Source organism: Idiotropiscis lumnitzeri, chromosome 16 (genome assembly GCF_059441095.1).
Source record: "Idiotropiscis lumnitzeri isolate Australia: NSW breed Sydney's pygmy pipehorse chromosome 16, RoL_Ilum_1.0, whole genome shotgun sequence".
In the NCBI taxonomy this organism is placed as follows: Eukaryota; Metazoa; Chordata; class Actinopteri; order Syngnathiformes; family Syngnathidae; genus Idiotropiscis; species Idiotropiscis lumnitzeri.
Window position 1 is genome coordinate 9,944,455 of NC_142406.1, and position 117,080 is coordinate 10,061,534.

At 43.8% G+C, this 117,080-nt stretch overlaps 3 protein-coding genes and 5 long non-coding RNA genes across 14 annotated transcripts; 6 read left to right on the forward strand and 2 right to left on the reverse strand.

The window, feature by feature from the left end:
- Positions 1 to 6,211: 6,211 nt before the first annotated feature.
- Positions 6,212 to 8,057, forward strand: LOC148321307 (uncharacterized). The gene is made up of 3 exons (XR_015847025.1): positions 6,212 to 6,970; positions 7,110 to 7,150; positions 7,222 to 8,057. It is a non-coding gene; the product is annotated as an uncharacterized LOC148321307 (long non-coding RNA).
- A 6,922-nt stretch (positions 8,058 to 14,979) lies between these two features.
- LOC148321308 (uncharacterized) lies at positions 14,980 to 108,423 on the reverse strand. 4 transcript variants are annotated; one of them, XR_015847020.1, is made up of 6 exons: positions 106,899 to 107,070; positions 105,281 to 106,776; positions 103,174 to 105,104; positions 102,906 to 102,946; positions 102,699 to 102,834; positions 14,980 to 15,344 (listed from the first exon to the last, which is right to left on the reverse strand). It is a non-coding gene; the product is annotated as an uncharacterized LOC148321308 (long non-coding RNA). The 4 variants fall into 4 exon arrangements; XR_015847019.1 differs by having other exon boundaries at positions 103,174 to 106,776; XR_015847018.1 differs by lacking the exons at positions 103,174 to 105,104; positions 105,281 to 106,776; positions 106,899 to 107,070 and adding an exon at positions 108,152 to 108,423.
- On the forward strand, positions 23,394 to 31,053 carry tmem170b (transmembrane protein 170B). The gene is made up of 4 exons (XM_088278643.1): positions 23,394 to 23,685; positions 26,246 to 26,416; positions 27,950 to 28,087; positions 30,806 to 31,053. The coding sequence occupies exons 1-3, from the start codon at positions 23,517 to 23,519 to the stop codon at positions 28,078 to 28,080; spliced, it is 471 nt and encodes a 156-aa protein (XP_088134769.1). The 5' UTR covers positions 23,394 to 23,516; the 3' UTR covers positions 28,081 to 28,087; positions 30,806 to 31,053.
- Positions 43,664 to 86,094, forward strand: hivep1 (HIVEP zinc finger 1). 2 transcript variants are annotated; one of them, XM_088318701.1, is made up of 10 exons: positions 43,842 to 43,919; positions 44,840 to 44,881; positions 45,832 to 45,970; positions 73,842 to 73,895; positions 75,773 to 81,546; positions 81,611 to 81,744; positions 81,821 to 81,996; positions 82,411 to 82,512; positions 83,010 to 83,524; positions 84,460 to 86,094. In XM_088318701.1, the coding sequence occupies exons 3-10, from the start codon at positions 45,931 to 45,933 to the stop codon at positions 85,501 to 85,503; spliced, it is 7,839 nt and encodes a 2,612-aa protein (XP_088174827.1). In that variant the 5' UTR covers positions 43,842 to 43,919; positions 44,840 to 44,881; positions 45,832 to 45,930; the 3' UTR covers positions 85,504 to 86,094. The 2 variants fall into 2 exon arrangements, with proteins under 2 accessions (XP_088174826.1, XP_088174827.1); XM_088318700.1 differs by lacking the exon at positions 44,840 to 44,881 and having other exon boundaries at positions 43,664 to 43,919.
- Positions 87,334 to 94,679, forward strand: LOC148321311 (uncharacterized). Of its 3 annotated transcripts, none has more exons than XR_015847023.1 (4): positions 87,334 to 87,373; positions 87,439 to 87,473; positions 93,654 to 93,694; positions 93,766 to 94,679. It is a non-coding gene; the product is annotated as an uncharacterized LOC148321311 (long non-coding RNA). The 3 variants fall into 3 exon arrangements; XR_015847024.1 differs by lacking the exons at positions 87,334 to 87,373; positions 87,439 to 87,473 and adding an exon at positions 92,866 to 93,511 and having other exon boundaries at positions 93,766 to 93,897; positions 93,951 to 94,679; XR_015847022.1 differs by lacking the exons at positions 87,334 to 87,373; positions 87,439 to 87,473 and adding an exon at positions 92,866 to 93,511.
- On the forward strand, positions 89,548 to 92,864 carry LOC148321312 (uncharacterized). Its single transcript, XR_015847026.1, has 3 exons — positions 89,548 to 90,508; positions 90,652 to 92,621; positions 92,703 to 92,864. It is a non-coding gene; the product is annotated as an uncharacterized LOC148321312 (long non-coding RNA).
- A 1,027-nt stretch (positions 108,424 to 109,450) lies between the features above and the next one.
- LOC148321313 (uncharacterized) lies at positions 109,451 to 113,077 on the reverse strand. The gene is made up of 4 exons (XR_015846764.1): positions 112,939 to 113,077; positions 112,053 to 112,120; positions 110,738 to 110,947; positions 109,451 to 110,269 (listed from the first exon to the last, which is right to left on the reverse strand). It is a non-coding gene; the product is annotated as an uncharacterized LOC148321313 (long non-coding RNA).
- On the forward strand, positions 109,687 to 112,610 carry edn1 (endothelin 1). The gene is made up of 5 exons (XM_088318210.1): positions 109,687 to 109,947; positions 110,055 to 110,196; positions 110,757 to 110,915; positions 111,147 to 111,224; positions 111,853 to 112,610. The coding sequence occupies exons 1-5, from the start codon at positions 109,887 to 109,889 to the stop codon at positions 112,028 to 112,030; spliced, it is 618 nt and encodes a 205-aa protein (XP_088174336.1). The 5' UTR covers positions 109,687 to 109,886; the 3' UTR covers positions 112,031 to 112,610.
- Positions 113,078 to 117,080: the final 4,003 nt, after the last annotated feature.

Consider the following 117,080-nt stretch of genomic DNA (forward strand, 5'->3'; position numbering starts at 1 on the left):
AGGTTTTTGTGGGATTATGTAGAGAAATTGGCTTCACAGTCGCGCTCCCTTTAACAGACCGTTCACAGATTTCCGGGTCGCGCGGTGCATTTTGGGTAACGAAGTCTCGTTGCGCAGTCCAGATCTGCGAGTGGCGAAAAAGCGCAATTGCGCTTCTTTGCCAATAGATGGCAATATTTTACACAGTTTTGCCCGAGTGACTATTTAGGTTGTCATATAGTTTTAAAAAAATAATAATTAAATTCTAACGTTCTCCCATTGCAGCAAAAATATAATAGCGTTGGTCGTCTCACCCTTTTCACCCTCTACATTACCCCAGATTTCATATGAGTCACAGTTGCAAATGAGTATTTAGTTCTTGATCTGTTTTGCCTGGCTAAATAAAAGTAAAAAAAAAATAAAGTAGAAAAACGACTCTGACTCTTTCTGTCCGTTTTTCTTTTGGTCATTGAATATTATAATTAGAATCAGATATTTAAAATTGTTTATTTTAGATTCCCGGAAGTTGTCACCGACTGCATTTCTCCTACTGACCACGAGATGGCGATCGTGTTGCGTCAATAGACGGAGACTCTCTCTTTTGGTCAGTGTAAATTATGTTTGGAAGCAAAAATGGAAAACAACTGGCTATTTGATTTGAATTTTAAAATACAAACACCAGAGTCGAAATGCTGTTTGATTGTATCGTCTGAAATAAGTAAGAAAATGTATAATAACAGTTTGATATCAAATTTATAAATAATTTAAATATTATATAATCCCAACGGCATTTCTCCAACCGAAATTACTTTTTCAAGACGAAGTAGTTTTGTGTCATGAAAGCCAGGCTGCCGTACTTAATGCAAAGTGATGACTTCACGATAACCACGCCAATGCAGTCATCATAAAAGGCCACTGGGTGGCGTCAGTGTGCAAAGCGCCCGTTGAGACCGCCCGGAGCAGAAGGTAGGTTTGGCGGACGTGACGTCATGCATGCAGGACAATTGGAGACAGGTGTGCACGGCGGGAATCATCAAATGCAGGCGATGCAAGATGGCCCCCATCCGCGTGGCTTTTCGTCAGGTAAGTGAGCACACGAGCAAATGTATGTCGTTTGTTGCAGATTCTCATAATTACGTTTTGCTTTTTGCAGGATTTGCACACTTGAGAGGTGTAACAGCGTTTGAGGTTTGAGCACAGCATGTCACAATTCGCTTCCTTTTGCTTGATTTAGCACATTGGTTTCTTTTGCAACAATTTCAAATGTTTTTTGGTTTCTTTTTTTAATGCTGGCCAGCACTTTTTTTTTTTCTTTTTTTTATGTTGAATATGACGCACCTGATGCATTGTACATGGAATTGAATTGTAGTTTATTTTTTGTGTGTGTGTGTTTGTACGTTTGTTTGACTAATTGTTGGTGTTCATTGATGATGCTGCAATTATTTCAGGTGGTCTAGAACCATTTTTTTCTGTTTATATCATGTCCTTGTCTGGTTTATGGCATTTTCTTATTGAATTTTATTTCATCTGGTATGTTATTCACCAATGTGCAATTAATTATTTTGTTTCTTGATTTGCAAACTGGTGAATGTGACTTTTTTCTAACCCTTGTCGTCGACTGTCACCAATTTGCATTTAACCCGTTATCCTGCAAATACAGCCAAAATTTGCGACTGCTTTTCCTCCACTGCCGGTTGATACATGACGCAACACGTACCTCAGAATATTTTGCTAGCATTCGATTCTCTGGTTTCCGGTCTGAAGGGACATTTCTCCTTATTTGAACGCCTCCGCTCGACTTGTGCTACATCGTCATTTTTGGACTGCAATCTGTTCAATTTGAGGTAAATTGTGCTGAAATAAAGTTCTGTACAGTCTTATTGTGTACTTGTATTGTATTTTTTTTTTTTTAATATTTGGGAGCTTCAGTTTGATGGTAATTTGCTAAGGTCGGCCATGATGGCGTATTTCCAGTTGCAAATATGATGCTGTATCGAGATGATGATCATCACTTATATGCGTTTTCTTTAGATACCGCACTTAGTATTTCTAATTATTACAAAAATGACATGTTGGGTTATTAATGTAATTTGTGTTGATGGTTTCTCTGCAGAACTAAAAATGAACCCGAAATCCTACAATACAAAGGACCTCGGACCAGGTGCAAATAAGTTGGTGAAAACCTTTCTGGACGCGACTGTACAAACGGCATGCATGAAAATGTCTGCTTTTGTCGAAAGTGAAAGTTCTTTTTTTCTAAGTCTTGGCCCAATTGTAAAGGCCAGACTGTGCCCAAATGTGCAACGTTCATCTGTGCCTGAACAAAAGCTGCTTTTGTGAACTCCAAAAGTGAGCAGAAGTTAGATGCTCGCTGTCCACACTGAAAGTTCAAACTGAGCGTGAGGAAATGTAAGTGAACTTGTGTTTTTTTTTTTAGTTCGTATTTTTCTAATAGTATTACAGTAATCAGTTGCTACTCCTGAAAATAACTGTCAACCGGCACGGTAGTAATGGTGCACGTGTGTTTTGCAGGCTGCAAGAGGAGCAGAATGGGACGAGGAGAACAAGCAATTCCACATCAAGTCAAGAATCAAGCAGCACGCAAAAGTTAAAGTTGTGTGGGGAGCATGTGAACAGGAGGGGGAAGGATGTTGAGCTCTGTGGCGCGCCTTGGTTGACTTTTGGTTCTGGATGCCAGTTGTGTGCTGTGCTAGAAAGGTTGGCTTGAAATGAGGGCAGGGATAGAAAGTGTTTGGAGGGCTGATTGTTGGAGTCTGGTGGTCTTGCTTGAGATGGTCTTTAGTTGTTTGCCTGGATCCAGAGCAGTTGTTTACTTGTGAGAGGATGGCAATTGAAGGCCAGAGTGTGCAGTGTCGGCTTTGAGGGTGGACTCAGCATATTGATCGACACTAACATCCCCTAATAATATCATATCAATAACTAATATTTGATATACCATCCACCCCAACCCCTCTCTGCGTTTCAGGGTTGTGGAGGCACCGGATTTGCTGAGGGGAACCAAGAGGACCTGGACCAGGCTAATGAGGACATACACAAGTGTGTTTTGGGGTGACAAAAGATTTGGTAAAGAAAGTACGCGGACATCAATAAAATAAGTGGAGGGTGAAGAAATATGGCCGAGAAGTCATAGGCTGATTTTTATTTGGTGTTTTAATGACTTGTCACAATTGTATTCCCCCCTCATGTTGATAACTTGCAGGTTGATGTCGGGCAGAGGCGGAGTGTGATGTTCCGTGAGGCATCAAGAACCACCAGACGAGGGTTAAAATTATTCATGTGCACAATGACGTTAAAAGCACACAACTAATTGCACGTTATGCGTTTTGCCGGTGAACGAAAGGACGGACGAGTGCTCCCAACCGTCGACTCCCCAATCAAGTCGGTGACGCGTCACATGACTTTGTGACGCTTTTGCTGTGAGGATTCAGCACCGAGCGACCGGGCCAGGTCTTGAGGAAGAACCGCTTCTCTGCCGACGACCTGCCGTGTTTTGACGAGTTCAAATCTCATCTGGTTTATCATATAACACCGTATTGTGTTAAATGTTGACCCACGATGCCTCCGTCCTTGACTTGTTGCAGGGTGAAGAGGAAGCCGGTTGGGACAGGAGGCACCTTGGAGAACCAGAACAGGGTCAGAAGTACACGTATTAAAGTAAAACAATCCAAGTGACAGTCTCAAAAGTAATTGTCTGCGTTTATGTGCTTGTGTTTGCAGGATGGAGGATCAGAATGAAAGACTGGACAGAAGTAACAAAACTCGTAGCACGAACATGAGCAAGTGACACACGACGACGAGAGGAGCAGATGCTACGGCCCTTGGAGAGCAAAGCGCCAACGACGGAGAGTATTTCTTTGCACTTTGTTGTCTCCGCTGTCACTGAACGACACGTGCTGGTATTGAGACATTTTGAGTTTGGCCATTCAGCCAAAAATAAATCGGCATATGACTCATCCACACATTTTGTTGTTTCAGTCTGTTTTAATGACTTGTCATTGTCCCCCCCCCCCACCCCCGGTCCGTGTTTTTGACTTGCAGGTTGTCGGGCGGCGGCGGAGTGTGATGTTCCGAGAGGCATCAAGAACCACCGGACGAGGGTTAGAATTATTCATGCGCAAAATGACGTGAGCAGCACACGACTAATTTTGCTAACATTATGCGTTTTGCACGGTGCTCAAAAGGACGGGCGAGTGCACCCAACAGACAGTCGACTCTCCAATCAAGTCGGTGACACGTCACATGACTTTGTTGCTGTGTGGCTTGTGCACCGAGCGACCGGGCCAGAACCGCTTCTCTGCCGACGACCTGCTATGTTTTGACTCATGAAATGAAGTCTCGTGTTGTTTTCTTCCTTGTATATATAACACGGCGTGTGTGAAATGTTGCCCACTCAGCCTCCGTTGCAGCCTGGCCGTCCTGGAAGGGGATTGATCTTTCAATTTCAGGTTTTCTTCTGTAGGGGACGTCGCCGACCTTTCGTCGACTGTTTAGATTTTGAGACTCTTTTGTGAATAAAGGGCTCTACAAATGTACTTGTTGCAGGGTGGAGGAGGAGCCGGCGCCCATGTTGCACCACAGCAGCGTAATAAGTGCAAATGCACAAAAGATGAAATTGTTTTTGTAGGGTGGAAGAGGAGCCGGATGAAAGGAAAGATCACGAAACGCATGGCCACTGAGTCTACTTTTGGTATTTTTTTTTTGTTTCCTGTGCAAATATAAATTGTAATAGTACTCTTGCACGTTATGTTCCGAGGTGGCGTTGGTGTGAGATGAGCGAGAGGCAACACGAGCCACCAGACGAGGGAAAGAAAACCAACAAAGACGTGCGAGTGAAACAATTGAGACATCGAGAACTCCATTATTTGCTTTTGTTTTATTCGTGTGAAGAAGCTGCTCGGGAAACACCAAAGAGAACCAGAGCAGAGACGAGACGTGCACAAAAGCACTTTTGTCGGGCGGAAGAGGAGCCTGATGGATGGAAAGGCTGCAAATTGATATGCGACAGGCACAATTAATTTCTTTCTGGGTTGCAGGACTCGGCATGAGCTGGATGGGATGAGGAAGAGGAGCCGTTCCGCAAATGAAGAATCAAGCGGCACACAAATAAGTATAATCTGTTTGAGGTGTGCTTGTAAACGATGCGCAGGAGGAGACAGAGTTGTGAGCTTTGTGGTTTGCCTCGGTTGAGCGTAGCGAAGGAGGCTTGTTGGAGTTGTTGGAGGAGCAGGAAAGGTCTGACGCCAAAGAGGGCAGTCGTGAACGGTGTTTTTGGAGCCGATGGTGTGGTTGTGGTTGAGTGCTCTTTGGCAAGGATTGTTGGAGATGGTCAGCTCGTTGTTTGGATCGTCTGGATGCAGAGCCGCTTTTTGTTGTTTGAGGATGTCGGTTGGAAAACTGGTTGGTGGGCGACGGTGTCGGCAGGCGTCGAGGGCGGAGTCTATCATGTTCTCACACGAAAACATTTGTGTTTCAGCGTTGTGGAGGCACTGGACCAGCGACCGAGAGCAACTTGGACCAGCACCATGAGTCAGAAGACAAAGCAAGTGTCCTTTTGCAGTTGACAAAGAGTCGGTTGGAAAACTCTGGAAGGTCGACAAATGGCAAGAAATCAAATAAATGTCATGTGGCCAAAACATACCAATTTATTTTTGTTTTTGTCTAAACGGCAGCGCATCGTACTCGCCAAATTTCCTGTCCAGCTGAGTCGGGTCCCACCTCCAGTCGCCTTCTACGACTCCTGGAACGCTTTTGTCGGCGCCGTCCTCGCCATTGACCCGAGTGATGTTCACAAATGTTGAGCTCTCTAACGGGCGGCGATCACCAACATGGAGCTGCTGCGTGCGAGCGGCCATCAGGGAGCCTGCAGTCGACTTGCATCTTCAGAAGACGAAGCAAAGCGACGATCACCAAAGGAATGGTGTGCTTGTTTTGCAGGGTGGAGGCGGGGTCACGAAATGCATGCCAGATAAATCAACAAGCGGTGCACGATGACGATGTGTATCGCTGGCCTCAAAGATGGATGGGAAGAGGAAGGATTGCAGCCGTCCAATGAAGGCACTGCAAGATGAACATCTTGTTGGCTTTTAGCAATAAAATTGATGACAGCGCATGTTAAGACAAGTCTCTTTTCCATAGCGTTCTCGGACGAGAGAAGATGCTACGGTACTTGGAGAGCAAAGCGCTCCCTTGGCAAGGAGAGTATCTCTTTTTTTCCCTCCCACTTGATGTTTGTCTCCACTCTGTCACAAACTCACGGGTGTGCACTGACTGCATGATCGGGAGACGTCGAGTTGCTGTTTTCTTGTGCCTTCTTCTGCCACTGTTTTTACTTTGCCTTTCTAACAGGGTGCCAGTGGAGTGGGACGGCCCAAGCGGTACAAAGAACCACTGGACAACAGTCGTAATCACACCAAGTGAGACGCATCCAACTGATTGTACTGAATGTGTTTTGCAGGATGGACCATGAGTCTCATTGGACGAAAGACCCGAAAATAAGATGGTGACAGTCAGTCAACAGATCCCCGATCAGATCTCCTGGACACACAACACCACAGCAGTGATGAAGGTCCATCAGCATCTGCACATCTGAGGGTCCTCAAGAAATTCAACCTGAACAGGAAACTGCTGCTGGCCTTCCACCACTCGTCCATCGAGAGCCTGCTGACTGACTGTGTCTCTCCCTGGTACGGCGGCTGCACTGAGGCAGACAGAGTGAGGCTCCAGAGGACAGTCCCAACAGCGCAGAGGATTATCGGCTGCCCTCTCCCCTCCCTGTCGGACGTCTACGCCACCCGGTGCCTCAGCAGAGCTCACCAAAGACGATACTCACCTGAGCTCTCTCCTCTTTGACCTGTTGCCCTCAAACAAAGACTAACAGACTGAAAAACAGTTTCTTCCCGAGAGCCATCTTCATGCTGAACTCTCGCACTCAACTACCTCTACTTTGAGGAACTGCAACATAATGTTTTTTGTAATTAATTTCATATTTATTTTTTATTTTATCGTAAATTTAGTTTTGTTAAATTGCACTGGAGAAGGAAGCTCTCAATCTCGTTGTACACTGTATGCAATGACAAAGCGCTTTCTGATTCTGACGTTTGTTGTTGCAGGTTGGAGAATGAAGCGGTTGGGACATGAATCCCAGAACAAGGTCCGAAGTACAAATGAAAATTCCAAGTGACAGTCCCAAAAGTAATGGTCTGCGTTCATGTGCTTTTTTAGCAGGGTAGAAGAGGAGCCGGAAGGAAGGAATGGACAAAGGTAACAAAACGCATGGCAAATACATCATGAGGACGAGGAAGGATCGCTCCCGTCAAATGACGCTACGAGGTCGACAGCTTCCTGGCTCTTGAGGTGAGTGTCAAAGTTTGAACATGGATGACAAGATGGGTCTTTCCTTTTTGCAGGGTTCTCCCCACAAGAGGTGCAGATTCTTGGAGTGAAAAACGCCAACTCGACGGGGAGAGTATTTTTTTCTTTGTGCTTCCACTTGGTGTCTTTGTCTCTGTTCTGTCACTAACTCACTGGGTGTGTTTGGACAACACTGACTGCATGATGGCCATTTTGGACTGAGCTGTGCATGAAAGCAACGATGCGTCATTTGAGTTCAATGCGCTCCGAAAGATTTTGAGATGTTTGTATTTGATTTTGTTGGAAGCGAAATGTCAAGCTTTTGTATGTTCCAGATGTGCCTTTGTCCTTGAATGAAAATTGTGAAGTGATTTCAAGTGGTCTGTACTTCAACTGGGCAGAGCCAGTACATGTAGTTGTGTTGTCTAACAAAAATGGCATTGATGTAAACATTTGAAGGATGTTTAATTACGCTTTAAATCACGTGTAACAATATTGACACTCACATGTGCAACTTGTTGGGCATTCATAGTAAAAAGATCTTTTTTTGTTGTAAATATAATTGACTTGTTAAATTGTTGACACTGATAGTAGTGTCTTTATAAAGCATGAGTAGTAAAAAGTAAACGGGCCAATGGAAGCTTTGAACAGAAATGACCACGTGTGCTATATGAAAAGGAAAATGTTGAAAGGCTGAAAAACAAATAAGTCAGCTGATGGTGAAAAATAATTTTACATTTGACAGTTTTTTTTTTTTTTTGCAGTTGATGTAAGTGCAATATGTTGTAAATGTCACTATTGTGAATCTGTTTAAAATACAATCATTTCTTTTTTGTTGTCTGTCATTCATTATCATGCTGTCATCATGGATCACTTGCCTGTTCGTCTTTAAAAAAAAAAAAAAGGGGCTTTCTATCCTTGTCTTCAAAAAAAAAAAATGACTAAAGGTCGTCTCCTTAAAAAAGGTTCTTCTATAAATGGTTGTTTAAAAACATTCTTACTATACATGAACGCCTCCAAACCTTTTCACCCGCAAGACATTCACCTCAACAGAAGTTCTATCGACAAGACAAGACTATTTGTGTGACACAATGACGACTTATATGTGGGGGGGGGAGAGAGCGAGTGCGAGAGAACGAGTCTGAGAGAGGGAGGTTGGGAGATATATATATCTCTATATATATATCTATATATATCTATCTATATCTATATATATAATATATATATATACACAAACACGCGCACACATGCTGATATACATGCACTGCAATTGAGTTGTGTGGCTCTTAAAAAGAAATATAAGCACATACCATCAGTAAAACCATTTAAAAATGTTCTCTCTCAGTGCTTCGCAAAGATTTGCATGTCACAACTACCAGCAGATGAACGCAAACTCCTTCGGGATAAATTCCCTCCCCTTTGCGAACCTAAACTTTGTCACTCATAATTAGCTATCCAGGCTGTGAATAGTTGATGAAAAATGTGAAATTTGTTCTCTGAGAGGCTCTCATTACCGGTGACGGGGATTGTAGCATGAAACGCACTGATAAGTGCGTTCAGTGACAAATGAACGGCAGGAGCAGTGGCAACGCAAGATGGCTCCCCTCTGGCTTCAGCCGCGAGGGGCCGATTGCTAGTCCGTTCATATAAAAGTCGATCTACGTCACTCGACGCGCCGCAACAGCAGAGAGCGTCAATGGGTAAAAAAATGGAGCACAGCGAAGAAATTGAATTGAGTCCCTCCTCTCCAACGCCCCCACCCCCAGTCATTGCAACGACGTTTTCCGAGTACCGTCGATATCGGCCAATATCAGCTCTTTTTTCCCGAAAAGCCGGTCCATTCCAGGCTGAAATTGGTGTGCAACAGGTGCGATCCAACAACCCCCTGCCCTCCCCCCCGACGAATAGGTTGCGGCGCATGTCGGCAACAATCTTTTTATTTGAATATTAAAGAAGAATAAAACAAATAATGCCTTACACTTGCAAGGATCTTCAAGCCTACTGGTTATTGATTTTCTGTAGTCTCTTATCCTGTTTATAGCACACACACATTGAACAGTGACAGATACATTTGGAGAGAACAACTTGGTTAGGGTTAGTTGCAGACATTACATGAAGATATACATGACATTGGTATCAATGGCGTTTGAACCCTGGATCTCAGGTGAACAAACCCACAGCTCTATCCGATAAGCCAGCTGGGACCTGGGAGTAACGGCCACTGCTTGTCCATGTATCTTTAAACATGCGACCTTTGTCAGCTTGCAAAAGACAAAAGCGCACATGGTGCACTTCCTTCCGTTCCTCCCGTGGCCTGGTAGTCAATGCCACGGGTTGGGATCCAGAATACCTGAGTTCAAATCCCGACATATGATATGAACCTAGGACCACAGGTTCCCCAATGCACAACACAACCCACTGAGCTAGCAGTGATTTGGAAGTCTCAGTTGCTCCGTGTCCATATATCCTAATCAATGGGCTTTGTCAGTGGGAAAGACAAAAGCGCACGTGGTGCAGTCACCCTTGTTCCTCCCGTGGCCTGGTGGTCCATGATACGGTTTGGGATCCTCAAGTACCTGGGTTCAAATCCCAACGCAGCTGCTGGACAGTGGCGGAGGGGGCAGCAGGGCAGCTGCTGGACAGTGGCGGAGGGGGCAGCAGGCAGGCACAAAGGCCGGCTGGCAGGTAGATCCCTGGTTACGTCACCTTGGTGGGCGCGGGACGGCAAGACTAGGATCTCTAATGTAAAGAGTTTTTCTCTTAATTGACAATAAGTAAATGCTTGCGTCAACATAATGTGGTGAGACATACTTACCTACCACGTGTGCAGAGACACCGGGGTTGAGATTCGAATCTAGGACCTGAGGTTCCCCAATGCACGACACACACCACTGAGCTAGCAGTAATTTGAAAGTCTCACTCGCTCCGTGTCCATATATCCTAAACAATGGGCGTTGTCAGTGGGAAAGACAAAGGCGCACGTGGTGCAGTCACCCTTGTTCCTCCCGTGGCCTGGTGGTCAATGATGCGGGTTGGGATCCTAAAGTACCTGGGTTCAAATCCAGACACATGCCGTACAATACTGAAAGTGAGCTTGGGCTAGGCAGGTCAGTGGGAGACAGAAGGGGGATGGGCAGGCAGGGGATAGGCAGGGAGGAAAAATGAAGGGCGGACAAGGCAGGACAGAGAGCAGCGAAGGGCCGCCCAGGTAGGGCAGAGAGCAGGCAGGCAGGACAGTCAGCAGTGAAGGGTGGCCCGGAAGAGAGCAGGCAGGACAGATGAAGGGCGGACAAGGCAGGACAGACAGCAGGGAAGGGCCGTCCAGGTAGGGCAGAGAGCAGGCAGTGAAGGGCGGAGGTGGAGGAGTACCTGTCCGGGGTTGGTGGGCCAAATCCTAAACAGCTGTGGCGAGGGGTGGACAGGTACGCGGTGGAGGTGGAGGAAATGGTGAGGGAGAGGAGAGGAGAGATAGTGGAGGTGGAGGAGAAGGTGGAGAAAAGGGTGGGAAGGGTGGAGGAGAGAGAGGGTGGAGGAGAGTGGAGGAGGGAAGGTAGAGAGTAAAGTAATCCTCTCTTTACCCTTCTTTTCCACCTCCTCATTTCCACCATTCTCCTCTGTGCCTGCACATTCTCTCCTCTCCTCTCCTCTCCTCTCCTCTCCTCTCCTCTCCTCTCCTCTCCTCTCCTCCGCCTTCTCTCTCTCCTCTCCTCCGCCTTCTCTCTCTCCTCTCCTCCGCCTTCTCTCTCTCCTCTCCTCCGCCTTCTCTCTCTCCTCTCCTCCGCCTTCTCTCTCTCCTCTCCTCCGCCTTCTCTCTCTCCTCTCCTCCGCCTTCTCTCTCTCCTCTCCTCCGCCTTCTCTCTCTCCTCCACCCTTCTCACCATTTCCTCCACCTCCACCACGTACCTGTCCACCCCTCGCCACAGCTGTTTAGGATTTGGCCCACCAACCCCGGACAGGTACTCCTCCACCTCCGCCCTTCACTGCCTGCTCTCTGCCCTAACTGGGCGGCCCTTCGCTGCTGTCTGTCCTGCCTTGTCCGCCCTTCATCTGTCCTGCCTGCTCTCTTCCGGGGCAGCCTTCACTGCTGACTGTCCTGCCTGCCTGCCTGCTCTCTGTCCTGCCTTGTCCGCCCTTCATTTTTCCTGCCTGCCCATCCCCTGCCTGCCTATCCCCTGCCTGCCTATCCCCTGCCTGCCTATCCCCCTTCTGTCTCCCACTGACCTGCCTAGCTCAAGATAGCTATCAGTATTGTACGGCATGTGTCTGGATTTGAACCCAGGTACTTTAGGATCCCAACCCGCATCATTGACCACCAGGCCACGGGAGGAACAAGGGTGACTGCACCACGTGCGCCTTTGTCTTTCCCACTGACAACGCCCATTGATTAGGATATATGGACACGGAGCGAGTGAGACTTTCAAATCACTGCTAGCTCAGTGGTTGTGTCGTGCATTGGGGAACCTCAGGTCCTAGGTTCGAATCTCAACCCCGGTGTCTCTGCACACGTGGTAGATAAGTATGTCTCACCACATTATGTTGAAGCAAGCATTTACTTATTGTCAATTAAGAGAAAAACTCTTTACATGAGAGACCCTAGTCTTGCCGTCCCGTGCCCACCGAGGTGAGGTAACCTGGCATCTACCTGGCAGCCGGCCTTTGTGCCTGCCTGCTGCCCCCTCCGCCACTGTCCAGCAGCTGCCCTGTCGAGCTGGCGTTCAGTATTGTTCAGAATGTGTCGGGATTTGAACACAGGTACTTCAGGATCCCAATCCGTATCATTGACCACCAGGCCACAGGAGGAACGAGGGAGACTGCACCACGTGCGCTTTTGTCTTTCCCACTGACAAAGCCCATTGCTTAGGATATATGGACACGGAGCAACTCAGACTTCCAAATCACTGCTAGCTCAGTGGGGTGTGTTGTGCATTGGGGAACCTGTGGTCCTAGGTTCAAATCTCAACCCGGGTGTTTCTCCCCACATTTTGTTCAAGAGAGTATTTACTTATTGTCAATTAAGAGTGAAAACTCTAAGTCAGAGTCACTAGTCGTGGTGCCCATTCCTCAACCAGGACACCAAAGCGTCCATCTGGATTCCGCCCCCTTGCACCGGGTTGCCAACCTTGTGCCTGCCACTGTTGGGCAGATGCCTCGCCTGTGCGAGCTTTCGCTATTGCACTGCATATGTCGGGATTTGAACTCAGGTATTCTGGATCCCAAGCCGTGGCATTGACCACCAGGCCACGGAAGGAACGAAAGGAAGTGCACCATGTGCGCTTTTGTCTTTTGCAAGCTGACAAAGGTCGCATGTTTAAAGATACATGGACAAGCAGTGGCAGTTACTCCCAGGTCCCAGCTGGCTTAGCAGATAGAGCTGTGGGTTTGTTCACCTGAGATCCAGGGTTCAAACCCCATTGATACCAATGTCATGTATATCTTCATGTAATGTCTGCAACTAACCCTAACCAAGCTGTTCTCTCCAATGTATCTATCACTGTTCAATGTGTGTGAGCTAGAAACAGAATAAGAAGTCTACAGTACATCAATAAGTGGTATGCTTGAAGATCCTTGCAAGTGTAAGGAATGATTTATTTTATGCTTCTTTGCCATTTAATTAAAAAATTGCTGCCGACATGCGCCGCAACCTATTCGTCAGGGTGGGGCTGGGGGTTGTTGGAGCGCACTTGTTACACACCCATTTCAGCCTGCAATGGACCTCCAGTACGGGAAAAACAGCTGATATTGGCCGATATCGACGGCACTCTGAAAAGGTCGTTGCAATGACTTGGGGGGGCGGAGAGTCCCCTGCGAGCAGGCTCGTCGGTCAATACGTGAATAGCACATTGAAACAACAGGGCTAGCACCGGGCCACGGACCAATGGGTGCAGACCACAGCCATAGGGTGCCTGCGAACCCCCCAATGTAAAGATTTAAGCTCTCTGCTCTCGCGGGGGATCGAGTGACGTCTCGGCCAGCCAAAACGGATCGTTTGTTTGGAGCATCGACTTTTATATGAACGGACTACCATTCGGACCCTCGCGGCTGAAGCCAGAGGGGCGCCATCTTACGTTGCCACTGCTACTGCCGTTCATTGGCCGATATCGACTCGGAAAATGTCATCGCAATGACTGGGGGCGTTGGAGAGGAGGGACTCATTTCAATTAATTCCCTGCGCTCCATTTGTTTACCGATTGATGCCCTCTGCGGGCGACACGGTGGCCGACTGGTTAGCACGATGGCCTCACAGTGAGAGACAGCATCGGGCGTGGGTTGTATCCCGGCTCCGGCCATCCTGTGTGGAGTTTGCATATTCTCCCCGTGCTTGCGTGGGTTTCCTCCCACATTCCAAAAACATGCATGACAGGCCGATTGAACACTCGAAATTGCCCCTAGGTGTGAGTGTGAGTGCGGATGGTTGTTCGTCTCTGTGTGCCCTGCAATTGGCTGGCAACCAGTTCAGGGTGTCCCCCGCCTACTGCCCGAAGATAGCTGGGATAGGCTCCAGCACCCCCCGCGACCCTAGTGAGGAGAAGCGGTACAGATGATGGATGGATGCCCTCTGCTCTCACGGCGCGTCGAGTGACGTGGATCGACTATTATATGAACGGACTAGCAATCGGCCACTCGCGGCTGAAGCCAGAGGGGAGCCATCTTGCCTTGCCACTGCTACTGCCGTTCATTTGTCACTGAATACACTTCTCAGTGCGTTTCATGCTACAATCGCCGTCACCGGTAATGAGAGCCTCTCAGAGAACAAATTTGACATCAACCGTTCATATAATCAGTATTGCAAATTATGAGTGACAAAGTTTAGGTTTGCATAGGAGAGGGGATTTGTCCCAAACGATTTTGTTGGGAGTTGCGATATGCAAATCTTGAAAAAGCACAGAGAGAACATTTTTAAATGGTTTTACCGATGGACTGTGCTTATAGCGCTCCTACCATATTTATCGGTTCCGTCAGAGGTCGGCAATTCCATTATGATGAGACGCCCAACTCAATTGCGGGGTGTGTATATACATACACACAAATATATATACATAAAAATAGAGCTGTATCGTAAGGCTTTTCTTTAAAGCTCATGTAAATTAACTTTTCTTTTTTATAGAAGTTTTTTTTTAAGGAGATTACCGATCGTAAAGTTTTTGTTTTTTTTTTAATACGACCAGTCAAGTGATCCATGATGACTGCATGATAATGAATGACAGAGACAACAAAAAAAGAAATGACTGTATTTCAAACACAATAGTGACATTTACAACATATTGCACTTACATCAAGTGCAAAAAAAAAAACCCAAAACAACTCATTCCCAAAATCTCAAATGTAAAATGGTTTTTCACCATCGGCTCGCTTATTTTTGCTGTTCAGCCTTCCAACATTTTCCTTTTTGTATAGCAGACGTCGTCATTTCTGTTCAAAGCTTCCGTCGGCCCATTTACTTTTTACGACTCATGCTTTAGGCGCCACTTTCAGTGTCACCAATTTAACAAGTCAATTAAATTTACAACAAATAAATATATCTATTTTTACTATGAATGCCCAACATGTTGCACGTGTGCCTGTCAATATTGTTACTCATGTGAAACTCATCCAAGAACGTTTACGTCAATGCCATTTTTGTTAGACAACACAACTACATGTACTGGCTCTGCCCAGTTGAAGTACAGACCACTTGAAATCACTTCACAATTTTCATTCAAGGACAAAGGCACATCTGGAACATACAAAACGGAAGCTTGACATTTCGCTTCCAACAAAATCAAATACAAACATCTCAAAATCTTTCGGAGCGCATGGGACTCAAATGAAGCATCGTTGCTTTCATGCACAGCTCGGTCCAAAATGGCCATCATGCAGTCAGTGTTGTCCCAACACACCCAGTGAGTTAGTGACAGAACGGAGACAAAGACACCAAGTGGACGCACAAAGAAATACTCTCCCCGTCGAGTTGGCGTTTTCCACTCCAAGCTTCTGCACCTCTTGTGGGGAGAACCCTGCTAAAAGGAAAGCCTCATCTTAACATGCCTTGTCATCCATTTTCTAGGCACTCATCTGACACTCGCCTCAAAAGCCAACGAGCTGTTCAACTTTGAGCATCTTCATTGGACACGTGCAATTGTTCCTCTTCCCATCCATCTCCGCCCGTTGAGGACCTCAACATTTGTGACCTTCACTCGGGTGAATGTCGAGGATGGCGCCGACAAAAGCGCTGATGCAGTCGGAGGTGGTGACTGGAGGTGAGCTGCGACTCCGGACAGGAAAGGTGGCGAGTTCGATGCGCTGCTGTGCAGACAAAAATAAATAAAATCAATTGGCATGTTTGGGCCACATGAGACTTTTGTTGCAATCATTGCAGTTTTTGTACTTTTCTTACCCAACTTTCGTAGACACCCCCGACTCATCGTCCACATTTTAACTGCAAAAAGAAAAACACTCTTAGTTGTGAGCGGGCACTTGCTTTGTGTCTGGACTCATGAAGCCGGTCCAAGTTGCTCAGTCGGGTGCCTCCACAACGCTGACACAAATGTTTTTGCGTTAATATGACCGACTCCGCCCCCAACGCCTGCCGACACGGTCGCCCAAGAACCAGCTTTTCAACCGACATCCTCAAACAACAAAAACCTGCTTGCATCCAGACGAGCCAAACGACGAGCTGACCATCAACAATCCTTGCCAAAGAGCACTCAACCACACCATCGGCTCCAAAAACACCGTTCACGACTGCCCTCAGAACAAAAACAACCTTCGCTGGCTACGCTCAACCAAGGCAAACCACAAAGCTCACAACTCCTGTCCACCATTTCCAGGCACCCCTCGAAAAGATTATACTTATTTGTGCGCCGCTTGATTCTTCATTTGCAGAACGGCTCCTCATCCAGCTCCATCCGAGTCCTGCAACCCCCCCAAAAATTAATGAGTTGCGCCCCTTGCACATTACATTGCCAAGTTTGTTGTTACCTCTGCCCAGCCTCTCTTCTCATCCGGCTCCTCTTCCACCCGAGCACACGAATTTCATCTCGTGCAACATGGGCTCCGGCTCCTCTTCCATCCTGCAACAAGTCAAGTGCATTTGTATTGCCCAGTCAAAATCTTAACAGCGACATCTCCCGACCTAAAGCCACCAAACGGGAAAGGAAGAACTCCAAATCCCATTTGAGCGAGCTTTGAAAAAGAAACCTGGCGAAGGGACCAGAGATTGAAGAGCGATCCCGTTTCCGAGGCCGAGTGGGCAACATTTCACACAATGCGATGTTATATCTGTTTAGGAAAATCACTCGGTATAAAGTCCTTTTTACACTTTCAAGTTGCATGCACATGAACTCGCCAATGCCACTTGAAATCACTTCAAATTTTAATCAAAGGCACAAAACAGAAAGAGAAAGCTTTACAAGTCACTCCAAACATAAAAACGATAATACAAACATATACAATATATCAGAGTTTAATTTGACGAGAGAGGTCTGGTTGCAGCCACCATTTCCAGCGCCACTTTACAAGTGTTTGGACGGGAAATGGAACATACAAGCGAGCGCTGACTGTGGTGGACAATTGTCATCTGCAGGGACAAGGGGGGTGGCGGACTGAGAAGGGTCGCCGCAGCCAGCCCCGTTTGGCCTCGACACGTCGCTCGGAACAAATCCCCATCATGCACACCACGTGAGGAAGTGACAGAGCGGAGACAAACGCACCGAGTCGAAAAACAAAAATACTCTCCTGTCGAGTCGGCGCTTTGCTCGCCAAGTGTCGTAGCATCCGCTCCTCTCGTCCGAGAACGCTACGGGGAGGACAAAGTCGTCTTAACGTGCGTCTGCATCCATTTTATTGGGCAACACTCGCCTCAAAAGTCAACAAGAAGTTCATCTTGGAGCGTCTTCATTGGACGGCTGCAGTCCTTCCTCTTCCCGTCGTCGTGCGCCACTTGATGGATCTGCAATGCATTTTGGGACGCTCCTTCAGCTCCTCCTTCAGCCTGCAAAACAACCACATTAATGCACTTTTGGAGATTGTCATGAATTCAATATTTTTTAACCCACTTCTGACCCTGTTCTTGTTCTCCAAAGTGCCTCCTGTTCACCCGACTCATCGTCCACTTTTACTTTGACTGCAAAAAGAAAAACACTCTTAGTTGTGAGCGGGCACTTGCTTTGTGTCTGGACTCATGAAGCCGGTCCAAGTTGCTCAGTCGGGTGCCTCCACAACGCTGACACAAATGTTTTTGCGTTAATATGACAGACTCCGCCCCCAAGGCCTGCCGACACCGTCGCCCACAAACCAGCTTTCCAACCGACATCCTCAAACAACAAAAACCTGCTCTGCATCCAGACGAGCCAAACAACGAGCTGACCATCTCCAACAATCCTTGCCAAAGAGCACTCAACCACAACCACACCATCGGCTCCAAAAACACCGTTCACGACTGCCCTCTTTGGCATCAGACCTTTCCTGCTCCTCCAACAACTCCAACAAGCCTCCTTCGCTACGCTCAACCGAGGCAAACCACAAAGCTCACAACTCTGTCTCCTCCTGCGCATCGTTTACAAGCACACCTCAAACAGATTATACTTATTTGTGTGCCGCTTGATTCTTCATTTGCGGAACGGCTCCTCTTCCTCATCCCATCCAGCTCATGCCGAGTCCTGCAACCCAGAAAGAAATTAATTGTGCCTGTCGCATATCAATTTGCAGCCTTTCCATCCATCAGGCTCCTCTTCCGCCCGACAAATGTGCTTTTGTGCACGTTTCGTCTTGACACTGCACACCGCAGTTCTCGATGTCTCAATTGTTTCACTCGCACGTATTTGTTGGTTTTCTTTCCCTCGTCTGGTGGCTCGTGTTGCCTCTCGCTCATCTCACACCAACGCCACCTTGGAACATAACGTGCAAGAGTACTATTACAATTTATATTTGCACAGGAAACAAAAAAAAATACCAAAAGTAGACTCAGTGGCCATGCGTTTCGTGATCTTTCCTTTCATCCGGCTCCTCTTCCACCCTACAAAAACAATTTCATCTTTTGTGCATTTGCACTTATTACGCTGCTGTGGTGCAACATGGGCTCCTCCACCCTGCAACAAGTACATTTGTAGAGCCCTTTATTCACAAAAGAGTCTCAAAATCTAAACAGTCGACGAAAGGTCGGCGACGTCCCCTACAGAAGAAAACCTGAAATTGAAAGATCAATCCCCTTCCAGGACGGCCAGGCTGCAACGGAGGCCGAGTGGGCAACATTTCACACACGCCGTGTTATATATACAAGGAAGAAAACAACACGAGACTTCATTTCATGAGTCAAAACATAGCAGGTCGTCGGCAGAGAAGCGGTTCTGGCCCGGTCGCTCGGTGCACAAGCCACACAGCAACAAAGTCATGTGACGTGTCACCGACTTGATTGGAGAGTCGACTGTCTGTTGGGTGCACTCGCCCGTCCTTTTGAGCACCGTGCAAAACGCATAATGTTAGCAAAATTAGTCGTGTGCTGCTCACGTCATTTTGTGCATGAATAATTCCAACCCTCGTCCGGTGGTTCTTGATGCCTCTCGGAACATCACACTCCGCCGCCGCCCGACAACCTGCAAGTCAAAAACACGGACCGGGGGTGGGGGGGGGGACAATGACAAGTCATTAAAACAGACTGAAACAACAAAATGTGTGGATGAGTCATATGCTGATTTATTTTTGGCTGAATGGCCAAACTCAAAATGTCTCAATACCAGCACGTGTCGTTCAGTGACAGCGGAGACAACAAAGTGCAAAGAAATACTCTCCGTCGTTGGCGCTTTGCTCTCCAAGGGCCGTAGCATCTGCTCCTCTCGTCGTCGTGTGTCACTTGCTCATGTTCGTGCTACGAGTTTTGTTACTTCTGTCCAGTCTTTCATTCTGATCCTCCATCCTGCAAACACAAGCACATAAACGCAGACAATTACTTTTGAGACTGTCACTTGGATTGTTTTACTTTAATACGTGTACTTATGACCCTGTTCTGGTTCTCCAAGGTGCCTCCTGTCCCAACGGGCTTCCTCTTCACCCTGCAACAAGTCAAGGGCGGCGGCTGAGTGGGCAACATTTAACACAACGCCGTGTTATAAATGAACTTAAACAATATGAGACTCCATATCTTGCGTCAAAACACGGCAGGTCGTCGGCAGAGAAGCGGTTCTTCCTCAACACCTGGCCCGGTCGCTCGGTGCAGAATCCTCACAGCAAAAGCATCACAAAGTCACGTGTAGTGTCACCGACTTGATTGGAGCGTCGACTTTGTTGGTTTCACTCGCCGTCCTTTCGTCCAACCTGCAAAATGAATAATGTGCGATTTGTTGCGTGCTGCTCACGTCATTTTGTGCATGAATAATTCAAACCCTCGTCTGGTGGTTCTTGATGCCTCTCGGACCATCACACTCCGTCGCCGCCCGACAACATCCTGCAAGTCAAAGACTGTTAAAACAGACTAAAGATCAAAACACATGTAATGGACAAGTCATACACGGACGCAGTTATGGTCAAAATAATCTGCCTATAACTTCTCGGCCATATTTCTTCACCCTCCACTTATTTTATTGATGTCCGCGTACTTTCTTTCCCAAGTGTTTTGTCACCCCAAAACACACTTGTGTATGTCCTCATTAGCCTGGTCCAGGTCCTCTTGGTTCCCCTCAGCAAATCCGGTGCCTCCACAACCCTGAAACGCAGAGAGGGGTTGGGGTGGATGGTATATCAAATATTAGTTATTGATATGATATTATTAGGGGATGTTAGTGTCGATCAATATGCTGAGTCCACCCTCAAAGCCGACACTGCACACTCTGGCCTTCAATTGCCATCCTCTCACAAGTAAACAACTGCTCTGGATCCAGGCAAACAACTAAAGACCATCTCAAGCAAGACCACCAGACTCCAACAATCAGCCCTCCAAACACTTTCTATGCCTGCCCTCATTTCAAGCCAACCTTTCTAGCACAGCACACAACGAGCATCCAGAACCAAAAGTCAACCAAGGCGCGCCACAGAGCTCAACATGCTTCCCCCTCCTGTTCACACGCTCCCCACGCAACTTTAACGTTTGCGTGCTGCTTGATTCTTGACTTGATGTGGAATTGCTTGTTCTCCTCGTCCCATTCTGCTCCTCTTGCAGCCTGCAAAACACACGCGCACCATTACTTCCGTGCGAGTAACTTCATTTGTGCGTGTGTACATTTCACCCTCATCTAATCTCTTCACCCTGAGAGAAAAATACAGAAAACTTAAAAAAAAATTACATCCAAAAACAAAACAGTACACTAGCTTCTTGACAGTTAGATTTATTTGCAGTAAAGGTTTTTTGCTTTCAAGTAGATGCTAAGTGAAGCAAACAGGCATTCGTGGTTTAAAACGAATCTCAAGAATTAAGATTAAATTGATTTTTTTTAACTGCTCTACTATTCCAAAACAACAAATACAAAAGAGATTCACTTACCATTCCTCGCACCGAGTTGGACTGAACTTTCAGTGTGGACAGTGGTTCGCATGTCACTTCAGCTCATTTGTGGAATTGACAAAAGCAGTTTTTGTTCAGGCACAGAAAAGTTGCACATTTGGACACAGTATGGACTTCATAATTGGACCAAGATGTAGGGGGAAAAAAATTAATCGCTTTAGACAAGAGCAAACATTTTCAGGTATTCAGTGTGTACAGTTATATTCACAAATGTCACACAAGCTGAAACATTACTCTAATTTATTTTCACCTGGTCAAATGTCCTCTTGCTCGCTTTGTATTTTAGGATGCTGTGTTCATTTTTAGTTCTGGAGAGAATCAACAGAAATTCAGTTGATATCTCAACATGTTAATTTTGTAATAATTACAAATCTTAACTCAAGTAGCATTTTCTAAAGGAAATGCATGCAAGAGTTTAAAGCCGTTGACATAGTGCATTTTATTTCGGATCGCAAATACATCATTGGGGCCAACTTTAGCAAATTACCATCAAACTAAATCTACTATAAACAAACGGTATGATCTCATGTTAGCACGAGAAGTGTACAATCAGATACAATTTTTCATTTTCACACAACTTACTTCAAAATGGAGAGATGATCCAATATTGCAGTCATAAAATGGTGTCGTGCTTCGCCGGCCAAATAGGATTAAGTGCCCCCCACGACCATAAATGAGAGAAACGCTTGCAAAAGGTTCCAACGTACATGTTGGTTATCTATCAACTGGCAATGGAAGACTAGAGTAGTGATTTTTGGCTGTATTTGGAGTGGAAAGGGTTTAAAAGTGAATTCCTGACAACCGCCGTCAAGGGTTAGACAAAAATTACATTCACACGTTCACAAGACACAGATTCAAGGAAAATAAATTGCACATTGGTACAACCCAGCACATGAATAAAAAAAATACAAATGCAATGATGCAATGGGCCTACCGCAGATTGGGTGAGGGGATGAAATTTTTTTGTTTGACGCCAACGGTAAACTTCGTAAGACCAGACAATGAAATGAAAAATCATTGAAAAAATGTTACACATAACTTAACTAAAATTCACCATATTCAACAAACACCAAAAAACAACAACCAATAATAAAAAAAAAAACCAACAGTTCGATTCCCAAGTACAAAGTCATAAAGTTTGTCATTTATAACACTTAAAAGAAGCAAAGCAAAAAGCTGGCCAGCATTAAAAAAAAAAACAAAGCAAAAAAAAAAAAATTAAAAAACCACGAAGTGCTAGAATCAAGCAAAAGAATGAGAATTGTAACGTCCTGTGCTCAAACCTCAAACGCCGTTACATCCCTCAAGTGTCCAAATCCTGCAAAAAGCAAAATGTCATAAAGATAAACAGCAAAAAACGGCAAAAAAGACAAACATTTGCTCTGTACTCACTTAGCTGAGGAAAAGCCACGCAGTCGGACGCCATTTTGCCGCACCTGCTATTTGATGATTCGCATCGTGCGCACCTGTCTTCAATTCACCTGCAATTCTGACGCCACGTCTGCCAATCCAACCTTCTTCTTCTTTTGCTTGTTCAACGTCGTTTTGCACACTAGCGCGACCCGGTGACCTGTCAAGATGACTGCATTGGCTTCGCTTGAAAATTGGTGCTTAAAGTTCACGACACTAAAATAAAAATGAATCACATGCCACAAATAAAGAATGGCAACCTGGCTATCATAAAACCACGCGACATGGTCTTCAGGCGCCACTTTGTCCCCATCTCCTGGTCTGTAGGAGAAGTGCAGTCGTTGACAACTTCCGGAAATCTAAAACAAACATACGAGTCGTATTTCGATTTGTATCTCGTGCTATATTATAATTTCATTTTAGAAATAAAAATAGAAAATTAAACTGTTGTTCGACTTTTCCTTACTCGTTCCAGAAAACAAACATTCTTCTTCTTTGCGTTTCCGTTTACTTTTTTTCTCGAAACTAGACATAAGGAGACCTACTACCAATTGCGCTTCCAATGCATAACTTTTTTTTTCCGCGTGCGTGCCCTTGAATATTTTTTTTACTTCATTATTATTATTATCACTAGTAGTAGTCGTATTATTATTAGAAGTAGTTGTAGTAGTAGTCGTATTATTATTATTATTATTATTATTATTGTAGAACTTCAATCGTACAAAACAAATTGGCATAGTACATTGTTAACATAAGATTGAAAAGCTAACAGACAAGTCTCAAGAAAGTATCAACAAAATAATACAAAAGATTAATAAAATAAATATTAATAATCATTAAAACAAAAAACAACAACAACAACGTGTCCTTGAATATGGAGAACGGAAACTAAGCATTGTGGTTTAAGTGACGTCAGCGAAAAGGGTCTATTGGGATTGGACCATAGGCTACCTATGTCTACGTCACCGCCCTTCTGATCCCATTCATGAAGCTGCTTTAATACAAAATGTGTCTACGTCATATGCGTCCCTTTAAAAAAAAATAGGAGGGTGGCGCCTGTCCCTTTAAGAGTTATGTAGCTGGGCTGGTCGATGTCGGACGAGCGACCGTGCGCCTTTCTGCCTGAGCTCCGGCTGCCATCCTCATCATGGCCTCCACGCCGCCGCTGCCGAGGATGAAGCGATCAACCAGCGGCCCTTCCCTTCCCAACGCGGAGACGGACGTGAAGCCGAAACAGAGGCACCGGTAGAGGCGAGCCGCGCCGGGGAGAGCCGCCTCACAGCCAATGCCACCCCGGTCTCCCCCTAAAGCCAAGTACGGCTACTCGATAAAGGAGGGTGCAAACCCGGACGGTGGCAGAAACATGTCAACAAACAGGGATTATTCCGTTAATCTATCGGTGCAGCAAGTGCTGAGTCTTTGGGTGCAAGGGACGGCGTTGCAGCAATTCACAGGTATGCATGCCGGTTGTGGGCGCTCGAGTGGCATTCAAATCGGAATAAAGCGGCGTATTGTGATATTTGTGCTCACATGCAGAGCCACTACCACGCATTACTATCACATGGGAATGAATGACGACTCGTCAGGCAGTGGGCAACATGAGAAATGTCATTGCTGGCCAATTTGTATTTTTGTGACGTGTGTGCACCCTTGTGTGAACTGAATGACGTGTATCCCCCCCACTCTTTGTCTAGCTTGCCATTTAGCGTGTAGGGTTTAAAAATCCATGCCTTTGTCAATGTGATTTTCAGTGGTCAGGTCTATTTTTGCCCTTAATTTGACAGGTGAAGTTTAAAACATGACTTAATAGTCTGTCCTGTCAGTAGAAAATAAATTGAGAAATGGTGCACATGTTGTCTAAACAGTGAGCATTTTTACGTTCATTGCAAGGGTTCCGCTAAAATTAATACATTAGAGAAAGGCTGTATTAATGCTTCTTCATTAAATATTTACACAGATTTTTACGGTGTAGGTTCGAAGAGGTCAAATCTGACATCTGTCTAATAAACACAAACTTTATTGATAAAAAGACCGTCTTGTAGACCACACCTGCCACGTGACATTAATCACACTCATATTCACACTTAGGAGCATTTTGGAGCCTTAAATGAACCGAACACTCACATTCCCCCACCCCATGTACTTTGAATGACTTCTCAAGTCAAGCCATTTTTGTGACATGGGTACATTAAAGTGTAAAATAAATTATGTTTATCGCCCCCTTTTTTTTAGCTACCCACTAACAAGCTGATTTAAAAATCAATGTTGTTCGAAAAGTTGATACACATGTTAATTGCTAGCTAGTGGAAGAGCATTTAATTGTTCTATCTGTCATTTCATGTTGAGGGTGTCGATAAAAGAATATGTAATTTCCCGCACTCAAGCAAAAATAAGAATAAAATAATCGTGAATAGATTTTTCTTGCCCTGTGCAAACAGGTTTCCCCAAAATGACTGCAGACAATCCAGACCCAGCTAGTCAAATTATTTGTGCTGGATTGTTTCATCTGTGCAGGAACTGAGGATTTTTCTATCATAAATGATTCCTCTAACTATGTGCAGAACATAAAAAGACCGGACGTGTAGTCATATCCGATTGCAACACCACCACCTTTTCGAGCCGCTTGCTTTGCATCCTGCGTGTTGAGCAACGTGTCGGGCATGAGTGAAAAAGAGGTAGTGGATGATGCTGAGTCAGCAGGAAGCTCGAGCGCATGTAGAGCTGCGTGAAAGCCGAGGCGCAACGCAACGTAGTGTGCGGTGATGAGAAGGGTTTAGAATTCTGCCACCTGATCCTCCCACCCCCTCCCCACTCCACTCCCATACCAACCCAACCAGGTGAAAAATGACCTACCGAGACATGAAATGGGGTCACAGTGAGAATGTGTGCAGCAATATCCACTCACCGTTACATCGGCACAATGGAATGAGGTCCAGTACACGAGATGATCTGACAGCTCTTTTTTTTTTTGTATGTTTTTGTGTACTTACTGATAAGTATTAACTTTAGTCTATATCTTATGATACGCTGTCCTTTTTTATCTTTCGCGCCCTAAATTTGGTCTGGTCACTTTTCTGTCTTATAATAATGATTATTACCATCCTGGTGATAAGAGAGCATTTCTGTCTTTCGCCCTTTAACCCATCCTCCGAAATGTTGGTTTAGTCCAATGCTTCTCAATTATTTTCTGTTACGCCCCTCCTAGCAAGAAGAAAATAATTTGCGCCCCCCCCCCACCAATTCGCCGCAGCCTCTATAAATATTTATTTTCGTTGCAAAACAAACCAAAAGAGAGCGCCACTGCCAACTACAGGAGTGCATGTGCAATTACAGTTTATTGTAGTAAAGCGGGAAAAAAAGCACACGCCCCCTCAGCATCGCATTCCTCCTCCCCCCGGGCCTCCGCCCCACTATTTGAGAAGCACTGGGTTACTAGCTTTAAACCAGAACATGATTTTGCACCTATTTGGTTCTCAAAGGGTGTTTGCTTCTCAAATCCCGCCCATCCATGGCTGATTGTGGTACTGGTCCTCCTGTGGTTCCTCTCACTCTCAAAAACAGCTCAGTGTAAATCCAGCCCGCCGCCTTAATTGGGCGACAGATGCTCCGTCAGTGCAACCAGATCTAGTTGAAGGATGACAGAATGCCTCTCGCGACCGCCTTCTGATTTGTATTTGTTCTCACCCGTCCCGTCTCGGATGTTGCCGTCCTGATTTGACGGCTTTAACTGGACAGCAGCGACGGCAGATTTAACAGCGCCTGCTGTCACATGGGACAAAGAGCCTCTGTGCGTCTGTGCAGGGCAGGCGCATCTCTCTGCTCGGCCTGGTCGCTAATAATTGCCAGATGAATAAATAAACTGGAACAGTTAGCAAAAATAGTTTTTTGCGTTTGAGGTGTGGAACCCAAATTATTACCGACAGACCCATTCATTAATTTCCCTTTTACTCACATTTGACAGATTTGTGTGTTTTTGGGCCCATTGTTAAATTTTTTTTTTAATTTCCCCATTAGAGATGTGGTACTGGGTGTTCCTGTGGTGTCTCTTCTCCTCACTCTTTGTCCACGGGGTGGTGGGACTGCTCATGTTCGTCATGCTGCAACGCCACAAGAGAGGCCGTCTCATCACCGTCGTGCTGGTCAGCGTGGGTTTCCTGGCCTCGCTCTCCGGAGGCGTCATCACCAGTAAGTTGTTGTTTCTTGGATTGTTTTCCGTGCTTGGTCATGTTTTTTATTTTTTCATATGAGCTCAGCAGTCTTCAGCATCCGTTCAGCCTGGGGATGACAGTTGATGGTATTTGCCGGCTTATGTCAACCACAGGTGGGGCTGACAAGGGTGGAGGCAGCTGCTTGTGATCGTGATTCAGATTTTTAGACCACTTAAGGAAGAATGTAAACATAAAATATATTTTTGCATTTTTTTATCCTACCATTTTATAAGGAACAAATCGAGGTGGTGCTCTTGGAGATGGTCCAAAGCGGAGAATTTTCACTCCTGGTAATTTAGCCGTATTGTCCCTAAGGCTGCACTTGATCATCAAACTGCCCGATGACATTTTTGTCAATGAACGTCTGGATGTCGTGTCAACAACTTTGTCCAGTATTTGGCATTTATCTGACGCTAACGGTGGAAACACTGTCAGCGCATCGACTACTGCAGCTCTGCTTACCTTTTAGCTTTTACATGCTAGGGCTTCTGCTTATTCCTGTCAATGGGGCGTGGCAGTTATGTAAATGAGAGGCACATTTTAGAAAAATATTATTTTTAAAATTCCATGTCTTCAATAGAAACTTGACACTTCATAATTAAGGAAATAGATTTGACGTTCACTCTATTGTCTGACTGTGTAAAAAAAAAAAAAAATGAGCATTCTCATTTCATTCATCTCTTGCTGTGGTGGTGTGCCTAAATTTGTGGCGTTCTGAAAACCCCTATTCTCTTTGTTTAGCTGCTTTCCCCGTTCACCTTTTCAAACACACCACATTGTGTTTAACAGCTGAATCTAATCTAGTGCATTGTTGTGCGCCGATCGATTCAGCCGCTCTCGCTGGTTTAAGCTTGGTTCTTAAAATAGACAAGACAATATATTATTAATGTTTAGCAAAAAGGAAGCGTCCGCACCCACACTTACTATGTGTACATACTCTCAGGAGAACGTCAAAACGGAAAGGTAAATAAGATGCTCTTGTTTCGATCCAATTTGAATTCCATCGAGGAGGTGTTAAAGCAGACTAATTGTGCACTTTGTTTTTTTTTCGTTCCCAGATGTGTTAAATTCTAGCACAACTTCCACACCCTCGTATTTGTCTTGCTGAAACCAACACATTTTTAGGGGCTTGTGAAAATAATTCAGACCTTATCGTAAGATGATTGCCGCCGGGCCAATGACTAGACGTGGAACCTAAATTTTGGAACCGCAGCTCATCTCACCAGTAAGTGTATGCGCAACAGTGGGCTGGATTCTCCCCAAACCTGGCATTTGACAGGGGTGTGTAGACTTTTTCTTTTTTTTTTTTTTGTTCTCTGAAAGTGAAACTGTTGTTTTTCATGCAACAAACTCTTTAAGGCTATTTCTCTCCATTGATCAGAATTCCCAGTTATTAGCCACATCCCTAATGGAGATGCATATCGTAAATTTCAGAGGAACTGTAAATATGATCACCATTGTCGTCTGTGTTTATTTGGTTCACGCTTGTGGCACGGTTTCTTTCCATCAGGCGCAGCAATAGCGGGTGTGTACCGCGTGGCAGGGAAGGACATGGCACCGCTGGAGGCTCTGCTTCTCGGCGTTGGTCAGACCAGCCTCTCCGTCGTCATATCCTTCTCTCGCATCCTGGCCACACTTTGAAATGAAGGTAATCCTTGAAGGACACTGACTTTATGAACGGCAGCCAATCAGAGACTTTAAATCGGCCTCCGTTTTGTTACTGCCGCAATTGCGAGCATACCTTCTTTGCAAATGCAGCGGCAGGCAAACACCGCCATCCTCAGCTTCTGGACTGAAAGCCATGTTGGGGGGTGTTTCCAGAGGTAACTTTGTGCCAACAGTCTTCTCTGGGATGTCTTTAGTGGACAGTGACTCTTGAAGGGTCCTCTTATTTGGGATTAATAGGAAATTTTCAAAGCAACAAAACTACCGTGAGTTCCTTTCTCGATTCCGCTCTGAGAACAAAAGTTGAGCACTGATGATCCAACAGCTGTTAACACCTATACAGTATTAATAATCACACCGAGGTTTGATGCCACGGTGCACTGATTCTCATTATCATTCCTTTTCCGTACATAATTTCAATGCTGCATTATCCAATTGCAGCGAGCAGGAAAGAGTGGTGTGAATTCACATGAAAATCAGTGCCAAAAACTGCTTGGGAGTGAAAGTTTGGGAGCATTGCTATGATTGTCTGTGCTTCATTTTTACAGGATAGATATCACTGGATTTAATGCGCTTTTTATTTATTTATTTATTTTTGTTTACAACGTAAACTGGTGAATGATAAAGAACTGCCTGTTTGAGTCTTTGGGAACAAATGGGCTCAAATTTGCTCGATATTTTCTACCCTTTTGCAAATCGATATATCCAGTTTTTATTTTTTAAGTTTGCTGCTTGACAGTGACTGAGAGTACCTAAATTGTTTGAGAGTCCTCATCTTAAGCCTCCTTTTGCTGCTGTCCTCTCAAGTCGTTTTTTTTTTTTTTCTTTTCAAAACCCGTGTCCCTTAAGTTTTAAAGGTTTGATTTGTCAAATCCGAGCAAGCTAGTAACTCTTCACATTTCACTTCAAACCCAAAGTGGGCGCCTTGATCCCGCATAACTCTCCAAAAAAAAAATATATGCCAACTTCCATAGCTTAAGCGAGAGTAAAAAATTAAATGGACAAATATTTGTACTGAAGCCGGGCGCATGCTTACAAACGTTGCTGTTGCTTCTTGGCGACAAAAGTGTTTTCAAGGGAAATTGAATTGACGCTGGCTTGTTCACGGGCTTACAAATGGACTCTTTGCATTTTGCACTGAATTTACTCTTGCCTTCTTTTAGCGTGTGCCGATGCAACTCTGGTGTGACACAGTACACCGAAATGAGTGATAGCATCCTTGTTTTATTTTTCGGTCTGACTGCTTGAATGATATTGTTTTAGCTCATGTAGGGAATAGACGAGTTTGTGTCATTGGATTAAAAAAATAATAATAATAATTAAATGGTTCCCTAATTAATGTAATGCATAATTCAAACAGCACATGAAGTAAACAGGTATTTATACCAAAGTATCACTGATATCCTAGCTTTATTTCTCCTGTCTCATTTTAGTGACGCATAATTTTTCTGAATGAATTGCTGCTTCAAGATTGGTAGTAAAATGTCATGAGCGATATGAGTCAGTGTTTGGAGTTTTTTTTCTTTCTTTTTTGGTGTGTGCCTTTCTCAAGGTAAGCGCCTATTCAGTAGCGTTATGTAACTGACATGGCTCACCTTCACTACCAGTTTAGTACACAAGAGGGCGTCATTGCCCTGAATTAAAAGCGCTTGATGAATGCTTTCTCTGTAATTGTGTTGCCCATGATTCAGAACTTCTTCAACGCCGCTTATAAAACTATAATTGGAAAGCCAACCCAAACCAGCCATTTGAATCCATAACAATGTATTTTCCGGATGAATTATTTCCCTCGTTTTTCAGGGACCAATGCCGAGTTGCTTGTGACTCATCTGCTGTGTTGGCACATAATTCTTTAAATATATGTATTTGCTCTTTGTGCGTGTAATTTCCTCATACATGTATGATATTTACGGTGCTGTTGCAGTGTGTGTGTGTGTGTGTGTGTGTGTGTGTGTGTGTGATGCTACCAACAACAGTTTTGTTTTTTTTTCAGTTGATGTGGTTTTAGATTATGCCCAAAAGCAGTATTTCCCAACTGTGTTAAAAGAATCTTCACACCACACAAATATGCCACAAAAAGTCAATTTACTGAAATCATGATTGTGTCAGACTGAGATCTGTGAACGCAAAGCTCTTATTTTCATGTATGAATGTATGCATTCACAGGTTAATTCTTTCTACTGCCATCTAGGAATGGATGTGTTCTGCCTGTCATTGTCGCTGGCGTATAATCCTGCAGATATTATTTGCAGAAAAAAGAAATAATGATTATTTTCGGACCAATTAACCTGACCAAATCATTCTGATGATCTCTCAGTGCCGGTGTTTGGGAATCACTGGCCAAAAGCATAAAATCAAAGGCATGCAGGGTTGCGTAATGTGTTTTTGTGGCAAAAGTGCAAGCCAATGCTTTCATCCTGAGCTGCATGTCGAGGAGGGTGCCATAGTATTATGATAATAGCACACACATGTATTCGCACAGTTGTGCCATGAGCAAATGTGAATATACTTTTTATTTTTCCGGTCAACTGCAGTTTTGAAATACGGTCGTAGCCGTGTGTTTGTGTCTACTGCAATATAAGGAGACATCCAGGAACAATAAATCCTCTCGAGGCATTGAGCATGCTGTTGCAACGCTCCGTTACTCCCACCTCTTTTATTGCAACCAACAAAAAAAATGCCCTCTCACTCTGTCACCCAGATGCCGCATTCGCCCGTCCCCGTGAGACTCAAAGTGATTGCTAACGTGTGAATGGACTGCGGACAATCTTAACGAGAGACGATGTTGTCCAAAAACCCAAAAGTGGCACTTGTAGATAATGTATAATAATTTTTTTTATGGTTTTTGTACCAGCCAAACTGCTGATATTTATAACAATGGCTTATTTATGTACAAATTGTTCCTTGTAAATATCAACTGTCAGTTGAAATAAAAATCTTTTTAGAATACGATATAGTGTGGACTTGTTTAATTTGTGTCGTCGTCACACTTAAGTATTATTAGTATAGTTGTGCCTTCAGAAGTGTTTTTTTTTTCTATTTTGGCAGATAATGAGAAATTCTTCCAAAAAGTGTCTGCAAGCTTTTTATTGCCACTCTCAGTTGAAGGTAATTACATACTCTGTATACCCAACGGCATAGATTTGCCTCACGGCAGTCAGTTTAGCCAAATGCTAACAAACAATGCAAAATGCCATAGACGGGCTAATGAAAAGCATTAGTGTGTTTGTTATAAAGTACAAGATGATGACATCACACAAATTTGGGGAGGGGGGTTTGTGATTCTTGAACAGATTGGGGCACCACTGTATTATGTGAATATCAAACCTTTGGTTCTCATTATCCTATAAATCTTTTTCTGGTTCCTTTATTGGGTTGTTATGCCTAAGGCGCTTTTAAAATGTTTAATATATGTAGATTAATTAAGACAATTTGATTGCCGCAACCTCAGCATCGCAGTAAATGCTGTAGCAACTAAAAGCACTCTGAGGCTTCCTCCAAGGTACGGTTAAAAAGTTTCTTGGGCAGATGCGACAATCCTCCCACTAAGTTACTTTGATTGCATTTCTGCTGTTATTTTATTTTATTTATTTATTTTCGACGTCACGTCAGAGGGACATAGAAGCAAATGCCCGCCGATGGTATTTGCTCCTTGAGCTCCTGCCTGTCAGTCTGTCTTTGCCAATCACCGCCCTAAACATTTTGACTGCACCCCAGACTCCATGGCTGAAGGAAACACAATCCCCAACAGCACGCGATTGTTTTTGGATCGTAACTTTTGACATTTTGTTGCTATTCCAGCAGTGGGGTGTACCTTCTCAGACAGGATGCAATTTTTTTTTTTTTTTCTTTGTTAGACATCCAAACCTTCCGCAATGCGACGTGATGACATTATAGCGCCCAGAAGCTGGCGGGGGGTTCAATAAATGCAATGGACTTTAAATCAACAAGTTGGTATTTTGGTCTTTTGCCGTCTGGCTTCCATTCAAACAAAAGTTTAATAATCAGTGAGTGAGAAAAGCTGCACAATGGATGCTATATGTGGACTGGAAATGTTTCAAAAGATCTCGGTTGGGCAAAAACATGCTAATTTTCTAATGCATATGTGACAAGTAGGAATGCCAACAAATGCGATTTTAATTCACTTTATTGCATGTTTTGTTGCTTCCATATTTGACTAATAACAGAAGTGACCTTCGGTTGACACTTGTTTGGACTGTTAAAACATTTTCTAAAGGTTTTAAAAAATGCGACAGTTTGAGTTCAGAGCAGATTTTTTTTCCAGGCAGGGAAAAAATGTTTTGTAATCTGACCAAATTGGAGTTTGACCAGCATCCCACAACGGTTTATGTTCCACCTTCGAGGGTCCGCAGTATATCAACACGAGATAACGTCAACTCGGCATCATGTCACTTTTTCCCTACGGTTGTCACTCGTGTCAAGCTTTATTTTTATAGCCGCAACACTTGGCTTTTACATCACCTTAACATTTCTCTGCTGCTTTGCAAATTGAAATTATAAAGTAAAGAAGCTTGATGATATCGCCCCCTCTTGCTGACCGCTGGGCCACTCGCTGCTATTGTCTTATTGTTTCCGCCGCAGGAAATACTCAATAGTTTAGCGTGAGTGCAGACGAGGGGACTGCATGCCTCGTTTAAAATAAAATAAATAACAAAAAATAAAAAAGCTTCAACAATGACTGGAAGCAAGCCAAGTCTTTTGACCCAGCAGATCACTTCACATTATTGACCTTGCCTTTGTGCTCTGTGGTTTGATTCCAGTCACTCAACATGTACAGTATATAAAGAGCACAAACAGTCCACGAGACCGGTCGGCCCGCTGTCAGAGCAGCGCCGGCTGTCTGGACATCACTCTGATCTCGGTGTCTGCGTTTACTTTGGGAGCAAACCTCCGTCCCGACCTCCCGGGCTGGAATATCCTACATGTTTTCCCGCAGTGACAACAACACAATGAAATCTGAGTAAAGGCGGAGATGGGCGATCAAATGAAGGCCAAACATGACCCTGGTTTTCATTGCTCCATATTTAGATCAGACAATGTTGGTCTATTGAGATTTTTCAGACTGATTGAATCATGTTTGCCGTGGTGTTTTGGATATAGTGGAAACCTGACAAATATAGGGAAAATTTAATTCACAATTTTGGGACAGATTTTAGGAAGAAAAGTCAGGAAGACAAAAAAATATTTGCTTGAGCGTGAAAACGATATGGTGGGCTGACTTGTATTGTGTAATTAAAGTGGGAAGTCAAGTAAAAAATTAATTTTTTTTTCCAATTGCAAATTATACAAACATTAGTAAAATAAAATAAAACAATCAGTCAAGATAACAGTCAAAGGGTGCATAAAAAGATAAATAAAATGAGGAAAAGAGAGATACAAAAAGGTTATGTAACATGTTCGGGGCGGAAATTGTTTATATAAACACCTTTGAATTACAGAAAATCTTCATTGTTTTCAGAGCCTTTTGTTAGAACTTAATAGAATTGATGGACTGTTTAAATGTGTTATTAAAAAAAAAGCCTGGATTTCTTCCAGGGACTTAACAATAATCAATGTGATATTTTAGCATTAGCCCATTAGATTCATCGGATAATATGCATTTCTTTTTCCCACGCTATTTTAAAAAATCAATTTTTCCAACCGATCCTGACATCTCTTTCAATATTATTGAGAATAAAAACACACATTTTCTGTCATAACAAATTAACAGATGGACAGTGTCAAAATAAATGAACAACAGTTTTAGGGCACAAAAGCTACAGTTCACATTAATATATTTCTTTAAAAGAAATCTCTTGCTTATATAAATTTTAGGTGAATACTCTAAACTTGTTTCTAGTCGCGTTCGCATGCTGGGCCGTGATTGGTCGCTACCTGGACAACACTGATGTCATTTTCAGTCGACAGGGCGTGGCAAAATGGCCGCCCCCGGAAATGGATTAAAACATAAACAAAAAGGGTTGGATATTGCTGCTCAATTCATATCCCACAAACAACGTTAAGATGAATGCTGTGTTAAGAATAATGGGGCTGCATAGAACATATTATTGTAAACTTTTTTTATTTGACTTCCTTTGAGTTGCCGTTTAATGCATTTCTGCAGTAGTTTATAAGCTATTTGCGTGTACTTTTATTTACAACTAGAGCACAAGCAGATTAGCTTTTCGTGCTTTTATGCCTGTATTTCTTCATATCAAAATATAAATACTGTTCGTAAATAAATAACCTTTGTGCTGTCCTCTATTGTTTTAAAAAGACAACGCCGTACTTTGAACTAACAATGAAAATATTCTGGCAACCAAACAAAGTTCCTCCCTCATCATTGACTAACGAGTTGCAATCGCGTGCAGACACACATGAGACCAACATCAGAAAATGTCGACAAAAAGTGTGAGTATAACTGTATCAGTTTGTGGCACAGTTGCATGATATGACGCTCCTGTGGCTTTTGTTTAACTGCGATTGTTTAATTAAAAGACTTCATAATGTTATTTAGTCCAAGGTAACAGCCAAGCATTAATGTTTTTGTATTGTGGGAAAAAACATGATTAGCCAGAATGATAATCGACATCATATCATAGCACACAAAGAGAACAACAAGGTTAATTTATCCCAACAATTACATCGTTAAAGTGTATGACTGAGACTGGTGTCTTAACGTGTTGTTGTTCTCCATAATGGCCACAAGAGGGCAGCATCCCCTCTCGCTGAGGCTGCTGGCTGCCCACCCAGAGCGAGGAGCCCCACAGCGATTCAGCCTGCAGCAAGTATAGGACAGAGACGCCATCACTCACTTTGACAGTCAATATCCGTTGCAAGCAGTTGATGATCTCTTCTAAATCGAGACATTAGTCTGATATTCACCTGAGGCACCGTGGGTGTCATGGCCTGCTCTCATCTGTAGCTGCACAAAACTGACACAAACTGGATAATCTGGAGATAAAAGTGGTGGCTTGCTGATGTTTAAATCGAATTTAGAGCAAACTATGTGGTTTGACAAGGAGTCGGTGTCAGTAAGAACTCATGCATATTTCCTATCATTTTCTGAAATGCTTTGTGTTTAGGGTCACGGTGGGATTCCAGTCCACCCTGGGTGGTTTCCAGTTGATCACAAGACACTTATCTGATCAGTGCTGTGAGAACTGATCTCATGCCGGCAGCATGGAAGTCAGCAATGTGAACCACTCAACAAACAATGCCCTCTTCAAATAAAAATTGAAGTCTTTCCACTGGAGTGTCATTGACAAAAAAAAAAAAATGGGCTTCTATCTATCAACAGGCTGTCAAGTGTCACCTGCTCCGGTGAAGAAAAAGTGGTTTGTTATGGATGCAAAGAACATTATATTGGACCTGAGGGGGAAAAAAAGGAAACCGGAGGTAGATGAGGACCACTTGATCCCCTTCGACAGGATGAATGATTTGCTGCTGCAATGAAAAACTCAGCCATCTAAGCCAACAGATGTGAACGGAAGCAGGGTGAAAATGATGTTTATCCGTCACTTTCAGGTAATTATTTTGATCATTCTTATATGGAATTCTTAATAGCTTGCTGTGAACGAGTGAAGATGAGTGTTTTATGTGTCTTACATGCTCATGTTTTGTATTGTACTTAAATGTTAATTTGAAGATTCATTATTATTTATTTATTTCATGGTTATTTAAGACTTACTAAATTCATTAGCAAATTCTCAATTTTAATTATTAGGGGGACAATATAAAAAAAAAAAAATAAAATCAATATTGTGATGTTGGCCCCTAGCAAAGACATGCAATAAGTTTCTTTTGGAATTGTTTATTTTTAATCTAGATTTGACCAGTCAGGCGCAGACTTAAATGTGCATTAACTTAATTAGCTCCGTGTATTTTTTTTTTCTCATGAAGAAAAATTTAATTGTTTCATTAGATCATAAAAATTTCTTTTTTTTTGGTACATGTTAAATGACCGTGGATGCTTTGCGTTGTGTAGCCGAGGCAGACTTTTACAGGGGTGATACATAACTACTGTTGATAACCAAAAAGTTCTGTAAATCCTGATCGCTTGCGCGTTAACTTTGAGTCTCGACTTGTGAAACTTTGGTAAAAACGCTGGAGAAAATGTCCTTTGTCTCTGGAATGAATTGCTTTTCGCTTTGTTCCCCTCCTGCTGAAACGACGCTTCCATTTCCCTTTCAAGGGATGAAAGTACCACGATTCTGCGATAAGAATCTTCGATCTAAGTCACAGAGGGTGGTGCAGACACATTTTAACATTGGAGTGATAAGACTGGCCTTGTGTCGGAGCTGAGATAGCATCACGCCGGCGCATTCAGAGAGTTGAGGACTACATTAAAGTCGCAGGTCCAAAGGATTTCCTCGTCTGTGCACTCTGCCGCGCTCTTATGTAATATGTTTGTGTCAGTTGTAACTGTGAGGCGTCTGGGGCTTTCTTGATCCAGATGAGTTGTGATATAAAAAAAAAAAAAAAGCTTCTTGTTCATCAATAATGGATTCACAGTGAACACGTCAAAACTCGACATACTACGCCGGAACAGTTATATAACGCTTGGATGTCAGGCTAAATGCTACAGAAAGGCACGTTGGCCTTTTTTCAAAACGGGGGAGACAAGGACTGCTCTCTATTAGGCCCCCCCCCCTGCAGACCCGGCGGCCCCCGATCTCTGCGTTCCTGCCCTGCCTGGGCCCTGACATTTTGATGGAGTACACCGGGGTCTGTGGCGCTAACAAGCCACCGCTGAGACGTCGCCGCTCATTTGAGCACCGGCAGCCGTCCCGCGGCTTTCAGTGAACCAGGTGATGGATATGGGCACTTTCATCTCAGCCATTACTTTCAGTCTACTGGCTGGCGGTGGTGACCTTTTCCCAAATGTTGCCTAACACTTAGCTAAGTTGTAGCGAGCGAGAATGTGACAACGATGGCGGGCAGAGTCCACAGGTTGCTGAGCACTGAAGAGCGTTGAAGTCGGGTGTAGCGTTATGTAATAACGCTTATTACTGTGTTACCTGCCCAAATAGCGGTTCATCATTTGCGCTCTGGCTACATTGCAGCTTTTGTTGCTAATCATTTTTAATGAGTTAATAAGTTTAAAAAAATATATAAAATTAAAAACCCCTTTTTTTTTTTTTTTTTCTTTTTTTTTTACAGTGAGCCGGCAAGGCTGAATTTGTAGCCAAGCCTTCGGTGTTGTAACCACCGAAACGCTGCGACCAACTTGCAGCGCCATTAAAAAGTAAGAAGAGAAAGACATGGCCCTCCGTTGTTCTCACAAAGCATGCTAATATCCGTTAGCCACTCAATGGCATTTCGCATCGTTTTAACATTAACAAGAAGACTTGTTCGTCAAAATATGGTAAATTCTGCCTTGCAACCGCAACAAGAAAACTGGCAAACTCAAAGTGTTGCAGTTGTGAAGATTTAATAAGGAACAAGCATATCTGTGTATTTTATGACATTGCACTGCACAAGTAAAAAAAAGGCAAAAGAGGACTGCACTTTTAACTGTGAGGCACGATTGGTGGCCCACTTGGACTCGTTGATCGACGCATAGATGAAGAGTATCCCGATTAAGCATCATCGCAACTCGTAAACCAACTTTTCGCGTCGGAGAAAGTCATGCATTTTTTTTTTTCTTACCCAGAGATAGGATGTGTGTGTGGGCGGCAAGATAGTGGGGTAAAAATAAAGAGCAAACAGAATGAGTCACCCTTCCCGCAATCCCAGTCTGGTTATAAATAAATCCACGTAGACACGCGTACATGCATACGCTTCCACACGCGTGGATGACATTACATAAGCTTGCGTGGGAGGTGTGACGCGAGGCATGTATAATTCATGGACGTGGGACTGAACTCATGGGAAGGTCTTGTACCACAGCAAACCCCCCCCCCCTCAAATGCATCGCTTAATATTTTGGGGTGGGATTTCCATTGCAACTCTGGAGTGTCTTGCGTGTTAAATCTGTTTGGTGAAGTGGGGAAGTGTGAGGTTTGTTGAGCACTGAGCTGTTGGAAGATGACATGATGGGAGTGGTGCCCTAACTTTGAATTGACGTCAAACATGCACTGGTTGCATTAATGGAGCAATGTCGGCAGCAGAAATTTGGTGGCAAAGTAATTAATATTAATCAATTGTATCTTCGGTTATCTGTAATATGCTCTCCTACAAATAACAGCACGAGCTGTGAATCACCAACTGTATCGAGAATCAATGTCGAATGAGGACCTCCAGAGTGCAGCAACAAATTAGCGTGTATCGGTTGAACTCACAAAGATTTCAACCGCCCTAGTATGTTTCTCAGGGAGGCAATTAATTCTATGGAAGAGAACAATTCTACGGCAGGTGCATCGCCCTGTCCACGGGGGGCGCAAACGTGTTTAGAATAATTAATTTGCATTGACATCCAATTCCAAACATTCCCATAGTGTGTAAATGTACAAAAAATGGACAATGTCGGTAATGTGTATTTTTTAAGGGGAAACGGTTTCAATCGTTTCCTTATGGTTCTTTCAAGCTCTGCAATGCTGTTACTTACACACAAATGATGTGCATAATCAACGCAGATGTGATGGTCAAGTCAACAAGCACCATGAATAATGAAACAACTCAATTATTTGTGTTTGTTTTGCAGCATGCAAGAGCAGTGCGCCATGCACACGGAGACATGTAATGGTATGCATTTGGTCCTGGCGGCATCTTCTGCAGGCTGGCCTCTGGTCTCTCTCTTCTCAGCCTCGGGCTGTGCACTGCCATGATATTCCCCAGAGCCTGAGCACACGGGGACAAGAGAAGGTTATTAAGTGCTGCGTGTAACTCATAAATCAGCTGATGGATGAAGCACCAGGGGAGCTGCTTCCGACTCCTCCTCTCCTCTACTCCCCGACTAATACGGTATTTTTCAGTTTTTTTTTTCTTTTCTTTTCTTTTCTCGCTTCCCTCCTCCTTTTTACTTTTTCCACTTGAAGGTCTTAAAGCAGAAACAATGCCGCTGACGGGATTTTTCCTCGTGTTTTTTGCCCCTTTGCTGCAAATGTTTTTTTTCCAGGCATTTAAAGTGTAAACAAGCAGAAAGAGTTGATACTTTCATGAAGACTTTGCATTAAAACACTTAATGGGCTGTGTTTAAACTCTCTGGATGCTTCGTTGGGTACACCCGACCTCAAAATCTAATAACATCCAACGCAAGCGCTTCAGTATATTAAAATCTCTCTCTCTCTTTCTCTCTCTCTCTCTCTCTCTCGATGTCCTTTTTACTCCTTCCACTCATCTCAAAATGGCGTGCCAACGGGCTCTTGTCACATAAGCATTTTCCCTTATTAGCAAAGCCAGGCCTTCCCAACGGGAGGAATTTTCCTCCCTGTGGTCACATCACTGGAAATGTTGACACTCGATCAGGCTGCTCCTAAAAAAAAAAAGCAAAATAAAACCAAGAGCCAGAATTCCATCCTCTTGTCCCGCGTCCTTGGTCCCATTCTGTGATGACGATGATGGGATATCATCAAAGTTTCGCCTCTCATATGCATTTATGGACACCCGTTCATTCACCAAATGGCAACAAAGTCGAATGTGATGCTTTATTTGGTTAAACTGCAGCTTGTCCACCTCGAGATGTTCTTGATTAGGAAATCAGATCACACTTCAAAAATGTTTATTTTAGGCTCTGTTTAGTCTCCTACGTGTGAATGTTTTTTTTTTTTTAAATGCATCCCGCAATTAATTGGCTGGTGACCAACCCAAAGGTGATCCCCGGTGTTAGACTCCAGCTCATCCGTGAAGCTGATGAGGCCACGCACCATAGAACACAAATGGATGCATGTGGGTCAACTGGGGACACTGAAAGAAAGGGACTAGATTTTTTTTTTTCCTAAAAGCATACTTTGAATGTCTGAAATGAACCACTCTGGTAAAATGTGATTACCTCAGCTCCATTTTTCCGAGAAATGCTGCATTTAAGGTTGGCATTGGGGAAAAGTGATTTTCTTTGTTGGGCATGCACTTGATTCTTCCACTTGGTGTAGTCATTATAGTGCTTCCATTTCTGCTCCACTCTTTCAACCTCAAATTCCACATAAAGTACGACACAATAGCTGAAGATGCTCTTACGGGCATTTGGATTGAGTCGCTTTCAGCGTTAAACCGGAGATTTGCACAATCGTAATGTTCTTTACGAGAGCCAGGTCTTTTATTTGTCGATTTTGTTGAGGCAGTTTTTCCGTTCAACCAAGACCATCTCATTTAAGCAAATCCAAATTGCATTGCTCCTTAAATGTATTTGCCAGTATGCTCCAACGCAATTTCTTAATCATTTTTTTTTTACTGTGAACAGTTTGCAATATTCGTTTCCTTTCTATAAACTCGCGTTGTTGTGGAATGTACTGAGTGATGCCCAAGCATCAAATGTGTGTGTGTGTTTAAGGGGTTGATTCGGGGGCGGAGTCTGAGCATTACCATGGCAACAGCCTCAGTTATGTAACATCATATGGTGTTGTGAAAACAAGGCATCCTGCAACGTGTTCCACACAGCATGGATGGAAACAAAAAAAAAAAATTGGCTCTCAGTTTGTTCTCATCAATAATATTATATATATATATATATATATATATATATATATATATATATGATTCTTTATGAATATTAATTCCACTAAATACAGTAGACGTCGCCTGACAAATCCGCAATAATAATCAGATTTTTTTTTTTTTTTGCGAGGACTGATTCCTTTAGGAAACATACAGATTTAAAAAAAAAAAAAAAAAAAACGAACTCCACTATGAACACTGCAGCATCAAATGCCGACTATAGGACACGAGTCTTGCCTTTTGAGTGCTGTCTTTGCGTGGTTACTTTCAATCCATTTTTGATTCATTTAAAAAAAAAAAAAAAAAAAAACTGTCCGTACCAGCGCTGTAAGGAACATTTCATACATGATCACAAGTGCCTTCCCTCCGCACAAGAGGCTGTTTGTTCCGCTGGGCAGCTGTGCTTACGTTCTTCAGGATATTATTAGCATGACTGTCATTCACACACTGTGGTGCATCATCGAAAGTCCCCGTCTTTGGAATGACTTCACGCCAAAGATATTTTACTGCACTGACAACAGGCTTAATCAAGTTTGGGAGTTTTTGGGTCAAGAAAATATTTTCCGAAATTTGACGCTGGGAAATGAGGAAAATATGTGAACCGCCCGACATCTTTTACTTGGCAGATTTGCGGCACAAAATAAGAGTTTAGGAAAAAAAAAAATTTTTACCCACAACATGTCTTCAAACTCTTAATTTAAAAATAATTATCCCAAGGAGAAAAAAGTGACTCTCAAAGAGCAATGCCAACATTTTTCAAATAAATTGCATTTGATTTACATTGCGACCTCTCTCGTCAAACACTGCTGTGTGTAGAAAACTTCCAAAACTTTTGTGGTTGTAGCTTGCGGTGCTGTTATTTGTCTGGCGTCGACCTATTGTTTTGTACTTTTAAAGAATCTCAGTAGAGGGAGTGCAGTTATCCAACACTAGAACCACAATCATTTTTGGAATGTATTAAAAATGTTCCTGTCAAAATGCTATTAAAAATCACATCGGACAAGTTTTGTTAAAATAGTTGTAATCATGCTAAAAGACTCTCTTCACAGATGTTAATGCACAAGCCCAACTTAAATGTGTTATCGTATTCCAAAATTGGGGTTTTACATGACATATTGCACTCTTCTATCCCCTCTTGTAGTGCTTTTCTTGAAGCGCTGTAAATGATAAAACCATCTCCGTTATGATGTGGGCGTGCAGTCAGCATGAGGGTGGGGGCGGGGGAAAAAAAAAGAACACATTTGTCAGAACTGACAAACCTCTGCAACGACCGTTGTCATCGTCGATGATTATATTTGATCGCATTTGAGGTAGGCCGAGTCACATGCATAGTCATTGACGGTCCCTCATTAGGACTTACATAATAATAATTAAAAAAAAAACAGCATCCATGTTTTGGTGTCAGAGTACAAAGACAGCCTTGTTCCGACGCTTGCAAAATAAAAATAAAAAAGTTTCTCCATTCAAATGAGTTATTTCGAGTCGCCGTAGCTCGAGCAGGTGAGTCATAAAGTGCAAAGTGAGCCAGGAGTCCCACTCTGCAGTCTGCAGGAAGCCTGTAATGCGACAGTGGGTGGCTGTCACACAATCACTTATTAATGGTAATGCCTTACTGCTTTGCGTTTGCATTTCTTAGGCGTAAAATATATATGAAAAAAAGAAAAGTCTTAAATCTTAATTTTAACATTGTCTCATAATGTCGCCCAACCTTCTTCACTTGAATCATCAAAAGTGTTTTGATACAAAAAAAACAAACAAACAAGCCACTCTTTTTCCCGTTGCAGTGTGCGTCTGTGCCGCTGTGATGAAAACAACATATTTACGATATATACCCCCGTTTCACAAGAAGCCCCTACTGTTCCGTAAAAAATAGCTTGACCTTTATGCTTCTGTGATGTGTCATAGCCGGGCCAACTCATGGTGGGCAAAAAGCAAGGAATACGGGCAGCGGATGAAAATAAAAACATTACGTCATGATGCACAAGTGGGGAGGCACAGAGGTTCAGTGTTTAATCCTGGACTGGACTCTCGTTCGATTTGGGGTGGATGAGGTAGAGTGTGCATGTCCTCACAGTTTGCTCGGTCAATTAGGAGTCTAGAATGTCTGGATGTGGCTGTGTCGCGTCTAAAAGGTCAGGATTAAGAGGTTTAGATTCATGCACATCTGCCACCCTTTAAATCTTGGCACATCCCCAAAATATGTATTTTAGATTAATTGAAGACTCTAAATTGCCCACTGGTTTGAATGTGACAAATGGGTCCTCTTCAGCTGCACTGTCCTCTTTTGCTCACTCCACTGGTTTTCAATGGGGTTGAGGTCTGGGGACTGAGAAGGCCATGGGAGGCGAGTATATTTCTGCAATAAAGATTGCATTAATTTGAAGGTTTTTAACACACCAGGGGTGTCAATATTTATGGAGGAGTGTCTGTCTGTCTGTCTGTCTATTCGTTTATATATTTTTTAGTTATTTATTTACTTTTTTTTACAAATTATCATGTTGACTTAAAAATCCTAAAATTACAAACGGCCCAAATGTTGACTTTAGAACATCTACCAAAGGCACTAGTTCGATGTCATGCCTTTGCATATAGTCAGCAAATGGCGGAAGCACACCTAGACAACCCGGGCGAAACGCTGCTAATTTCTTTTCTTTCATCACTGACGCGATTATTGAACGCGAGTGCTCGTTTGCGAGCGACTACATGCAGCTCCCTCCAGGCAAAGCAGGCAGAAAGGCCCGCTGTTGTTTCCCTGCTGCGGGTTAGTGCATGGGAAAGCCCGGGCGGTGGTGGCGGAGGGGCACAACGTGACCTGACAACAAGGAACCTCCGGGAAAACCGTCAATCCTAAACTATGCGCCGAGGAGAGAGAGGAAGAGGCTCCGCCAAGGGGGTGTACGCGCAACGACATGTCACTGTGGTGCCACACTTGGACTATATACACGCGGTTCGATGACTCATGTGGAACGTTTTTTGTCTTTCTCCTCATTTAAGACAGATAAGAAACATAGCTGAGTATTAGCTTGGGCGAGTGAGCTGAAGTCACGGGCGCTGCGGCCGTCGCGAACCTCCCGCTGGCTCCGGAGGACACCCCGTGGCTGGGAGGCGGAGAAGGGACCCCCGGTGACGTCAGTGGGCCTGTCTGTTTCCTGCAATAGAAAGTGAGGGAGAAGGTGAAGGCAGAAATTCGGAGCTGTGCAACCTTTTTCGTCGCTTTAAAGGTACGTTCCAAGTCTCATTAGCTAAACAACTCCCGAGAGGATAAATAAACCAACTCTGGATGTGCTTGTTTTGTTTTCCTGCGCGTGTTTCCCCCCCACCCGTGAGGGACGCTGGCCGGGTGGGTTTCTACTCTCGTGTTACAGGTCGCTTTACTCTTTGAAAGCGGCTTTCGTTCGTGGTCTCGTCATGCGTGTCACCTACATAAAAGTTCACGTGGAAGCGATAGTCCCGGACGACACGACGAGTGTAATTTACTGGCGCGTGGCAGCAACTTAACGCTTCATTGTGTTCGATCGCCTTTTTGCATTATTGTAGGTAAGCTCTTCGCTATTTTTTCTTATCTGCGTGCATGTGCGGGGCTGCCTATATCGATGTTGTGCTAAACGTGCAATGCGCATCGTGGTTTTGTTGTCTGAAGGGAAGTGTTCCATTTAGCTGTTGCAGCGACAGCGAGGGGTTTTCCCTGGCTCCTCCCTCTCTTGCAGGGCGTTCACGTGTTGCAACAAAATACGCGTTTTCCCCATGCATCGCCTTGGCTCGCCTCATCCCATGCTGGATTTGGCAAAAAGAAAAAAAAAATGCTAAACAGTTTTGCTCAACTCCCCTTGAAACGTGGATCGTTTCCAAATTGACGCGCACGCTCATCCATCGCAGTGCGCACAATTGCGTGCCCTTATTTTACATAATGGATCTGATGGGTCCACGCGAGTGCGTAGAAATGTCTCAATAGTCAGGTGTTTTCCAAACACAAGTATTCGGGCTTTGCAGCTCTGATGGTGAATTTTCTCGGGTTAGCATCGGGGTGTTTCCTCAAACATCACGCGCACGCACGCAGGAGGGAGAGAGTGTAAGACGGGCTTGCAGACAGACAGACAGACTGACTAACAGGCGTGCACGTCTCTCTCCTCCGCCTCGTCAGCGTCGTCGAACCTGCTCTGGAGAATCCCAAGAGTGCGTCCAGGTGAGAGGCTCGTCGTGTGTCATGCATGCTGGTGGCACTTGTAAATAAACGTGGCTGTATGCAGGCAGATGATGCAGCCGACAGTGCTGTTCTCATCCGATGATGTCATTGCTCTAGCGCCACATGTAGCAAGTGTATGGAGAATAAGCATCCACTTGTAGTAAGTGTTATGTAATACGGCGGAGGGCAAACAAAGGATGGTTCCTAAAGCACTGCTCACTGCAACATGCAGGTCTTGATATGTCTCAGCTGGACTTGGTAGGAATGATGCAAAGGAGAGAAAGCGGCAACATGCCATTTATTGTTGTTATTTTTTTGACAATGTGATATCTTCATTTTTTTTTGCTTTTCCTTACGCAGGCATGCATTGCAACCCATTTTGCTGCTCTGTGCGCTTAACATAAATTTGCATGGAATCTCTTGTCTTGTTTTTTAATCCGTTGTTTTTCCATGGATGAAACCTTACCCTTTTTACGTAACTTAATTTTCCAATGTGTTCAAGTTGTATTGCTCATTTATACTGTGAACTTAAAACGGGGCCACACATGTGATGACGGTTGTCCTCTGAGTCACCCTGAGCGTTCGTCGCTAGTGCACATAGAGCTTTTATTGTTCGCATCTTTCATCAGTGGCGAGCAGCAACCCACATGTCAAACCAAACAGGCTTTTTTTTTTTTTTTCGCCCCCAAAAAGTCAGAGGAGCAGGTTGCGTTTTCCGCGGATGCGAGGTGGTATACTCGCGCCTCCGCGTGACCGTGGCCCACGCGACACTGCACCCTACCACAGAGGACCTCTGAGACGCAGGGCACCTGTTTGCTGATGAACCTCAATCAGCAGCTCTGTCCGAGACTAGCACACAGCTGCCAAGTGACAGAATACAAAGCCAGCTTAGTGTGGCCTTTCTGCTAAACTCATTCTGACTTGTAAGTGTGTGTGTTTTGTTGTTCTAGATGTATGCAAACGACTCCGCCGCAGGTCGCAACTCCTCTCAAGGTCCGACAGTAGCGCCCAGTTTTCCCATGATGCACTTGTGAACTGAGGAGGGAAAGATGCCGCGTACTAAGCAGAACAACCCCAAAAATCTAAAAGGTGAGTTTGCGCCGTTGGGAATGTCAGAAAGGCTTCTCGTGGAGCAGCATACATGAAATTACTGTGCACTTCAATCTGACCGGTTAATTAATCTTAATTTATTAAAATGATCTTTATGTATTTGATTATGTAATGCAGGGTATTTCTAAATATAAGCCTGGTGGTGTCCATCAAAATGTTTATTATTCTTGGAAAAAGTGGTACTACAATTCCCAAGCAACCTCACACGGACTGGTGATGAAATGAAAATGAATCTAACTGTACTATTTTGCTTTAAAATAGTACACCGTATTATGTAAGAGTGTAATAGATTATATAAGGGAAAGAGGCTATGAAAATAAACACTAAGCGCTTTAAAAAAAAATCTCTTAGGGGGGAGGGTCTACATTTTGTCACCTCTTTATATTTTTGAGCTTTGGATGGACTTTTGACATTGGCGTCACTTAAAGTTGTTTTTAATGGCACGGCTTGGTGGACTTGTGGTTTGCACATCTGCCCTTTGTGGAATTGCTCTCCCCCTTTGCTTGAATTTTTGTCTGGTACTCTGTTCCCTTTTACTGTATTCAGACGGAATTACAGCGAGTTAAAACAAACATCAGCAACACTCTGCTTCTTCTTGACTTTAGTGCGATGCTTAAATGAGATGTCACTGTCTTCAGGTCCACACCCTTCTGGTTCTTATTGTTATGTAACAATGTAAGGATGTGAATCTGATAACGCCACGCGACAGCCTGCGGCAGCATCAGCTTCGTACACCAAAGCGAGGTCTGATGGAGCATATGGACGCCTCAGCGTCTCGCCACCCATTGGCTGAAAGGGCTCGTGTGTTATGTTGTGAACTGACAGATTCGTGTGTCAACAGACGTTTGCCGTTCACAGATCTGGGAATTCGTAGCGTTACACGCTGGGTGTGAAAGTATGCATCGTCGCCGTTCCCCAACAGTTGATCGGCGCGGCAAATTTCCCAATGCCTCTGAGCGCCTCTTGTTGATTTGTTATATGAACAGACATTTGGTTCAACAATGGAAATAATGACGTAGGACGACACAAGACAAAGGAATTGGCAGTCAACTTGCACTTGATGTTGTTTTAATGTCAGCTTATCCTGTGTTTCTAACGAGGGAGGCGGTGGCACTGCAGCTGCCGCAGTGTCTTGTAATTTTTGCTTTTGGTGGTGATTCATCTGGTCTTGGAGCGATGTTTCCTTGGCGGTAATTTGATCAAGATGGAACGGCGAGATTTAGAAAGTCAACAATAGGTTTTATTCTGTTATCCATTTTATTTTGTGTCGTTGTTTTAGTCAGCAATGTCAATGTAGTGTAACTGAAGATGTGTGGTGGCAACCCAACAATGCACAGGCAACGCCCATGTTTACTTCCTCCCCATCTAATCCTGATCGGAGACATGTTTTCTTTCTCTTTCTTGCTGCTACTTCTTTTTTAATTTGCATCGCAGGCTTCCATTTGCTTCCCGGGGCTCCATTTGAGGCCTTACCTTCATTAAGCGGGAAATGCTAATGGGAAGCACGCTGTCACATGCGTAAACTCATCTGTGGAAAATGTCTTTTCCCGGAAACTCTCCTTCTCACACTCCCACGATAGCCGTCACATGATTCTGTCCCCATGTTTGAAGAACAAACTGACCAATATAAGAACCAACTCTCGGGCGTCACTGTACAAATTAGATAGAACTGTAAGGCCATTTCTAATTACAACAAGGCGCCATTTGTAACATTTCCATATAAGGGTTTGAGATTAACTCATTCACTACCAGCCGAGTAAAAAAAAAAAAAAAAATGGATCTTTGACGTCTTTAGCCGTCAATGGCAGTAAATGAGTTAAAAACAACAACAAAAAAAAATACTCCGCATTCATTTTGCAATTTAGTACACCACATGCAACTAAAAGTGACCTGAATTTCTCGCGCTTTTGTGCGGAGCATCTCTCACGCGCTTTTTCCACATATGTATAAACCGCTGCCTCCCGCTGCGTCTCAGCAGCCCCGACTTTCAGGATACTGATGGTTGTTCCGCCACTGAGTGAGCATGCCCGTTCCTAGTTATAGGACAAGTCCTGCTGTGTCTGAGGGCTGGTAAGTGGTTTCATAAACCACGGGGGTTGCAATCGTCCAGACCACATAAATTAACGTTGCACTTATATGAAACGTAATCGTCTTATGAAACCTCTTTTCCCATTTGGGACCGATCTGCCGCCCGATCTGCATCTCTGCAAAAGTTATGCAATAGTTGCTCTTTTTCGTTTCATTCGACGGTATCTTTTGGCTCGTGTGCATTTTGTTTAGGGGTAGTTGTGAATTGCAATCTGACAAGTGAACCAACGGGAAGCAAATCAGAGTAGGAGTAAATAATAAAAATGTATTTGATAGATAAAAAAATAAAAAAAAGGTCTATTGTGGGAAACGTGCTGTCTGCTGCGGTAATGTTTGAATCCCCCCGTTTCAGACAAGAATCTGGAAACTGGCACTGGTTGTTGGAATGAACACTGTTGATGTCCAGGCAAACAATCGAACAAATTCCAATCGAAGAAGCGCTTGGTTTAAACACACAGTGCATCGTTGCTCTCCTTGTCTTCAGAGTGAGATGCACACAAACATAAACAAAAGTCATTCGAATTTGTGGCCCTTCATATATCAATGCGGAATTTTTCATTCATTTGTTGACATTGAGGTAGCAGGCCATTAGTCCTGCGCAAGATTTGCGTCGATCATGCACTTTGAGTTAGTGACCCGTGCACAACTGGCAGATTGGATGGAACATTGTGTCTGTTGTTTTTGTTTAATCCTCTGGTTACTTTAGCAGAGCATTCCTGGCTGTATTTCGGACCCAATCATAATAAACGATCACACACTGTAAACACCAGCAAGGGGGGGGGGGGGGATTGTCCGCCGAGTTTGACTGTGCATTCTTACGCTCGTTTTTCTTTCCTAAGGAAGGAAAATCCGAGCCACGGGCGACAGAGGAATCATTTAGAATCAGCAGCGAGTTGCGCGATTCATTCATGGAGCAGCTGAACAATACAAAGATCAACTGGGAGGAATAGCAAGGGGGCAGTTTCACAATTGTTCAGGACAAATAGGGGTTTTATTATTTTGTTTTTATTTTCTATTCATTTATTTTGATGATAATGATATGCCTCAGCGCTGACTGTTTAGAAATTCAGGCACAATAGTTATGTTTATTCTGATACAGAAGTCTTGTGAACTGTTTTTTAGAGTGAGTCAGTCTAAGTCATTTTAGTGAAAACAACACAGTGCATTTTTTTTTTTTTTTAATGATTTCCCACCAAATTTGCATTTGACCATTTAAAAGAATTGCAGATGTAACAAAGCGTCCACTTTCACAGCAACTAAATGTGAACCATGTTCCCTCCCGTGTGTATTTTTCCTCTATGACGTACTTTGCGGGTAACAATGCAGAAATTTCGGAACTCCTGCACACCCCCCCCCTTCTTGTGTTTACTTTTGTCAAACAGCTGGTCTCTAAGCAGCTCAAGCCAAACACCCAGTGGTTTCTCCCCCTCAAACGGAATATCTCTCTTTCTCTCTCTATGGACATTAGCAGCGACACTTAGCTCATGGCTGGCAGGCAAACATTAAGTGGGTGAAATAAGTGTTTCCCAAAAATGAACGCAACAAACACTTTAGCCAAATTCCAGTTCATTTACGGTGACAAACTCTGCAAAATTGTGCTGCTGGCATTTAAAAAAAATAATAAAAAATTGTGCTTTTTCGGGAAGAGATTGAAGATTGCTCGAATTCGCATTAGCATGCGTGGATCTGAATATGCTTTGTGCTGCATGTCGCAACGCTCGATATTTCTTGGCCTGTCTGGCAACGATTTAAACGGCCATAAAAATCTTTATTGTTGTGATTGTAGTTTGCGGTGGATTACAGCTAGGCAGCATCGTACTGAGAGGTGTTTTTAATAGTGTGGTTAGCAAAAATGAAAAAAAAATATCTCTCGCATTGTATTACACCTCTCAGTATGATGCGGCAAAGTTTTACACAACTGCAAGCTCCCGCCGTAATTGTTGATTAAAAGTAGGCAGTGTAGTCGACAAAGGATTCCATGTGAAGTCAGTTTTGGGGATGTGATTCTAAAAAAGCAGACACCTCTGGTCACATTCTGACTTAAGCATGTGACCCAAATGCCGGTGGGGATGTGGTTCAGGTCAGCCTGGGTGGTCTGTGTTTTATTATTTTTTTTTTTGTTGTTTTTTTTCCCCCCAGACCTGCTGAAGAGGAGTAATTGAATGCTCCTTTCATTCCGCAAAGTTGTCGTCGCGAAACTTGGCGGCAGGTGAACCGAACTGATTGTGCTTTTGATGATTTATTTATTTATTTATTCTTATGGAGCAAGTGTTGATTAATTAAATTATTTCGTCACATTTTTACAGAATTTTCAAGTGGAGGCAGAATTTAATTTTCACTTCCTTGATACCGCTTTTAACGTTAAAGAGCAACTCCGGGGTGTTTGTCGCACGTCTGTGCAATGTTTAGTTTTTTTTGTCTCCCGCTCAAGTGCCCTGAATTGTTTATGGAACGAACTGTGCATTCCGCTTGTCGTATAAAAAGCTCGTCTAGCCCAACAGGTCCGGCACCAGTTTAAGCAGGGAGCATGCTGCGTGATGAATGCTCAGCAACTGCTGTGAAAGGGGCTGTATTTAACAAGGTGGAAAATGTTCACCCTGTAAAGCCAAAACGCACAGAGACGCTGAAGATGCTCAAGAATATTCATGTCAAGAAATTGTGTTTAACTTTACCGATCGGATTGCGATGAATGCTTTCCGTAGTTGCCTCTATATTGAAAACTGCAGATGTTCATCCGTAAGGTTCTGGCTCGGTAACTTTCAATAACTTTTGCTGTTAATGATTAACTTTTTGCTGACCATAGCTAAATGCGGTGGAAAGTCTGAGGTTGAACACAGCCCCTTTTTTTTTTTATAGAAATGTTTTTATTATTAGAAATAATTAGGGTGAAATTGTCAACATCATAAAACCTTTTTTAAGGGCGCAGGCCTTTAAAATGGCGTCTTTATAAAGTTCTTAATTGTCATGCAAGTATAAAAAAAAAGTTCACCACACAATGATCACCAAATAATATTTTTTTTCTCACTTATCCTGATGTGCCTTGTTTAAGGAGTGATGATAGACGGGAAGCAGACGAGCAACTCTCCCGCAACTTAGTTGCCATTTTATTCATTTATTGCTCGCAAGTCCTTATGGCTCAGCTGAGCCCGCCAAAAAAAGGCTACCAGTCTAAAATATAAAAAAGATACAATAAATAATTTTGCTTTCCTATTAATCCTTATTGTTGAGGGCAGTCTTTATTTTAATTAATTTATTGTAATTGTACCTTGAAGGCATCCACATGATCGAAAGAACTTCAGTTTTTCCAAAGATTTTGTTCACTCAAATCCAACAACTTTAACCTCCATTAATCAGAGCTTTTCTCTACAACATGAAGATGGCGTGACATTTTGCTGTTTGGAGCGATAAGTGTCCTTTAACCCCTCAAAGAAGGTCAGCCTGCTTTTTCTCTGTGTCATGCATTGATTCTGATGAGGCAAACTTTAATCTGCAATCTTTTTTTTTTTTTTTTTTTTAACTCAACAAGTCAGGTCATTCTAGTAAGTAAACAAACATTTGGCTTATGTAAATGGTCTGAGCAAGGGAAGAGAAAGAGTTAACAGCCCTGGCTTTGTGGAATGGATTTTTACATGTTGTGTCATGCTCAGGCCGCCAAACCAGTGTTTCCGTACGGGCCCTTCAAATTACAGTGTGTGAATGGAGCGAGAATCACACAAAGGGAAGTTCTCTCCCAGAGGCAGGAATAAACCTGGGTTTTAGCAACAGTAACTACAACAGACAGGCAGAAACGAGTTTGGGGAAGTCTGCTATGAGCGGAGGTATAACCTCACGAAAGCTTTCGCTTTGACAGAGACGCGGAGCGAAGAGGCAGGCGGGCGGGAATTTCGATGGCCGTGCTTTTGAGTACATGAAGCCGAGCAAGTATTTTCCGCTGTGACTGAAGGTCATCTATTTTAAATTGAGGGAATTATTGTTGCGGAATAGCTTCAGATCAAATGTTTTTGTCTCTTTTTTTATTTTTTTAGTCGATTAATTGTGATTTGTAAATGGGTGTTACGCACCAGCCCCGAGGGCAACTTTGCAATCCAGGTGAACGAGAGAACCTCCCTAACACCTGGTGACATCTGGTTTCGAGGAAACCAATTTGTCACTTCTCCACTTGGCTCATATTTTGAATCCGCCCAGCAAGTTTTCTTTCTAAGCTTGAGTTACTATTTGTGCCTACCTACCAGCCACAACATTTTTGTGCCCAAAAGAAACAACGGTTTGCTCTCATTTTTATCATCATGTTGACTGCTCTGCGGTCAACCTTATATTTAATTGTATTGCCAGGACTAATAATATTTTTTTTTGTGTACCACACGTTGCTTCAGATAAAACCAGCAACGTCCAAATACCAATATTATGTTTCAATGTGTCTGCTTATAATGCAACCTACAATTTCTTTTAACTCATTCAATCCATAAGATATACGTTTTCAAAAACATAGTCCCCACCTCCCAAAGACGTATTTATACGTCTTAGCCATTTTTTTTTTTTGCGTCATAGCTCGGTGTTTTTATAGCATTAAAACACAATGTTGGCCTCGCAAAATGACTCAAAATCCAGAAAAACGCTGGAATTGAGGGGTTTCCTCGAATGAAAATTTCTGGGATTAAATGAGTTAAGTTCTAGCTCTGTCACTATTGAAATTATCCTGCGCCTTCCAAGTTTCCTTTGCACAAACTTGAACTATGTTTATTTATTGAACTCTAGTGACTAATAATAATACCAAAGCCAAACCGCATTCCTGCTCGTGCTTATAAGATCTTGCATGTGTGTTCCCGGTGTGTGATAAGTTGTGCTCCAACTCATTGTTGCGTTTGAAAACAAAGTCATTATTGAAGACGAGTCAGTTTTTCCTCTTTGGCATGAATGTAGTGAGATGACATGTCAGGTCAGTGTTTGTGTATGTGCGAGAGCGCATGTGTGTGTCCTTGACTTCCTCGTGGGTGAGTAACAAAGCACTGCAACCCAGTCAGTCAAATTATTAGGCTTAAACTTTTCAAAGTGAAGCATTAGTGAAGGGCTCAAGGCGAGCCGAGTCAAATTGGAGCTAACGAACAGTGACCTTCTCATTCTTGTTAGCCTCATATTGCCTGAGTTTGCACACGCACGCTCCTTCTCCCTCCCCAGGTGAGCTGCTCCCGCCTGGAGAGCCACTTCCTGGAAATTCAGTTGAGCCGCATTGATGTTGGCAACTCGGAAAGGTGAGCGCTGGCGTAAGAGTTGGAATGATGAGGGGAAAATCGAGTCGGGAGCCAAACAGGATTTGTCCGCGCTGACGTCAGCAAAGGGGCCGAGAGTAGTGGAAGAAAATCTCCCCGCGGTGCGACGCTGGGACTGGATGTCGCATTATTTGGAGATGTGTGCGTGACACATCGAGTGGGTGGAGAGCGCGGATACACTTGTGTTTGTACTGTATGTCATTTGCAGAGAAACTTTGCTGCAGGATACAGGGGGTCATTTTTTTGTATGATTGAGGGGTTTATGTGAGGTGAGCTGGCTTGAGGTAAAAAAAAAAAAAAAAAGTTTCAAACTGCTCAAATAAAAAAAAATAAAAAAAACAGTAAAGCTGGCGCCGGAAACCCTTAAAAGGGTGATTGTGTGGGGGTGCTTTTGTGTGTGTGTGTGTGTGTACAGAGCTGGCATTGCTTAATGGCTTGCACAAGCAAAGCCCAATGAAGGGGTTGCCAGGGAAACAGAGCAGCATGAGTCTCGGGCTGCAGGTGCTGTTCCTTGTGTCCTACTGCTGGAACCTCCTACGAGTCAGGGAGACGAGAGCGAGGGTTTAAAAGACGAGGCGTTTTGGGGAGAAGTGCAATGAACTAAAATGATTTCCAGGCAAGTGTAGCATTAATAGCGCATTAAAATGTGGTGAATATTTGAGGTGTGCACACTGAAGCGCGTGCAACGGCGGAAATTTTGACTCTTTTGATGATGTGTTGCGACAAGAGACCAAAACCAGCTCATGTTGTCGGAGAATTTGAGGGAGAACGCTCATGGAGGCAACAACAATATTGTCAATTCAAGACTCGGTGGCTGGCACAGAGCGGTGCAGTGCGGTCTCGGGTTTGACCGAGGCTGCTCTGTCACAATTGCTGAATGTGGCCATGTCAGTTGAGATCAGACGGGAAAAAACACTTTCTTCCCGCTCTATCCTGTCAACCACAGCGGGAGAGGTCAATTCTTGCTGTTCATCTTTTCTGTTCTCACTCGCATCATACATTGATTCATCCGGCTGCGTATGGTAATCCCTAATCTGGTTTTCGTTTCCATCGCGGCTCGTGTAGGTGGACTGGCCGTAGCGTTGTCAGCTATGTAAATAATGATGTCATAGCAGCACGACAGACAATGACTTCAACGGAGAAGAACGTGCGAAAGTGGAGGATTTTTTTTCCCCCTTTCTATATTATATGAAGCCAGCCATGACAAAGATATATTTTGGTACCTTTCACAATTTTTGCCCTTGTGCAAGTCTTAACTTTATAATGAATTGCAGGGAGTCAGACATTAAACTTTCGTCATATATTCATCAAGTTTATGAACTCATTCACTACCAGTCAAGTAAAAAAAAAATCTTTGACATCTTTAGCCGTCAATGGCACTAAATGAGTGAATAAATGTTTTCATGTCTGACATCCGGAGACCTTGAGTGGAAGAAACTGGTGTTGTGCTACTAGATGTTGACTGCAGGTGCGCAGACGTAAGGGGGGGGGAAGTAAGCCGTTGCCGAGTGCTGCCTTTAAGGTCAGGTTGTGGGCTGTATTTATCAACACTGACACTTGCTATGTCTCTGTTGAGTATGATGTCTGTCTGGCATCATTCCTCGAGCAGGAGCCAATCAGAGCTCGGGTGTGTGGTTTGTGCTACTTCAGAGTCACATGACAAACTTTCAGGCCTTATTGGAAAACGTAACCTGCAAAAAAATTATGCCAAAGACCTCAATTTTATTTTTTTGGGCAGAGAAATCATCACAATGCTTCGCTGCCACGCTCAGATTTCCGTTTGGTTTCTTCCTTCTCTTGAAACGCTCGGCGAGCTCTGGAGTGTGAAGGCACTCAGTGGAGACATTTTAAGAAGGTTACGCATTTCGGAGCACAACAAGTAGTTTGAAATGATTACAGAAAATTGCAGCGAGGCATCCCCCCCCCCACCACCCCTCAGTCTGATGGAAGGAAAAGTGCGCTGTGTTTTTGTTGATATGAAAACTGTTGAGACAATAGCAGCTTATGGTGGTACCACTAACATCTTGTCTGCTATTTCCGACAGCTGCAATTATGTTGCAGTAGTAATTTGGTATTTGGGCCCCTGCGAGCAAAACAATACATGGCGCTTCTATGCTGCTGACAGCTGTTATCTGATGAAATAAAGTTGTCATTCTTTAGAATCTGATAGCGCCGAGTAAACGTGGAGAGCTTCAAAATGTTTTGTTAGTCACCAGGTGATTGTATGACGCATAATTATTGAATGGATTGCAGGCAGCCACTACACTGATTAAAAAAAAAAAAAAAAAAGTGAGTAAATGTCCTAACTTTGGGATCATTCCATTTAATTTCATTTGGTGCTGGCACAAAATAAAATCATCTGGATTTAGATGATACATTTTAAGTAAATGTATGGTCCATTTTAATATCTAATTATATTTTATGCACCCACATGATGCAATAAATTGAGTAAATCCTGCCCAATATTTTTTTCATTGCACATTTTATAGCCACACACACTTATTATCGTGTGGAACGAGAGCATGGCGATACCAACTGGGCAAATCTACTGTCGGCATCTCACGTGCACTTTTTGTTTTTGATAATGCAAAATTATTTTCTATCCGATTTTATTAGATGGCATAAGAATAATTGATTCTAAAAAAAAAATAATAATAATAATAACTCTTGCTCTTCATTGAACTACAGTAATGTGTATCGAATTATGTGCTGTCACAATTAGGGACAATTGAAGGAGAAGAAAATAGACAATAAATGACTTAAAATATGATACCTTTTAAATGGCTGCCGACCATGACATGACCATGTCACATTTTTTATTAACACTAAATGACCCTCCCTCAGCTCAAGCCATGAGTGTGCTCTGCTTTTGCAACTTATCCTCATTATCTGCATGTTGTTTGTTGATATTCTCTCCGACACTCTTCCTTAGTCGGTTAGAGTAGGATGTGGTCTAATGAAGCTGAACTTTACACAGGGACTGACTTTCAGGTACCGGTGGTTCGATTGCATATCAGAAGGCTGGATCTTAGAAAAAAAAAAAATTGCATTTCAAGGCAGCTGCGTGTTCATTCACAAACTCTTTGTTGTGATTATTTCCTCTCTCTTTGTGTAGGCTCGCAGCCATCAGAAGGAAATCTGTTGTTTCGTCTGTGCGATTGGTGTGTTATTGACTGAACGAGGAGGTGGAGGAGTGGGAGGGAGCGAATGTGTGCGTGCCTTCGAGGGTCAGTATCAGTGGAAAACGATTGGAGGGGTGAGGACGGTGTCGGTTGTCCGGACCCAGCTGAATCTAGCAGGTCGATATTGGACCACTGGAACCCCCCCCCCCCAGAGAGCACATAAGTTACCAGGATTGCAAAGCGGGGTCAGTGGGGTTGGATCAATATTTTAAAGACGTACTCGCGGTACATTTAGAGCGGGGTCAAGAGGCGTAATCGTCACCTTAGCCATTCAGTAGTGGCGACAGCAGTGATGGTGGCCAGTCAGGTGCGCTAACGTGATGCATTGTCTGATGACGTCTTTACGATGGGAAACTTGTGCTCTTTCCCCCTTGTCTGGTCTTGTGATCACCCCGAACATCCAGTACACCCTTTCCACTAAGCAAGTGCGGCTTGATTTTTTTTTTTTTTTTTTTTCGCTCAAAAACTTGAACCCTACTGTACAAAAAGACCAATGGCAGTTCTCCACGCTCTCTCTTTTGTTTACTGTCACATTCCTCTTCTTTGTTGGATTCCTTGGCTCGTTGCGCTGTCTTGCGGTTGCATGATAGCCTGCTATTTGCAGGTTTCACCATCTGACCGGCGCCCGAACCGACTCGTATGAACTGAAGCTAAATTATTTCGTCATATTTCTGACATGTTGCCCCCCCCCCCTACCCCCAAAGAGGGCACAGTGCAAGCAACTCGGAGCTCTGCAACCATGTGTAAAGACAAACCTCCCACCTCTGTCAACAGCCAAGAAAAAAAAAAAAAAAGAGTGCATGTGATTGAATGAAAGGGGGCGGATGAAGGGGATGCAGCGTAACAGAGTGGGCGAATGATGTCAAACAAAGAGGCTGTTTACGCAAACGCTGTTTTTAACGGAAAACTGATCGTTCCTCTTATCTTGACAAACGAGTGTTCGCATAACGGATGGACGGTACCTTAGATCTTTTCATGTTATGTGCATCATTATGGGTGCAAAAAAAAAATAGGAATGGAAAGCTAATTTTAAAAGAAGTACGTGAGAATGTCACAACCAAAGACTTTTCCGTTAATCTGTGCGTTTCCTGTCCGGTTGCATTACTTCCGTGCTTCAAATTCTAAACTTGCATTTGTTGATCAAGGATATTCAAAAGACGGTTTTGGACAACATGCGAAAGTACAAGCACTTGGTGTGTGTAGAATATCTTTAGAAAGTGACATTGCCATCTACTGGCATGTCTTTTGTATTACAGCTTTTTTTTCTTGTTTTGTTCACTTAAACCGTAATCGTTTTGACACCATTGTCACGGTCCACAAACCCGACCCAAGAGATGAATCGAGACAACTGTGAGCAGGGTTAGAACGAAAGCTTTAGACAAATGCGTGGACTGAAGGAAAAAGTCAGAACCTGTGGCAAAGGAGTGCTCGCCTGCTGGCAGAGCGTCGTCTAATTGCATAACTTTGGTCATCTCTTCCTTGAGCTGCTGTTTCCATGCGGGGAGATGGTACGAATGAGAGGGGAGCGCTAAAGTTGCAATTTGTCCAGGAAAATCTTGACAGAAACGCCCCCACACATTTAAATGTTTGTCAACAATATTTGAAAGCAATGGGCTCAGGACGACATTGCGTAATTACCTCTAGCGCACCTCCCGTTAACCTATAAAACTAATTGCGCTGATTGCCATGGAAAAGGGAACTTCCCTGGCATACTGCAACAATTAAACCCAAGTTTTTATGTAAGCTGTAAGACACACATTATGCACGCTCAGACTTGCATTTTGCGTCAGTGCGTGTTTGTTTACCATTTAGAACACTCGCAATATTTGACGTGTTCAATTTTAATCGTAAGTAAGCAGAACGGTTGAAAAGTTGCATCATTGCATGCATACATAACAGTGACGCAGGACTTGTTGATGTGTGACTTGAGGGCTGTTCGAGGTGTGCCTTGTTAAATGAAATCCAGGCATTGTTTTGAACCACACGGTTTTTGTCAGCGTCCCCGACAGGCACCGTATGAATAAGATGAGTGCCAGCTCTGCGTGCCGGTGTTGCTTCAGCTATTTTGTAAATGGCATTTGTAGCATTGTTGGGAAAAATGCTCAGTGAAAATCAACTTGCACCACAGTGATTCACTGAAGTAGCCAAAAGAGATCCATTTTCATGAACAGTGCCTGTAAAAAGTCTACACACCCATGTTCACATGTTGTTTGTTTTTTTTGTGAAATAATAATTAGTCAGTTGGGTGAAGGGTGGAAAAGAATTTCCAAGGCATCAAGTGGCCCTACCTGGAAATGTACGTCCCTCCAAAACTGATGAAAAGATGATAAGCAAACTGGTTTGGGAGGTTACCAAGAGGCTTGCAGGAATTTCTGGCAAGTATTGGGCATTTAGTACATGGGACAACAATCTGCTGTCTTTTTCTGAAGTCCCGCCTATGGCGTTAGGTTGTCAAGGATGGAAGTCTCATTTTACAGATAAAATCACCCGAGCCCGACTACATTCTGCAGCAACGTGTAGACTTTATATCTCCACTGTAAATTTGATGCTTCGGAACCTCAGAGTCGTATAAATTGCTGTCCTGCGTTGACGTGGAGGCGGTCCATTACACCTCCTACTCTCTGTCTGACTCTTTTAGATAATTTGTCTTTCAATTTCTTCCTCTAATTCTTTCCTGTATTAGTCCCAGTGTGCTCATTGCGGCGGCCCCTCAGCATTCACTGCTTGCCTGACACACGCGGGATCAATGCGCAGGGATAGATGAGTATTTATAGCTTCTGCGAGGTCGTGGGAGGTTGTGGGCAACAAGTAGGTTAGTGGCGAATCTGATGTTGACGATGGGTGAGAGCGAGTTATTCATATGGAGAAATTAGATTTTATTTTTAGAGCCTCCATGCATTTTTTTTTAAATAGAGGAAGGCATCTCTTCTCAGCTTGGGGAAGTCTGCATACAGGCAGGCAGGGCTTTCCCTCATTTTTGGGAAGTGATTTAAAAAAAAAAAAAAAAGGGTCGAGGAGAGGAGAGTAGGAGGGGGGTGAGAAGGAACACAAAGGCAGACAGGCAGGCAGGGAGGAGAAAGAAGTGTGCTTGCTATAACTGACAGTAGGCAGAAGTGAGGAGTGAAATCTCAGCTCAGACACACAGCTGCGTATTAGTGAGTGTTTGTCTCTTGCGGCAGACGGCATCCAGACGCTCGGCTCGTAGCTCTGTTGTGGCATTTTCCGTCTCCCTTGATTTATTTATTTATTTATTTTATTTTTTAATATATCCAATCTTGCCGGAAGACACAGCGAGCTCAGGAATGTCCGAGCTTATTGGTCCAGGAAGTGGTCAGGAATGTCAGGTGTTCGCCCTGTGAGCACGTTTTAACTCTGGGAGGGAACGCCAGCCAGCTGCCAGTCAAGTCGCTCTCGAAGAGACGCCAGACGTCTTTGGTTTTGCTTCACGCTACTCAACAACAGGTATCGTGTGCAACTTCTCTCTGTGTGTCTAGTCATCAGTTTGTGTTGTGTTCCTTTTTTTGTCGATACTTCTTCTATCAGTGTGACTGCACAATGTTATCTGCAGCCTCACTGCCATTTTGTTGCTCATCATTTCTGCCGAAATATTTTGTCATTTATATTTTTTGTAATCGTTTGAAGTAGTCAGCAGTTTTACTAGTTCTATTTTTGATATTTTTTGTCTTTCACTTGTTTTTATTTCTATAAACCACTGTTGCATTTTTTTGTGTATCAAAAGTGCTATACAAACAAAATTAGATTCAATTTGATTATTGCTATTATTATTTTACCGTCATATTGTAGTTTTTAATTGGATGGTGAGGTTGTTGACATTTTTGTCACCATTTGTGATTTTTTTTTTTTAATTGTTAGATTTGTTTTTCACTTTCACTTCAGGTCTTCACAAATACTTCGTGTTTGTCGAGTCAAACAGGCTATCAAAAGTATACGCATCATGAAATGTCAAAGTTTATGAAGCGTCTTCTCTTCTTGAGAAATGATGACATTCATCAGACAGGAAATGACCCCTCCTTGCTCGTCCTTCCTCTTGCCTCATCTCCCCCGTGTAGCAATAATGTCAGCCGGCGGGTTGACGTCTACGGCCGCTCGCTAACCCGTCTCAGTCTCTGCAGCGTGTTCCCCGTCTCGGGCCAGGCAGCTGCAGCTGACGTGCGTCGTGAGCGGGAGGACAGGGTAAGCCTGTGCGCTGCAGCGGCTGGAGATGAGCTGTTGGCGTTATGCAACAGCTCGGTCCAGAGATAGAGCAGATCTGAACTTAGACACTTCTGCCTTCTTCCATACTCCATGAGGTCATTAGGCTCGCTTAGCATCTCCCTGCTGGGTGGCTTAATATAAGAATAGATGGCGATGTACAATTTAGGCAAGTGTGATTTGCTCTTGATGGTTCCCAGCATCCAACTGGAATGTTTGCATTTTAGAGGAAATTAAAAAAAAATATATCAGCATTCGAATGTTGTATTAATTGGCTTCCTGATTGATGCAGGTCAAACCAAAGAATATTTAAAAAAAATAATAATAATAAAAATAATATATATAGATATATATAATGTGTATATATATATATTAGATATATCTTTATATATTTATATTTTTTTTCTACAAACTGAATTAATTAGAGTCCTCATCATGGTATTGTCAAAGGTACGTTATCAGCACATCTGATGAGGGAACCCGAAGAGCAGAGGCAGTGGAGCTCAGGGAGACAGGAAGAGACATTAAGCGAGGGGCGGGGGGAGGGAGGGTACACGGTGGGAGAAATGGAACAAGGTGGCAAATTGGGGTTTATGAAAATGAGCGCGGGAGTGGGAGGGAAAATGAAGACAGTGAAGGGGACGCCATGTCTGTTTGTGCTCAACGACACCGTTATGTAACGTTACCTCATGCCCACTGGCAATGGCAGAGTGGGGCGGAGGTGGGCGCTAACTTCATCACTGAGGAAGATGAGGTGCCCAAGAGGAACATAGCAAAGGTCAAAATTGGATTGTTTTCTCAACCTCTGCTCTACCCGGCCAACGTAGCGCCCTAGGCGAGAATTGGAAAAGGTTCCCCCTCCCCATTGACGATTTGCATACCCTTACAAAAGAAGTCCATTTTTTAACATCGCCTTTAATTTATAAGATAACGTCACATCATTTTGAATATACAATGGACCATTTTCTTCATTTCATAACGTCATTTCGTTACTATCAAACAAATCATGCAACAACTTGAACTATCTAAGTAGAATGAGAAACCTAATCCACGCATTTTAAACTTCTTGTTTCTCTTTTCTCCCCAACAAATGAGGCTGTCATGCTCCCCCCCCCCCCCCTTTTTTTTTTTTTTTTTTACTTTTAAATCGTACATGTTCTTGTTGCCCATTCTCATGAATTATTTTTACCACAAGTTTGATGGCTTCAAAAATGTCAAATTTCATACACCTCATAAAGTTGAATTACCAGCATGGTAAATTTAGAAATATACAAAACCTCACCCGGGCAATGGAGAGTTAATTCAATGCAGCTAACGCTCTTGTGTGATGGCATCCCGGGAGACATAAACCAGTGGGAGCCTTCGAGCAGCTCCAGGAAAACCTGGCGGGAGTCTTTAGAGCCGCCTGTTGGTCTCTGTAGACAAGATGACAGCAACACTGATGCATAGGATGGGCTGTAGGTGATCCATGTAAAGCAAGAAAATCACTCGGCTCACCTGTGATTTATCTCTTCTTCCTTGTCACTAAAAATGTTTGCTGGGTCAATGGACCGTTTTGAAGTCCAAGTTTTTAGAAAAATATTTTCTCCCTAGTAACACTTGATTTTAATCGGTAAAAAGAAAAAAAATGTTGACCTAATCGTGATGTCATCGCGGTTGTTGAGCGTTGAGGCTATAATCGGTAACATTAACCTATGTTACAAACCCGGGGGGAGTTCATGCATAACAGAGGGATGAAGTATGCCATTGGTTACGCCGAGCTGCGGATTTCGCCTTAATAGGCTTGCTTCTTTGTTTCTCTCGACGTTGAAACAACACTTGCAGCCGAGTCAAGTCATGCTAATTAATTAGACGACTTTAAATGCTGCACAGTTGACATTTCAGTCAAATCTAACAAAAGAAATCTTGTTTCAAAGGTTTGTCTTTTGTTGTCATAAATCTTTTCAGTAGACCGGACGAGAGGAAATAACGGATTTGATTTGATTCGCTTGAATTAAATCATAGCGGGCTTTGTGCTATTAGACATGCGACATGTTTCCAATGCGCCACATTTGTAGTCGTCGGAACAGCTTCGATTAACATCTTGGCTCTTCCCCCGAAGGGGCGGCTGGCAGGAGGCGGCTGATGGACGAAAGTTTGATGGTTGAGAGAGTTTTGTTTTGTAATGTAAACACTGGCGAGGAGGGAGCGGAGGTGGTACTTGTGGTGGTTTGGAGAGAAGCAGATGAACCTGAGCAGGATCTGACGTCTGTTTCGTAAATTGATCGATGACCTGGCAACATTTAGATCCTTATTTCCTGTGTAGCCTCATTACCTTGTCTTATTCTCACTGCCTCTGAGCCTCATAAGCCCCCGAGCTAATTAAGAGTTCTCTCGCCATAGCTGAAATAGTCCCTTTCTTCCATTGCGAAGACGGCACTGCCATTAGATTCCAAGATCAGAGGTGTATCTGTTCACCGGAGAAATCCTGTCTGTATCGACCCAAAAAATGTGTGAGCTGGATTGTACACGGTTGCGTCAAAGCGTTGGAATTGTCGATGTGTCAGTGACAAATGAGCATCATCAACTTTTGGCCTGGGGTTGCCAGGTTTCAAAATGTGCTTTGAGATTTCAGATTGGAGAAAATTCAAACTCGGATCCAATGGACAAATGAGATGCATTAAGGTTTTCTTTTTGTCAGCATGCAAAAATGTTCCAATTTCTTTTGTAGTAATAGTTTCTGTGTATTCTCAGTGTCTGTTATATTTCAATAATTTTGAACTCGAGATGCTTGTGTGCAACCCCGTTGGGAAATTGGTTTTGACGATCTCTGCCAGGATGGCCGAGTGGTCTAAGGCGCCGCGTTCAGGACCCAGTCTCCCCAGGAGGCCTGGGTTCGAATCTCGAATTTCCCCATTGTGGGACTAATAAAGGGCAAATTATTATTATTATTATTATTATTTGTTGCGCAAAAGCTGCATGACCACTAAAAGGGCTTGGAGCATGGTCCAATGAGGAACCCATGACATTAAGAAATTTTAATGGCAGCATTCACCGAATATCCTGGAAATGATATGGACGGGCACCAACGCATTATCTTTTTGCTTGCGATTGATACGTTCGGATTTGCAAAAGCGAGTACTATCAGCGAGTATTTTTAGTATCTGGCAAGATGCAGTCAATCCTGGTTGATCAAAAAAAATAATGTTACATAAAGAATTTACTAGCTGTATTGTTTTACACGAACATTTGTGGAATCAACCCAGATGTTCCCTTTGCACGTCTGTATTTTCTGCCGCTCACAAAAGGCTGCAGAAATTCCTTTTATTGTAAACTCTGACTCACCGTTTGTTTGGACTTTCTTCTGTTTGCCAACAAAAACTTTGTTCGTGCTTTGACCAACATAATTACAGAGCAAAATGTTGCTCCTGACATTTTTACGTGAACATGGATTTCTTAGCAATGATGCAGCAAAAAAAACATGGTTGTTTTGACGCTAGCCCTGAGAAAATCTTTCTGAACCTCTTTTTGCGGGCTGCTTGTGAAAGCCGCACAATTTCACATAATGACTAATCCTAAAATAAAGCATCGGGTTCTTCCTCTTTTTTTGGATTCGCTCAGCATAGTTGCGGGAGTTCAAGTGTAGAGGTCAACGACTGACTTGGGCAACGCCATTGCAAACTCAGATGGCTCAATGGATCCAAGCACTCGATTCAATTTGGTTTTGCAAGTGACGGGTTGTAATTGGCCACTTGAGCTTGAAGGGAAGGTAAATTTTTGTCACGCAAATTAAGAAACCCAAAGACTCAAATCATTAAAGGGAAACGGATACAGTACACTCCCCCCACATTTGAAATATGCATCTTGCACTTTACCTTTAAAAGCGAATGTCACGCCATCCAAAAGTGACCTAATGGGCTTTTCCGTTGGTATTTTCAGTCTTCCCTGAGTCAAATCTTTCCACACTAATTTGCATTTCCATTACCAGTTCAGACACGGAAAGCTGCGCCAAGTTGTTTTCAGGACAGACCTCATCTGAAGTTGGGCCAAAGCACACTCGAAGAAGCGAGCGTGACGTCCCCCCCCCCCTACTTTGGGCTGCCCTTTCTACCCCCCCCCCCCAGCAATGACATGGTGCCAGAGTGAAGAATGTTTTAAATACTCTCTGTGACTTGGACAAAATAATTATTTCGAAACATCTTACTAAAGAATTGCTGTTCAACACGTCTATGAAGGTGTACCTAATGATTTGGCCAACGAGAGAAGCATATTGTTTTGAGGTCTGACACGATGCATAGTTGGCACTTAACTCCCACAACTACCAAGTCACTATAAAAAAAAGCAAGCGGGAAAAAAAAAAAAAAAAAAAAAAGTCATCCTCTGGTAAACACTCCGGCCTCCTCTCACCCAGTGAGTAAACTGTTAGGCAACCAGCAGTTGGCAGGGAACATTAAGTCCCGCCCCCTGTCAGGACAAACAAGACAGGAGGGAGACCAAGCGAAGGATCCCCTGGAGGGTGCCAAAGCCGGTTTAAGTGACGTCACCTATGTTCAAGTCGACACCCCCTCCCTCCTGCACTCCCTCATTTCAATTCCTCATTCCCTCCCTCCCCTTTTCACCTCACGCACCTCCTCGCTCCACCTCCTCTCTTCCTGGGCCTTACAGGAATTCCCCTCCTCGTCACATTATTCTGAGGAAACCGCTGGCAACGCCCCAAAACCACTGCAGCGCTCCAGCTGATAGGGTGGAAACACAGCTGCGACTGTTTTGACAGAGAAGCATGTATGTACTGACTTTTCTTGGTCATGAACAAAGGGAGGTAGTGATTAATTGTTTCCATGAAACGTGAGCCAGGCGTGCGGTAAGAAATGAACATTTTGTCCTCTTGGTAATGCGCTCACGGGATTGCCTTGTGTTGCGCAATGTCAGCTATACTGTGCGTTGTCGCGTTTTAGATTTGTTTCGCTAGCAGCTTTCAGCACCTGACGGTCAAAAATGAGGCATCTTGCGGCCTTTAACAGTTTCTTTTTTTTTTTTTTGGCTATTCTGTTTTGGGTATTGGTTTTGATAGAAATGATAAAATTGGATTTAACTAACAGACTGATTTAAATGTATTTATCATATATTTCCTTAATTTCTGATTTAAAATTTTGTGTGCGCTAAGCAATGTTCCCAGTCCATTTACAACCATTATGATAACTAAAACCAACAGATATGAGATAAAAAAAAGATAGTCATTAAGTTTTTATAATTAAAAACAAATCTTCAACCCAGTAAAAGGAAAACTTAATCTCCTGCGAGACATTTTGCAAACCTGGCCTGATGTGGCAACACGCCCTCCCCCATTCCTTGCTTTACGTACAAAGCTGACTCTACGTGCACAATTTGCTTTCGCACTTAAGCACATGCTTCCTGTCAACGCATCACTTGGTGACACACCGGCCGTCACTCGCTGAGATCATTGAAGGGGAACCGCCGATGTCTTCTGTTAGTTAGGTGTCACTGAGCACAACCGAGAGGGAACTTGAAATTCTGACCGGATTGGATTTGATGCGGTTTGTTTTAGGTCCTTTTTCTAAATTGTTGCAAAGAAGGAAGTGAGTGTGAGTGCAAATATGTGTTCATGACTTTATCAGCAACGAACGAACCTATTATATTTCGCTGCAGTGAAAAAGCGCTATTTATGTACTTTATGCTTGTGTAGTGCTTTGTACCGCCACCTACTGGACTGCAGTGCGACAATAACGTGATATTTTTATTTTTTTCCAGAGATGTGTAAGCGTTTCCTCATTAGCACAGTTTTGCTGTCTTGTGTTTTGGACTCTGGCGTTGGTGTGCTCGGATGCGTCCATATTTTGACGCGTTAAGTAGGTGTAGTCAAATGGACGCAGGAAATGATATTCATCCGCAACACTCTCTGCCTGCACCATTAAGTCCCCTGTGCACAAACACGCATCTACCCACCCGGTAGTTTTCTCGTTACATCAGTTTTTCACAAGGGTGCCCACGCAGACCCAATAATCAGTGGCCTCCAGTCTGCTGCTTCTGCCACCTACAGTTTCCTGCGGGGGCAGCAGCACTGTACATACAGTGAATATAAATAGTCTACACACCCCTGTTCAAAAGCCTGGTTTTTATGATATAAAAAGAAATGAGACAAAGATGAACAATTTCACCCCAAATAATCCACCTAATTAGTCTGACCTTCTCTTTCATTTCAACTCAATAGGAAAAAAAAGCAACATCTTTTATAGAGGGAAGTGAAAACAAAAACAAAAATTTTAATGTGTGCACATCCGCTTATAAATGGGGATGTAGCTGTCTTCAGAATTAACCAATCGCATAGTTTATCACCTTAATGGTTCAGTGTTTTATCTGTTGATTGTTTTGCCAGCTTCACTTGGAGGTATGAAGTATTCTTCATACAGTATAATGCAGGTGTGGGCAAACCACGGCCCGGGGGCCACATGCGGCCCATGAAACGTTTTAATCTGGCCCGCCAAGCTTGAAAAAAATTAAATGAATAAACCTTGTTAATGTTTATTTTCTATATAGTGTGGTTTTTCAAAGGTGAGGTTATCAAAAGACTGGTCCAGCCCCTCTGTCAAATTTTAGAACCCCGCCAATCAAAAAGTTGGCCCACGCCTGGTATAATGGAATATATTTTTCGATTGTTTTATTCCAAATAGGGCAGGAAATTTACATAGCTGAAGCCCCATTTGCATTGCTTAGCTTGTACTATACTCCATGTGGAAGAGCTACATCTCTCTTCATACATAATTAAAAAGCTCCAGCCCAAAACTCACGAGATGTTATATTTTCTTAAAATCATCCCTTACCTTGTTCTTTCAGCGGCACTGATGCACTGTTCCCCAGTTGGGTGGTAAAAACCCATATTTATGCATCCCTCAGTCCATGTCCTTTTTTTTTTACTGTCCACTAGTGGGATTCCTAACAGTCAGCAGCTCATTTTATGGCTGCAAAGAAAGTGCTTTGTGCATCAATCCTAATGTTGCAGTGTCGCTACGATAGGCCAGGAAAAAACGACTTCCATTCCACAATGACGTCAAAAAGCGCAAACGCCCCGTTAGGCCCATTTTTACCGGTGCAAAGCCTAATAAAACGCAAGTTTGGATCGTCACGAAAATAGGGCCCCGTGTTTCCTAAGTTTGACAAAGGAAATGGCTCATGATGAGGAATAATCAGACGTTCCAGGGTCATGCTACAACTATCTGGTAGAAATAATCTTTTCATCACTTCTAAGCATCGAGATTTGAGTTTGTTTTTTTCCCCGAAACCAACGCACAACTTGATGTAGTAATCTTCAAAATGACGCCAAACAGACACACACGGTCTTTCATCCCTTAATCATTCCCTCACTCCTTTTTGTGTCCAGTAGATTATACGAAGTGAGTCATTCCAGCTCCCAAGCAAGATAATATGAGAAATTACAGGACAAGATACGCCGACTGATAATGATGGACTATTGCGTAATGGGACACTTCTGCTCCAGTCGGGGATTCCTTAGCTCCCCATCATTGTTTGACCGCAGTCGTGGAGGGAGAAGACTTCATCAGTCTTAAGATTTACTCTCAGATTGATTTATTACCCTTTCGAGCATGGGGAGTCTTGCCTTTTTTTTCTTTTCAGGCATGTCTGCGAAGGTAAAGAATTAGTCTGTAGCTGACGGAAACTGTTCTGGCCACTTATTGCATGGGTCAGCAGCTGAGGGCTGCAAAAGCGCTGCGTCTTCTCCACATGCTACCGGAAGAAAGCTGAGATACCATCAGCAGACTTCCTTTCAAGTTGGCAAAGGGTTTTGCATAGCTCGCACATGTGCTGGCTGGTGGAGTTTGTATTGTCTGAAGATGTGATTGATAGTCGTATAGTGACACATGATCAAGTGACATTTGGGACTGTTTGGATGCAAAACGGTCTCGGACATAATTCTCGAAGGCTTGGCAAAAGTTTTTTAAGCACCTCAGACTCTCCCTGCCCTGTCTTATTGTGTCTGCAAATGCCCTTGACTGTTCAAAGAATGCAGTCTCTGCGTGCCGCATGCGTGTATTTTGCACAAAGCCGGGCGTGTACAGAATGCCGGTGAAGGTGATCGAGTTACATAATCTCCCCTCCGCGCTGTGACAAGGAAGAAGGGGGCAGCTGCCGGCTACCATCTCGTCATCTTCATTGCGCTTCTTTTCTCTTCCTCTATTGAATTTGGATGATTCACTGTGTGTGTCCTATCTCCAGATCTCCTCCATCCTGATTTTTAAATGTGTCGCACGCACACACTATGTCAGTCAAAACAGGAAAAAAAAAATGCAGTTCACCTTTGACTCGTCCTTTACCTTTTGCACACGGACCCATCTGCTCACACTTTCTGTTTCAAGCGTACAGGCTGCGATGCTGGTGTGGTTGTTGTGCATACTAATGATATCGCATCCTCGCAGATGCTGTTATATCAAAACAACTAGAGCGCGCGCGCGCGTATCTTTGATGCTAGCAGGGAGAGCGGCAGCTTGACGAAGACGAGCCGACAGAGCAGCCTGAAACAAGTAAACATAGTGCATATGGAGTCTTCACGCCGCCTTGAAAAGCTGCCACTATGTAGCTGATGGCGTCCGTTTGGCGTGGTGAGGCCAACGGTGCAGACTGTTGAGCGAAATGTGTATTTTAAGGGCCGGGAGGCGAGGAGGCTTGTTGAGCCTGGTGGTTAGTTGTTGGCCCGCAGTGCCAAGAGAGAGAGTTGTGATGCTTCAGGGTGAGGTTGTTTCCTCATTTTACCTCTGCCAGGGAGGTCATGTTGTCTTCGCCTGTTTGTTTGTTGGCACGATTTTGTACCAACAACTACAAATGATTTTCAAATAAATTTTTGGGGAGGGAGACATTTTTGTGTTGTCAGGTGTAAAAATACATTGAAATTAGAAATGTTGGATACCACTTTTTATCCGACCGATACTAGTATGAATTGACACTCTTGAGTACTCACCAACACCAAGTGCCACTAACACTTTTGATATATACAATTGAATTGAACACAATGACAAAAAATGGTGACTCTTTTTCTGATGCGGATGATTCATCCATTCACTTGAATGAATGTACTTTTTGTCTTCTGTATCCGTCAATGGCAGTGAACGAGTTAACTGCCCATCCTTAATTAAAATTTGAAACCACTGAAGCGCTCTAACTTTGAAAAGAATTGCCGATGACACATCTGATGAATATTTTTCCCTAAAAACCTTCGATGAGTCTGCTCCTTCATTTGGAGTGTTGCAAAAAGCCAAAAGGAAAGACACATGGTCAGAGTTAAACCCTGCGATGTTTGATCAGCCACGGGTATGCTGAGGTGCCATTTGCTGACATCACGCATGAAAACTTTACACAACCTTCGAGGCATATTGTTCTCGTGGCTATTTTGGACCAATTCCAAATTGTACGACCTTTTTTTTCATTGCGTTTTATTCTGTTTTCTTTACCTCCTACTAATAATTGAAGTCATTGTATTTTTTTCTTCAGTACATCCATTCACCCAACCTCCCTCCCTGTTTATTTATTAATGTTTTCCGAGATGTCACCTTGATAGAATAACACAGCCGGCACGTCGTGGATCACACCAGGTGAACATTAGGATTCAAGCCTGCGTCTGCTTGAGGACCTCACGCTGGCCTTTGGGGCGCTACTAATCCTATTTCCCCACTCATCCCAGTCAGCACAGCGCAGTCATGTGGTGGGGGGTGTTGTGCGAGGTATTCAAGATGTGCAGTTGTCATGACAGCACCCAAAAAGGAGCCAGACTCCTTTGCAGACAATCTTTTGCATCCGCCAGGCAACGAACCCTCTCTGGCCTGCCCCCAGCCCAATCATCGCATTCGCTTTCGTGAGTCGTGATTCCAAAACCCGTCAAGACCTGACACTGTCCTGTTGTCTTTGTGCGCTCAAACCTTCCTTTTGTCATCTTAACCAAAGGGTAGACCTTCTCGGTGCCTAAACGCTTTGATTGTAATTGGGGTGTGAGATTGCTTGATGGTTCTCGCCATGCCAAACATTTGGCAGCCTTCAACTACTTGTTCTGGTTTTCATCACAGGCAACCTGCAACATTAATGTTCTCCCTTTTATTGTTTTCTTGTGGCGAGGCGCTTTGCAGATGACAATATGAATGTTCTCAAAGCCCCTGTAGTGAAATATTTGACCATCATGAAGCCCACTCCGGCAAACCCGAGCGCCGATAATGAGGGAAATTTGAACCGTATAATCATTCCCTTCTGTTTTAACAACTTGGCCTGCGTGGATGGAATATTTTGTCCTTATTAAGAGTGAGGGATGAAGGGACTGCAGCCCTTGTCTCTTTCTACTCATTGTTTCCTGGGCTCTGAGCATGACTTCATGGATGTCATTCAGCATGAGGGGTCTCGTTTGTGGTTCGTTATGTAAGGGGTGCAATTTTGATTCATACACAAGCGCTAATTCGGTGTATGTTGGGCAGTAATCACATAAGTCACGGTTTGCCATTGTGGTCTGACACGAGACCTTCGGTAATAAGGCAAGCTGTTCTAACAATGCAGCGCCAAATCACCTCAGCGCTCTTCATGAAAGGATTGCACGAGCCATCCTTGTTTACTTGAGGAAGCCTTGCAGCCTGCTAGCGATTAACCTTCGAGAAGCTTCAAGACTGTCTGCTTTGTGGAATTGCATGGCCGAGACCAGCGGCGGGTGAGAGAATCCACAATCTCTGCGGAACATACGAACACATTCTGTCTTTGATAGACATGCACTGAACAAATGCGGTGCCCTCTGTTGCTGTGATTCTGCTGGCAGGATGCCTTTGTTTTGCAGCAGCTCTGGATGGGAACACATTATGTAATCTGTGGCGTGTGCCTGGGATAGAAGGAGAGCGACGGAGAAGGGTGTGACTTGTAACACACACAATGACATAATCCACTGACCTCTTGCACCAGCCGCTCATATCCTCCTCTCTTCTCTGTGGATTCCCGGCAAGGAATTACTGTGATTTTGGCAACGACAGAAGAACATCCTTTTTTGCCCTCCAATAACACTTGTGCGGTAAAACGAAATTGCTGCAATTGGTCCCCGAGGACTTGTCTCGAACCATGATGTCATATGTAAAGCAGAAAAGCCGGGATGGATTTATTTTTCCATTCAGTTTCATGGTCATGGGAGGAAAGCTTCATACTTTTCCCCGATTGCATGAATGAATAGCATGGCTATTGGTAAAATAGAGTATTAAAATTCAGATGAGCTGATTATAAATTTCAATTTTGATCATTTATTATACATCCAATCCAATTTCCAACACTGCTCGTCTTCATTTGGTTTGTCGTTGAACTGAACTGAACTGGCTTACTCATCGCCAGCCAATCACAGGGCACGTAATGTATAGTCAGGTGATTCTCAAAGTTTGGTATGCGGACTGCCACCTAGTGGTACGTGAAAGCATCACCGAATTTTGTGTTCAAACTGTGCATATTTTCAACCAATACAATATATTTTTAAAGGGGAAGTCAACCCAAAATTGGTATTTACAAAATGTTCTGTACTCTTAACTCAGCATTATGATTAATATTGTGTGGTGGAATATGATTTAAGCAGCTGTCGACTGAAAATGGCATCACAGTTGCTCGTGCCTCAAGTAACGACCAATCTCGACTCAGCTTGCCAATGTCATTTGACCAAATTATAGAATACAATATTGTCTAAATATTCGGAATTTCATCTTCTTAGCAAGAAATACTAATTTATGTAGTCCTCCATGAGCTTGGACTGATTGAATAAGGTCCTGTTTTTAAATAAAGGGATGGAAATTATTATTGTTTTATGTAATCCAATTCATTGATTTAATCCGTTATTGAAATGATTGTTAGGTGCCTAATACTTATAGTTATTTTTCCTTTATTTGAGCACCATGTTCATGTTATCTGTGTTAGGGTTAGCTTTGCAAAATGGTACAGCTTCGGCGTTACTGCGTAAAATAAAGCCTCTGCCTTGTTTTTGATGGGCACTACAATATTTTAATGTCAGTCATGTTGGTGCTATTTGGAAGACAGTGTTTTAATAGGTGGTTCAAAAGAAAAAAAAAAACACTCTTATAGACCAACAACCTTTCTCACTGGCTTTCACACCTTTGGGCAGTTCAGCATTTTCAATTAACCTAACATGCATGTTTTTTGGGTGTGGGAGGAAGCTGCAGTCGCTGGGGAAAACCCACATCAGCATATTTTATTGAAACATTTTTCTGAATTCAAATTTCACAGGCTGCGTCCTGTCTCGCCATCTTAACTCTTGATAGTGTTAATCATATGGAAAGTTAAAGCTTTGTCTCGAAGCTGGCGTCGTGTTATTGTGCACCCCGGACCTGCACACTACTAAAGTGGTGTGCCATTTTGAACCGTCACAGATATTTTTATCCTTTTCATTTGATTATAAAACAAACTAATTTACTGCCATTGACGGCTTAATACGTCAAAGATCCATTTTATTTACTCATCTGGTTGTAAATGAGTTACTCGTGTTCAATAAGCTTCCTTTTTCTGTCTAGAATTCTCCTAATTTTCATGAGCAAAGGGCTGCTTCACTATGATTAACACCTCACCGAGCCAGCATGTATACTGTAATTAATATTAAACTATCACACCGTCAGCACTTAAACTCCCACACATGCATATGGTTCATCAAAAAAGCATCAGCAACTGCTGAGCACTCTATGAATAGCCGAAGCAAAGTTGCCTGAGGTGTGTGTCAACGCTTTTTGATTTTCGTAGGTCTGTTGAGTTTGGGTTCTGATTAAAGAGTTTGAAATCATAACCTGTACATAATGCATATTCACATTAGTTTTAGAAGGGTGTGTGGCTATATGGTTGCATTACGCAAGCGCGCTGCCTCAATGATGACAGTAGTTTCCATTATGGAACAGTGCACTCTCTCGGCAGTGGAAGAATATCTGTTTTTCATTTAACAGACATCACCCTGCATCGGCCGTGTGGGAGGAATCCCCAGTAACATTACTTTCATTCTGCCATCCATTCACAGTTGCGTCCAGTATGTGGGCATATGCCTGCTGCCGCTCTCCGTATGCTGAAAATGTGCCTTTTCTTGCCTTCCAGATAAAATCGAAGAGGCCCAGAAAGAGCTGAAAGAACCCACGAGCTCAAGGAAAGGTAAAGGCAGATTTATTTTTCAAATTGTCATATCGAGGACAAGATTTCAACAATATTTTACTTGTATAGCACATTTCAGAAAAAGAGATGAGTAGACTCCACTCACTATTATTTAGAAAGTGGTTTACTAGATAGTGTTAAACAAATAAAATTATACATATATATATATATATATATATATATATATATATATATATATATATATATATATTTGCAAGAGAGTACTGATTAACATTTTTTTGTCGTGTTAAAGGAAAGGAAAAAAAAACCTCACTTGTAGGTCAATAAGATTGAATTATCGCTCTTAATGAGATTAAGAAACGATTTTGTGGTGAAGCTAAATGGACAAGACATAAATAACAACATGTATTTTTGTCCTTGCCAAATGATGTCAACACTCTATTACATGCACTTTTGTGCATGACACATACGACTTTTTACCACTGAAAAGCTTTTACAGCTCAAGTGTCTGTGTACAGTCTGTGTACAGTCTGTGTACGCCGTCGGTGAGCTTTGGATTCATCGTTAAATTAACATTTATTTTGGCTGGGCTATTTTCACAGGAGTTGTTTTTTTTTTTATGTAATGCTTGAAAGGCCGTATGCTTTGCGTGGATAATGGATTAGCAAGGACAGGGCGTTCCTCTGTCTAATTATGCTAAATACCCTGGAGGAACCATGACCTTGGGAAATACCTTTGCAAGGCGGGAAACTGTGACAGGTCACTACTAGGTTTATGTAACATCTCCTGAGTCACTTTTTCAAAGGCAACAAACTATGTGGATTTGTACGGGTGTGCCTCTTGGAGAAATTTGAACAATAAAGGTGTATGCTGAAATAGAATTAAGTGGGGTGAAACTGCATCTGGACAGGAATTGTTTGTCCGTGACATAAGTGAAGGTTTAAAAAAACAGCAACCAGCTTTTTGACTTTGTGACTTTTTAGCATGAAATGTGAAAGGTATGATGAAACACCCTTTTTATGTTTACCTCAACTGCAATGGTAAATTAAAAAGGTAACTCCCATTACACTCCCATTTTTGTTCATGACTATTAGCTTTAGAATGGTAATTATGCTAATTGTACTATCAGTCACCTCCACAAAACACCCTGTCCAAGAATTCTTGGACGTTTCTGATTCATAGTGTTAGATTTTTGAGGCATACTGCACTATTTATTTGGATGTGTATGTTCTGTTTTTATTTAACAATGTGTGTCTAAGCTCCAGTAGTAATTTACAAATATTTTTTGCAAATCAATATTGATTCAATGATATTATTTTTTAGATTTAGGGCTGTCAATTAATTTCCATTATTGTGATTAAATGAAAATTAATTGCACATTTTGTATCTGCTCTAAATGTACAATAAAAGGGTGTTTGTTATTTTTTAATTTTTTTATTTTTTTTATTTTGCAATATTCTTATAAACAGATGAAGGCACAAATTAGCTTCACACGTTAATGTTGACGGCCCTAGCTTAGATTTACTGTAGAAATAGCGTTTATTCTTTCGAACAATTATCTTGTTTTGTAACAAATTGACGAATGCACTCCAAGGGAAAAAAATTGTGATTAAGTGTGCAAACTCTGTCTCACTTTAACAATTTATTATTTTTATTTTTTTTGTTTATTACTGGATAGGAATTATTGTGTTATTAGTAATGGAATAGTTCACTCAGCTGTTTTTGACCGAGCCAATGTGGGAATGTGATTGAGTGGAAATCAGTCTAGGTTGTCATTAATGTTTAGTTTTCCTAAAGGCAGCTCAAATACGTTCCGTTCCATCTCCCGGTGACCAAAATAAAATGCATGGGTAATTGTGCTTCATTTTGACCCCGCATGTTGAAAATCTTAAGTGTTGTTTCTTGTTCGTCCACAGGTATATCTGAAAGCAGTCGACGAATTGAAGACAACATCAAAGGCTTGAAGAGAAAAAAGGTTGTTGCAGAGAATAAGCAAAAGAAAATTCCCAAATCTCCAGTGAAGAAACCACTGCAGGTGAAAACTCCTGAAACTGTCAAAGGAGAAACCCCCAAGGAAAATCCACCTCGCTCCCCTGCGTCAAACAGCCCTTCCCATAGTCCCTCAACATCACTGAGTGAGAAAAGAGAATCACAAGATGCTCAACCTGTTGAACCGTCCCCTGACAAAGGGGAATCTGTCACTGACCATGAAAGGCTGAAGCAAGAGGACACCAAGTCAGTGCTACCGTCCCACAGCCCGACCAATGATGATGAAGAGGCTTCTCTAAAAGTGGCACAAGCCAAGGAGAGTAACACCCAAGTCTGCAGCTTTGAGAAGGATCCTTTCCACACCAGTGCTCCACTTGATGTTCTACTGAAGGCGATGGAGCCTGACATGCTTACACTTACCGAGAGGAAACAGACCTTCCAAGTCACAGCCACTGCAGAACCAACGTCCACCTTTCAAACTCAAGCCACGGGTGAATTATCGAACATGCCAGCTGTTAATATCGGTCTCCACACTCAATCGTCTCCTATGCAGACGTATTATATTGACAAACAGGGTAATTTCATTGGCATTGGCGCACCATTGCAGGAAAGTGTGCAGGCTTCTACACAGGGTGACCCTTTGCAGTCGTTGTCTTTTGCAAATCAACATTTTATTCCTGTTGTATCTAATCCAGAAAAGCCAGGCCTTCACATGAGTTTTAATGATGGACTTTCTACAATAACTCATGCACCGGCTCCCTCAGGCTCAAATGCTTTGCCAAAAAGCCAACCCCCAATTGTGCACACGTGCCAGTCGCTCTCAGCAAGTGTGCCCAGCACCATTCAGGTCCCTGTTACACCTGGAAACAACCATGTTCAGATTACAACGGTAATGAACTTTGGGTCTGAGCCGGTTTCCAAAGACCAAAAGCCTAAGAAGCCAGGAAAATATGTTTGTGAATACTGCAACCGGGCGTGTGCAAAACCAAGCGTGCTGCTCAAACATATCAGGTCTCACACGGGAGAAAGACCATACCCCTGTGTAACTTGCGGTTTTTCCTTCAAAACCAAGAGCAACTTGTACAAGCACAAGAAATCACATGCTCATGCGATAAAACTTGGTCTCATTGCACGCTCTGAATCGGGAGGTGCACTGCTATCACAAGATTCTGACAAAACTCTTGGAACACATTCAGAGGCGGAGGAGAGCGGAGACAGTGATGACGATGGAAGTACTATCGATCTGGATCCGGACTCATCACAAAGTAGTGCAGCTGCCTTGTCAGAAAATAGCCTCCAGAGTTCTGGTCCAACCCAAGCACACTATGGAGAAATGGACTCAACAGCTGGGTTTGAGTCAATGAAACCAGCTCTTGCTCAAAGAGGTCATGAGCCCAAAGTGACAGCTGTGCTACCAAAAGTTGTTGTATACCCAGTTAATGTTTCACCTCTGAGGGCAGATAGCCCTCGAGTTACCGGTGCCGCACCTGAGCAAGCTGCTTCGCAACGGCAACGAGAGTTTCCAAATGTTAACCTGAGAACAAACATCACGGTCCTGTCATCTCTGAAAGAGGTAGTTAGTACAAGTCCTTCACTGGATACTGTGAGTGAAGATGAAGACCAACAGTGCAAGTCGCCACTTTTAAGTGGGCATGCTCAGCTCCAGAGGCAACAAGCAACAGACTTTTCTCAACAGCAACAAGCCAAGTGTCTTCTTAGTCCTCGTAGTTTGGGAAGTACAGATTCTGGCTACTTCTCCCGCTCTGAAAGTGCCGACCAGGCAATGAGCCCACCTAGTCCATTTGTAAAGATGACGCCACCAGCTGAAATTGACGTATCCAAAAAGGATAGTTCTCATGTCCCTCCTGTTGTTTCTACAGTAATGCATGTAGCAGTGGAGCATAGGTCACAAGCAAAAGAAGGACAGATGCGCCCCCCGTTAGAAACAAAAGCCCTTTCTCTTGAAGAAAGAATTTCAAAGCTGATATCTGATAATGAGGCAGTGGTAGACAACAAGCAACTGGACAGTGTTAAACCTAGGCGGACATCCCTCTCGAGGAGAGGTAGCATTGACTCTCCAAAATCTTATATATTCAAAGATTCCTTTCAGTTTGACCTTAAACCTATCGGAAGAAGGTCAAGTTCAAGTTCAGACATCCCGAAGTCTCCATTCACTCCCACAGACAAATCAAAACCAGTTTTTCTTCTCTCTGTACCGTCTCAATACCCAATGGATTGTTTGCCGATAACAAGGAGTAACTCCATGCCTACTACACCAGGGCACTCCGCTCTTCCGCTTAATATTGCCCACCTGCCCCACTCTTTGCGAATTTGTCATTCATTTGATGAGAAAAGTTCAATTCATGATGATGTATTTTCATCTGCACCATCAACCCCCAATCCAGCAATACATTCTCGGACCTTGGTCAGACAAGCTGCAGTGGAGGATTTTTCCACCAGTGAGGGGCACAGACTTCCTACTGTTCGCTCAATGGATGATGGTTATCATGGCGCAAATAATAGCACGGATCTCATGCAAAGAAGTCGCTCTTTTGAGCACAGTCAGGAAAGACAAAGAAAACTTCAGCAAAATAAAGGCACAATGTATGAGTGTGAAACTTGTCGAAACCGGTACAGAAAGTTAGAGAATTTTGAAACGCACAAGAAATTTTACTGCTCAGAACTTCATGGGCCAAAAAACAAGCCTCTTGTTGTTAAAGAACCAGATCAAGATGTCTTTCATGTCAACATGCAAACAAATTTAGTTTCTAGATCAACAAGTGGCCCAGGATTAGTTGAACAGCAGACATCGTTCAGAAAGAGAAGGAAAATGAAAAGTGTCGGAGATGAAGACGATCAATCGCCAACTGACACAAATCCACCTGGTTCAGTTAGTTTTGATTCATGTCAGTTACTGCCAAGTTTTGGAAATCAGACTTTTCCCCAGCATACTGTAATGGTTGATATACAACCCAAAAACAGCCAGCCAAAGCTACCTCAAATTCAGCTAATAGCACGGGGAGCAAGTGCTTCAGATTCAAGACTGTCACCAATTCGAGAAACTCCGATCAGCACCTCTCCTAAAGCGGAAATGCAGAGGCAAAGCAGTGGTACTTCAGTCATTAGACACACCAACTCTCTCAGCAGGCCGAGCTCATTTGAGGCTGAATGTACAGATAGGAGTTCCCCGCTGGACAGTCGAGAAAAAGACCCCCCGAAATCCAAAGCCGATGTAACAGCAGCTGACGTGTACCATGAAAAGTTACCCAACAAAACTATAGAAGGTGATTCTAGGAATCAAAAAATGGAGCAATGCACTGCTAGTACTGCGGCAGTAGCAGGAGAAACCTCAACTCCTGCCCAGCAGTGTCGTCTAGTTCGCCAAAATAACATCCAGGTTCCTGAAATTTTGGTCACAGAAGAGCCCGACCGAGAACACGAAACGCAGCCTTCTGAGCAGGCAGAAAAGCATACAGATCTATTCAACTGGCCACAAAGAAGCGAGAGTTTGTCCAAGCTACCGGCAGAGAAACTTCCACCAAAGAAGAAAAGAATCCGCCTTGCTCAAATGGACCACTCCTCTGGTGAATCAAGCTTTGAGTCGAGCCTCTCACGAAGCCTGAGCAGAGACAGTACTCTCTCGCACTGTTCCAGCATTTCAAACTCTTTTGACAGAGAAGAACCGTCAAGATCAGAGAGTCCATTGGGAAGCGAGTGTGTCAGTAGAATCCCTGAGCCACAAGGTCAGCCAAAAGTTTTCAGCACACTTGGTGTGCCGGGAGTGATGAGGCGTGCAGCATCAGAACAGATCACTTGTACTCAACTCTCAGTGGAAATTTCACCGGACTACCGTAGCAAGTCTTTCGACTGTGGCAATGTCTCTCCCAGAAGAGGTCAATCACCTGTGGGTCATCCTAAAAGTGGACCAATCACCCAAGGTTCCCAGGTTCCACTTATTGAAAGGAGACGCGGGCCTTTAGTTCGCCAAATGTCTCTAAAGATATGCCCAGATAATCAACAGTCTGTTCGCAAAGCTGTCATAAATCTTGACAAAGCTCCAATTACAAATGTAAACCCTGTCAACCAAAACAGATCCCAAATTCAAATTGTCAACAGATTTAATGTGGCCCAACCTTTCATCATCCATTCTGGAGAATTACCCCTGCAAAGAAATGAACAAATGGTCCAAAGTATACACCTGGGGAGCCCAACACAGCAGCCCCAGGTCTATGGCCTTCCCCACCCTTGGCATCAAACATCCAAAGTTCAAGTTTGCCAAAAGGTACAGCAGCCTGTGAGCCAGATTTTAGTCGGAAGTGAGAACGCCCAACGCAAGCCAGCTGACTTGGAAGACAAAAAATGTCTTGTGCCCAAATACCAGTTGCAATGTCCTCCTCAAAGGCCAAGTCAAACATTTTCATTCTCTGGCGCGCAGGAATCTCAGATAAGTTTGCCAGTTTTAACAATGCCCGTTACCAATCCCATTTTGAGTGTTTCAAAATCATCAGACCTCCTCCAAAATGTCTGTACGGCTCAGCCCAGTCTTTATTCAGATGTTGAGAAAAAGTCTGCTGTTTTGGCTGTTGGCCAACAAAGAGACTCGAATAGTCAGACTCGGGCTGGTGGTGTTCCGTTGCCACAGATCCTAATCACACATGAGCAGATGCACACTGTTCCCTTTGTCTCCGGCAAAAATACCCTTCCAACCGCTCATATTGTAGATACTGAAACTCATGCTTCACCGATTGTAAAAAAGGATTGGACTCAAATTGTCAGTCTTCATAATAAAAGCAGTGAAAGGCCGTCATCTCTGGCTTCTTTACATTGCGCACAGAAACTCGCATCAGTAACACTTTGCCCACAACAGGAGCCCATCGCTTCGAGTAAAAGAATGCTGTCTCCCGCCAACAGTTTGGATATCTACATGGAAAAGCATCAAAAACGTGCTAAGGATGAAAACGGCGTGGCCTGCCTGACTGATGGCAGATCAGTCAATTATTTGAATTCCACTTTATCAGAAGTGACCAGACAGCGGAAACTAACGCTGGTTCGGCAGGTGTGTACAACTGAACCTGTCGACAGTCCCATTGAGACAGAGGCCCCTCCTTTGCCTCATGTTAAAACCGATACAGAGAAGGATCTTGATGATGTTAAGCCAATGTCACCTGACAGTACCGGTCTGGAAAAGGAGACAAGCACGGTTATTCCTGATGATGCTCACCCTGTCCTCAGTACTACTTCGCCTCATCGCCAGAGTGCCTCCATGCCAGCCAGTCACTCCATGAAGCCTCAAATGAAAGTGGAAGAACATAGGTGGAATCCCATGAAATCACCCATAAGACCATCAAGTTTCCATGGCGGTCAAGTGAAACTGCCCACATCTGTTTCCGTGGTTAACACAAAAGACAGTCACCGCCTGTCTTTCCCCAGCCTGAAGACAACTACCACTTTCACATGGTGCTTCTTGATGAGGAGAAAACAACTTCACACTCTACAGACCGACCAGAAAACTTCAGCGTATGCCGCTTGGACAGTCAATCCAAACAATCCAAACCCACTCGGGTTGCCCACAAAGGTGGTCATGTCTCTACTTGACTCCAAACAGAGCTCAAAGAAAATCCATTACACCTCGGCGATAAAAACGTCTGGAAAATCGGATATCTTGGCTTACTCTGGCAAGCTGAAAGATGTCATGCCACGGGTAAGAACACATTTACTGCATTATTTTGTTAGAACACACATAAAACAATGACATACATTTCCAGGTGCCGGTGACCCAGAAGACCAGATCAGTTGAAGCCAGAAGTAAAGCGCAAACCGAAACTCATTCCAGCACTGAGTCAGACAAGGAGCTGACATCAAAAACAGAGCCAAGACGGATTAAAATCTTTGATGGCGGGTATGTTTTTGTAGTATTATTTAACTTGCGTACACCATGTTTCAGTTTCCTTACCTCATGTGTTACAACCCCACAGATACAAATCTAATGAAGAGTATGTTTATGTACGTGGGCGAGGACGCGGTAAATACATCTGCGAGGAATGTGGGATCCGCTGTAAGAAGCCCAGCATGTTGCGCAAACATATTCGCACCCACTCTGACGTTCGCCCATATCACTGCACCCACTGCAACTTCTCCTTCAAGACCAAAGGTGAGCGCTTTAGGTGTTTTCTAATATTTATAGGCACAAAGTCACAATGTCTGTTTTATGCAGGTAGTTTTTCAAAAGTATTACATATTAACTTGCAGTACTTTCAACCTACTGTGTGATTTAAAGCATATTTGTTCAATTCCTCCTTTAATTGATATTAAAAATGAGGTTTCAGCATCCCTCTAATGAAGATAGTGTGATTCACCAGTCGTTATCAAACTTGCCTCCTTCCCACGCAACACTGTACTGCAGAACAGTACTTTGTCAGAACAACCCACGTTCATTTAAAAATGTCTTTATCAGTTACTCACCCTTTACGTGCCGCTTGCCCAGAGACTCTTTGTCTTACGTAAGCGTATCCTACGATACAGTTCAAAGCGCTACCTTCCCATAACACCTTTCTGCTCCTTGCAGGAAATCTCACCAAGCATATGAAGTCCAAGGCACACAGTAAGAAATGCATGGAGATGGGGGTGCCGAATGGGCTCACAGAAGATCAGGATGCAGAGGATTCAGGTACAATTATGAGACCCGAGTCTTAGTTCCGTTTTCAATTGTATAAGACGTAAAAAAAAATATATAAAAAATAAAAGTCTGCACTGGTGCTCTGTTGCTATGTCATTGAGCTTTGCTGTGGTCTAATTAGACATTCTAAATGCAGCTTCATCCTCTGTTAACTCCAAGTGCATGTGGGCGGCAAGCACAACATTTACAAAGAGGAAATTGCTGCGTCTAATTTTAGACAAAAAAAAAAAAAAAAGGAGACAAGCTGCCTGAAAGCATTCTATGGTCCCAGTCTCTAAGAGCATATTTGTTTTTCCACCTCTGCAAGTGCTGGAGCTTAGAGGTGTACGATGGTCTGAGGGGAAAACTCCGCTGGTGCCGCAGCACAGGGCATCACTCTTCCGAGTGCATTTCATTCAAATAAACCCACAAAGAAATATTTTTAATGACTGATTATCATGTTTTTCTTACCGGATTGTGTATAACAACCTTACCTTTTGGCTCTATAGGAGACCGCAGTCAAGTGAGTAGTGCTGACCGGCAAGATTCAGACGGCGACGACTCGGACGGCCCTGATGAGGAGGAGAACGAAGACAACGATGAGGAAGAGGACGACAGCCAAGCGGAGTCTGGCCTGTCCACAAACCCTTCGGTGTCCGCCAGCCCACAGCATATTCCGTCTAAAGACACCGAGGTCCCTCCGAGTGCCCTCCTGGCTCAGATGTCAATCAGCTCTCTTGCGCAACCACTTGCTTCTGAACCCCACGCATCAGACTCTGTCCTCATCATGAACCCTTTGTCGCTGAGTAGGCAGTACTCAATCTCTGGCTACTGCCCAAGCTCAACGGCCCTTTGTAGCGCTCTGCCCTCCGTCGTCGCCACCACGGAGTCCAGTTTCTCCGACACGGAATCGGTGCACATGATGAGCCCGGTATCACCATGCAGGCAGATGTCCATCGACTACCCTGACGGTGATCTTCCTCTAAGCCCCCCGGTGACGGGGACGGCTTTTAGACCATGCCAGGTGAGGCCCAAGTATCCCAAATGTCTGATTGGCGTATCTAGAGATATTTTAACGATCTGGGCGCCGATAGTTTTGTAAATTTAGGAAATAAAACCTTACGTGTAATTTGACCAAGCAGAACGATGGCGTTCTTGTGTCCCATCACGAAATCAAAGAGGCTTTGAGGTAAATTGCTTGGAAGGGAGATGGAACGCTGGATATATTTCACATCTGAACAGGTTGATACAAAAATAGATGTGGAAATGCAGATGTGGTTAGCATGCGAATTAAGGGACTCGCTAATTAATCGACTTTTCTGTTACTTAAACTAATAGCCCAGACATGTTCTTATGCCAGCTAAACATTTTGTACATTCCATTATCATGTTGTCTGTCCAACTATTTATGACTCACTCAATTCATTCTACTCAAAAACAGTACTCATTCGCTTTCTGCCACCCGGAAGTCCCCCGGCGCACATTGTTGGCAAATATAATGAAAAGATTTATACCCTTACTTTGAATCCAATATAGTGCAACCTCATTTCCACCACGTAGCTCCAGTTTGGTTTATTTTTCCATTGTGTGGTTTTGGAATGGTAAACCCTAATCACACTTTAGTTTCTACCACAAGGTGTGCTGGCGGGAGCCAATAGATATCTCAGCTATGTAAACAGTGTGTCACTAACCCAAACAGCTTTGAGTTATTTCTTTCCATCATAAATTTTCCATTTTCCACACTGCTTGTCCCTTCAAGGGAACCACGACACTACCAGTGGCCTTGAACACACACGGACTCATGCAAGCAGCATATTATAATACTCACAGGCGTTCATTTTCTCTTTGAGGGAACCACTGCTATTAAACTGTATAAAATGCTTTAAAAAAAAGCTTGCTTTTAAAGTCTGTGAGACAGCAGTGGCCTGAATGTTGCTTAATTCATTTTTTTTCTCTATAGGAACCGTCTTCTGCCTCTCATCCTTCGGTAAAAACCGATTATGGCATACCAGTTGACCGAAGCACACAGACGTCAACGTCACAAAGTCCGACGCACGCTCCCCTTTCTCAAGTCCCGAGAATGGAGCCGCAGACCCACCTGTTCAGTCACTTGCCTCTGCACTCCCAGCAACCTTTTCGCTCGCCTTACAGTATGGTTCCTGTCGGTGGCATCCAACTGATGCCTGCCGGACTGGCAGCTTATTCCACCTTTGTGCCCATTCAGGCCGGTCCCATTCAGCTCACCATCCCGGCCGTGAGCGTTATCCACAGAAATACAAGCCCGTCGACGGCGCCCAACTGTTCACCTCGGCCGGACGGCTTGCAGACCCAACCGCTTGTGATCCAGGAGCCAATCGGCAACATGGTGCCCTGCTTCCCTATAGGTCAGGTGACTGACTTGCAGGGTCAGACCGTGCAGCCGGCACTCAGCTTAATGGGCCTGAGCAACACGGGGCTAGCATCCAGCCAAATGCTGCCCCAGCAAGGGGTCGCCTTGCAGGTTTTGGCTGCGAGTCCAACCTCCCAAAGCAGCATCAGCACCCAGACGCACATGCAAGGCCTCCAGATCGTTAACATTGCCCTGCCTGCCATCATTCCCTCTCTCAGCCCGCTGCCATCCCGTAGCCCTCTACCTTGGTCATCCGACCGGCGAGGGAGCCCTGACACTTTGGCAGCACAATCATCTCAAACGGAAAGTCCCTCCGCGTGCACGGCCACTCCGCGGCCGGCCTCTTTGCCAGTCAGCACTTCTCCAGAACTGAATTCGGGCAGCATGCCAGGCAACATTGCAGAGCCAACACAGACTTTGGAGATGGTAGAAAAGGAGAAATCCTCACAGCAGCATGCAGCCCTACGAAGTCCGGCACATAGTGTGGCATCCCCCAAGCGAGGTGGTGATGATGCACCCAAGAGAGCAGCACCCGTGTCCAGCTGGCAGACGGTCATTGAAGACTATAATGAGGTTTCCAGTGATGATGAAGACAGACTGGTTATTGCCACCTGAAACGAACCCCGAGCCAAAAGCTCACCTTTTGTTGAATTTCTTTGTCATTGTAGTCACTTTAAGACTGAAAACACTTCTTCGGGGGTTTGTTTCTGTACAAATCACCTTTCAAAGCACAGATGCTGACATTCACATTGTACGTGCAATTGTAATGATGACCAATCATTTTCTTTTGTAATTTTGTCAGCTCCAGAAAATGTTTTTGTACATGTTGTATAGACAATTGTGCCTTTATGGAGTTTCTTATTTAGGAACCTGTACATAATTCCTCATAAATTCAGTAGTTGCTTGTGTTTATGTATATATAAATATATATACAAAGTTAGAAGCAGCATAGCAATGGCGGATATCACTTTTTCGACTATTTCTCATTCGTAAATTTATTGAATTATGACTGTCGTACTGGTATATGTACATTTCTAGGGATTACGGGGAAATGTTTATGTGTACAAATGTTGTGTTCAACTATTTATTATAATCCATCTAGTGCCCATTCTGACTTTTTGGTCCATCGGTATGTGCATTATGGTAGCTTTACTTTGCTGTATCAATATTCTGAACTGTATGAGTAAAGATTTGTTTACCAACACAGCAACCGTGTCAATTGAGTTTAGTATTGCCTATTTATTGATTCACTCAATAACTTGGAACAATAACATTTCACATTAGTAGCGTTATGTTGAAAGCCAGCAGCCAGCATTTCAGGTATGTTTGAACTACGTTTCTACTCTCCAGAGATATGGATTATTTCTGCAAAAGAAAAATAATGTATAACCATTTGGAATTGTCCCTGGAGTTTAAATCTCACCAGCGACTGAAATAACTTGGTAATTCTCATGAGCGATATGTTCTGCAGGATAATTCTTCCTTTTGGAAAATGATGTCATAAATTATCCACCAAAAATGCAGGAATAAAGTCAATCTACTCAAACAACTGTACTTACTATGACAAGCAGCAAAATTGGCTCAGTAAACATAACGATTACCATGTTATATAAAACATCCATTTTCCTGATTTGCCACTTGTGCAAAACTCATTGCATTTTTGCGCATTTTTGTACTACCTCTCCTCCTCCCATAAAAACACTTAATTTTGACTCTCCATTTGTTAATCTCATGAATATAGCACTTAGTGGAATATTAAATTGTTTTTATCTGACTACAATAGCTTGGAGTCATGTTAGAGGGCTCTCTGAGCAGACACTGCAATCTGGACTGAATGAGGAAAAGCTCGTCCTTGTGTCAAGCATCTTTGCAGCGATAAGCATGTGTTGCAGCCCATTCACAAGGTGACTCATACGTCTACTCTCGCGCAGAGACCCCCCCGGCACACACGCCCACCCCCTCTCCCCTGTGGTTCAGTACATTAAAAAGGTGAAGGGGAAGGGAACAGAGACATCTGATGGCCAATATGTGGTAGTGCTCAAAGGCTCATGTTGCATATTTCGTGGGTGATCTACAGCTCATCTTAAAATACAGCTCGTATGCTTGTTTGTGATTCCTGGAAGTTGTCACCGACTGCATTTCTCCGACTGGCCAGGAGATGGCGCTTGAAGACGATGTGTCGTGTTGTGTCATAATAGCCGTCTTGTCAGTCATACTTTATTTGGGGCATGTGATTCACTTTCGTTTTGGTGGCGTGATATTGCAACAATTTCGACGGTAAGCCAATGCAGTTATTTTGAGAGCTCACCGGGTAGCGGAAGTGTGCAAAACGCTGTTGAGCAAGCAGAAGAAGAAGAAGGTTGGCTGTGATTGGCGGACGTGACGTCAGAACTGCAGTTCAATTGAAGACAGGTGTGCGCGATGCGAATCATCAAATACAGGTGAGGCAAGATGGCGCCCGAGCGCGTGGCTTTTCCCCGGCTAAGTGAGTGCACAGCAAATGTTTGTCGTTTGTTGCCGTTTCTCTGAATGACATTTTGCTTTTTGTAGGATTTGCACACTTGGGGGATGTAACAGCATTTGAGGTCTGAGTACAGCACGTTACAATTCGCTATTCTTTTGCTTGATTTTAACACTTTGTGCTCTTGGTTTCTTTTGCAACAATTTCCTTCCAATGTGTTTTGCTTTGTTTGTTTTAAAGCTGGCCAGCTCTTTTTGCTTTTTTTTTTTTTAATTGTTGGAAAGGACACACCTGATGACTCTTTACCTGGGAATTGAACTATAAAGGTTTTTTTGTTCTTGGTTTGTTTGGCTATTTTTTTGTGTATTTATTAAATATGTATTTTATGTCAGGTGATATATGTACCTTTTTTCATCATTTTTGATTTCCTTCTCTGTTGGGTTAAAAAAAAAATCATCCCCTCACCCAATCTCAGGTAGGCCCATTGCATTTGTAATTTTTTTTTCAAATCTTGTGCTCGGTTGTTCAATGTTCAATTTATTTTCCTTGAATCTGTGTTTTGTAAGCTTGTGAATGTAATTTTTGTCAAAACATTGCCTGCGGTTGTCAAGAACTCGCGTTTAAACCTTTTCCTCTCCAAATACAGTCAAAAATCATGACTATTCTGCCGGTGCCGGTTGATACATGCCCAACACATGCCTCTTTTGCAAATGTTTGTTTCTCTGATTTCCGATCGGTGTCTGTGAGTGTGTGTGTGTGTGTTATACACATTTTATCCTATTTGGACGGCGAAGCATGATGCCATTTTTGGACTGCAATCTTGGATCATCTGTCCAATTTGAAGTAAGTTGTGTTAAAATGAAAGATTGTATCTTCTTATTGTCCACTTGTAGCGCTAACATGAGATACCATACCGCTAAAAGTATTTTTTGTTTGAAGTAGATTTAGTTTGATGGTAATTCGTTAAAGTTGGCCGCAAAGATTTGCGATCTTAAATAAAATGCACAATCTCAACGGCTTTAAACACTTGCATGCATTTCCTTTAGAAAGTGCTGCTTGAGTTAAGATTTGTAATTATTACAAAATTAACATGTTGAGATATCAACTGATTTTCTGTTGATTCTCTCCAGAACTAAAAATGAACACAGCATCCTGAAATACAAAGCGAGCAAGAGGACATTTGACCAGGTGAAAATAAATTGGTGTAATGTTTCAGCTTGTGTGACATTTGTGAATATAACTGTACACAATGAATACCTGAAAATGTCTGCTCTTGTCTAAAGCGATTAATTTTTTTCCCCCTACATCTTGGTCCAATTATGAAGTCCATACTGTGTCCAAATGTGCAGCTTTTCTGTGCCTGAACAAAAGCAGCTTTCGTCAATTCCACAAATGAGCTGAGGGGATAAGCTCACTGTCCACACTGAAAGTTCAGTCCAACTCAGTGCGAGGAATGGTAAGTGAATGTGTTTTTGTTTTAGAACAGTAGCGCAGTTCAGAGTTGTAACTCCTGAAAATAAATTGGTTACGTCAATTGAATCATTGCTGAAATGGGAATGGCTGCTTTTCTTTTTCTACCGATGTTAAATGTCAATAAGCTAATGTACTGTTTTCTATATTTTTGGGGTGTAATTTTGGGGAATTTTATGATTTTGTCTGGGTGAAGAGATAAATAAGGGTGAAATGTACAAACGCACAAATGAAGTTACTCGCACGGAAGTAATGGTGCGCGTGTGTTTTGCAGGCTGCAAGAGGAGCATAATGGGACGAGGAGAACAAGCAATTCCACATCAAGTCAAGAATCAAGCAGCACGCAAAAGTTAACGTTGCGTGGGGAGCGTGTGAAGACGAGGGGGAAGGATGTTGAGCTCTGTGGCGCGCCTTGGTTGACTTTTGGTTCTGGATGCTCGTTGTGTGCTGTGCTAGAAAGGTTGGCTTGAAATGAGGGCAGGCGTTGAAAGTGTTTGGAGGGCTGATTGTTGGAGTCTGGTGGTCTTGCTTGAGATGGTCTTTAGTTGTTTGCCTGGATCCAGAGCAGTTGTTTTCTTGTGAGAGGATGGCAATTGAAGGCCAGAGTGTGCAGTGTCGGCTTTGAGGGTGGACTCAGCATATTGATCGACACTAACATCCCCTAATATCATATCAATAACTAATATTTGATATACCATCCACCCCACCCCCTCTCTGCGTTTCAGGGTTGTGGAGGCACCGGATTTGCTGAGGGGAACCAAGAGGACCTGGACCAGGCTAATGAGGACATACACAAGTGTGTTTTGGGGTGACAAAACACTTGGGAAAGAAAGTACGCGGACATCAATAAAATAAGTGGAGGGTGAAGAAATATGGTCGAGAAGTCATAGGCAGATTATTTTGACCATAACTGCGTCCGTTTACGACTTGTCCATTACATGTATTTTGATCTTTAGTCTGTTTTAACAGTCTTTGACTTGCAGGATGTTGTCGGGCGGCAGCATAGTGTGATGGTCCGAGAGGCATCAAGAACCACCAGACGAGGGTTTGAATTATTCATGCACAAAATGACGTGAGCAGCACACAACAAATCGCACATTATTCATTTTGCAGCGTGGACGAAAGGACGGGCGAGTGAAACCAACAGTCGACGCTCCAATAAAGTCGGTGACACTACACGTGACTTTGTGATGCTTTTGCTGTGAGGATTCTGCACCGAGCGACCGGGCCAGGTCTTGAGGAAGAACCGCTTCTCTGCAGACGACCTGCCGTGTTTTGACGCAAGATATGGAGTCTCATATTGTTTTAGTTCATTTAGAACACGGTATTGTGTTAAATGTTGACCACGATGCCTCCGTCCTTGACTTGTTGCAGGGTGAAGGGGAAGCCGGTTGGGACAGGAGGCACCTTGGAGAACCAGAACCGGGTCATAAGTACACGTATTAAAGTAAAACAATCCAAGTGACAGTCTCAAAAGTAATTGTCTGCGTTTATGTGCTTGTGTTTGCAGGATGGAGGATCAGAATGAAAGACTGGACAGAAGTAACAAAACTCGTAGCACGAACATGAGCAAGTGACACACGACGACGAGAGGAGCAGATGCTACGGCCCTTGGAGAGCAAAGCGCCAACGACGGAGAGTATTTCTTTGCTCTTTGTTGTCTCCGCTGTCACTGAACGACACGTGCTGGTATTGAGACATTTTGAGTTTGGCCATTCAGCCAAAAATAAATCAGCATATGACTCATCCACACATTTTGTTGTTTACAGTCTGTTTTAATGACTTGTCATTGTCCCCCCCCCCCACCCCCGGTCCATGTTTTTGACTTGCAGGTTGTCGGGCGGCGGCAGAGTGTGATGTTCCGAGAGGCATCAAGAACCACCGGACGAGGGTTAGAATTATTCATGCGCACAATGACGTGAGCAGCACACGACTAATTTTGCTAACATTATGCGTTTTGCACGGTGCTCAAAAGGACGGGCGAGTGCACCCAACAGACAGTCGACTCTCCAATCAAGTCGGTGACACGTCACATGACTTTGTTGCTGTGTGGCTTGTGCACCGAGCGACCGGGCCAGAACCGCTTCTCTGCCGACGACCTGCTATGTTTTGACTCATGAAATGAAGTCTCGTGTTGTTTTCTTCACCTTGTATAACACGGCGTGTGTGAAATGTTGCCCACTCGGCCTCCGTTGCAGCCTGGCCATCCTGGAAGGGGATTGATCTTTCAATTTGAGGTTTTCTTCTGTAGGGGACGTCGCCGACCTTTCGTCGACTGTTTAGATTTTGAGACTCTTTTGTGAATAAAGGGCTCTACAAATGTACTTGTTGCAGGGTGGAGGAGGAGCCGGCGCCCATGTTGCACCACAGCAGCGTAATAAGTGCAAATGCACAAAAGATGAAATTGTTTTTGTAGGGTGGAAGAGGAGCCGGATGAAAGGAAAGATCACGAAACGCATAGAAACTGAATAAATTGCGTGAAGTCTACTTTTGGTATTTTAGTTCTATTTTTTTTGTTTAGTGTGCAAATGTAAGTTTTAATAGTCCTCTTGCACGTTATGTTCCAATGTGGCGTTGTTGTGAGATGAGCGAGAGGCATCACGAGCCACCAGACGAGGGTAAGAAAACCAACAGACGTGCGAGTGAAACAATTGAGACATCGAGAACTGCGGTGTGCAGTGTCAAGACGAGACGTGCACAAAAGCACATTTGTCGGGCGGAAGAGGAGCCTGATGGATGGAAAGGCTGCAAATTGATATGCGACAGGCACAATTAATTTCTTTCTGGGTTGCAGGACTCGGCATGAGCTGGATGGGATGAGGAAGAGGAGCCGTTCCGCAAATGAAGAATCAAGCGGCACACAAATAAGTATAATCTGTTTGAGGTGTGCTTGTAAACGATGCGCAGGAGGAGACAGAGTTGTGAGCTTTGTGGTTTGCCTCGGTTGAGCGTAGCGAAGGAGGCTTGTTGGAGTTGTTGGAGGAGCAGGAAAGGTCTGATGCCAAAGAGGGCAGTCGTGAACGGTGTTTTTGGAGCCGATGGTGTGGTTGTGGTTGAGTGCTCTTTGGCAAGGATTGTTGGAGATGGTCAGCTCGTCGTTTGGCTCGTCTGGATGCAGAGCCGCTTTTTGTTGATTGAGGATGTCGGTTGGAATGCTGGTTTTTGGGCGACGGTGTCGGCAGGCGTTGGGGGCGGAGTCGGTCATATTAACGCAAAAACATTTGTGTCAGCGTTGTGGAGGCACCCGACTGAGCAACTTGGACCGGCTTCATGAGTCAGAAGACAAAGCAAGTGTCCTTTTGCAGTTGACAAAGAGTCGGTTGGAAAACTCTGGAAGGTCGACAAATGGCAAGAAATCAAATAAATGTCATGTGGCCAAAACATACCAATTTATTTTTGTTTTTGTCTAAACGGCAGCGCATCGTACTCGCGGAATTTCCTGTCCAGCTGAGTTGGGTCCCACCTCCAGTCGCCTTCTACGACTCCTGGACCGCTTTTGTCGGCGCCGTCCTCGCCATTGACCCGAGTGATGTTCACAAATGTTGAGGTCTCTCACGGGCGGCGATCACCAACATGGAGCTGCTGCGTGCGAGCGGCCATCAGGGAGCCTGCAGTCGACTTGCATCTTCAGAAGACGAAGCAAAGCGACAATCACCAAAGGAATGGTGTGCTTGTTTTGCAGGGTGGAGGCGGGGTCACGAAATGCATGCCAGATAAATCAACAAGAGGTGCACGATGACGATGTGTATCGCTGGCCTCAAAGATGGATGGGAAGAGGAAGGATTGCAGCCGTCCAATGAAGGCACTGCAAGATGAACATCTTGTTGGCTTTTAGCAATAAAATTGATGACAGCGCATGTTAAGACAAGTCTCTTTTCCATAGCGTTCTCGGACGAGAGAAGATGCTCCGGTACTTGGAGAGCAAAGCGCTACCTTGGCAAGGAGAGTATCTCTTTTTTTCCTCCCACTTGATGTTTGTCTCCACTCTGTCACAAACTCACGGGTGTGCACTGACTGCATGATCGGGAGAAGTCGAGTTGCTGTTTTCTTCTGCCACTGTTTCTACTTTGCCTTTCTAACAGGGTGCCAGTGGAGTGGGACGGCCCAAGCGGTACAAAAGTCGTAATCACACCAAGTGAGACGCGTCCAACTGATTGTACTGAATGTGTTTTGCAGGATGGACCATGAGTCTCATTGGACGAAAGACCCGAAAATAAGATGGTGACAGTCAGTCAACAGATCCCCGATCAGATCTCCTGGACACACAACACCACAGCAGTGATGAAGGTCCATCAGCATCTGCACATCTGAGGGTCCTCAAGAAATTCAACCTGAACAGGAAACTGCTGCTGGCCTTCCACCACTCGTCCATCGAGAGCCTGCTGACTGACTGTGTCTCTCCCTGGTACGGCGGCTGCACTGAGGCAGACAGAGTGAGGCTCCAGAGGACAGTCCCAACAGCGCAGAGGATTATCGGCTGCCCTCTCCCCTCCCTGTCGGACGTCTACGCCACCCGGTGCCTCAGCAGAGCTCACCAAAGACGATACTCACCTGAGCTCACTCCTCTTTGACCTGTTGCCCTCAAACAAAGACTAACAGACTGAAAAACAGTTTCTTCCCGAGAGCCATCTTCATGCTGAACTCTCGCACTCAACTACCTCTACTTTGAAGAACTGCAACATAATGTTTTTTGTAATTAATTTCATATTTATTTTTTATTTTATCGTAAATTTAGTTTTGTTAAATTGCACTGGAGAAGGAAGCTCTCAATCTCGTTGTACACTGTATGCAATGACAATAAAGCGCTTTCTGATTCTGACGTTTGTTGTTGCAGGTTGGAGAATGAAGCGGTTGGGACATGAATCCCAGAACAAGGTCCGAAGTACAAATGAAAATTCCAAGTGACAGTCCCAAAAGTAATGGTGTGCGTTCATGTGCTTTTTTAGCAGGGTAGAAGAGGAGCCGGAAGGAAGGAATGGACAAAGGTAACAAAACGCATGGCAAATACATCATGAGGACGAGGAAGGATCGCTCCCGTCAAATGACGCTACGAGGTCGACAGCTTCCTGGCTCTTGAGGTGAGTGTCAAAGTTTGAACATGGATGACAAGATGGGTCTTTCCTTTTTGCAGGGTTCTCCCCACAAGAGGTGCAGATTCTTGGAGTGAAAAACGCCAACTCGACGGGGAGAGTATTTTTTTCTTTGTGCTTCCACTTGGTGTCTTTGTCTCTGTTCTGTCACTAACTCACTGGGTGTGTTTGGACAACACTGACTGCATGATGGCCATTTTGGACTGAGCTGTGCATGAAAGCAACGATGCGTCATTTGAGTTCAATGCGCTCCGAAAGATTTTGAGATGTTTGTATTTGATTTTGTTGGAAGCGAAATGTCAAGCTTTTGTATGTTCCAGATGTGCCTTTGTCCTTGAATTAAAATTGTGAAGTGATTTCAAGTGGTCTGTACTTCAACTGGGCAGAGCCAGTACATGTAGTTGTGTTGTCTAACAAAAATGGCATTGATGTAAACATTTGAAGGATGTTTAATTACGCTTTAAATCACGTGTAACAATATTGACACTCACACGTGCAACTTGTTGGGCATTCATAGTAAAAATCTTTTTTTGTTGTAAATATAATTGACTTGTTAAATTGTTGACACTGATAGTAGCATCTTTATAAAGCATGAGTAGTAAAAAGTAAACGGGCCGATGGAAGCTTTGAACAGAAATGACCACGTGTGCTATACGAAAAGGAAAATGTTGGAAGGCTGAAAAACAAATAAGTCAGCTGATGGTGAAAAATAATTTTACATTTGACAGTTTTTTTTGTTTTTTTTGCAGTTGATATAAGTGCAATATGTTGTAAATGTCACTATTGTGAATCTGTTTAAAATACAATCATTTCTTTTTTGTTGTCTGTCATTCATTATCATGCTGTCATCATGGATCACTTGCCTGTTCGTCTTTAAAAAAAAAAAAAGGGGCTTTCTATCCTTGGTTGTCTTCAAAAAAAAAAAAAAAATTACTAAAGGCTGTCTCCTTAAAAAAGGTTCTTCTATAAATGGTTGTTTAAAAACATTCTTACTATACATGAACGCCTCCAAACCTTTTCACCCGCAAGACATTCACCTCAACAGAAGTTCTATCGACAAGACTAGACTATTTGTGTGACACAATGACGACTTATATGTGGGGGAGAGGGGTGATGGGAGGTGGGGAGAGAGAGAGCGAGAGGAAGAGAGGTGTGTAATGTATGTATAGATACATCTATCCGTATGTATGTCTATATCCATCCATCCATCAAAATATATATATATCTATATATATATATATATAATATATACACACACACGCGCACACATGCTGATATACATGCACCGCAATTGAGTTGTGTGGCTCTTAAAAAGAAATATAAGCACAGTCCATCAGTAAAACCATTTAAAAATGTTCTCTCTCAGTGCTTCGCAAAGATTTGCATGTCGCAACTACCAGCAAATGAAAGCAAACTCCTTCGGGATAAATTCCCTCCCCTTTGCGAACCTAAACTTTGTCACTCATAATTTGCTATCCTGGCTGTGAATAGTTGATGAAAAATGTGAAACTTGTTCTTTGAGAGGCTCTCATTACCGGTGACGGGGGTTGTAGCGTGAAACGCACTGATAAGTGCATTCAGTGACAAATGAACGGCAGGAGCAGTGGCAACGCAAGATGGCTCCCCTCTGGCTTCAGCCGCGAGGGGCCGATTGCTAGTCCGTTCATATAAAAGTCGATCTACGTCACTCGACGCGCCGCAACAGCAGAGAGCGTCAATGGGTAAAAAAATGGAGCACAGCGAAGAAATTGAATTGAGTCCCTCCTCTCCAACGCCCCCACCCCCAGTCATTGCGACGACGTTTTCCGAGTACCGTCGATATCGGCCAATATCAGCTCTTTTTTCCCGAAAAGCCGGTCCATTCCAGGCTGAAATTGGTGTGCAACAGGTGCGATCCAACAACCCCCTGCCCTCCCCCCCGACGAATAGGTTGCGGCGCATGTCGGCAACAATCTTTTTATTTGAATATTAAAGAAGAATAAAACAAATAATGCCTTACACTTGCAAGGATCTTCAAGCCTACTGGTTATTGATTTTCTGTAGACCTCTTATCCTGTTTATAGCACACACACATTGAACAGTGACAGATACATTTGGAGAGAACAACTTGGTTAGGGTTAGTTGCAGACATTACATGAAGATATACATGACATTGGTATCAATGGGGTTTGAACCCTGGATCTCAGGTGAACAAACCCACAGCTCTATCCGCTAAGCCAGCTGGGACCTGGGAGTAACGGCCACTGCTTGTCCATGCATCTTTAAACATGCGACCTTTGTCAGCTTGCAAAAGACAAAAGCGCACATGGTGCACTTCGTTCCGTTCCTCCCGTGGCCTGGTAGTCAATGCCACGGGTTGGGATCCAGAATACCTGAGTTCAAATCCCGACATATGCAGTGCAATTCCGAAAGCTGGCAGGCAACAAGGTTGGCAGCCCGGTGAAAGGGGGTGGAATCCAGATGGACGCTTTGGTGTCCTGGTTGAGGAATGGGCACCAGGACTAGTGACTCTGACTTAGAGTTTTCCCTCTTAATTGGCAATAAGTAAACACTTGCCTGAACATAATGCGTTGAGAGTTACTTGCCTACAATGTGTGTAGAAACACCCAGGGCGAGATTCGGTCCTAGGACCTCAGTTTCTCCAGCACACAACACTAACCACTCAGCCAACAGCGATTTGTAAACCGCATTTGCACCCACCCCATCTATCCTAAACAACGGGCTTTGTCAGCGTGGAACCGACAAGTGAGTGGAAAAGACAAAGGCGCACATTGTGCTGTGTTTGTCGTTCCTCCCGTGGCCCGGTGAGCAATGATGAGGGTTGCGATCCTGAAGTACCTGGGTTCAAATCCAGACACATCCTGTGCAATACTGAAAGCAAGCTCAGGCTGGACAGTGGCAGGTTTGCGGCAGGCAGAAGCGGGGGCAGCTGGCAGGTTGAGTGTCCTGGGTGGATGCGGCACCGTGTTACTGCTGTCTCCAACTAAGGGACTTTTTCTCTCAATTGACAATAAGTAAATACTTGCTTGAACAAAATGTTGTGAGAAACACCCGGGGTGAGATTTGAACCTAGGACCACAGGTTCCCCAATGCACAACACACCCCAGTGAGCTAGCAGTGATTTGGAAGTTTCAGTTGCTCCGTGTCCATATATCCTAATCAATGGGCTTTGTCAGTGGAAAAGACAAAAGCGCACGTGGTGCAGTCACCCTTGTTCCTCCCGTGGCCTGGTGGTCAATGATACGGGTTGGGATCCTAAAGTACCTGGGTTCAAATCCAGACACATTCTGAACAATACTGAACGCCAGCTCGGCAGGGCAGCTGCTGGACAGTGGCGGAGGGGGCAACAGGCAGGCACAAAGGCCGGCTGCCACGTAGATGCCTGGTTAAGGCATCTCGGTGGACGCGGGATGGCATGACAAGGAACTCTAATGTAAAGAGTTTTTCTCTTAATTGACAATAAGTAAATGCTTGCTTCCACATAATGCGTTGAGACATACTTACCTACAACGTGTGCTGAGACACCGGGGTTGAGATTCGAAACTAGGACCTGAGGTTTCCCAATGCACGACACACACCACTGAGCTAGCAGTGATTTGAAAGTCTCACTTGCTCCGTGTCCATATATCCTAATCAATGGGCGTTGTCAGTGGGAAAGACAAAGGCGCACGTGGTGCAGTCACCCTTGTTCCTCCCGTGGCCTGGTGGTCAATGATATGGGTTGGGATCCTAAAGTACCTGGGTTCAAATCCAGACACATGCAGTACAATACTGAAAGCGAGCTTGGGCTAGGCAGGTCAGTGGGAGACAGAAGGGGGGTATGGGCAGGCAGGGGGTGGGACAGGCAGGGAATGGGCAGGCAGGCAGGCAGGAAAAATGAAGGGTGGACAAGGCAGGACAGATAACAGCAAAGGGCCGCCCAGTTAGGGCAGAGAGCAGGCAGAACAGTCAGCAGTGAAGGGCGGCCCAGCAGAGAGCAGGCAGTGCAGATGAAGGGCGGACAAGGCAGGACAGTCAGCAGTGAAGGGCGGCCCGGCAGAGAGCAGGCAGTGCAGATGAATGGCGGACAAGGCAGGACAGATAGCAGCGAAGGGCCGCCCAGGTAGGGCAGAGAGCAGGCAGTGAAGGGCGGCGGCGGAGGTGGAGGAGTACCTGTCCGGGGTTGGTGGGCCAAATCCTAAACAGCTGTGGCGAGGGGTGGACAGGTACATGGTGGAGGTGGAGGTGGAGGAAATGGTGAGAAGGTTGGAGGAGAGAGAGGAAAGAGAGTGGAGGAGTGGAAGTGGAAGTGGAGGTGGAGGAGAGAAAGTGGAAGTGGAGGTGGAGGAGGGAGATGTGCGGAGAAGAGAAGGTGGAGGTGGAGGAGGGAGATGTGCGGAGAAGAGAAGAGAAGGTGGAGGCAGAGGCAGAGGAGAGAGGAGAGAAAGGGGGACAAATGTGAAAATTATACAGCAGGTGCCCTATATATTTCTCATTTATGTCCACCATTCTCTCCTCTGCCTCCACCTTCTCTCCACCATTCTCTCCTCTGCCTCCACCTTCTCTCCACCACCTCCACTTTCTCTCCCTCTCCTCACCATTTCCTCCACCTCCACTTTCTCTCCCTCTCCTCACCATTTCCTCCACCTCCACTTTCTCTCCCTCTCCTCACCATTTCCTCCACCTCCACTTTCTCTCCCTCTCCTCACCATTTCCTCCACCTCCACTTTCTCTCCCTCTCCTCACCATTTCCTCCACCTCCACTTTCTCTCCCTCTCCTCACCATTTCCTCCACCTCCACTTTCTCTCCCTCTCCTCACCATTTCCTCCACCTCCACCGCGTACCTGTCCACCCCTCGCCACAGCTGTTTAGGATTTGGCCCACCAACCCCGGACAGGTACTCCTCCACCTCCGCCCTTCACTGCCTGCTCTCTGCCCTAACTGGGCGGCCCTTCCCTGCTGTCTGTCCTGCCTTGTCCGCCCTTCATCTGCACTGCCTGCTCTCTGCCGGGCCGCCCTTCACTGCTGACTGTCCTGCCTGCTCTCTGCCCGGCCGCCCTTCACTGCTGACTGTCCTTCCTGCTCTCTGCCCTAACTGGGCGGCCCTTCGCTGCTATCTGTCCTGCCTTGTCCGCCCTTCATCTGTCCGGCCTGCTCTCTGTCCTGCCCATTGCCTACCTGTCCCAGCCCCTGCCTGTCCCACCCCCTGCCTGCCCATAGCCCCCTTCTGTCTCCCACTGACCTGCCTAGCCCAAGCTAGCTTTCTGTATTGTACGGCATGTGTCTGGATTTGAACCCAGGTACTTTAGGATCCCAAACCGTATCATTGACCACCAGGCCACGGGAGGAACAAGGGTCACTGCACCACGTGCGCCTTTGTCTTTCCCACTGACAACGCCCATTGTTTAGGATATATGGACACGGAGCCAGTGAGACTTTCAAATCACTGCTAGCTCAGTGGTGTGTGTCGTGCATTGGGGAACCTCCGGTCCTAGTTTCGAATCTCAACCCCGGTGTCTCTGCACACGTGGTAGGTAAGTATGTCTAACCACATTATGTTGAAGCAAGCATTTACTTATTGTCAATTAAGAGAAAAACTCTTTACATTAGAGATCCTAGTCTTGCCGTCCCGCGCCCACCGAGGTGACGTAACCAGGTATCTACCTGGCAGCCGGCCTTTGTGCCTGCCTGCTGCCCCCTCCGCCACTGTCCAGCAGCTGCCCTGCCGAGCCGGCGTTCAGTATTGTTCAGAATGTGTTGGGATTTGAACCCAGGTACTTCAGGATCCCAACCCGTATCATTGACCACCAGGCCACGGGATGAACGAGGGAGACTGCACCACGTGCGCTTTTGTCTTTCCCACTGACAAAGCCCATTGCTTAGGATATATGGACACGGAGCAACTGAGACTTCCAAATCACTGCTAGCTCAGTGGGGTGTGTTGTGCATTGGGGAACTTGTGGTCTTAGGATCAAATCTCACCCCGGGTGTTTCTCACCACATTTTGTTCAAGCAAGTATTTACTTATTGTCAATTAAGAGGGAAAACTCTAAGTCAGAGTCACTAGTCCTGGTGCCCATTCCTCAACCAGGACACCAAAGCGTCCATCTGGATTCCGCCCCCTTGCACCGGGTTGCCAACCTTGTGCCTGCCACTGTTCGGCAGATGCCTCGCCTGTGCGAGCTTTCGGTATTGCACTGCATATGTCGGGATTTGAACTCAGGTATTCTGGATCCCAAGCCGTGGCATTGACCACCAGGCCACGGAAGGAACGAAAGGAAGTGCACCATGTGCGCTTTTGTCTTTTGCAAGCTGACAAAGGTCGCATGTTTAAAGATACATGGACAAGCAGTGGCAGTTACTCCCATGTCCCAGCTGGCTTAGCGGATAGAGCTGTGGGTTTGTTCACCTGAGATCCAAGGTTCAAACCCCATTGATACCAATGTCATGTATATCTTCATGTAATGTCTGCAACTAACCCTAACCAAGCTGTTCTCTCCAATATCACTGTTCAATGTGTGTGAGCTAGAAACAGAATAAGAAGTCTACAGTACATCAATAAGCGGTATGCTTGAAGATCCTTGCAAGTGTAAGGAATGATTTGTTTTATGCTTCTTTGCCATTTAATTAAAAAATTGCTGCAGACATGCGCCGCAGCCTATTCGTCAGGGGGGGTCTGGGGGTTGTTGGAGCGCACTTGTTACACACCCATTTCAGCCTGCAATGGACCTCCAGTACGGGAAAAACAGCTGATATTGGCCGATATCGACGATACTCGGAAAATGTCATCGCAATGACTGGGGGCGTTGGAGAGGAGGGACTCATTTCAATTTCTTCCCTGCGCTCCATTTGTTTACCTATTGATGCCCTCTGCGGGCGACACGGTAGCCGACTGGTTAGCACGATGGTCTCACAGTGAGAGACAGCATCGGGCGTGGGTTCGATCCCGGCTCCGGCCATCCTGTGTGGAGTTTGCATGTTCTCCCCGTGCTTGCGTGGGTTTCCTCCCACATTCCAAAAACATGCATGGCAGGCCGATTGAACACTCGAAATTGCCCCTAGGTGTGAGTGTGAGTGCGGATGGTTGTTCGTCTCTGTGTGCCCTGCAATTGGCTGGCAACCAGTTCAGGGTGTCCCCCGCCTCCTGCCCGAAGATAGCTGGGATAGGCTCCAGCACCCCCCGCGACCCTAGTGAGGAGAAGCGGTACAGATGATGGATGGATGCCCTCTGCTCTCACGGCGCGTCGAGTGACGTGGATCGACTTTTATATGAACGGACTAGCAATCGGCCCCTCGCGGCTGAAGCCAGAGGGGAGCCATCTTGCCTTGCCACTGCTACTGCCGTTCATTTGTCACTGAATACACTTCTCAGTGCGTTTCATGCTACAATCCCCGTCACCGGTAATGAGAGCCTCTCAGAGAACAAATTTGACATTTTTCATCAACCGTTCATATAATCAGTATCGCAAATTATGAGTAACAAAGTTTAGGTTTGCATAGGAGAGGGGATTTGTCCCAAACGATTTTGTTGGGAGTTGCGATATCCCACTTCTGACAATTCCCTGGCTGCCAGGATGGCCGAGTGGTCTAAGGCGCCGCGTTCAGGACCCAGTCTCCCCAGGAGGCCTGGGTTCGAATCTCGAATTTCCCCATTGTGGGACTAATAAAGGGCAAATTATTATTATTATATCTTGAAAAAGCACAGAGAGAACATTTTTAAATGGTTTTACCGATGGACTGTGCTTATAGCGCTCCTACCATATTTATCGGTTCCGTCAGAGGTCGGCAATTCCATTATGTTGAGACGCCCAACTCAATTGCGGGGTATGTATATACATACAAATATATATACATAAAAATAGAGCTGCATCATAAGGCTTTTTTTTAAGCTCATGTAAAGTAACTTTTCTTTTTTTTTTTTATAGAAGTTTTTTTTTAAGGAGACTACTTATCGTAAAGGTTTTTTTTTTTTTTTTAATACGACCAGTCAAGTGATCCATGATGACTGCATGATAATGAATGACAGAGACAACAAAAAAGAAATGACTGTATTTCAAACACAATAGGGACATTTACAACATATTGCACTAACATCAAGTGCAAAAAAACCCCAAAACAACTCATTCCCAAAATCTCAAATGTAAAATGGTTTTTCACCATCGGCTCGCTTATTTTTGCTGTTCAGCCTTCCAACATTTTCCTTTTCGTATAGCAGACGTGGTCATTTCTGTTCAGAGCTTCCGTCGGCCCATTTACTTTTTACGACTCATGCTTTAGGCGCCACATTCAGTGTCACCAATTTAACAAGTCAATTAAATTTACAACAAATAAATATATCTCTTTTTACTATGAATGCCCAACATGTTGCACGTGTGACTGTCAATATTGTTACTCATGTGTAACTCATCCAAGAACGTTTACATCAATGCCATTTTTGTTAGACAACACAACTACATGTACTGGCTCTGCCCAGTTGAAGTACAGACCACTTGAAATCACTTCACAATTTTAATTCAAGGACAAAGGCACATCTGGAACATACAAAAAGGAAGCTTGACATTTCGCTTCCAACAAAATCAAATACAAACATCTCAAAATCTTTCGGAGCGCATGGGACTCAAATGAAGCATCGTTGCTTTCATGCACAGCTCGGTCCAAAATAGCCATCATGCAGTCAGTGTTTTCCAAACACACCCAGTGAGTTAGTGACGGAACGGAGACAAAGACACCAAGTGGAAGCACAAAAAAAAAAGAAAAAAAGACCCATCTTAACATCCCGTGTCATCCATGTTCAAACTTTGACACTCACCTCAAGAGCCAGGGAGCTGTCGACCTCGTAGCGTCATTTGACGGGAGCGATCCTTCCTCGTCCTCATGATGTATTTGCCATGCGTTTTGTTACCTTTGTCCATTCCTTCCTTCCTTCCGGCTCCTCTTCTACCCTGCTAAAAAAGCACATGAACGCAGACCATTACTTTTGGGACCGGCGCTTGGAATTTTCATTTGTACTTCGGACCTTGTTCTGGGATTCATGTCCCAACCGCTTCATTCTCCAACCTGCAACAACAAACGTCAGAATCAGAAAGCGCTTTATTGTCATTGCATACAGTGTACAACGAGATTGAGAGCTTCCTTCTCCAACCTGCAACAACAAACGTCAGAATCAGAAAGCGCTTTATTGTCATTGCATACAGTGTACAACGAGATTGAGAGCTCCCTTCTCCAGTGCAGCTTAACAAAACTAAATTTACGATAAAATAAAAAATAAATATGAAATTAATTACAAAAAACATTATGTTGCAGTTCCTCAAGGTAGAGGTAGTTGAGTGCGAGAGTTCAGCATGAAGATGGCTCTCGGGAAGAAACTGTTTTTCAGTCTGTTAGTCTTTGTTTGGCTGCAACAGGTCAAAGAGGAGTGAGCTCAGGTGAGTATCGTCTTTGGTGAGCTCTGCTGAGGCACCGGGTGGCGTAGACGTCCGACAGGGAGGGGAGAGGGCAGCCGATAATCCTCTGCGCTGTTGGGACTGTCCTCTGGAGCCTCACTCTGTCTGCCTCAGTGCAGCCGCCGTACCAGGGAGAGACACAGTCAGTCAGCAGGCTCTCGATGGACGAGTGGTGGAAGGCCAGCAGCAGTTTCCTGTTCAGGTTGAATTTCTTGAGGACCCTCAGATGTGCAGATGCTGATGGACCTTCATCACTGCTGTGGTGTTGTGTGTCCAGGAGATCTGATCGGGGATCTGTTGACTCGACCGTCACCATCTTATTTTCGGGTCTTTCGTCCAATGAGACTCATGGTCCATCCTGCAAAACACATTCAGTACAATCAGTTGGATGCGTCTCACTTGGTGTGATTACGACTGTTGTCCAGTGGTTCTTTGTACCGCTTGGGCCGTCCCACGCCACTGGCACCCTGTTAGAAAGGCAAAGTAGAAACAGTGGCAGAAGAAGGCACAAGAAAACAGCAAGGCGACTTCTCCCGATCATGCAGTCAGTGCACACCCGTGAGTTTGTGACAGAGTGGAGACAAACATCAAGTGGGAGGGGAAAAAAAAAAAAAAAAAGGAAACTCTCCTTGCCAAGGTAGCGCTTTGCTCTCCAAGTACCGGAGCATCTTCTCTCGTCCGAGAACGCTATGGAAAAGAGACTTGTCTTAACATGCGCTGTCATCAATTTTATTGCAAAAGCCAACAAGATGTTCATCTTGCAGTGCCTTCATTGGACGGCTGCAATCCTTCCTCTTCCCATCCATCTACATCGTCATCGTGCACCTCTTGTTGATTTATCTGGCATGCATTTCGTGACCCCGCCTCCACCCTGCAAAACAAGCACACCATTCCTTTGGTGATTGTCGCTTTGCTTCGTCTTCTGAAGATGCAAGTCGACTGCAGGCTCCCTGATGGCCGCTCGCACGCAGCAGCTCCATGTTGGTGATCGCCGCCCGTGAGAGACCTCAACATTTGTGAACATCACTCGGGTCAATGGCGAGGACGGCGCCGACAAAAGCGGTCCAGGAGTCGTAGAAGGCGACTGGAGGTGGGACCCAACTCAGCTGGACAGGAAATTTGGCGAGTACGATGCGCTGCCGTTTAGACAAAAACAAAAATAAATTGGTATGTTTTGGCCACATGACATTTATTTGATTTCTTGCCATTTGTCGACCTTCCAGAGTTTTCCAACCGACTCTTTGTCAACTGCAAAAGGACACTTGCTTTGTCTTCTGACTCATGGTGCTGGTCCAAGTTGCTCTCGGTCGCTGGTCCAGTGCCTCCACAACGCTGAAACACAAATGTTTTCGTGTGAGAATATGACAGACTCCGCCCCCAACGCCTGCCGACACCATCGCCCACCAACCAGCTTTCCAACAGACATCCTCAAACAACAAAAACCTGCTCTGCATCCAGACGAGCCAAACGACGAGCTGACCATCTCCAACAATCCTTGCCAAAGAGCACTCAACCACAACCACACCATCGGCTCCAAAAACACCGTTCACGACTGCCCTCTTTGGCATCAGACCTTTCCTGCTCCTCCAACAACTCCAACAAGCCTCCTTCGCTACGCTCAACCGAGGCAAACCACAAAGCTCACAACTCTGTCTCCTCCTGCGCATCGTTTACAAGCACACCTCAAACAGATTATACTTATTTGTGTGCCGCTTGATTCTTCATTTGCGGAACGGCTCCTCTTCCTCATCCCATCCAGCTCATGCCGAGTCCTGCAACCCAGAAAGAAATTAATTGTGCCTGTCGCATATCAATTTGCAGCCTTTCCATCCATCAGGCTCCTCTTCCGCCCGACAAAAGTGCTTTTGTGCACGTTTCGTCTTGACACTGCACACCGCAGTTCTCGATGTCTCAATTGTTTCACTCGCACGTCTGTTGGTTTTCTTACCCTCGTCTGGTGGCTCGTGATGCCTCTCGCTCATCTCACACCAACGCCACCTTGGAACATAACGTGCAAGAGGACTATTAAAACTTATATTTGCACAGGAAACAAAAAAAAATAAAATACCAAAAGTAGACTCAGTGGCCATGCGTTTCGTGATCTTTCCTTTCATCCGGCTCCTCTTCCAACCTACAAAAACAATTTCATCTTTTGTGCATTCGCACTTATTACGCTGCTGTGGTGCAACATGGGCGCCGGCTCCTCCTCCACCCTGCAACAAGTACATTTGTAGAGCCCTTTATTCACAAAAGAGTCTCAAAATCTAAACAGTCGACGAAAGGTCGGCGACGTCCCCTACAGAAGAAAACCTGAAATTGAAAGATCAACCCCCTTCCAGGACGGCCAGGCTGCAACGGAGGCTGAGTGGGCAACATTTCACACACGCCGTGTTATACAAGGAAGAAAACAACACGAGACTTCATTTCATGAGTCAAAACATAGCAGGTCGTCGGCAGAGAAGCGGTTCTTCCTCAAGACCTGGCCCGGTCGCTCGGTGCAGAATCCACACAGCAAAAGCATCACAAAGTCATGTGACGTGTCACCGACTTGATTGGAGAGTCGACTGTCTGTTGGGTGCGCTCGCCCGTCCTTTCGTGCACCGTGCAAAACGCATAATGTTAGCAAAATTAGATGTGTGCTGCTCACGTCATTTTGCGCATGAATAATTCTAACCCTCGTCTGGTGGTTCTTGATGCCTCTCGGACCATCACACTCCGTCGCCGCCCGACAACCTGCAAGTCAAAGACTGTTAAAACAGACTAAAGATCAAAATACATGTAATGGACAAGTCATACACGGACGCAGTTATGGTCAAAATAATCTGCCTCTGACTTCTCGGCCATATTTCTTCACCCTCCACTTATTTTATTGATGTCCGCGTACTTTCTTTCCCAAGTGTTTTGTCACCCCAAAACACACTTGTGTATGTCCTCATTAGCCTGGTCCAGGTCCTCTTGGTACCCCTCAGCAAATCCGGTGCCTCCACAACCCTGAAACGCAGAGAGGGGTTGGGGTGGATGGTATATCAAATATTAGTTATTGATATGATATTATTAGGGGATGTTAGTGTCGATCAATATGCCGAGTCCACCCTCAAAGCCGACACTGCACACTCTGGCCTTCAATTGCCATCCTCTCACAAGAAAACAACTGCTCTGGATCCAGGCAAACAACTAAAGACCATCTCAAGCAAGACCACCAGACTCCAACAATCAGCCCTCCAAACACTTTCAACGCCTGCCCTCATTTCAAGCCAACCTTTCTAGCACAGCACATAACGAGCATCCAGAACCAAAGTCAACCAAGGCGCGCCACAGAGCTCAACATCCATCCCCCTCCTGTTCGCATGCTCCCCACGCAACTTTAACGTTTGCGTGCTGCTTGATTCTTGACTTGATGTGGAATTGCTTGTTCTCCTCGTCCCATTCTGCTCCTCTTCCAGCCTGCAAAACACACGTGCACCATTACTACCGTGCCGGTTGACAGTTATTTTCAGGAGTAGCAACTGATTACTGTAATACTATTAGAAAAATACGAACTAAAAAAAAAACACAAGTTCACTTACATTTCCTCACGCTCAGTTTGAACTTTCAGTGTGGAGAGCGAGCATCTCACTTCTGCTCACTTTTGGAGTTCACAAAAGCAGCTTTTGTTCAGGCACAGATGAACGTTGCACATTTGGGCACAGTCTGGCCTTTACAGTTGGGCCAAGACTTAAAAAAAGAATTTTCACTTTCGACAAAAGCAGACATTTTCATGCATGCCGTTTGTACAGTCGCGTCCAGAAAAGTTTTCACCAACTTATTTGCACCTGGTCCGAGGGCCTTTGTATTGTAGAATTTGGGGTTCATTTTTAGTTCTGCAGAGAAACCATCAACACAAATTACATTAATAACCCAACATGTCATTTTTGTAATAATTAGAAATACTAAGTGCGGTATCTAAAGAAAACGCGTATAAGTGATGATAATCGTCTCGATACAGCATCATATTTGCAACTGGAAATACGCCATCATGGCCGACCTTAGCAAATTACCATCAAACTGAATCTGTGAAATATCTTCCTCGTGTTAGCAATACAAGTTCACAATAAGAATGTACAGACGTTTATTTCAGCACAACTTGCCTCAAATCCGACAGATTGCAGTCCAAAAATGGCGGCGTAGCACAAGTCGAGTGGAGGCGTCCAAATTAGGAGAAATGTCCGCTCCAAGCGTAAAATGCTTGCAAAAGGTTCAGAGGTATGTGTTGGTCATATAATCAACCGGCAGTGGAAAAAAGCAGGCGAAATTCTTGACTAAATTTGCAGCGGAATGGGTTCAACGCAAATTTGGGACAATCAAAATTAAGGGGGAGACACAAGTCACATTCACAAGTTTGTAAAACAAGAAATATTCAAGAACAATTAATTGTACAGGGAGGAATAAAACCACATGAAAAAAAAATTAATTAAACCAGACAAGCAAATTAGAAAAAGACAGAAAAATAAAATAGTTACAGACGACCTGAAATAAAATACAGCATACTCAAATACCAACGATTAGACACATACACAAAAAAACTACAGTTCAATTCCAAGTACAAGTCATCGGATGCGTCATGGTCAACATTTAAAAAATACAATGCAAAAAAAAAGAAAAAGCTGGCCAGCATTAAAACAAATTAAAAACAGTTGAAATTGCAACAAAGCGAATTGTGACAAGCTGTGCTCGAACCTCAAACGCTGTTACATCTCTCAAGTATGCAAATCCTGTAAAAAGTCAAATCATTGAGAGAAGATGCAACAAACATCAAACATTTGCTCGGGTGTGCACTTACCTGAGGAAAAGCCATGCGGTCGGGCGCCATCTTGCTTCACCTGCATTTGATAATTCCCGCCGTGCACACCTGTGTCCAATTGTCTTGCAGGCATGACGTCACGTCCGCCAATCCAACCTTCTTCTTCAGCTTGTTCAACAGCGTTTTGCACACTAGCGCAACCCGGTGACCTTTCATGATGACTGCATTGGCTTATCTTGATTAAAATTGAAATTAGTGCTTCAATTTCAGGCCACCAAAATGAAAGGAAACGGCCCGTCTCTCTTTTGGCCATTCGATATTATATTTATCTGGAATCAGATATTTAAAATTGGAAAACTGGAACGAGTCAGCAAAAGTCAAATAGTTTAATTTTCTGTTTTTATTTCTAAGACAAAAAATAGAATATATCACGAGACCAAAATCAAAATATGCCTCGTAGATTTGTTGTAGATTCCTGGAGGTTGTCACAGATAGCATTTCTCCTTCTTCAGGAGGTGGTCATAAGTACTGCAATGTGCAAGCCTAATTCCACAAATGTTAATTATACTTGTAGAAAACCCTTCTGGTGAATAATAATAATAATGATGATAATAATAATAAAAATAATCAGTCACTGTTCTACGGACTGCAATTGGGTAACAGGCTGCACAAACAAATACATATTTCATACACACAAAGTATTTATTTATAATAAACGTGTTTAAAAAGTATTTATTTATAATAAACGTGTTTACAAAGTATTTATTTAAAATAAACGTGTTTATTTATATTTTATGTAGTGCAGCATATGTGACCAAACTGTATGTTATAACCTCGGCCGTTCACCCACACGCTACAATGTCGCCATCTCCTGGCCAGTACGAGAAATGCAGTCGGTGACAACTCCCGGTAATCTAAAACAAATATAGGAACCGTATTTCGATTTGTGCCTCATGGTATATTCTATTTTCGTTTACGAATTAAAAATGTTTTTAAACTTTTCTTTACTCATTCCAGACAAACTAGAACGTCAAGCAGTATTTCGATTTGGGTGTTTTGATGTGAACCTGAAAATCAAATAACCAGTCTTTTTTCTATTTTTAAAATTTGTCTTCAAACGTAATAACCAAAAGAGACACGGACTTTTTTGCCTTTCGACCATCCCGCTCCAAATGCCACCTTGTAACAAAATTGTTTTGGATTATTGTAAAAATGAAAAAAAAAACTAGACTATTCATTACTCGTTCCAGATAAACGAGACAATAAAGATGTATTTCAATTTTCAATGTTTCAAAATTAAAAAAATTAACCTCAAATAAAGAGGAATTTTTCTATTTTTAATATATGTTTTCAAACGTAAACTACAATGACCGAAAGAGAGAGCGAGTAAGTCAGTGGACGCAGTTTACTGCCACCTTGTGGACGTTAAGCGCAAGTGGCCCTGGAAGTGTCTCACAGGAATGTAAAGTCGCAGTCATTTCTTCCCCCGCCTTCATTATCAGCTCACAGACAACATTAGTCTGGGTGGAAGCCAGAAGACAACTGTACGAGGAGGAGGCGGAGGAGAAGGCGGAGGAGGAAGGCGAAGTACTTGTATAAAGCCGAGAGTGAACATGTGAGGCCACATTCACAAGCGACAATACAAACTTGTGCTCTCACCTCTCAGGACGCTCAGTGACACTTTGATGCAAAGGACGGGCACGCGTTAATATTTTTTGCTCAATTTTTCTTACACTTGGATTATTTCATTTTAAAACGTCTTTTAAACGGAGTGATGGATATTTATATTTTAGTTTCCGTGTTGTCTGTTCTGCACTCCTGGATTTTAAGCACAGGTAAGGAAAACACGTTGAATTAATGTTTAACTGGACATTTGGGATTAATTAAGATATATTTATATCAAAAACATTTGTTTCAGTGTTTTGTTGATTTGTAATTTCAGCGTTCTGTGCGCCCGTTGACGCGTCGCCCACAGTCTCCCAGGTGCGCCATGTGCGCAAAAAGCGCTGCTCGTGCGCTACTTTCTTGGACAAGGAGTGCGTCTATTTCTGCCATTTGGACATCATATGGGTCAACACTCCAGAGTAAGTATCTCCTCTTAATTAAACGGACTCCAAAATGTTTCAGATTGGCTCATAATCATGAACGGATTTACATCTGGGGGATGAAAATGAAGAGATCAGTTTCTGAGAGATGGGTAAAAAAAAGAACATTTTAGTTTCAACCTCAAATTCCAAATAGCACTAGTGTTGTCATTTCGAGCATTTATTTGTAGGAAATAAAAAATGGTCAAATTACCCCAAAAATTAATACTGTGTAGATTCTCAGACATGCAGGTCAGATATTACCCAAAAGTTTAATCGAGGCAACTTTTTATCCGTCAAACACGTTCATCTTAGAGTCTCAAGACTTCAATTGTAATTTTGAGATCCTTTTTGGATTAAAAGTGAAATCACTTCAATAAAAGGGTCCATTTCCCTTCATTCAATCTTTGCACATTACCAAAGACCAAGTTCAGTGTTTTTTTTGTTTTTTTTTCCAAAGCTCATACAACATACACGTCAAAACAATAAAACCAAAAATCTTAAATTCAAGTCAAGGTGATGACTGTTACAATGATCTAACCTCTCCATTGTCTTTCCAGGCGCGTCGTCTCTTATGGCTTGGGCAATGCTCCCAGGAAAAGACGTTCGGTCCCGGTCGCCACGACAACCGAGAGCAGTCGCTCCAGGTGCCAGTGCCTGCATCAGGGAGACCTCACCTGCACTCACTTCTGCCACAGGCTGGACAACAAACAGCTCAGGTGGGTTGTGTGCATCTCATATCACCTGCTCGCTATAAAAAAAAAAAAACAAAAACAAAAAAACATTAACTTGTATTTAGCTATCCCACAAATGCCTTATTTACTGTAAGCATCCAGTAAATTGCTGGAGAAAAAGAAAAAAAAAATCCCCCTTTAAGCATGCACCGGCGTGTTAGAGTGCTTAAATGTTCTTAAATAGGGGATATAATTTTAAGTCATCATGTGTTGCAGGGATGAGACATCAGCAGAGACGGAAATCCACTCTGACGACCTGGCTGAGCTGGGGACTCACATGAGCAAGAATAAGAGGTGAGGAACAATGAAGGAAAAAAAAATATCTATATAAGTGTTGATTCGATTAATTTAGTCAAGTAAAATTTGAAAAAAAATCAGACGTCAACGTGTCGTCATCCACGGCGAGCAAAAAAAGGAATTTGACAAAAATAAATCTAAAAATCATACTTACACCCCTCTCTACTCATAATTGAGATAATTAATCTGTCTGTCAATATAAATCACTAGCAAAGATATAAGTGAACAAAGACATTATTTGTGAGAAGTGAATCATTTCTAAAAAAAAAAAAAAAAAGAATTTCCCGCGGCACATTTTTAGCGTTCTCAGACAAAATCCTCCCAGAATCCTTAGCGAGCACATTATTATTTGTTCCAGCACATTAAAAAAAATGTCTGGTACAATTACGCTTTCATCTTTAGTCAACATGATGACTGTTTGTGTCTAATTTACCACATCTCGCTTTCAACTGTCTCCTCATAATGGCACAATAATGACTCCTCCATTTAGCGGCGCATTTTTTTGGACATTCGGTATTTTCGGAAGTGCGTGACTAACAGCTCACCCCTCAAATTGTTTGAATACAATTTCCCAGAACCTGAAACAAGACCGTCTCAAATACCTAATTGCCGTCTTTGTACGCAGGATGAACAATCAGAGACGGGTGACGCCACCCTGGCGCGGCGCCGCCACCAAAGCGCAGCTGCTCCTTAAGGAGTGGACGCGGCGGCGCGGGGTGCGAACGGGGCAGGCCGAGGGGACGACCCAACCAGTGATGAGCCGTTCTACCATCAAGGAGGAGGACGCGGAAAGGTTTTCGTAACGTTCGCGATGGAGCGAAATACCTCGGGGACGGCGAGGCCAACGACCACCTTGACGTTGGCGACGTGAGCACCTGCATCTTGATTGCATCCTGAGGGAACAGAGACAAGAGGCTGAGATGTCAAAAGAGATAAGCTGAAGACAAGAACTATTTTTTTTTTTTTTTTACAGTCAAACTACTTCCTCATCACAAGAGCGCACTCCAAATAGAACATTCAGAAGCATTTCAAGTTTTTTTTTTGTTTTGTTTTTTTTACTCACTGCCATCTATGGATTATTATAATTCCCCCAAACTTGGATGCCAGCATGTAGTCGGGAACATGCCACTATGGCTGAACCACTTCCTGTCTAGCTATGCACTAAAGTTGCTCACGGGAATTATAATTTAATTGTTCTCCCTCAACCAAAAAAAAAGAAAAAAGTATTCCGTTCCTCAATGTGTTAGGTTTTATATATTGTCATATTTATTTGTATATTTTTACTTTATTCCGGAGCCATATTGGTGATGCATCGTCATTTCTATGAAATGTTTTGACGTCACGATGCCAAATTCTGGCGAAATATTTGAATAAATGTGTTTATTTAAATCTGAGTCGACTTGTGTTTGTTTGTTTTGTTTTTTTTAATCAGCACAGCAGGAGAAGAGAGCATTTGTTGTAAGATTTTTAAAAAAGCTGGATAAAATTGTGCAATACTTCAAAATTAATTAAAAAAAAAAAAAGAGAGAGAGAGAAGTCGTACAAAGTGTGCGGAATAATAATTGGTCTGTTTTCAGCCTGCAAATTTGACATTCGCGCGACCGATTTTGTTCCTCCTGCCGTGCGGCGAGACCCGAAATACAAACTCGTGAGTCGTGACGAGGATTTTCAGGTCTCCTTCGAAACTGACTTGCACAGAAAGTTTGCACACCCCTGCATCAGTGACTTCATTCTTCTGCCCGAATGGTCATCTTTGTGGCTTTTGCATCAAGCACCTGCTGAGACGTGACTCATCAAAACACGACTCACTCTGACGGTCGCGATCTGGCTCGGAGAAGCTCGGGTCCGATGATGCCTGCAGATAAGAGCAATTTACAGTCGCGGCGCTTTAATCAAATTTTCATCGCACAGTTTTGCATTTTTTTTTTTTTTTTTTTTTGCGCGATCACCTCCTGATCGATATTTGATCACTTTGGTTTAATTCAACCCAGCAAGAGATTTTTTGGGCAACATTGTAACCTGACTACAAAAAAAAAAAAAAATGCTAAATTACTTCATGATAGCAACTGAGAAAATATACCTCACGTCTTTATATTCAGATTACAATTTCTTAGCGCCACAAGTTTGTGGTTTGTAGGTTGGCACAAGACGCAATGCGGTCGCCGCAAATCATTATTTGCGCGGACAACATCAAACAAATTTCTTTAATCAGGCCTTGGGAATATTTTCGTCATGGTAATTAATGCCCTTGTTCAAGTTCCTCCATGTCGGGAATTGACTATCGCTTTACGTCTTTTTTTTTTTTTTAAACACCATCGTCATCTGCAGAGGATGAGGAAAAACAACAACAAATTAAGGAGTCAAAAGTACCGATGACTTTCAAAGGATACATTTGTCCGAAAAATAAACACGCAAGTAATGACACATACCTACTTTTTTTATTCCCCACCCCTGCTAAAATGTTGGTAAACAAGGCAAAATGTTGTACTGAATATTTTGCCACTAACGACTCTCCCTAACGTTATGGGACAAATTCGCTCCCGTTTACGTGCAGCGTGGTGAATGTCATACAAGTTGTTCTTGGGTTCACTTCAAACGGCGGCGCGACTCAATTCCCTCCCATCACTCATTGCTAAATTGTTTGGATTGGCAGCAGACAGCAACCCAGTGCAAATTGGTGGAAAACTTTTTTTTTTAACTCTGCAGGCCGTGCGGCAGACGTATTCTAATTAGACTGACGATGCCTCGGGGCTGCTCGCAATAAATACGGTTACCGTTTTCTGTGTGGAGAGGCCAATAACATTCTGAGTATCCAGATCAACCTGGTTTTTGTTTGCAAAACAGTTACAGACATGTCTGACACAATCAGACACGACGAGACGTTATAAAAGAAAAAAATATTAACTTTACGAGTTATTTAACCAGCGAATGACAATGCAGTCGATCGGCAGACTGTTATTCAGCATGACGATATTGGACGCTGCGCAGAGGCAGGTTAGACCGGGTGTTGGTAATTTTACAAACGCATGCAAGCGGGTGTATTAAAAAAAAAAAAAAAAAAAGAAAAATGGTGGTTTGCGCCATCGTGGGCGTGACAGCGAAACTCATGCTTAAACTAGCTCCTCCCAATATGCAAAGCTGGTCTCTCAATTGAGATGTACCACTTCAACATATTATTGTTGAACATTAGTTTTCGATTTCGACTGCGGGCATGGTCGGTGTTTCAGAATGACGCATCTGAATACAAATAGGTGAATTGGTGAATCGTGAGCGATTTGGTTGTCATTAAATTACAACCTCATTACAATTATGGCTACTTAACCAACACATGAAATTAGAACCTTTTTAATTGAACCATTGTGCTGTGTGTGATTAAATTTTTTATCTATTTAACTGCAAAAAAGAAAATCAGTAATTAATCGCGATTAATCGCATTTTTTCTGCGACTATTTTTTGTTTGGCTTTTAACAGGTATTTACTTGAATAATATATTATAATTAATGTAAAATCACCAAATATGAACTGTGTCATCCTTCAATACGATCTAAACTGAGTCATCTTTACCGTAATTTTTTTCCAAAAAATTCTCAAAACTCATACATTTCGTTGTAAGCAACACACTTCAGCATTGTTGGTTTACAAGGCCCAGTGGTAGTTGTTTTGTTCTGAGCTCATGTGCAAAAGGTGAGCAGCTAATTTGGAATTTGGCTTTCCAAGTTATGCAAATTAATGTTTGAAAAAAATGTAACTGAGTTAACTGAGTTAAGATATTTAATCGCTTAAATTTTTTTAAAAAATTATCTTGAGTTATCACTTTCATTTTGACAGCGCTAATTTTTTTTACTTATTTTAATTTCTACAACATTCTAACTCAATGATACGCAACTGTACCAAACTGTTTGCGATAATATCAGAAGAAGCGCGAGTCCGAGTTATCATGTTGACATTATCATCATTCTATTTAAAACACAATCACATGCCCTTTACTTCATGAGTCAGCTTTGCCCGAAAAAAAACCCGATCCTATTTACATTTCTGCGAGAGCGCTGCTCCACCATCATCCCACCTTGCATAATATACTTGCACTCCAAAGAGGTTAACACGCACGCGGGTCGGCCCGGCCCGGCCCGGCCCGGCGACGCAACACAATGGAAGTCACCCTCTGAACTATTCACTTCAATGCAAGCAACTCCCCTGGGACGTTGGCTTTTGACACAAGTCATTAGTCTATTGAATAGCGTGCGAGCTAGCATAATAGCCCATTACACAGCGAGGAATCTCCACCGCCTGGCAGGAATTCGGCAGCTAACAATAGAAAGGGAACGTCGAGGGCGGGGCTGATGGGCCTCGACATCTGACGCGCGTGACCTGCGCTGCATCAACACACCCGATTTTCCATTACGCACACATCGACACACTCAGGAAAAGTCAGCGATATTCGGCTTTTGCGGTCAATTTCAGGTCGGACCGAAAACGCACCATTGAGGACAGAAAAGGAGCGCCGATAATCCTGCGTGCCAACCGAGTGTCTCCCTAACTATGAGAGGAATACCCCTGAGCTGATCCTGTGCTGACAGACGTGAATGTGAGACGTTGCACATCTGCACAGCTCGGCTTTATTTAAAGGGACGAAGAAGGAGCGAGGGGAGCTTTCACCTGTTGCTCGTATGAACGAGGGGAGACGCGGGAATGTGGGGAATGCTCTGAATTGTGCACCGCATTCCATAAAGGGGTCAGCGTTTGAAATTGGTGGTCCAAATTTCGTTCAGAGGAGCCAGAAATGATCAATAAAAATTCTCCACAACGCCCACGCGCATTAAATATTTATATATCCGGACGGATTTTTTTATTTTTTTGTATTGGAACTGTTTTGAACACAGGTATATGTGGGTGTGCAGACTTGTGCAACTATTTGATCTCTAGTGTTTATTTTTACTTTTTTTCCCCCCAATGATATATAATGGTCCAGCTGGTGTTTAAACAGGGGTGTGTAGACTTTTTACAGCCTCCGGAAGTCGAACATATTCCTCCAATTATTGCTGAATTAATTTCACGGGAATCCGAAACGAATGTTACACAGCGTCTTGGTATTCCAGCTATTGCCTTTGCCGTCGGGTTATTTAAAAAAATGCTACATTGTTTGGTATTACCTCAGCGCAAAAATAAAGTCTTGTGATGGAAACGACCGCTCGGGCTTTAGCACCTCATAAATCTAGCGCATCGTCACACTATCAGACTAAATATTAAGACAAGCGTCCAAACTTTTGGCCGCAATTTACCGGGACACGCTCTTAAAGCGGCATGCACAGTTATGCGTCGAATGCATTTTTTTTTTTTTTTTTTCTGTTCTCTTTTGTCAAGTGTGTTTGCTTACATTGCCAGGCGGCCGGCGATGAGACGCTTTTCCTGTCCTTCTCTTTTATATGCACGGCCTCCACGCAAATCCCTCGTGAAGGACGCACAAGGTAAATGTTGACGGACGCCACAGGTGTGCGACGCTCTGAAAGGGATGGAAAATTATTTTTCAGCTGTGAATCATACCGGCATTGTCAGTCATTATTTAAAGGTTTGGGAAGCAACTGCCTTGCTTGTCAATCAAATGCTTTCCTTTTCCTTTTTTTTTCTTCCTTTTTTTAACCTATATTTAAGCACACTGTCGATGTTTAAACTGTTCCATTAAACAATTTAGGAATAAAACGATTTTTTTTTCATGAACACTAGGGGCTACTATGCTACTGTACATTACTGTTGGAAATAATGTACGCTTGTGTATGACTGTCCAATTTTTTTTTTTTTTTTGGAACTTGGTTTAAGAACCACAGCTACAAATCATTCGGGCTCACACAGTAATGG

Coding starts and splice junctions, on each gene's coding strand:
- hivep1 (XM_088318700.1), top strand. CDS start 45,931: ATGCCGCGTACTAAGCAGAACAACCCCAAAAATCTAAAAG. Junction 73,896..75,772: donor ACCCACGAGCTCAAGGAAAG/GTAAAGGCAGAT, acceptor GTTCGTCCACAG/GTATATCTGAAAGCAGTCGA. Junction 83,525..84,459: donor CGGCTTTTAGACCATGCCAG/GTGAGGCCCAAG, acceptor TTTTCTCTATAG/GAACCGTCTTCTGCCTCTCA.
- tmem170b (XM_088278643.1), top strand. CDS start 23,517: ATGCCACCCCGGTCTCCCCCTAAAGCCAAGTACGGCTACTCGATAAAG. Junction 23,686..26,245: donor GGCGTTGCAGCAATTCACAG/GTATGCATGCCG, acceptor TTTCCCCATTAG/AGATGTGGTACTGGGTGTTC. Junction 26,417..27,949: donor CTCCGGAGGCGTCATCACCA/GTAAGTTGTTGT, acceptor TCTTTCCATCAG/GCGCAGCAATAGCGGGTGTG.
- edn1 (XM_088318210.1), top strand. CDS start 109,887: ATGGATATTTATATTTTAGTTTCCGTGTTGTCTGTTCTGCACTCCTGG. Junction 109,948..110,054: donor CTCCTGGATTTTAAGCACAG/GTAAGGAAAACA, acceptor TTGTAATTTCAG/CGTTCTGTGCGCCCGTTGAC. Junction 110,916..111,146: donor CTGGACAACAAACAGCTCAG/GTGGGTTGTGTG, acceptor CATGTGTTGCAG/GGATGAGACATCAGCAGAGA.